The following is a 144179-nucleotide window of genomic DNA, read 5'->3' as shown; positions in this document are numbered from 1 at the left end:
AGCCCAGTGCTATCCCATGGCGCCCAGGTGACCCTCACTGCACTCGCTGCCCAGCCCAGTGCTGTCCCGTGGCCCCCAGGAGATTTCCTCTGCACTCCCTGCCCAGCCAGGTCCTTTCCCATGGCTTATTTGGAGACCTCCTCTACACTCCCTGGCCAGCCCATTGCTGTCCCATGGCCCGCAAGAGACCTCCTCTGTACTCCCTGCCCAGTCCAGTGCTTTCCCATGGACCCCAGGAGGCCTCCTCTGCACTCCGTGCCCAGCCCAGTGCTGTACCGTGGCCCCCAGAAAACCTCCTCTGCACTCCCTGCCCAGCCCGGTGCTGTCCCACGGACCCTAGGAGACCTCCTCTGTATTGTCTGCTTAGACCAGTGCTGTCCCATGGCCCCCAGGAGACCTCTGTACTCCCTGCCCAGCCCAGTGCTGTACCATGGCCCCCAGAAGATCTGCCTTGTACTCCATGCCCAGCCCAGTGCTATCCCATGGCCCCAAGGAGACCTCCTCTGCACTCCCTGCCGAACCCAGTGCTGTCCCATGGCTCATTTGGCGACCTCCTCTACACTCCCTGCCCAGCCCCGTGTTGTCCCTTGGCTCATTTGGAGACCTCCTCTGCACTCCCTGCCCAGCCCAGTTCTGTCCCATGGCCCCCAGGAGACCTGCCTGGTACTCCCTGGCCACCCCAGTGCTATCCCATGGCCGCCAGGAGACCTCCTCTGCACTCCCTGCTCAGCCCAGTGCTGTCCCATGGCCCCCAGAAGACCTCCTCTGCACTCCCTGCCCAACCCAGTGCTGTCCCATGGACCCCAGGAGACCTCCTCTGTACTGTCTGCTTAGACCAGTGCTGTCCCATGGCCCCCAGGAGACCTCCTCTGCACTCCCTGCCCAGTCCAGTGCTGTACCATGGCCCCCAGGAGATCTGCCTTGTACTCCATGCCCAGCCCAGTGCTATCCCATGGCCCCAAGGAGACCTCCTCTGCACTCCCTGCCGAGCCCAGTGCTGTCCCATGCCTCATTTGGAGACCTTCTCTACACTCCCTGCCCAGCCCCGTGTTGTCCCTTGGCTCATTTGGAGACCTCCTCTGCACTCCCTACCCAGCCCAGTTCTGTCCCATGGCCCCCAGGAGACCTCCTCTGCACTCCCTGCCCAGCCCAGTGGTTACCCATAACCCCAGGTGACCTTCTGTGCACTCCCTGCCCAGTCCAGTGCTGTCACTTGGCTCATTTGCAGACCTGCTCTGCACTCCCTGCCAAGCCCAGTGCTGTCCCATTGCCCACAGAAGACCTCCTCTCTACACTCTGCCCAGCCCAGTTCAGTCCCATGGCCCCCAGGAGACCTCTTCTGCACTCCCTGCCCATCCCAGCGCTGTCCCATGGCCCCCAGGAGACCTGCCTTCTACTCCCTGTCAAGCCCAGTGCTGTCCCATGGCCCCCAGGAGACCTCCTCTGCACTCTCTACCCAGCCCAGTGCTGTCCCATGGCTCATTTGGAAACCTCCTCTGCACTCCCTGCCCAGACCAGTGCTCTCCCATGGCCCCCAGGAGACCACCTCTGTACACTCTGCCCAGCCCAGTGCAATACCATGCCCTCCAGTAGACCTCCTCTGTCCTCCCTGTCCAACAGAGAGCTCTCCCATCGCCCCTAGGAGACCTGCCTTGTACTCCCTGCCCAGCCCAGTGCTGTCCCATGCCCCCCAGGAGACCTCCTCTGCACTCCCTGCCAAGCCCAGTGCTGTCCCATGGCCCCCAGGTGACCTTCTCTGCACTCTCTTCACAGCCCAGTAGTGACCCATGACACCAAGACCTTCTGTGCACTCTCAGCCCAGCCCAGTGGTGACCCATGACCCCAGGTGACCTTCTGTACACTCCCTGCCAAGCCCAGTGCTGTCACATGGCCCCAGAAGACCTCCTCTGCACTCCCTACCCATCCCAGTGCTGTCCCATGGCTCATGTGGAGACCTCCTCTGCACTCTCTGCCCAGCCCAGTGGTGACCCATGAACCCAGGTGACATTCTGTGCACTCCCTGCCCAGCCCAGTGCTGTCCCAAGGCCCCCAGAAGACCTTCTCTGCACACTCTACCCAGCCCAATGGTGACCCATGACCCCAGGTGAACTTCTGTGCACTCTCTGCACAGCCCAGTGGTGAACCATGACCCCCAGGAGACCTTCTCTTCACTCTCAACACATCCCAGTGGTGACCTATGACCCCAGGTAACCTTCTGTGCACTCCCTGCCCAGCCCAGTGCTGTCACATGGCCCTCAGGAGACCTCCTCTGTACTCTTGACCCAGCCCAGTGCTGTCCCATGGCCCCAGGAGACGTCCTCTGCACTCTCCTCCCAGCCCAGTGCTGTCCCATGGCACCCAGGAGACCTGCTCTGCACTCCCTGCCAAGCCCAGTGCTTTCCCATTGCCCCAGAAGACCTCCTCTGCACTTCCTGCAGAGCCCAGTGCTGTCCCAAGGCCCCCAGGAGACCTCCTCTGCACTCCCTGCCCAGCCCAGTGCTGTCCCATGGCCCCCAGAAGACCTGCCTTGTACTCCCTGCCCAGTCCAGTGCTGTCCCATGGACCCCAGGAGACCTCCTCCGTACTCTCTGCTCAGCCCAGGTCTGTCCCATGGCGCCCAGGTGACATTCACTGCACTCCCTACCCAACCCAGTGCTGTCCCGTGACCCCCAGGAGATTTCCTCTGCACTCCCTGCCCAGCACAGTCCTTTCCCAAGGCTTATTTGGAGACCTCCTCTGCACTCCCTGCCCAGCCCAGTGCTGTCCCATGGCCCCCAAGAGACCTCCTCTGTACTCTCTGGCCAGGCCAGTGCTGTCCCATGGCCCCCAGGAGACCTCCTCTGCACTCCCTGCCCAGCACAGTGCTGTCGCATGGCTCACTTGGAGACCTCCTCTGCACTCCCTGCCCATCCCAGCGCTGTCCCATGGCACCCAGGAGACCTGCCTTGTACTCCCTGGCCAGCCCAGTGGTGTCCCATGGCTGCCAGGAGACCTCCTCTGCACTCCCTGCCCATCCCAGTGCTGTCCCATGGCCTTCAGGAGACCTCCCCTGAACTCTCTGCCCAGCCCAGTGCTGTCCCATGGCCCCCAGGAGACCTCCTCTGCACTCCCTGCCCATCCCAGTGCTGTCCCATGCCTCATGTGGAGAACACGTCTGCACTCCCTGCCCATTCCAGCGCTGTCCCATGGCACCCAGGCGACCTGCCTTGTACTCCCTGGCCACCCCAGTGCAGTCCCAAGGCTGGCAGGAGACCTCCTCTGCACTCCCTGCCCTGCCCAGAGCTGCACCATGGCCCCCAGGAGACCTCCTCTGTACTCTCTGCCCAGCCCAGTGCTGTGCCATGGCCCCCAGAGACCTCCTCTGCACTCCGTGTCCATTCCAGCACTGTCCCATGGCATCCAGGAAATCTGCCTTGTACTCCGTGGCCACAACAGTGCTGTCCCATGGCCGCCAGGAGACCTCCTCTGTACTCTCTGCCCAGCCCAGTTCTGTCCCATGGCTTCCAGGAGACCTCCTCAGAACTCCCTGCCAAGCCAAGTGTTGTCCCGTGGCCCCCAGAAGACCTCCTCTGCACTCCCTGCCCAGCCCAGTGCTATCCCATGGACCCCAGGAGACCTCCTCTGTACTCGCTGCTCAACCCAGTGCTGTCCCATGGCCGCCAGGAGACCTCCTCAGAACTCCCTGCCCAGCCCAGTACTGTCCCGTGGCCCTCAAAAGACCTCCTCTGTATTCTCTGCCCATCCCAGTGATGTCCCATGGCGCCCAGGTGACCTTCACTGCACTCCCTGCCCAGGCCAGTGCTGTCCTGTGGCCCCCAGGAGATTTCCTCTGCACTCCCGGCCCAGCCACGTCCTTTCCCATGGCTTATCTGGAGACCTCCGCTGCACTCCCTGCCCAGCCCATTGCTGTTCCATGGCCCCCAAGAGACCTCCTCTGTACTCTCTGCCCAGAGCAGTGCTGTCCCATGGCCCCCAGGAGACCTCTTCTGCACTCCCTGCCCATCCCAGTGCGGTCCCATGGCTCATGTGGAGAACTCCTCTGCACTCCCTGCCCATCCCAGGGCTGTCCCATGGCAACCAGGCAACCTGCCTTGTACTCCCTGGACAGCCCAGTGCTGTCCCATGACCGACAGGAGACCTCCTCTGCACTCCCTGCCCAGCCCAGTGCTGTCCCATGGCCCTCAGGAGACCTCCTCTGTACTCTATGCACAGCCCAGTGCTGTCCCATGGCCCCCAGGAGACTTCCTTTGCTCTCCCTGCGCAGCCCAGTGCTGTCCCATGGCCCTCAGGAGACCTTCTCTGCAATCCAGGCCCAGCCCAGTGCTGTTCCGTTGCCCCCAGGAGATCTCCTCTGCACTCCCTGCCCAGCCCAGTGCTTTCCCATGGCTCATTTGGAGACCTCCTCTGCACTCCCTGCCCAGCCTAGTGCTGTCCCATGGCCCCCAACAGACCTCCTCTGTACTCTCTGCCCAGCCCGGTGCTGTCCCATGGCCCGCAGCAGAACTCCTCTGCACTCCCTGCCCATCCCAGTGCTGTCCCATGGCACCCAAGCGACCTGCCTTGTACTCACTGGCTACCCCAGTGCAGTCCCATGGCCACCAGGAGACCTCCTCTGCACTCCCTGCCCTGCCCAGAGCTGTCCCATGGCCCCCAGGAGACCTCCACTGTAATCTCTGCCAAGCCCAGTGCTGTCCCATGGCTGCCAGGAGGCCTCCTCTTCACTCCGTGCCCAGCCCCCTGCTGTCGCGTGGCCCCAGAAGACCTCCTCTGCACTCCCTTCCCAGCCCAGTGCTGTCCCATGGACCCCAGGAGACCTCCTCCGTAATCTCTGCTCAGCCCAGTGCTGTCCCATGGCGCCCAGGTGACCTTCACTGCACTCCCTGCCCAGCCCAGTGCTGTCCGTGGCCCCCAGGAGATTTCCTCTGCACTCCCTGCCCAGCCCAGTCCTTTCCCAAGGCTTATTTGGAGACCTCCTCTGCACTCCCTGCCCAGCCCATTGCTTTCACATGGCTCATTTGGAGACCTCCTCTGCACTCCCTGCCCAGCCTAGTGCTGTCCCATGGCCCCCAACAGACCTCCTCTGTACTCTATGCCCAGCCCGGTGCTGTCCGATGGCCCGCAGCAGACCTCCTCTGCACTCCCTGCCCATCCCAGTGCTGTCGCATGGCTCATGTGGAGACCTCCTCTGCACTCCCTGCCCAGCCCAGTGCTGTCCCATGGCCCCCAGGACACCTCCTCTGCACTCCCTGACCAGCCCAGTGCTTTCCCATGCCCCCAGAGACCTCCTCTGCACTCCCTGCCCATCCCAGCTTGTCCCATCTACCCCCGGGGACCTGCCTTATTCTACCTGCCCAGCCCAGTGCTGTCCCATTGCCCCCAAAAGATCTCCTCTGCACTCCCTGCCCAGCCCAGTGCTGTCCCATGGCTCATTTGGAAACATCCTCTGCACTCCGTGCCCAGCCCAGTGCTGTCCCATGGCTCATTTGGAAACCTCCTCTGCACTCCCTGCCCAGACCAGCGCTATCCCATGACCCCTAGGAGACCACCTCTGTACACTCTGCCCAGCCAAGTGCAGTCCCCTGACCTCCAGGCGACCTCCTCTGCACTCTCTGCCCAACCCAGCGCTGTACCATGGCCCCCAGGAGACCTGCCTAGTACTCCCTGGCCAGCCCAGTGCTGTCCCATGGCCCCCATGAGACGTCCACTGAACTCCCTGCCCAGCCCAGTGCTGTCCCATGCCCCCCAGGAGACCTCCTCTGCACTCCCTGCCCAGCCCAGTGCTGTCCCATGGCCCCCAGGTGACCTCCTCTGCACTCCCTGCGCAGACCAGTGCTGTCCCATGGCCCCTAGCAGACCACTTCTATACTCCCTGCCCTGCCCAGTGCTGTCCCATGGCCGCCAGGAGACCTCCTCTGAACTCCCTGCCCAGCCCAGTGCTGTCCCACGGCCCCCAGGAGACCTCCTCTGCACTCCCTGCGCAGCCCAGTGCTCTCCCATGGCCACAAGGTGACCTCCTCTGCACTCCCTGCCCTGCCCAGTGCTGTCTCATGGCCCCAGGAAACCTCCTCTGTACTCTCTGCAGAGCCCAGTGTTGTCCCATGGCCCCCAGGAGACCTCCCTTGTACTCTCTGCCCTGCCCAGTGCTGTCCCATGTCCCCAGGAGACCTCCTCTGCACTCCCTGCCCAGCCCAGTGCTGTCCCATGGTGCCCAGGAGACCTTCACTGCACACCCTGCCCAGCCCAGTGCTGTGCCATGGCCCCCAGAAACCTCCTCTGCACTCCGTGCCGATTCCAGCGCTGTCAAATGGCATCAAGGAGATCTGCCTTGTACTCCGTGACCACCCCAGTGCTGTCCCATTTCCCAGGAAACCTCCTCTGTACACTCTGCCGAGCCCAGTGCTGTCCCATGGCCCCCAGGAGACCTCCCTTGTACTCTCTGCCCAGCCCACTGCTGTCCCATGACCCCAAGAGACCTCCTCTGCACTTCCCGCAGATCCCAGTGCTGTCCCAAGGCCCCCAGGAGACCTCCTCTGCACTCCCTGCCCAGCCCAGTGCTGTCCCATGGCCCTCAGGAGACCTCCTCTGCACTCCCTGCGCAGCCCAGTGTTGCCCCATGGCCACAGGTTACCTCCTCTGCACTCCCTGTCCTGCCCAGTGCTGTCCCATGGCCCCCAGGAGACCTCCTCTGTACTCTCTGCCGAGCCCAGTGCTGTCCCATGGCTCCCAGGAGACCTCCCCTGTACTCTCTGCCCAGCCCAGTGCTGTCCCATGGCCCCCAGGAGACCTCCTCTGCACTCCCTGCCCAGCCCAGTGCTGTCCCATGGCGCCCAGGAGACCTAAACTGCAATCCCTTCCCAGCCCAGTGCTGTTCCATGGCCCCCAAAGACCTACTCTGCACTCCGTGCCCATCACAGCGCTACCCGTGGCACGCAGGAGACGTACGTTGTACTCCCTGGCCAGCCCAGTGCTGTCCCATGGCCCCCAGGAGACCTCCTCTGCACTCCCTGCACAGCCCAGTGCTGTCCCATGGCCCCCAGGAGACCTCCTCTGCACTCCCTACCCACCCCAGTGGTGACCCATGACCCCAGGTGACCTTCTGTGAAGTCCCTGCCCAGCCCAGTGCTGCCCAAGTCCCCCAGGAGACCTCCTCTGCACTCCCTACCCACCCCAGTAGTGACCCATGACCCCAGGGGACCTTCTGTGCACTCCCTGCCCAGCCTAGTCCTGTGCCTTGGCCCTCAGGAGACCTCCTCTGTACACTCTGCCCAGCCCAGTGGTGTCCAATGGCCCCCAGAAGATCTCCTCTGCACTCTCTGTCCAGCCCAGTGCTGTGCCATGGCCCCCAGGAGACCTCCTCTGCACTCCCTGCCCAGCCCAGTGCTGTCCCATGGCCCCCAGAAGACCTCCTCTGCACTCCCTACCCAGCCCAGTGCTGTCCCATGGCCCCCAGACAACCTCCTCTGCACTCCCTGCCTAGCCCAGTGCTGTCCCATGGCCCCCAGGAGACCTCCTCTGCACTCCCTGCGCAGACCAGTGCTGTCCCATGGCCCATAGCAGACCTCTTCTGCACTCCCTGCCCTGCCCAGTGCTGTCCCATGGCCGCCAGGAGACCTCCTCTGAACTCCCTACCCAGCCCAGTGCTGTCTCATGGCCCCAGGAAACCTCCTCTGTACTCTCTGCCGATCCCAGTGCTGCCCCATGGCCCCCAGGAGACCTCCCTTGTACTCTCTGCCCAGCCCAGTGCTGTCCCATGTCCCAGGAAACCTCCTCTGTACTCTCTGCCGAGCCCAGTGCTGTCCCATGGCTCCCAGGAGACCTCCCTTGTACTCTCTGCCCAGCCCAGTGCTGTCCCATGGCCCCCAGGAGACCTCCTCTGCACTCCCTGCCCAGCCCAGTGCTGTCCCATGGTGCCCAGGAACCTTCACTGCACTCCCTGCCCAGCCCAGTGCTGTGCCATGGCCCGCAGAGACCTCCTCTGCACTCCGTGTCCATTCCAGCGCTGTCCCATGGCATCCAGGAGATCTGCCTTGTACTCCGTGGCCACCACAGTGCTGTCCCATGGCCTCCAGGAGATCTCCTCTGAACTCTCTGCCAGGCCAGTGCTGTCCCATGGCTTCCAGGAGACCTCCTCAGAACTCCCTGCCAAGCCAAGTGTTGTCCAGTGGCCCCCAGAAGACCTCCTCTGCACTCCCTGCCCAGCCCAGTACTGTCCCATGGACCCCAGGAGACCTCCTCTGTACTCGCTGCTCAGCCCAGTGCTGTCCCATGGCCGCCAGGAGACCTCCTCAGAACTCCCTGCCCAGCCCAGTATTGTCCCATGGCCCTCAAAAGACTTCCTCTGTATTCTCTGCCCAGCCCAGTGCTGTCCCATGGCGCCCAGGTGACCTTCACTGCACTCCCTGCCCAGCCCAGTGCTGTCCCGTGGCCCCCAGGAGATTTCCTCTGCACTCCCGGCACAGCCAGGTCCTTTCCCATGGCTTATCTGGAGACCTCCTCTTCACTTCCTGCCCAGCCCATTGCTGTCCCATGGCCCCCAACAGACCTCCTCTGTACTCTATGCCCAGCCCAGTGCTGTCCCATGCCCCCCAGGAGACCTCCTCTGCACTCCCTGCCCAGCCCAGTGCTGTCCCATGGCCCCCAGGTGACCTTCTCTGTACTCTCTTCCCAGCCCAGTAGTGACCCATGACACCAAGAGCTTCTGTGCACTCTCAGCCCAGCCCAGTGGTGACCCATGACCCCAGGTGACCTTCTGTACACTCCCTGCCAAGCCCAGTGCTGTCCCATGGCCCCAGAAGACCTCCTCTGCACTCCCTGCCGATCCCAGTGCTGTCCCATGGCTCATGTGGAGACCTCCTCTGCACTCTCTGCCCAGCCCAGTGGTGACCCATGAACCCAGGTGACATTCTGTGCACTCCCTGCCCAGCCCAGTGCTGTCCCAAGGCCCCCAGGAGACCTTCTCTGCACTCTCTAAACAGCCCATTCTGACCCATGACCCCAGGTGACCTTCTGTGCACTCTCTGCACAGCCCAGTGGTGAACCATGACCCCCAGGAGACCTTATCTTCACTCTCTACCCATCCCAGTGGTGACCCATGACCCTAGGTGACCTTCTGTGCACTCCCTGCCCAGCCCAGTGCTGTCACATGGCCCTCAGGAGACCTCCTCTGTATTCTTGACCCAGCCCAGTGCGGTCCCATGGCCCCAGGAGACGTCCTCTGCACTCTCCTCCAAGCCCAGTGCTGTCCCATGGCACCCCGGAGACCTGCTCTGCACTCCCTGCTAATCCCAGTGCTTTCCCATGGCCCCAGAAGACCTCCTCTTCTCTTCCGGCAGAGCCCAGTGCTGTCCCAAGGCCCCCAGGAGACCTCCTCTGCACTCCCTGCCCAGCCCAGTGCTGTCCCATGGCCCTCAGGAGACCTCCTCTGCACTCCGTGCGCAGCCCAGTGTTGCCCTATGGCCACAGGTTACCTGCTCTGCACTCCCTGCCCTGCCCAGTGCTTTCCCATGGCCCCCAGGAGACCTCTTCTGTACTCGCTGCCCAGCCCACTGCTGTCCCACGGCCGCCAGGAGACCTCCTCAGAACTCCCTGCCCAGCCCAGTACTGTCCTGTGGCCCCCAAAAGACCTCCTCTGTATTCTCTGCCCAGCCCAGTGCTGTCCCTTGGCGCCCAGGTGACCTTCACTGCACTCCCTGCCCAGCCCATTGCTGTCCCGTGGCCCCCAGGACATTTCCTCTGCACTCCCGGCCCAGCCAGGTCCTTTCCCATGGCTTATCTGGAGACCTCCTCTGCACTCCCTGCCCAGCCCAGTGCTGTTCCATGGCGCCCAAGACACCTCCTCTGTACTCTCTGCCCAGACCAGTGCTGTCCCATGGCCCCCAGGAGACCTCCTCTGCACTCCCTGCCCATCCCAGTGCGGTCCCATGGCTCATGTGGAGAACTCCTCTGCACTCCCTGCCCATCCCAGCGCTGTCCCATGGCAACCAGGCAACCTGCCTTGTACTCCCTGGCCAGCCCAGTGCTGTCCCATGACCGCCAGGAGACCTCCTCTGCACTCCCTGCCCAGCCCAGTGCTGTCCCATGGCCCCCAGGAGACCTCCTTTGCTCTCCCTGCGAAGCCCAGTGCTGTCCCATGGCCCTCAGGAGACCTTCTCTGCACTCCGGGCCCAGCCCAGTGTTGTCCCGTTGCCCTCAGGAGATCTCCTCTGCACTCCCTGCCCAGCCCAGTGCTTTCCCATGGCTCATTTGGAGACCTCCTCTGCACTCCCTGCCCAGCCTAGTGCTGTCCCATGGCCCCCAAGAGACCTCCTCTGTACTCTCTGCCCAGCCCTGTGCTGTCCGATGGTCCGCAGGAGACCTCCTCTGCACTACCTGCCCATCCCAGTGCTGTCGCATGACTCTTGTGGAGACCTCCTCTGCACTACCTGCCCAGCCCAGTGCTGTCCCATGGCTCATTTGGAAACATCCTCTGCACTCCATGCCCAGCCCAGTGCTGTGCCATGGCTCATTTGGAAACCTCCTCTGCACTCCCTCCCTAGACCAGTGCTGTCCCATGACCCCCAGGAGACCACATCTGTACACTCTGCCCAGCCCAGTGCAGTCCGATGAACTCCAGGAGACCTCCTCTGCACTCTCTGCCCAGTTCAGTGGTGACCCATGACCCCAGGTGACCTTCTGTGCACTCCCTGCCCAGCCCAGTGCTGTCACATGGCCCTCAGGGGACCTTCTGTGCACTCTCTATCCAGCCCAGTGCTGTCCTATGGCCCCAAGGAGACCTCCTATGCACTCTCTGCCCAGTCCAGTGCTGTCCCATGGCACCCAGGAGACCTGCTAGGCACTACCTGCCCAGCCCAGTGCTGACCCATGGCCCCAGGAGACCTCCTCTACACTTCCTGCCCAGGCCAGTGCTGTCCCATGGCCCGCAGGAGACCTCCTCTGCACTCCCTGCCCAGCCCAGTGCTGTCCCATGGCCCACAAGGAGACCTCCTCTGCACTCCCTGCGTAGCCCAGTGCTGTCCCATGGCCACAGATAACCTCCTCTGCACTCCCTGCCCTGCCCATTGCTGTCCCATGGCCCCCAGGAGACCTCCTCTGTACTCTCTGCTGAGCCCAGTGCTGTCCCATGGACCCCGGACACCTCCGCTGTACTCTCTGCCCAGTCCAGTGCTGTCCCATGGACCCCAGGAGACCTGCTCTGCACTCCCTGCCCAGCCCAGTGCTGTCCCATGGCGCCCAGGAGACGTTCACTGCACTCCCTGCCCAGCCCAGTGCTGTGCCATGGCCCCCAGAGACCTCCTCTGCACTCCGTGCCCATTTCAGCGCTGTCCCATGGCCCCCAGGAGACCTCCTCTGTACTCTCTGCTCAGCCCAGTGCTGTCCCATGGCCCCCAGGAGACCTCCCCTGCACTCCCTGCCAGCCCAGTGCTGTCCCATGGCCCCCATAAGACCTGCCTTGTACTCCCTGCCCAGTCCAGTGCTTTCCAAGGGACCCCAGGAGACCTCCTGTGCACTCCCTGCCCAGCCCAATGCTGTCCCATGGCTCATTTGGAGACCTCCTCTGAACTCCCTGCCCAGCCGCATGCTGTCCCTTGGCTCATTTGGAGACCTACTCTGCACTCCCTGCCCAGCCCAGTGCTGTCCCATGGCCCCCAGGAGACCTCCCTTCTACTCCCTGCCATGGCAACCAGGACACCGCCTCTGTACTCCCTGCTCAGCAGGTTGCTGTCCCATGGCCCCAGGAAACGTCCTCTGCACTCCCTGCCCAGCCCAGTCCTGTCCCAGGGTGCCCAGGTAACCTTCACTGCACTCCGTGCCCAGCCCAGTGCTGTCCCGTGGCCCCCAGGAGATTTCCTCTGCACTCCCTGCCCAGCCCAGTCCTTTCCCATGGCTTCTTTGGAGACCTCCTCTGCACTACCTGCCCAGCCCAGTGCTGTCCCATGGCCCCCAAGAGACCTCCTCTGTACTCTCTGCCCAGCCCAGTGCTGTCCATGGCCCCCAGGAGACCTCCTCTGCACTCCCTGCCCATCCCAGTGCTGTCCCATGGCTCATTTGGAGACGTCCTCTGCACTCCCTGCCCATCCCAGCGCTGTCCCATGGCACCCAAGAGACCTGCCTTGTACTCCCTGGCCAGCCGAGTTATGTCCCATGGCCGCCAGGAGACCTCCTCTGCACTCCCTGCCCAGCCCAGTGCTGTCCCATGGCCCTGAGGAGACCTCCTCTGTACTCTCTGCCCAGCCCAGTGCTGTCCCATGGCCCCATGAGAACACCTGTGCATTCCCTGCCCAACCCAGTGCTATCCCATGGCGCCCAGGTGACCATCACTGCACTTCCTGCCCAGCTCAGTGCTGTCCCGTGGCCCCAGGAGATTTCTTCTGCACTCCCTGCACTGCCCACTGCTGTCCTGTGGCCCCCAGGTGATTTCCTCTGCACTCCCTGCCCAGCCCAGTCCTTTCCCAAGGCTTATTTGGAGACCTCCTCTGCATTCCCTGCCCAGCCCGGTGTTGTCCCATGGCCCCCAGACAACCTCCTCTGTACTCTCTGCCGAGCCCAGTGCTGTCCCATGGCCCCCAGGAGACCACCCTAGTACTCCCTGCCCAGCCCAGTGCTGTCCCATGGCGCCCAGGAGACCTTCACTGCACTCCCTGCCCAGCCCAGTGCTGTGCCATGGCCCCCAGGGACATCCTCTGCACTCCGTGCCCATCCCAGCGCTGTCCCATGGCACCCAGAAGATCTGCCTTGTACACCGTGGCCACCACAGTGCTGTCCCATGGCCTCCAGGAGACCTCCGATGCACTCGCTGCCCATTCGAGTGCTGTCCCATGGCCCCCAGGAGACCTCCTCTGCACTCTATGCCGAGCCCAGTGCTGTCCCATGGCCGCCAGAAGACCTCCTCAGAACTCCCTGCCCAGCCAAGTGCTGTCCCGTGGCCCCCAGAAGATCTCCTCTGCACTCCCTGCCCAGCCTAGTGCTGTCCCATGGACCCCAGGAGACCTCCTCTGTACTCGCTGCTTAGCCCAGTGCTGTCCCATGGCGCCCAGGACACCTCCTCTGTACTCTCTGCCCAGCCCTGTGCTGTCCCTTGGCCGCCAGGAGACCTCCTCAGAACTCCCTGCCAAGCCCAATACTGTCCCGGGGCCCCCAAAAGACATCCTCTGTACTCTCTGCCCAGCCCAGTGCTATCCCATGGCCCCCAGGAGGCCTCCTCTGCACACCCTGCCCATCCCAATGCTGTCCATGGCTCATGTGGAGAACTCGTCTGCACACCCTGCCCATCCCAGCGCTGTCCCATGGCACCCAGGCAACCTGCCTTGTACTCCCTGGCCACCTCAGTGGAGTCCCATGGCCGCCAGGAGACCTCTGCACTCCCTGCCCTGCCCAGAGCTGTCCCATGGCCCCATGAGACCTCCTGTGTACTCCCTGCCCAGCCCATTGCTGTCCCATGGCTGCCAGGAGGACTCCTCTTCACTCCGTGCCCAGCCCACTGCTGTCCCGTGGCCCCCAGAAGACCTCCTCTGCACTCCCTTCCCAGCCCAGTGCTGTCCCATGGACCCCAGGAGACCTCCTCTGTACTCTCTCCTCAGCCCAGTGCTGTCCCATGGCGCGCAGGTGACCTTCACTGCACTCCCTGCCCAGCCCAGTGCTGTCCCATGGCCCCCAGGACACCTCCTCTGCACTCCCTGCCCAGCCCAGTGCTGTCCCATGGCCCCCAGAAGACCTGCCTTGTACTCCCTGCCCAGTCCAGTGCTGTCCCATGGCTGCCAGGAGACCTCCTCTGCACTCCCTGCCCAGCCCAGTGCTGTCACATGGCTCATTTGGAGACCTCCTCTGAACTCCCTGCCCAACCCGAGCTGTCCCTTGGTTCATTTGGAGACCTCCTCTGCACTCCCTGCCCAGCCCAGTGCTGCCCCATGGCCCCCAGGAGACCTACCTTCTACTCCCTGCAAGCCCAGTGCTGTCCCATGGCAACCAGGACACCGCCTCTGTACTCCCTGCTCAGCCCAGTGCTGTCCCATGGCCCCCAGGAAACCTCCTCTGCACACCCTGCCCAGCCCAGTGCTGTCCCATGGCGCCCAAGTGACCTTCACTGCACTCCCTGCCCAGCCCAGTGCTGTCCCGTAGCCCCCAGGAGATTTCCTCTGCACTCCCTGCCCAGCCCAGTCCTTTCCCATGGCTTATTTGGAGACCTCCTCTGCACTCCCTGCCCAGCCCAGTGCTGTCCCATGGCCCCCAAGAGACCTCCTCTGTACTCTCTGCTCAACCCAGTGCTGTCCATGGCCCCCAGGAGACCTCCTCTGCACTCCCTGCCCATCCCAGCGCTGTCCCATGGCAACCAGGCAACCTGCCTTGTACTCCCTGGCCAGCCCAGTGCTGTCCCATGACCGCCAAGAGACCTCCTCTGCACTCCCAGCCCAGCCCAGTGCTGTCCCATGGCCCTCAGGAGACCTCCTCTGTACTCTATGCCCAGCCCAGTGCTGTCCCATGGCCCCCAGGAGACCTCCTTTGCTGTCCCTGCGCAGCCCAGTGCTGTGCCTGGCCCTCAGGAGACCTTCTCTGCACTCCAGGCCCAGCCCAGTGCTGTCCCGTTGCCCCCAGGAGATCTCCGCTGCACTCCCTGCCCAGCCCAGTGCTTTCCCATGGCTCATTTGGAGACCTCCTCTGCACTCCCTGCCCAGCCTAGTGCTGTCCCATGGCCTCCAACAGACCTCCTCTGTACTCTCTGCCCAGCCCGGTGCTGTCCCATGGCCCGTAGCAGAACTCCTCTGCACTCCCTGCCCATCCCAGCGCTGTCCCATGGCACCCAGGAGACCTGCCTTGTACTCCCTGACAACCCCAGTGCAGTCCCATGGCCGCCAGGAGACCTCCTCTGCACTCCCTGCCCTGCCCAGAGCTGTCCCATGGCCCCCAGGAGACCTCCTCTGTAATCTCTGCCAAGCCCAGTGCTGTCCCATGGCTGCCAGGAGACCTCCTCTGCACTCCCTGCCCAGCCCAGTGCTGTCCCATGGACCCCAGAAGACCTGCCTTGTACTCCCTGCCCAGTCCAGTGCTGTCCCATGGACCCCATGAGACGTCCTCTGAACTCCCTGCCCAGCCAAGTGCTGTCCCATGCCCCCAAGGAGACCTCCTCTGCACTCCCTGCCCAGCCCAGTGCTGTCCCATGGCCCCCAGGTGACCTTCTCTGCACTCTCTACCCAGCCCAGTAGTGACCCATGACACCAAGACCTTCTGTGCACTCTCAGCCCAGCCCAGTGCTGTCCCATGGCCCCAGAAGACCTCCTCTGCACTCCCTGCCCATCCCAGTGCTGTCCCATGGCTCATGTGGAGACCTGCTCTGCACTCTCTGCCCAGCCCAGTGGTGACCCATGAACTCAGGTGACATTCTGTGCACTCCCTGCCCAGCCCAGTGCTGTCCCAAGGCCCCCAGGAGACCTTCTCTGCACTCTCTACCCAGCCCAATGGTGACCCATGACCCCAGGTGACCTTCTGTGCACTCTCTGCACAGCCCAGTGGTGAACCATGACCCCCAGGAGACCTTATCTTCACTCTCTACCCATCCCAGTGGTGACCCATGACCCTAGGTGACCTTCTGTGCACTCCCTGCCCAGCCCAGTGCTGTCACATGGCCCTCAGTAGACCTCCTCTGTATTCTTGACCCAGCCCAGTGCGGTCCCATGGCCCCAGGAGACGTCCTCTGCACTCTCCTCCAAGCCCAGTGCTGTCCCATGGCACCCCGGAGACCTGCTCTGCACTCCCTGCCAAGCCCAGTGCTTTCCCATGGCCCCAGAAGACGTCCTCTTCTCTTCCGGCAGAGCCCAGTGCTGTCCCAAGGCCCCCAGGAGACCTCCTCTGCACTCCCTGCCCAGCCCACTGCTGTCCCATGGCCCTCAGGAGACCTCCTCTGCACTCCGTGCGCAGCCCAGTGTTGCCCCATGGCCACAGGTTACCTGCTCTGCACTCCCTGCCCTGCCCAGTGCTGTCCCATGGCCCCCAGGCGACCTCCTCTGTACTCTCTGCCAAGCCCAGTGCTGTCCCATGGCCCCCAGGAGACCTCCCCTGTACTCTCTGCCCAGCCCAGTGCTGTCCCATGGCCCCCAGGAGACCTCCTTTAGACTCCCTGCCCAGCCCAGTGCTGTCCCATGGTCCCCAGGTGACCTAAACTGCAATCCCTGCCCAGCCCAGTGCTGTTCCATGGCCCCCAAAGACCTACTCTGCACTCCGTGCCCATCCCAGCGCTACCCGTGGCACGCAGGAGACGTACCTTGTACTCCCTGGCCAGCCCTGTGCTGTCCCATGGCCCCCAGGAGACCTCCTCTGCACTCCCTGCACAGCCCAGTGCTGTCCCATGGCCCCCAGGAGACCTCCTCTGCACTCCCTACCCACCCCAGTGGTGACCCATGACCCCAGGTGACCTTCTGTGCAGTCAATGCCCAGCCCACTGCTGCCCAAGTCCCCCAGGAGACCTCCTCTGCACTCCCTACACACCCCAGTAGTGACCCATGACCCCAGGGGACCTTCTGTGCACTCCCTGCCCAGCCTAGTGCTGTGCCTTGGCTCTCAGGAGACCTCCTCTGTACTCTCTGCCCAGCCCAGTGCTGTCCAATGGCCCCCAGAAGATCTCCTCTGCACTCTCTGTCCAGCCCAGTGCTGTGCCATGGCCCCCAGTAGACCTCCTCTGCACTCCCTGCCCAGCCCAGTGCTGTCCCATGGACACCAGAAGACCTCCTCTGCACTCCCTGCCCAGCCCAGTGCTGTCCCATGGCCCCCAGACAACCTCCTCTGCACTCCCTGCCCAGCCCAGTGCTGTCCCATGGCCCCCAGGAGACCTCCTCTGCACTCCCTGCCGAGCCCAGTGCTGTCCTATGGCGCCCAGGAGACCTCCTCTGCACTCCCTGACCAGCCCTGTGCGGTTCCATGGCCACCAAAGACCTAGTCTGCACTCTGAGCCCATCCCAGCGCTACCCGTGGCAAGCAGGAGATGTACCTTGTACTCGCTGGCCAGCCCAGTGCTGTCCCATGGCCCCCAGAAGATCTCCTCTGCACTCTCTGTCCAGCCAGGTGCTGTACCATGGCCCCCAGGAGACCTCCTCTGTAATCTCTGCCAAGCCAAGTGCTGTCCAATGGCTGCCAGGAGACCTCCTCTGCACTCCCTGCCCAGCCCAGTGCTGTCCCATGGACCCCAGAAGACCTGCCTTGTACTCCCTGCCCAGTCCAGTGCTGTCCCATGGACCCCATGAGACGTCCTCTGAACTCCCTGCCCAGCCAAGTGCTGTCCCATGCCCCCCAGGAGACCTCCTCTGCACTCCCTGCCCAGCCCAGTGCTGTCCCATGGCCCCCAGGTGACCTTCTCTGCACTCTCTACCCAGCCCAGTAGTGACCCATGACACCAAGACCTTCTGTGCACTCTCAGCCCAGCCCAGTGCTGTCCCATGGCCCCAGAAGACCTCCTCTGCACTCCCTGCCCATCCCAGTGCTGTCCCATGGCTCATGTGGAGACCTGCTCTGCACTCTCTGCCCAGCCCAGTGGTGACCCATGAACTCAGGTGACATTCTGTGCACTCCCTGTCCAGCCCAGTGCTGTCCCAAGGCCCCCAGGAGACCTTCTCTGCATTCTCTACCCAGCCCAATGGTGACCCATGACCCCAGGTGACCTTCTGTGCACTCTCTGTACAGCCCAGTGGTGAACCATGACCCCCAGGGGACCTTATCTTCACTCTCTACCCATCCCAGTGGTGACCCATGACCCTAGGTGACCTTCTGTTCACTCCCTGCCCAGCCCAGTGCTGTCACATGGCCCTCAGGAGACCTCCTCTGTATTCTTGACCCAGCCCAGTGCGGTCCCATGGCCCCAGGAGACGTCCTCTGCACTCTCCTCCAAGCCCAGTGCTGTCCCATGGCACCCCGGAGACCTGCTCTGCACTCCCTGCCAAGCCCAGTGCTGTCCCATGGCCCCCAGAAGATCTCCTCTGCACTCTCTGTCCAGCCAGATGCTGAACCATGGCCCCCAGGAGACCTCCTCTGTACTCTCTGCTCAGCCCAGTGCTGTCCCATGGCCCCCAGGACACCTCCTCTGTACTCCCTGCCCAGCCCAGTGCTGTCCCATGGCCCCCAGAAGACCTGCCTTGTACTCCCTGCCCAGTCCAGTGCTGTCCCATGGACCCCAGGAGACCTCCTCTGCACTCCCTGCCCAGCCCAGTGCTGTCACATGGCTCATTTGGAGACCTCCTCTGAACTACCTGCCCAACCCAAGCTGTCCCTTGGTTCATTTGGAGACCTCCTCTGCACTCCCTGCCCAGCCCAGTACTGTCCATGGCCCCCAGGAGACCTTACCTTCTACTCCCTGCCAGCCCAGTGCTGTCCCATGGCAACCAGGACACCGCCTCTGTACTCCCTGCTCAGCCTAGTGCTGTCCCATGGCCCCCAGAAGACCTGCCTTGTACTCCCTGGCCCAGTCCAGTGCTGTCCCATGGACCCCAGGAGAACTCCTCTGCACTCCCTGCCCAGCCCAGTGCTGTCCCGTGGCCCCCAGGAGATTTCCTCAGCACTCCCTGCCCAGCCCAGTCCTTTCCCATGGCTTATTTGGAGACCTCCTCTGCACTCCCTGCCCAGCCCAGTGCTGTCCCATGGCCCCCAAGAGACCTCCTCTGTACTCTCTGCTCAACCCAGTGCTGTCCATGGCCCCCAGGAGACCTCCTCTGCACTCCCTGCCCATCCCAGTGCTGTCCCATGGCTCATTTGGAGATTTTCCTCTGCACTCCCTGCCCATCCCAGCGCTGTCCCATGGCACCCAAGAGACCTGCCTTGTACTCCCTGGCCAGCCGAGTGCTGTCCCATTGCCGCCAAGAGACCTCCTCTGCACTCCCTGCCCAGCCCAGTGCTGTCCCATGGCCCTGAGGAGACCTCCTCGGTACTGTCTGCCCAGCCCAGTGCTGTCACATGGCCCCATGAGACCTCCTCTGCACTCCCTGCCCAGCCCAGTGCTATCCCATGGCGCCCAGGTGACCTTCACTGCACTCGCTGCCCAGCCCAGTGCTGTCCCGTGGCCCCCAGGAGATTTCCTCTGCACTCCCTGCCCAGCCAGGTCCTTTCCCATGGCTTATTTGGAGACCTCCTCTACACTCCCTGGCCAGCCCATTGCTGTCCCATGGCCCGCAAGAGACCTCCTCTGTACTCTCTTGCCAAGCCCAGTGCTGTCCCATGGCCGCCAGGAGGCCTCCTCTGCACTCCGTGCCCAGCCCAGTGCTGTACCGTGGCCCCCAGAAAACCTCCTCTGCACTCCCTGCCGAGCCCAGTGCTGTCCCATGGCTCATTTGGCGACCTCCTCTACACTCCCTGCCCAGCCCCGTGTTGTCCCTTGGCTCATTTGGAGACCTCCTCTGCACTCCCTGCCCAGCCCAGTTCTGTCCCATGGCCCCCCAGGAGACCTGCCTTGTATTCCCTGGCCACCCCAGTGCTATCCCATGGCCGCCAGGAGACCTCCTCTTGAACTCCCTGCTCAGCCCAGTGCTGTCCCATGGCCCCCAGAAGACCTCCTCTGCACTCCCTGCCCAACCCAGTGCTGTCCCATGGACCCCAGGAGACCTCCTCTGTACTGTCTGCTTAGACCAGTGCTGTCCCATGGCCCCCAGGAGACCTCCTCTGCACTCCCTGCCCAGCCCAGTGCTGTACCATGGCCCCCAGGAGATCTGCCTTGTACTCCATGACCAGCCCAGTGCTATCCCATGGCCCCAAGGAGACCTCCTCTGCACTCCCTGCCGAGCCCAGTGCTGTCCCATGCCTCATTTGGAGACCTCCTCTACACTCCCTGCCCAGCCCCGTGTTGTCCCTTGGCTCATTTGGAGACCTCCTCTGCACTCCCTACCCAGCCCAGTTCTGTCCCATGGCCCCAGGAGACCTCCTCTGCACTCCTGCCCAGCCAGTGGTTACCCATAACCCCAGGTGACCTTCTGTGCACTCCCTGCCCAGTCCAGTGCTGTCCCTTGGCTCATTTGGAGACCTGCTCTGCACTCCCTGCCAAGCCCAGTGCTGTCCCATTGCCCACAGAAGACCTCCTCTCTACACTCTGCCCAGCCCAGTTCAGTCCCATGGCCCCCAGGAGACCTCCTCTGCACTCCCTGCCCATTCCCAGCGCTGTCCCATGGCCCCCAGGAGACCTGCCTTCTACTCCCTGTCCAGCCCAGTGCTGTCCCATGGCCCCCAGGAGATCTCCTCTGCACTCTCTACCCAGCCCAGTGCTGTCCCATGGCTCATTTGGAAACCTCCTCTGCACTCCCTGCCCAGACCAGTGCTCTTCCCATGGCCCCCAGGAGACCACCTCTGTACACTCTGCCCAGCCCAGTGCAGTACCATGCCCTCCAGTAGACCTCCTCTGTCCTCCCTGCCCAACACAGAGCTGTCCCATCGCCCCCAGGAGACCTGCCTTGTACTCCCTGCCCAGCCCAGTGCTGTCCCATGCCCCCCAGGAGACCTCCTCTGCACTCCCTGCCCAGCCCAGTGCTGTCCCATGGCCCCCAGGAGACCTTCTCTGCACTCTCTACCAAGCCCAGTAGTGACCCATGACACCAATGACCTTCTATGCACTCTCAGCCCAGCCCAGTGGTGACCCATGACCCCCAAGGGACCTTCTCTGCACTCTCTACCCAGCCCAGTGGTGACCCATGACCCCAGGTGACCTTCTGTACACTCCCTGCCCAGCCCAGTGCAGTCCCATGGCCCCCAGGAGACCTCCTCTGCACTCCCTGCCCAGCCCAGCGCTGTCCCATGGCCCCCATGGGACCTGCCTTGTACTCCCTGCACAGCCCAGTGCTGTCCCATGGCTCATTTGGAGACCTCCTCTGCACTGCCTGCCGAGCCTAGTTTTGTCCCATGGCCCCCAGGAGACCTCTGCACTCCCTGCCCAGCCCAGTCGTGACCCATGACCCCAGGTGACCTTCTGTGCATTCCCAGCCCAGCCCAGTGCTGTCCCATGGCTCATTTGGAGACCTCCTCTGCACTCCCTGCCCAGCCCAGTGCTTCCCCATGGCTCCCCGGAGACCTCCTCTGTACTCTCTGCCCAAACCAGTGCTGTCCCATGGCCCCCTGGAGACCTCCTCTGCACTTCCTGCGCATTCCAGCGCTGTCCCATGGCCCCCAGGAGACCTGCCTTGTACTCCCTGCCCAGCCCAGTGCTCTTCCATGGCCCCCAGGAGACCTCCTCTGCACTCCCTGCCCAGCCCAGTGCTGTTCCATGGCCCCCCAGGAGACCTCCTCTGCACTCCCTGCCCAGCCCAGTAATGACCCATGACCCCAGGTGACCTTCTGTGCACTCCCTGCCCAGCCCAGTGCTGTCCCATGGCCCCCAGGAGACCTTCTCTGCACTCTCTACCCTGCCCAGTGGTGACCCATGACCCCAGGTTACCTTCTTTGCACTCTCTGTCCAGCCCAGTGTTGACCCATGACCCCCAGGAGACCTTCCCTGTACTCTCTACCCAGCCCAGTGGTGACCCATGAACCCAGGTGACCTTCTGTGCACCCCCTGCCCAGCCCAGTGCTGTCCCATGGCCTTCAGGAGACCTCCTCTGTACTCTCTGCCCAGCCCAGTGCTTACCCATGGCCTGCAGGAGACCTCCTCTGCACTCCCTACCCAGCCCAGTCCTGTCCCATGGCCCCCAGGAGACCTCCTGTGCACTCCCTGCCCAGCCCAGTGCTGTCCCATGGCCCCCAGGAGACATCCTGTGCACTCCCTGCCCAGCCCAGTGCTGTCCCATGGCCCCCAGGAGACCTCCTCTGTACTCCCTGCCCAGCCCAGTGTTGTCCCATGGCCCTCAGGAGACCTCCTGTGTTCTCCCTGCCCAGTCCAGTGCTGTCACATGGCGGGGTCCAGCTGCTCAGACCACACTCCTTCTTCTCACCTTTGCAGACTGCTTCCATTTCTCCATCATGGCCAGGGTCACAGGAACAGACTCATTCTTCTTCCGCTGAGGTCCTCCAGGGACTCTGTCCCCATCCTCTCCTCCATCATCTTTGCTTGCTTCCTACACCAGATACAGAAGAGTCATGCTGGGGGAGGGTGTAGAAGCCACAGGTGCCCTGATGGACAGGCCTGTGCTGTCCTCACCTCCAGTGCACCTGGCAAGGAGTGAAACTGCTCCTCTTCCTCCTTAGAGCTGTCTGAGTCACTAAATTTAGCAGGCTCTGGTCATTGTCTTGCAAGAACTTGTAGAATTCTGGATCTTTTTCCTTCAGCGGAGAGAGCTGGTCCTTGTGCTCAGAGGCACTGCCTTTATGCCTACTGAGAAGGCAGGAGTCAGTAAGCCAGTGAAAAACCAGCAGGAGGTTGGCTTCTTGTCCACATAGCCACTTGTGGGCCTCCTGAGAGAGACCACAAGGTTATTCTGCTCCCTGCACAGCAGCCATCAACAACAAACAGGAGGTTTCCCACAATGTTAAGTTTTCAGAAAACGTAACTCTCCGCTCAACGCTCCCTCCGGCCCCTCGCGTGGTTCCTAACCGCCCCCTGCGCGCTACAGAAGGGTCCGCCCCACACCGAACTCTACCGGGTCAGAAACGCAACTCTGCGTCAACCGCCAACGCCTGCCCCACCCGGAGGAAGGCTGGCACAGCAAGCCACCCAGGCGCGCCGGCTTACCGTGCCCCGGGGCCCCTGACGGGCTCCAGACGCTGCACAGCTCCACATCCGCGTGACTCCCGCTCTCGCGTCGCCGCCTCCGGGGAGCCCTCGGACTCGGACTCAGAGTCCAAGCCTGAGGCCAGGAATTCGTCCACAGTCAGCTCCGCCAGGCGCCTGCGGGTCATGGAGGGTCACAAGGCACCAGCCCACTAGCCCCAGCCTTCGAAAGAGGTGAGGACAGGCCAGAGCACAGGCTCCCGCAAGGAACACGGCAGACTTACCTCCTGCGGCTCCTCGCCTCTGCCATGACGCCGAGCCCGCCGCGTGCGCCACACTTCAGGCCCCAGAAAGCCTTGCGCTACAGCACTACCTCCGGGTCGGCCCCGCCCCCGGCCGAGCCCCGCCCTGTGGCTGGCTCTGCGATTCTCCGCTGCGTAGCTGGTGGCTTCCAGGCGGGAGGGCGCGTTCGCACCCTCATGGCTTCAGGTGGGAGCGCGAGAAATGGGGCGGGCGGCGCCGAGAAACCTTGTCTGCAGCCGGGGAGGCGCGCGACGCTGAGGGGCCACCGCTGCTGAGCCTCCTTCCAGCAGTCGCTCTCGTTTGTCCTGCGCCCTTCGCGGAGGCAGTTCGGTGGTTGAGCTGATGCAGCCGCGCGGCGAGCACCCAGCCGGCAGGACGCAGAGCCCGGAGAATGGCAGCCCGGGGCCCAGGCCCGAGGCGCCGCCGCCGCAGCCGCCGGCGTGAGTAGGGCGGAGAGCGGGCGGCGCCGAAGACCGACGGAGGCACCGGGGGACTCGGGAGAATGGCGTTGCCCGAGAGGCTGCCACAGGCCTGGGTCGTGTGAAGTCCGAGCCCCTGGGTCCTTCGGCCACGGCAGCGGTTCTGGGAAGTCCTGAGTGCTGCGGGGGGGCCAGGAAAGAGAGGCCCTAAGCCCCTTGCCTGCCCTTGAATTCCTCCACAACGGGAGGTCCACCTGCTGTACCGGGGGCCAGGGGTCTGCTTTAAAGCAGGCATTGGCCGGTTCCCTGCGTACACCTCCCACATTCCCAGTACTGCTGAGGGATGGGAAGGGTGGCTGGCAAGGCAGGAGCCCTATCCTTAGAAGGGTCGAGGATACCTGTCTCTCAAGGGGAACAAGAGATGGGTGAACTTAGTAGCTGAGAAGGGAGGTGGGCAGAGGAAGCTGGACAGTCAGGGCAGCAGTGTCTGGATGATCCCCCAGTGGGAGTAGGCTTAGAAGAGAGTCTGGTCTGGCTCCAGGGTAGCTCCCTGTACAGGAGGGGAGGTCTTGCTCCAGGCGGGCAGCATTACTAGGTGGGCCTTGATGCAGACGTTATGGCCACTGGACTGCTGGACAGATGGCTGACTTGGCTGCCCTGGCCATACCCAGAAGTATGGTGGTACAGAGGAGGTGGGTGAGCAGCCCCCTACAGGGCTAACTCTGACTTGGCCCTGCCCACCTGCAGCCCAGAGGCAGAGCGAGCTTGGCCCAGGCAGGTCTCCTGGGGGCCATGGGACAGCACTGGGCTTGGCAGAGAGTACAGAGGAGGTCTCTTGGGGGCCATGGGACAGCAATGGGCTGGGCAGGGAGTGCAGAGGAGGTCTTCTGGGGGCCACCGGACAGCACTGGGCTGGGCAGGGAGTTCAGAGGAGGTCTCCTGGCGGCCAAGGGACAGCACTGGGCTGGGCAGAGAATACAGAGGTCTCCTGGGGGCCATGGGACAGCACTGGGCTGGGCAGGGAGTGCAGAGGAGGCCTCCTGGCGGCCATGGGACACCACTGGGGTGTCCAGAGAGTACAAGGCAGGTATCCTGGGTGCCATGGGACAGCGCTGGGATGGGCAGGGAGTGCAGAGAAGGTCTCCAAATGAGCCATGGGAGAGCACTGGGATGGGCAGGGAGTGCAGAGGAGGTCTCCTGGGGGCCATGGGACAACACTGGGCTGGGCAGAGAGTACAGAGGAAGTCTCTTGGGGGCCATGGAACAGCACTGGGCTGGGCAGGGAGTGCAGAAGAGGTCTCAAATAAGCCTTGGGAAAGGACTGGGCTGGGCAGGGAGTGCAGAGGAAATCACCTGGAGGCCACAGGAGAGCACTGGGCTGGGCAGGGAGTGCAGTGAAGGTCACCTGGGCGCAATGTGACAGCACTGGGCTGAGCAGAAAGTACAGAGGATGTCTCCTGGGGTCCATGGGACAGCACTGGGCTGGGAAGGGAGTGCAGAGGAGGTCTTCTGGGGGCCACGGTACAGCACTGGGCTGGGCATGGAGTGCAGAGGAGGCCTCCTGGCTGCCATGGGACTGCACTGGTATGGCCAGGGAGTAAAAGGTAGGTCTCCTGGGTGCCATGGGACAGCGCTGGGATGGGCTGGGAGTGCAGAGGAGTTCTCCACATGAGCCATGGGACAGCACTGGGATGGGCAGGGAGTGCACAGGAGGTCTCATGGGGCCATGGGACAGCACTGGGCTGGGCAGGGAGTGCAGAGGAGGTCTCTTGGCGGCCATGGGACAGCACTCGGCTGGCCAGGGAGTACAAGGCAGGTCTCTTGGGTGCCATGGGACAGCGCTGGAATGGGCAGGGAGTGCAGAGGAAATCTCCTGGGGGCCATGGACAGCACTGGGCTGAGCAGAGAGTACAGAGGAGGTCTCCAGGGGGCCATGTGACAGCACTGGGCTGGGCAGGGAGTGCAGAGGAGGTCTCCAAATAAGCCATGGGAAAGGACTGGGCTGGGCAGGGAGTGCAGAGGAAATCTCCTGGGGGCCACGGGGCAGCACTGGGCTGGGCAGAGAGTACAGAGGAGGTCTCCTGGGGTCTATGGGACAGCACTAGGCTGGGCAGGGAGTGCAGAGGAGGTCTTCTGGGGGCCACGGGACAGCACTTGGCTGGGTAGGGAGTTCTGAGGAGGTCTCCTGGCGGCCATGGGACAGCACTGGGCTGGGCAGAGAGTACAGAGGAGGTCTCCTGGGGGCCATGGGACAGCACTCGCCTGGGCAGCGAGTGCAGAGGAGGTCTCCTGGCGGCCATGGGACAGCACTGTGGTGGCCAGGGAGTACAAGGCACATCTCCTGGGTGCCATGGGACAGCGCTGGGATGGCCACAGAGTGCAGAGGATGTCTCTGGGGGCCATGGCTCAGCACTGGGCTGGGCAGGGAGTGCAGTGAAGGTCTCCTGGGCGCCTTGGGACAGCATTGGGCTGGGCAGGGAGTGCAGAGGAGTTCTCCTGGGGGCCATGGGACAGCACTGGGCTAGGCAGGGAGTTCAGAGTAGGTCTCCTGGCGGCCATGGGACAGCACTGGGCTGCGCAGGGAGTGCAGAGGAGGTCTCCTGGGGGCCATGGGACAGCACTGGGCTAGGCAGGGAGTTCAGAGTAGGTCTCCTGGCGGCCATGGGACAGCACTGGGCAGGGCAGGTAGTGCAGAGGAGGCCTCCTAGGGGCCATGGGACAGCACTGGTCTGTGCAGGGAGTGCAGAGGAGGTCTCCTGGGGGCCATGGGACAGCACTGGGCTGGGCCCGGAGTGTAGAGGAGGTTGTCTTGGGGCCATGGGACAGCACTGGGCTGGGCAGGGAGTGCAGAGGAGGTCTTCTGGGGGCCATGGGACAGCACTTGGCTGGGAAGGGAGTGCAGAGGAGGTCTCCTGAGGGCCATGGTACAGCACTGGGCTGGGCAGAGACTGCAGAGGACATCTTCTGGGGGCCATGGGACAGCACTGGGCTTGGCAGAGATGACAGAGGAGGTCTCCTGGGGGCCATGGGACAGCTCTGGGCAGGGCAGGGAGTGCAGAGGAGGTCTCCTGGCGGCCATGGGACTGCACTGGGGTGGCCAGGGAGTACAAGGCAGGTCGCCTGGGTGCCATGGGATAGCGCTGGGATGGGCAGGGAGTGCAGAGGAGTTCTCCACATGAGCCATGGGACAACACGGGGATGGGCAGGGAGTGCAGAGGAGGTCTCCTGGGGGCCATGGGACAGCAATGGGCTGGGCAGGGAGTGCAAAGGAGGTCTCCAAATAAGCCATGGGAAAGGACCTGGCTTGGCAGGGAGTGCAGAGGAAATCTCCTGGGGGCCATGGGACAGTACTGGGCTGGGCAGGGAGTGCAGTGAAGGTCACCTGGGCGCCAAGGGACAGCACTGGGCTGGGCAGAGAATACAGCGGAGGTCTTTTGGGGGCCCCAGGACAGTATTGGGCTGGGCAGGGAGTTCTGAGGAGGTCTCCTGGCGGCCATGGGACAGCACTGGGCTGGGCAGAGAGTACAGAGGAGGTCTCCTGGGGGCTATGGGACAGCACTGGGCTGAGCATCCAGTACAGAGGAGGTCTCCTGGGGTCCATGGGACAGCACTGGGCTGGGCAGGGAGTGCAGAGGAGGTCTTCTGGGGGCCACGGGACAGCACTTGGCTGGGCAGGGAGTTCTGAGGAGGTCTCCTGGCAGCCATGGGACAGCACTGGGCTGGGCAGAGAGTACAGAGGAGGTCTCCTCAGGGCCATGGGACAGCACTGGGCTGGGCAGGGAGTGCAGAGGAGGTCTCTTGACGGCCATGGGACAGCACTCGGCTGGCCATGGAGTACAAGGCAGGTCTCTTGGGTGCCATGGGACAGCGCTGGGATGGGCAGGGAGTGCAGAGGACGTCTCCAAATAAGCCATGAGACAGCACTGGGATGGGCAGAAAGTGCAGAGGAGGTCTCCTGGGGGCCATGGACAGCACTGGGCTGGGCAGAGAATACAGAGGAGGTCTCTTGGGGGCCATGGGACAGCACTGGGCTGGGCAGGGAGTGTAGTGACGGTCACCTGGGCGCCATGGGACAGCACTGGGCTGGGCAGGGAGTGCAGAGGAGGTTTCCTGGGAGCCATGGGACAGCACTGGGCTGTGCAGGTAGTACAGAGGCGGTGTCCTGGTTGCCATGGGACAGCACTGGGCTGGCAGGGAGTAGAAGGAAGGTCTCCTGGGGGCCATGGGACAGCACTGGGCTGGGCAGGGAGTGCAGAGGAGGTCTCCAAATGAGCCAAGGGACACCATGTGGCTGGGAAGGGAGTTCAGAGGAGGTCTCCAAATGAGCCATGGGACAGCACGGGGCTGGGCAGGGAGTGCAGAGGATGTCTCCTGGGGTCCATGGGACAGCACTGGCCTGAGCAGGGAGTACAAGGCAGGTGTTCTGGGGGCCATGGGACAGCACTCGGCTGGCAGGGAATGCAGAGGAGGTCTCCTGGGGGCCATGGGACAGCACTGGGCTGAGCAGAGAGTACAGCGGAGGTCTCCTGGGGTCCATAGGACAGTAATGGCCTGGGCAGGAAGTGCAGAGGAGGTCTCCTGGGGCCATGGGACAGCACTGGGCTGGGCAGGGAGTGCAGAGCAGGTCTCCTGGGTGCCATGGGACAGCACTGGGCTGGGCAGAGAGTGCAGAGGAGGTCTCCTTGGGGCCATGGGACAGCACTGGCCTGGGTAGAGAGTGCACAGAAGGTCCCCTGATGGCCATGTGACAGCACTGGGCTGGGTAGGGAGTGCACACAAGGTCACCTTGGGTCATGGGTCACCACTGGGATGGGTAGAGAGTGTAGAGAAGGTCTCCTGGGGGTCAAGGGTCACCACTGGATTGGGCAAAGAGTGCACAGAAGGTCACCTGGGGTCATGGGTCACCACTGGGCTGGGCAGAGAGTGCAGAGGAGGTCTCCTGGAGGTCATTGGACTGCACTGGGCTGCCAGAGTGTACAGAGGTGGTCTCCTGGGGGTCATGGGACAGCACTGGTCTAGGCAGGGAGTGCAGAGGAGGTTTCCAAATGAGCCATGGGATAGCACTGGGCTGGGCACAGAGTGCAGAGGATGTTTCCAAATGAGCCATGGGACAGCACTGGGCTGGGCAGGGAGTGCAGAGTAGGTCTCCTGAGGGCCATGGGACAGCACTGGGCTGGCAGAGAGTACAGAGGAGGTCTCTTGGGGGCCTTGGGACAGCACTAGGCTGGGCCTGGAGTGCAGAGAAGGTCTCCTGAGGGCCATGGGACAGCACTGGGCTGTGCAGGGAAAGCAAAGGAGGTCTCCAGGGGGCCATGGGACAGCACTGGGCTGGGCATAGTGTACAGAGGAGGTCTCCTGAGGTCCATGGGACAGCACTGGGATGGGCAGGGAGTGCAGAGGAGGTCTCCTGGGTGCCATGGTACATTTCTGGGCAGGGCAGGGAGTGCAGAGGAGGTCTCCTGGCGGCCATGGGACTGCACTGGGGTGGCCAGGGAGTACAAAGCAGGTCGCCTGGGTGCCATGGGACAGCAACCTGGCTGGGCAGGGAGTGCAGAGGAAATCTCCTGGGGACCACGGGACAGCACTGGGCTCGGCAGGGACTGCAGTGAAGGTCACCTGGGCGCCAAGGGACAGCACTGGGCTGGGCAGAGAGTACAGAGGAGGTCTTTTGGGGGCCCCGGGACAGTATTGGGCTTGGCAGGGAGTTCAGAGGAGGTCTCCTGGCGGCCATGGGACAGCACAGAGCTGGGCAGAGAGTACAGAGGAGGTCTCCTGGGGGCCATGAGAGAGCACTGGGCTAAGCAGCGAGTACAGAGGAGGTCTCCTGGGGTCGATGGGACAGCACTAGGCTGGGCAGGGAGTGCAGAGGAGGTCTTCTGGGGGCCACGGGACAGCACTTGGCTGGGCAGGGAGATCTGAGGAGGTCACCTCGCGGCCATGGGACAGCACTGGGCTGGGCATAGAGTACAGAGGAGGTCTCCTGGGGGCCATGGGACAGCACTCGGCTGGGCAGCGAGTGCAGAGGAGGTCTCCTGGCGGCCATGGGACAGCACTGTGGTGGCCACGGAGTACAAGGCAGATCTCCTGGGTGCCATGGGATAGCGCTGGGATGGCCACAGAGTGCAGAGGATGTCTCTGAGGGCCATGGCACAGCACTGGGCTGGGCAGGGAGTGCAGTGAAGGTCTCCTGGGCGCCTTGGGACAGCACTGGGCTGGGCAGGGAGTGCAGAGGAGTTCTCCTGGGGGCCATGGGACAGCACTGGGCTAGGCAGAGAGTACTAGGGAGGTCTCCTGGGGGCCATGGGACAGCACTGGGCTCGGCAGAGAGTACAGAGGAGGTCTCTTGGGGGCCATAGGACAGCACTGGGCTGGAAGAGAGTACAGAGGAGGTCTCCTTGGGGCCATGGGACAGCACTCGGCTGGGCAGCGAGTGCAGAGGAGGTCTCCTGGCGACCATGGGACAGCACTGTGGTAGCCACAGAGTACAAGGCAGATCTCCTCTGTGCCATAGGACTGCGTTGGGATCTGCACGGAGTGCAGAGGATGTCTCTGGGGGCCATGGCACAGCACTGGGCTGGGCAGGGAGTGCAGTGAAGGTCTCCTGGGCGCTTTCGGACAGCATTGGGCTGGGCAGGGAGTGCAGAGGAGGTCTCCTGGGGGCCATGGGACAGCACTGGGCTGGGCAGAGAGTACTAGGGAGGTCTCCTGGGGACCATGGGACAGCATTTGGCTCGGCAGAGAGTACAGAGTAGGTTGTCTGTGGGCCATGGGACAGCACTGGGCTGGGCAGGGAGTGCCAAGGAGGTCTCCTGTCGGCCATGGGACTGCACTGGGGTGGCCAGGGAGTACAAGGCAGGTCCCCTGGGTGCCATGGGACAGCGCTGGGATGGGCAGGGGGTGCAGACGAGTTCTCCACATGAGCCATGGGACAGCACTGGGATGGGCAGGGAGTGCAGAGGAGGTCTCCTGGGGGCCATGGGACAGCACTGGGCTGGGCAGAGAGTACAGAGGAGGTCTTTTGGGGCAATGGGACAGCAATGGGCTGGGCAGGGAGTGCAGAGGAGGTCTCCAAATAAGCCATGGGAAAGGACCTGGCTGGGCAGGGAGTGCAGAAGAAATCTCCTGGAGACCACGGGACAGCACTGGGCTGGGCAGGGAGTGCAGTAAAGGTCACCTGGGCGCCAAGGGACAGCACTGGGCTGGGCAGAGAATACAGAGGAGGTCTTTTGGGGGCCCCGGGACAGTATTGGGCTTGGCAGGGAGTTCTGAGGAGGTCTACTGGCGGCCATGGGACAGCACAGGGCTGGGCAGAAAGTACAGAGGACGTCTCCTGGGGGCCATTGGACAGCACTTGGCTAAGCAGCGAGTACAGAGGAGGTCTCCTGGGGTCGATGGGACAGCACTAGGCTGGGCAGGGAGTGCAGAGGAGGTCTTCTGGGGGCCACGGGACAGCACTTGGCTGGGCAGGGAGTTCTGAGGAGGTCTCCTGGCGGCCATGGGACAGCACTGTGCTGGGCATAGAGTACAGAGGAGGTCTCCTGGGGGCCATGGGACAGCACTCGGCTGGGAAGCGAGTGCAGAGGAGGTCTCCTGGCGGCCATGGGACAGCACTATCCTGGGCAGGGAGTACAAGGCATGTCTCCTGGGTGCCATGGGACAGCGCTGGGATGGGCACAGAGTGCAGAAGATGTCTCTGGGGGCCATGGCAAAGCACCGGGCTGGGCAGGAGTCCAGTGAAGGTCTCCTGGGCGCCATGGCACAGCACTGGGCTGGGCAGGGAGTGCAGAGGAGGTCTCCTGGGGGCCATGGGACAGCACTGGGCTGGGCAGAGAGTACAGAGGAGGTCTCCTGGGGGCCATGGGACAGCACTGGGCTCGGCAGAAAGTACAGAGGAGGTCTCTTGGGGGCCATGGGACAGCACTGGGCTGGGCAGATAGTACAGAGGAGTTCCCCTGGGGGCCATGGGACAGCACTCGGCTGGGCAGCGAGTGCAGAGGAGGTCTCCTGGCGGCCATGGGACAGCACTGTGGTAGCCACGGAGTACAAGGCAGATCTCCTGTGTGCCATGGAACAGCGCTGGGATCTGCAAGGAGTGCAGAGGATGTCTCTGGGGGCCATGGCACAGCACTGGGCTGGGCAGGGAGTGCAGTGAAGGTCTCCTGGGCGCCATGGGACAGCACTAGGCTGGGCAGGGAGTGCAGAGGAGGTCTCCTGGGGGCCATCAGACAGCACTGGGCTTGGCAGAGGGTACTAGGGAGGTCTCCTGGGGGCCATGGGACAGCACTGGGCTCGGCAGAGAGTACAGAGGAGGTTGTCTGTGGGCCATGGGACAGCACTGGGCTGGGCAGGAAGTGCCGAGGAGGCCTCCAAATAAGCCTTGGGAAAGGACTGGGCTGGGCAGGGAGTGCAGAGGAAATCACCTGGGGGCCACAGGACAGCAGTGGGCTGGGCAGGGCGTGCAGAGGAAATCTCCTGGGGCCACGGGTCAGCACTGGGCTGGGCAGGGAGTGCAGTGAAGGTCACCTGGGCGCCATGGGATCGCACTGGCCTGGGCAGGGAGTGCACAGGAGGTCTCATGGGGCCATGGGACAGCACTGGGCTGGGCAGAGAGTACAGAGGAGGTCTCCTCAGGACCATGGGACAGCAGTGGGCTGGGCAGGGAGTGCAGAGGAGGTCTCCTGGCGGCCATGGTACAGCACTCGGCTGGCCAGGGAGTACAAGGCAGGTCTCTTGGGTGCCATGGAACAGCGCTGGGATGGGCAGGGAGTGCAGAGGTCGTCTTCAAATGAGCCATGGGACAGCACTGGGATGGGCAGGGAGTGCAGATGAGGTCTCCTGGGGGCCATGGACAGCACTGGGCTGGGCAGAGAGTACAGAGGAGGTCTCTTGGGGGCCATGGGACAGCACTGGGCTGGGCAGGGAGTGCAGAGGAGCTCTCCAAGGAAGCCATGGGAAAGGACTGGGCTGGGCAGGGAGTGCAGAGAAAATCTCCTGGGGGCCACGGGACAGCACTGGGCTGGGCAGGGAGTGCAATGAAGGTCACCTGGGCGCCATGGGACAGCACTGGGCTGGGCAGGGAGTGCAGAGGAGGTTTCCTGGGGGCCATGGGACAGCACTGGGATGAGCAGGTAGTACAGAGGCGGTGTCCTGGTTGCCATGGGACAGCACTGGGCTGGCAGGGAGTAGAAGGGCGGTCTCCTGGGGGCCATGGGACAGCACTTGGCTGGGCAGGGAGTGCAGATGAGGTCTCCAAATGAGCCATGGGACAGCACGGGCCTGGGCAGGGAGTGCAGAGGAGGTCTCCTGGGGTCCATGGGACAGCAGTGGACTGAGCAGGGAGTACAAGGCAGGTCTTCTGGGGGCCATGGGACAGCACTGGGCTGGCAGGGAGTGCAGAGGAGGTCTCCTGGGGGCCATGGGACAGCACTGGGCTGAGCAGAGAGTACAGCGGAGGTCTCCTGGGGTCCATGGGACAGCACTGGGCTGGGCAGGGAGTGCAGAGGAGGTCTTCTGGGGGCCACGGGACAGCACTGGGCAGGGCAGGGAATTCAGACGAGGTCTCCTGGCGGCCATTGGACGGCACTGGGTTGGGCAGAGTGTACAGAGCAGGTCTCTGGGGACCATGGCACAGCACTGGTCTGGGCAGGGAGTGCAGCGAAAGTGTCCTGGACGCCATGGGACACCACTGGGCTGGGCAGGGAGTGCAGAGGAGGTCTCCTGGGGCCATGGGACAGCACTGGGCTGGGCAGGGAGTGCAGAGCAGGTCTCCTGGGTGCCATGGGACAGCACTGGGCTGGGCAGAGAGTGCAGAGGAGCTCTCCTTGGGGCCATGGGACAGCACTGGGCTGGGTAGAGAGTGCACAGAAGGTCCCCTGAGGGCCATGTGACAGCACTGGGCTGGGCAGGGAGTGCACAGAAGGTCACCTGGGGTCATGGGTCACCACTGGGATTGGTAGAGAGTGCAGAGAAGGTCTCCTTGGGGTCATGGGTCACCACTGGACTGGGCATAGAGTGCACAGAAGGTCACCTTGGGTCATGGGTCACCACTGGGCTGGGTAGAGAGTGCAGAGAAGGTCTCCTGGGGGCCTTGGGACAGCACTGGGCTGGACAGGGAGTGCACAGAAGGTCACCTGTGGACATGGGTCACCACTGGGCTGCACAGAGAATGCAGAGGAGGTCTCCTGGAGGTCATCGGACTGCACTGGGCTGGGCAGAGTGTACAGAGGTGGTCTCCAGGGGGTCATCGGACAGCACTGGTCTAGGCAGGGAGTGCAGAGGATGTTTCCAAATGAGCCATGGGACAGCACTGGGCTGGGCACAGAGTGCAGAGTATGTTTCCAAATGAGCCATGGGACAGCACTGGGCTGGGCAGGGAGTGCAGATAGGTCTCCTGAGGGCCATGGGACAGCACTGGGCTGGGCAGGGAGTGCAGAGGAGGTCTCCTGCGGACCATGGACAGCACTGGGCTGGGCAGCGAGTGCAGAGGAGGTCTCCTGCGGACCATGGACAGCACTGGCCTGTGCAGAGAGTACAGAGGAGGTCTCTTGGGGGCCTTGGGACAACACTAGGCTGGGCAGGGAGTGCAGAGGAGGTCTCCAAATGAGCCATGGGAAAGCACTGGGCTGGGCAGGGAGTGCAGAGGAGATCTCCTGGGGGCAACGGGACAGCACTGGGTTGCGCCTGGAGTGCAGAGAAGGTCTCCTGAGGGCCATGGGACAGCACTGGGCTGCGCAGGAAGAGCAAAGGAGGTCTCCTGGGGGCCATGGGACAGCACTGGGCTTGGCATAGAGTACAGAGGAGGTCTCCTGAGGGCCATGGGACAGCACTGGGCTGGGCAGGGAGTGCAGAGGAGGTCTCCTGGCGGTCATGGGACAGCACTGGGCTGGCCAGGGAGTACAAGGCAGGTCTCCTGGTTTCCATGGGACAGCGCTGGGATGGGCAGGGAGTGCAGAGGAGGTCTCCAATTGAGCCATGGGACAGCACTGGGATGGGCAGGGAGTGCAGAGGAAGTCTCCTGGGGGTCAGTGGACAGCACTGCGCAGGGCAGGGAGTGCAGAGGAGGTCTCCTGGCGGACATGGGACTGCACTGGGGTGGCCAGGAAGTACAAGGCGGGTTGCCTGGGTGCCATGGGACAGCGCTGGGATGGGCAGCGAGTTCAGAGGAGTTCTCCAAATGAGCCATGGGACAGCACTGGGATGGGCATGGAGTGCAGTGGAGGTCTCCTGGGGGCCATGGGACAGCACTGGTCTGGGCAGAGAGTACAGAGGAGGTCTCTTGTGGGCCATGAAACAGCAATGGGCTGGGCAGGGAGTGCAGAGGAGGTCTCCAGATAAGCCATGGGAAAGGACCTGGCTGGGCCGGGTGTGCAGAGGAAATCTCCTGGGGGCCACGGGACAGCACTGGGCTGGGCAGGGAGTGCAGTGAAGGTCACCTGGGCGCCATGGGACAACACTGGGCTGGGCAGAGAATACAGAGGAGGTCTTTTGTGGGCCACGGGACAGTACTGGGCTGGGCAGGAGGTTCTGAGGAGGTCTCCTGGCAGCCATGGGACAGCACTGGGCTGAGCAGCGAGTACAGAGGAGGTCTCCTGGGGTCCATGGGACAGCACTGGGCTGGGCAGGGAGTGCAGAGGAGGTCTTCTGGGGGCCACGGGACAGCACTTGGCTTGGCAGGGAGTTCTGAGGAGGTCCCTGGCAGCCATGGGACAGCACTGGGCTGGGCAGAGAGTACAGAGGAGGTCTCATGGGGGCCATGGGACAGCACTCGGCTGGGCAGCGAGTGCAGAGGAGGTCTCCTGGCGGCCATGGGACAGCACTGGGCTGGCCAGGGAGTACAATGCAGGTCTTCTGGGGGCCATGGGACAGCACTGGGCTTGGCAGGGAGTGTAGAGGAGGTCTCCAAATGAGCCATGGGACAGCACTGGGCTGCGCAGGGAGTGTAGAGGAGGTCTCCTGGGGTCCATGGGACAGCACTGGACTGGGCCGGGAGTACAAGGCAGGTTTTCTTCAGGCCATGGACAGCACTGGGCTGGGCAGGGAGTGCAGAGGAGGTCTCCTGGGGGCCATGGGACAGCACTGGGCTGAGCAGAGAGTACAGAGGTGGTCTCCTGGGGTCCATGGGACAGCACTGGGCTGGGCAGGGAGTGCAGTGAAGGTCACCTGGGCGCCATGGGACACACTGGGCTGAGCAGAGAGTACAGAGTAGGTCTCCTGGGGTCCATGGGACAGCACTGGGTTGGGAAGGGAGTGCAGAGGAGGTCTTCTGGGGGCCACAGGACAGCAGTGGGCTGGGCACAGAGTGAAGAGGAGGCCTCCTGGCAGCCATGGGAGAGCACTGGGCTGGGCAGATAGTACAGAGGAGGTCTCCTGGGGTCCATGGGACAGCTCTGGGCAGGGCTGGGAGTGCATAGGAGTTCTTCTGGCGGCCATGGGACTGCACTGGGGTGGCCAGGGAGTACAAGGCAGGTCGCCTGGGTGTCATGGGACAGCGCTGGGATGGGCAGGGAGTGCAGAGGAGTTCTCCACATGAGCCATGGGACAGCACTGGGATGGGCAGGGATTGCGGAGGAGGTCTCCTGGGGGCCATGGGACAGCACTGGTATGGGCAGAGCGTACAGAGGAGGTCTCTTGGTGGCTATGGGACAGCAATGGGCTGGGCAGGGAGTGCAGAGGAGGTCTCCAAATAAGCCATGGGAAAGGACCTGGCTGGGCAGGGAGTGCAGAGGAAATCTTCTCGGGGCCACGGGACAGCACTGGGCTGGGCAGGGAGTGCAGTGAAGGTCTCCTGGGCGCCTAGGGACAGCACTGGGATAGGCAGAGAATACAGAGGAGGTCTTTTGGGGGCCCCGGGACAGTATTGGCCTTGGCAGGGAGTTCTGAGGATGTTTCCTGGTGGCAATGGGACAGCAGTGGGATGGGCAGAGAGTACAGAGGAGGTCTCCTGGGGGCAATGGCACAGCACTGGGCTAAACAGCGAGTACAGAGGAGGTCTCCTGGTGTCAATCGGACAGCACTGGGCTGGGCAGGGAGTGCAGAGGAGGTCTTCTGGGGGCCACGGGACAGCACTTGGCTGGGCAAGGAGTTCTGAGGAGGTCTCCTGGCGGCCATGGGACAGCACTGGGCTCGGCAGAGAGTACAGAGGAGGTCTCCTGGGGGCCATGGGACAGCACTCGTGTGGGCAGCGAGTGCAGAGGAGGTCTCTTGGCGGCCATGGGAGAGCACTGTGGTGGCCACGTAATACAGGGCAGATCTCCTTGGTGCCAATGGACAGCGCTGGGATGGGCACGGAGTGCAGAGGAGGTCTCTGGGGGCCATGGCACAGCATTGAGCTCGGCAGGGAGTGCAGTGAAGGTCTCCTGGTCGCCATGGCACAGCACTGGGCTGGGCAGGGAGTGCAGAGGAGGTCTCCTGGGGTCCATGGGACAGCACTGGGCTCGGCAGAGAGTACAGAGGAGGTTGTCTTGGGTCCTAGGGACAGCACTGGGCTGGGCAGGGAGTGCAGAGGAGGTCTCCTTGCGGCCATGGGACAGCACTCGGCTGGGCAGGGAGTGCAGAGGAGGTCTCCACATGAGCCATGCGACAGCACTGGGATGGGCAGGGAGTGCAGAGGAGTTCTCCAAATGAGCCATGGGACAGCACTTGAATGGGCAGGGAGTGTAGAGGAGGTCTCCTGGGGGCCATGGGACAGCACTGGGCTGGGCAGAGCGTACAGAGGTTGTCTCTTGGGGGCCATGGACAGCACTGGGCTGGACAGGGAGTTCAGAGGAGGTCTCCTGGGGGCCTTGGGACAGCACTGGGCTCTGCAGGAAGTGCAGAGGAGGTCTCCTGGGGCCATGGGACAGCACGCGGCTTTGCAGGGAGTGCAGAGGAGGTCTCCTGGGGGCCATGGGACAGCACTGGTCTGCGCAGGGAGTGCAGAGGAGGTCTCCTGGGGGCCATGGGACAGCACTGGGCTGGGCAGGGAGTGCAGAGGAGGTCGTCTGGGGGCCATGGGACAGCACTGGGCTGGGCAGGGAGTGCAGAGGAGGTCTTCTGGGGGCCATGGGACAGCACTTGGCTGGGAAGGGAGTGCAGAGGAGGTCTCCTGGGGGCCATGGTACAGCACTGGGCTGGGCAGAGAGTGCAGAGGAGATCCTCTGGGGGCCATTGGACAGCACTGGGCTGGGAAGGGAGTGCAGAGGAGGTCTCCACATGAGCCATGGGACAGCACTGGGCTGGGCAGGGAGTGCAGAGGAGGTCTCCTGTCGGCCATTGGACAGCACTGGGCTGGCCAGGGAGTACAAGGGAGGTCTCCTGGGGGCCATGGTACAGCGCTGGGTTGGGCAGGGAATGCAGAGGAGGTCTCCTGGAGGTCATGGGACTGCACTTGGCTGGGCAGAGTGTACAGAGGTGGTCTCCTGGGGGTCATGGGACAGCAGTGGTCTAGGCAGGGAGTGCAGAAGAGGTTTCCAAATGAGCCATGGGACAGCACTGGGCTGGGCAGGGAGTGCAGAGGATGTTTCCAAATGAGCTATGGGACAGCACTGGGCTGGGCCGGGAGTGCAGTGGAGGTCTCCTGGGGGCCATGGGACAGCACTGGGCTGGGCAGATAGTACAAGGCAGGTCTCCTGGGGTCCATGGGACAAGCTGGGATGGGCAGGGAGTGCAGAGGAGGTTTCTGGGGGCATGGAACAGCACTGGGCTGGTCAGGGAGTGCAGAGGAGGTCTCCTGGCGGCCATGGGACAGCACTGGGCTGGGCAGGGTGTGCAGAGGAGGTCTCCACATGAGCCATGGGACAGCACTGGGATGGGCAGGGAGTGCAGAGGAGTTCTCCAAATGAGCCATTGGACAGCACTGGGATGGGCAGGGAGTGCAGACGAGGTCTCCTGGGGGCCATGGGACAGCACTGGGCTGGGCAGAGTGTACAGAGGAGGTCTCTTGGGGGCCATGGGACAGCACTGGGCTGTTCAGGGAGTGCAGAGGAGGTCTTCTGGGGGCCATGGGACAGCACTGGGCTGGGCAGGGAGTGCAGAGGAGGTCTCCTGGGGGCCATGGTACACACTGGCCTGGGCAGAGAGTGCAGAGGAGATCTTCTCGGGGCCATTGGACAGTACTGGGCTGGGCAGAGAGTACAGAGGAGGTCTCCTGAGGGCCTTGGCACAGCACTGGGCTGGGCAGTGAGAGCACAGAAGGTCCACTGGGGTCATGGGTCACTACTGCGCTGGGAAGAGTGTGCAGTGAAAGTCTCCTGGGGGTCATTGGTCACCACTGGGCTGTCCAGAGAGTAGACAGAAGGTCACCTGGGGTCATGGGTCACCCGTGTGCTGGGTAGAGAGTGCAGAGAAGGTCTCCTGGGGGCCTTGGGACAGCACTGGGCTGGGCAGGGAGTGCACAGAAGGTCACCTAGGGTCATGGGTCACCACTAGGGTGGGTAGGGAGTGCAGAGGAGGTCTCCTGGGGTCCATGGGACAGCACTGGGTTGTGCAGGGTGTTCAGAGGAGGTCTCCTGTGGGCCATGGGACAGCACTGGGCTGGCCAGGGAGTACAAGGTACGTCTCCTGCGTGCCACGGGCAGCGCTGGGATGGGCACGGATTGCAGAGTAGGTGTTTGGCGGCCATGGAACAGCACTGGGCTGGGCATGGAGTGCAGTGAAGGTCTCCTGGGCGCCATGGGACAGCACTGGGCTGGGCAGGGAGTGCAGAGGAGGTCTCCTGGGGGCCATGGGACAGCACTGGGCTCTGCAGAGAGTACAGAGGAGGTCTCCTGGGGGCCATGGGGCAGCACTGGGTAGGGCAGGGAGTGCAGAGGAGGTCACCTGTGGCCATGGGACAGCACTGGGCTGCGCAGGGAGTGCAGAGGAGGTCTCCTTGGGGCCATGGGATAGTACTGGCCTGGGCAGAGAGTACAGAGGAGGTCTCTTGAGGGCCACGGGACAGCACTGGGCTGGGAAAGGAGTGCAGAGAAGGTTTCCTGGGGGCCATGCGACAGCACTGGGTGGGCAGGGAGTACAGAGGAGGTCTCCTGGGGGCCATGGGACCGCACTGGGCTGGGCAGAGAGTGCACAGAAGATCACCTGGGGTCATGGGTCACCACTGGGCTGGGCAGAGAGTGCACAGAAGGTCACCTGGGGTCATGGGTCACCACCGGGCTGGGCAGGGAGTCCAAAGGAGGTCTCCAGATGGTTTATGGGACAGCACTGGGCTTGGCAGGGGATGCTGAGGAGGTCTCGTTGTGGGTCGTTGGACAACAGTGGCTTGGAAGTCAGTTCATCATTGTCTCCTGATGGGCCATGGGATAGCACTGGGTATTGAGTGTAGCCGAATTCTCCTGGTGGGCTATGGGTCAGGGTGAGGGTACACAGCATATGCAGGGACACTTCCAGAGGGCTGGTAGCAGCTGAGCATGGTGCAGGGTGGAGCAGAGGGGAGAAGTGGCAGGCACAGCATGACACATGTGGCACTTGGACCAGAGAGGGCCAGGCAGAGCTGTGGCCAGGGACTTGGCCTCTGCCCCAGAATAGGGACCTGTGCTTCTGAGTTCATCCCACTCTGCTGAGACCAGCATTCCCGGTGCTGCGCTGCACTTGGTCCACCTCCCTTGCTTGCACATTCATCTGAGTTCAGTCATCTTCCAAGGCTCTTCCTCCCAACCTTGAGGGAATCTTGAGTTTTCCCACTGGATTTCTGAACTGCAGGCGGCAGAGGGGTCCAGATACTGCTGCCCTCCATCCCCCACAGCCATCCTTGGCCCCAAGGTGGCTTGAATATCCACCTGTTCTCAGCAGGTCAGGAAGAGAGGAAGCTGATCTCAGATTCTGAACAAGCTCAATTGGGTCATGTGTTTGTGGTGTCATGTGGCTTTGGCCAGGAGTGTGAAGGACAATAAAGACCATTGGAAATGCCACACAGACAGGGCCACCCATCTTGTCTGAAGGGGCTGGGGGAGGAGTCCACACTCACTGGGCCCTGTTGTGGGTGAGGCTGAGTAGTGACAGTGCCACGTGTGGCTCACACTCTCACCTCAGAGTCCTCTCCCAGATGATCCCAGGAACAGGAAGGCAGTGTGCCAAGCTGCTCTGATGTCACTCACTCTCTCTCTCTTTTTTTAGTTGTATATGGACACAATATCTTTGTTTATTTATTTCTATGCAGTGCTGAGGATCGAACCCAGTGCCTCACATATGCAAGGCAGGCGCTGTCTTACTGAGCCACAGCCCAACCCCTGATGTCTGGGAGCAGGAATAAGTTCTCTACTTCAAAATCTGTTTCTGTGATCTGTTAATTGGAAATGCCCCAGTGTCTGCTGGCCCATCTCTCAGACACAGTAGAAGGTAGTCCTCCAACATCCCGAGGGACAGGGACATTGGGGCCAAAGCCCAGATACATCCACAGCAAGACTGGTAGCCCCTTGTGGCATGCTGGAATCCCCTTGTCCCTGCTTCCCACTGCTCTGCTATCCCAGAGGGGATGGCCAAGCTGGCTGGAGGGGCCTCTGTGGTCAGGGCTGCTCCAGGACCACTCGGAGTTCCTCTCCAGTTCAGAAATGGGGTGAGCAGGGGAGGAAGGAGGTGCAAGCTCCACAGCCACAGGGAGCAGCCCTCCCAGCCAGCCCCTCGCCTGTGCCATGTCCAGCCCAGTGGAGGTCACTGTCCACCCTCCGCCTCTCCAGCTTCTCACAGGGAAGGAAAGAAGGTGGGTTGGCAGCAGGTGTTTGTAGGCAACTCAGGACTCTGAAAGTCTCCACCTGGCTCTCAGCTGTCGGCAGACTCCAGAAGCTTGGTGTGTGCCGCCCAGTTCCAGCCTTGCATCACTGAGGCCAGGTACCCAGTGTCCAGCATCACATCCACCCAGCTGCTTCAAGTTAACCAGGATATAGGCGGGAAGTCTGAGGGGCTGATTCCAGTTGCGGGTTCAGAGTTCACCTCTGCAGCTGAGGACCTGAAGCCCCCTCTCTCTCCGTCCTGACTTTCAGGAAAGAGCTGTTGGGGCTGGGCCTCTCTCCACATCCTTTCTCCACTCTGCTAATGGCGCAGCTCTGCCTGGGTCCGGGGTTCCCCACATGGCTTCCTGGAGGAAAGTCAAGGTTTCTCCTGAGGCCAGCTGGTGCCTCTAGGTGGGAGTAGTTCTGGGGAAAGATCACTTTAGAAGTGATAGCATAGGCAATAAAAACAAAACCTGACAAATTGAATCAGATCAAATTAAACATCTTCTGCCCAACCAAGGAAATATCAACAGAGTAAAGAGACAACTTCCAGAAGGAGAGAAAATGTTTGCAAGCTATTCATCTAACAACTGAATAGCCAAAAAATCTAAAACATGGACCAAAGACCTAAGTAGACATTTCTTAAAAGAAGATACTTGAGTTGTACCACTGTAGGGACCCAGCAAGAGGCAGCCACAGCCACCCACCTCACCAAGGACACCTACTCACAGGACCTGGCCCAAGACCTGCACCCTGCCCAGGCCCCAGTCTCTGTGGCACACACAGGCTGGCAATATTCAAGGCTCAGAAGCTTCTGGGCCCTAAAAGAATAAAAGGAAGAAAACACAAAAGAAATTCTGGGAACAGAAATAGAAGGCTGGGAGCAAGGCCAACTCCTTTGGGGAGAAGTCTCCCGTTACTCATGGGTCCAAGAAGCCAACAGCGACCAAAGAGGAGGAGGATTATGGTGGGATAGAGTGGCAGACTCTCTCTTTGCAAGGGAGGTCCTGCAATAGTGCTATGGGAAAAGATCCAGCAGGCCAGGGACCAGGGTAGCCTTAAGAAGCTGCCCACTGCCGTTCTGGATAAAAGGCAACAGAGAAAGGAACGGAACCAAAAAGGGCCTGGTGGAACGGAGAAGGCAACAAAGACAGAGGAGACAACCAGGCTTCCCTGGAAATGGCCAGCAAGGGCCACGGGAGCTGGTGTTCATCTGCATTAAGGTGGAGCTGTGTGAGGAGGTGCCGGCCAGCAAGGCCCAGTAGAGGAAAGAGAAGAGCAGAAGAGGAATGGAGGGCTGGGGCTGGGGGCTCAGAGGTAGAGCGCTCGCCTGTCATGCGTGAGGCACTGCGTTCAATCCTCAGCACCACATAAAAATAAAATGAAGGTATTGTATCCACGTAAACTAAAAATAAATATTAAAAAATGAAGAAGAGGAAAGGAACCCTCACACCAGTGATTCTCAAGAACTCTCTGCAGCATCTCGAGTGTCAGCGGGCACAGCAAGGCCCACTGGATAGCTACAGAGGGAGCAGACTGCAGGGCAGGTCCAGATCTGGACAAAATGAAGTGGACCACCTCTCTGGGCAAGGTGGTGAAGGTCCACAACAATGCACACCTGGGCAGGCCCCAAAGCCAAGGAGAAGCCCAGGAGCAGACACGGGAGCAGCACCAGTGGAGAAGTGCTCATTCGTGGGGGAAGCAGCAGCCACAGGATGTGGCCTCTCTGGGCAAGCACTGTTGGTATAAATACAAACCTACAGGGCTGAGGTTGCAGCTCAGTGGTAGAATGCTTGCATAGCACATTTGAGGCACTGGATTTGATTCTCCACACCACATAAAATAAATAAATAAAATAAAGGTATTGTGTCTATCTACAACTAAAAATATTTTTAAATACAAATGTAAATATATCATGTATGCATAAATACATGCAATTTTAAAATACATACAATTTTACAGCCATTTTAGAAAACTAAACTAAAAGAAATAAAGACAGAAAGCCAGTTGCCTGTGGGTGTAGAAATCACCTACAGAGCTGCAGCCCAGCCTTGTCCTCATCCTTGACTTCTCAAAGCTCCTGCCCAAGGGCAGAGGGGCTGCTGCTGCTCCAGCCCCTTCTGGGATGCAGGGAGGGCAGGGATGAGGCTTGACATCTAGTCTGCACAGTTCTCCCTCACCCCACAGCACCACCTGGCTCGACACTCAATGTCTCCTCTGGGTGCCTGGGTCAAAGTGTGTGGCAAAGGAGCCATGCTCACCTCAAAGCCAGGAAGCAGGAAGAGAGGGGGAGGCTGCAGGGAAGATGCACCTTTTCAGGGCAGCCCCCAGGGGCTAGTCCCCTCCAGCCACACTCAGTTTCCACCCAGTCAGTCCATTCTGAGAGGGATGGGTTAGGTCACAGCTCTAACAATCCAATCATTTATTTCACCTCTGAACATTCCTGCATTAACACAGGAGCACTGGGGAGACACCTCACATCCAAACCCTGACAGGGGCTAATGTGTCTGGGCCACCAGTGTATCCCCAGCACCTAGTGATGGACGGAGGAAAGGATGGATAAAAAGAGGAAGGGAATAAAAGACAGGAGTCACAGACCTTCCCCAATAGTGGCCATGAGTACACCTATGGTGGCACAGGAGGTGTGCACCTCACAAGGGCCCCCCAGACAGCAGGCAGGTCCTGCTGGTGAGCCCAGAAAGGACAGTGTGGCTGATGCTGACTGGCAAGTGGCCTCTGCTCACTGACCCATCCACCTGGTTGAAGGCAGGCTGAGCTCTCAGCACTCCCTCGGATGCATGCCTAGCAGAGAACTCTGTAATGGCAGGTGGTCATGGGGCTGGCAGAGGCCAAGAGGGGCAGCCACAGCACATGAGCCACAGGAGAGAAGAGAGGGGTCAGAGTCCTGCGGCCCACCAACCTCTAGAAGTCCCAAGGAGGCAGGAAGCAGGAGGGGACAAGAAGACCTGGCTCCTGTGGAAGAGGGCAGTTCTGCAGGACATGGGATTGACTGGGTGACAACAAATGATCCTCCTGCCTCAGCCTCCTGAGTGCTGGGACTATAGGCTGCACCGAGCTAATGAAAAGTCTAACATAAAAAATGATTTCCGGGGCTGGGGATGTGGCTCAAGAGTAGCGCGCTCGCCTGCCATGTGTGTGGCCTGGGTTTGATCCTCAGCACCACATACAATCAAAGATGTTGTGTCTGCTGAACACTAAAAAAAAAAAAAAAATTAATAAATATTTTTTTTAAAAATGATTTCCTAGCTGGGCATGGTGGCCACACCTGTAATCCGGGCGACTCAGGTGGCTGAAGCAGGAGGTTAACATTTTGAGGCCAGCCTGGGCAACTTAACAAGACCCTGTCTCAAATAAAAATCAAAAGAGCTGAGGATACAGCTCAACAGTAGAATGCCCTTGGGTTCAATTCCCGGACCCCATCCCATACACACACACACACACACGTTTCCCAGAAAAGAGGAATGGAGAGAAACTCTAGATGTGCAGACATGGCTCCTTTAGAGAGTGGTATGCATGGAAAGGGTGAACCACAAAGGAATTTAGAAGGAAAGAGGAGAGGGACGTGATTGTCCCAAGAACGCAACTCCAGGAACAGAAAAGAAAGGGCAGCGTCCAGCCCTGCAGCAACCCCTCCAGTGCTTGGACTGCTCAGACCTGACCTCACTGCCCTCTTGCTGCTGCTGTCCCCAGGACAAAAGTCAGGAGGAGGCATGGGAGGGGGCTCCTACCTGAATTCCTCCCACCAGCTTGTCTTCTGTGAGGCCCGCCAAGCAAGGTTTTTGTGTACCAAATTTGTGTTTTAAAAATAGGCTCATGTGTTAATGTTCTAAGTAGCAAGTATGATTCTGAAGGCCCTTTCTGCAGGGACGGCCATGTGGTGTTCCCCAGGCAACTGACACGGGACCTCCTTTGCCACACCTGGAAGCCAAGTCACCGCTGAAGGGAGACAGTGCTGGCCTCCAGTTCCATGACTCTCCCTTCCTCATGACACCAGAACAAACCAGGTCCCCACCTCTCCTAGATATCATGGGGAGGGGCCAGGTTTCTTCTCTGAAGGATATGCCTCAAGGCCTTGAGAACCCTCAGTTCCCAGCCTGTGGAGCTGCTGGAGGGATCTGGGAAGAGCTCCACTGGAAGCCCCTGGTCCCTCTGGGGTGTGGGATGGAGAGAGTCTAGTGAAAGAAGTGTCTGCAGAGCCATGGGGGTCGGGGAGTACTGGGCAGACAAGTTTGTGAGGGAGCAACTGTCCACTGCATAGAGGGAGCTGTCTTGGAGCCAGTGGGGCAGTCAGGTGAGTGTATGATTCTGAGAGGGAGGGGGCTAGGCAGGCAAATCTGTTTACTTGGACATGTCAGGGTATGGTGTATCTCAGGGGGTGCTGGCCCCTGGCCAGATGAAAGTGTCCACAGGTATCTCCTCTGCAGTCCAGTCTTTGTGCTCATCCCTGGTTGAAAAAGGACCACATGTCACTGTGGGGAGGAGCACAGCTTTGGAGGTTAGTCTAAAATGGCTTCCATCTATTGTTATGGGGGCAGATGGCTGAGTTCAAGCACTCAGGCTATAACAGTAGGAGCAGGCAGACCCAGGTTCCTCTTTACCCAGCGTCCTGAGCTGCTGCTGAGAAAAGCCTGGGTCCTGGCAGCCAGCAGAGCAGGTGGGCACTGTCTGGACCACGCTCCCTATAAGGAGAAACTGGGTTTGGCTTCAGATGAAAGAGGGGTAGGTTTGTGGGGTCAAATAATGATAATAGTGATCCCTCCCACCTGAGTCCCAGGAGCCTATCTGAAGGGAACCCCTGTGGGATGAGGAAGGGTTGAAGGAAATGCCAGCCCACACCCATGGGCTACAGTCTCGTGCCAACCTAGCAAGGCACCCAGGACAGCAGTTCAAGCAGCAGACACACATCCCTCACGGCCCTGGGGGCTGGAGTCTGAGATGGAGGTGCTACAGGCTGGCTGTCCCTAAGGCCACTCTACAGGGCTTGCAGGTGCCCTCTGTCCCCTATGTCCTCTGTGAGTCTATCCTACTCTCCTCAGGAGGCCTACTGGACTAGGGCCTCACTTAACCTTGATTGCCTCTTTGAAGATCCTGCTCTACATAGCCATATCCTGGAGGACTGGGGATTAGGACTCCAACAAATGAATCTGAGGGAACACAACACATGATACACCAAGCAGAGATTTGAGGGGACAGGTGGGTGCTATGTTTCCCCAAATCCACAGGCTGAAGCCTAACCCCATGGGGCAGCATTTGGAAGTGGGCCCCCTGAGGAGGTGATTAAATGGCCCTTCCAGAAATTGACCCAGCTCACATAGTAGACTTGGACCTCCAGACCCCAGAACCCGAAGGAAATCATTCCTGCTCTGCGCCATCTGTGGCATTTTGTCACAGCAACCTTAGCAAACTAAGACAGTGGTACCCAGAGAAAGCAAGAAGCTGCATGGAACCCTTGGGCTGTGGTGCTCTCCACCCTGGGCTATGGAGCAGGAAACAGGTGGCCTATACGGAGAAGCAGTGGGAACAAGTTTGGACAGGCTGAGCCTGGTTGTCTCTGGGCTCCAGCTGTGACTAGTGATGGAATGGCCATCACAGCAGCTTGAAGGTCACCTCCACTGCTCAGTCCACAAAGTCCCTCTTGCCCCTACAACAGGCCAGTCCCTGTACATGAAGGCCTGGCTCTGCCCAGAACTTGTCAGAACCCCTTGACTATTGGCACACTGGACTCTTGTTAATGAAACAAGAGGCTGTGGCCTGGGGAGAGAGAGGAGGAGGTGAAAGACAGAACAGATGTGGGGTGTGGACGCTCTAGCCATTACTTCTGCCCCTCAGCAGGGGAAGCCTGAAGCCCAGCAGCATCCTGTGGGGTCCCAACTTTCCTCATAAATTGTGTCACTCTGGAAAGGGAACAGCAGTGGGTGGCCAGCACCCACTCTGGTACTCAGGAGTTGCCTTCTGGAAATGTCCAGAGGCTCTGGCCCAGGTCTGATGCTTTCGGCTGGGCACCTGCGAGGGCTGGTGTCTGGCCATGGGCAGAGATGACATCCCTGTGGTACTGCAGAGGTATCAATGTGAATGTGGGCAGGGCAATGCCAGAGCCAGGGTGGGCGGGGCCTCATTCTAATAGGTGTGGTCTCATCACCAACTGTTGAGGCTTTGTCTTGAGTGGGCGTGGTCTCACCCTAGTGGGTGGGGCCTTCCTGGGTGGGTGGGGCTCGTTTGGGGTAGAAGGGCCTCTGTCCTGGGCAGGTGAGACTCCCTCTGGGGTCCTTTTGTTCTGGAAACTCCAGGCGAGTTTCTTTTTCTCCATTTGTCACAGGCGGGCTGTCCCACGCACTTCCCCGGTCAGCTGTGTGCTGACCAAGGAAGCCCGCCTCCCGGGTGTCCGCCGGAACCTCTGGCCTTTCATCCCTGGCCTCTGCGAACCTCAGTCAGAGGCCGGGCCTTCTTCCCTCATCCCAGGGGCGGCATGTTCCCCTGCAGCTCTCTCCTCCATTTCCCTCAGACCCGGCTTCCTTGGGCTTCTCCCCGACACGCGCCTGGAGCATGTGTTCATGGCTCCCATCCTGCGCCTCCCACTCTCGGGAGCCCCCCAGTGCCGGAGTTCCAGACCAGCTGTCTTCGCAGAGGCATCTTCAGTGCCCACTAAACCCCTCCCCTGGCTTCCCCCATGGAAATGGCGGGCAGGGGTGCAGGTGCTGGACTCTGCTGGAGGCGGCCCACAGGGCCTGCCCTGGTGCTCTGGCCCTGCCCACGTCCCTCGTCCCCACATCCTCTGGCTCTGGCAAACTGTGTCCACAAGCAGAGAGCTCTTCTGAGCCCCTGAGTCTTTTGAGTCCCGTGGTGGTTCGGGGCACCCCCAGCCACACTCAGCTGCTCACACTGCAACCCCTCAGGCTGACTGTACCCACCTGTTGACCTCAATGTTCTCATTCTCCGCTCCTGCCCTGCTGACCTCCCTACTGTCCCAGGCACCACTCAGACTTCACATTCACTGTTCCTCTGCAGGCAGCCATGTCCAGAGCGTTGCCGCCCACCACCTAGGTTTCCATTCAAATGTTCTTTGTTTGTTTTACTTAGTTATACATGACAGTACAATGATCTTGACATATCATAAATTTGAAGCAGATGGGATATAATTTCTCATTTTTCTGAGTATATAGGTTGCAGAATCACATTGGTCATGCAGTCATATATATTCACACAGTAATAATAATGTCTGTTTCATTATATATCCTTCTTATCTCCCCCACCCCTTCCATTCAAATGTCACTCCTTCCAAGGAGTTGCCTGACCATCCAACCTCACTTCCCAGGCCCTGCAAACATCTCCTTGGTATTTCCTTCCCTGCACTATGATCTGAATCTTCCTGTAGGTGGTGGTTTTTGTTCATGGTCTGTTTCCCTCTGGAGCACATGTTCCCCGGCCCAGGAAGGTGCCTGTGTTGTGAAGTGTCAGGAGTTCATGGGCAGCCACCGTCTCACATGCTGCCTCTCATGCCTACACACACCAAGCAGCCTTATGCTCCCAACCAAGTCTTTGCACTGCTCTCATCATCAGGAGCATCCATGCTCCTGGGTGAGTCACCTGGTACCATGCAACCAAGTAGCCCTGTAGGGAAGTTCTTGACTTATTCTTTTCCCTCTCAAGTTTTGATAATTTTAAGATACGAAGGAAACGGAGCAACAGACAGATTAATGGGGAAGTTATGTGGTAATTTAGGCACTATATGCCTAAACACAGGAGCAGGATGGTGGATGGGGGCTTTGGGTTCCTAGGGCCCAGGCAGTGGTGCTGGCTGCAGAAGCTTGGGGGAGGTGCAGAGGGAGCCAGGGTTGTCCTGTTGTCTGATAACTTCCACAGCACAGCCACATGTGACCACCTCTGACTGGGCAGGTGTCAGAGCCCCATCTTCTTTCTGCAGAAGAAACTTTTCCAGGCAGAAAGGGAATGAGTGTCAAACAGGAAGTCCTATCTGCATCTGCCATTTTTCCTAGTATGGATGGATGTAAATCTCAGTTACAAAATAGCATCTTTTCAGCAGCTTCTCAGTATTTCACCTTGAAATATGCCAAAGACATGCTTCAGGGTGGCATGTTTCTGGCCCCATGCCCCCAAACATAAAACAATAAGCATTGATTATCTTACACCTGCTTTGGATCAGAATCTGAGGTGTGGTTTGGCCAGCTACCCAGGCCCGAGGTCTCTGTGGCCAGGGCTGCAGTCTCATTTGAAGGCTAGGCTGGGAACTCCACTTCCAAGCTCCCTCCTGTGGCTGTGGACAGACCTGGGCTGTGGACCAGCCTCTTCTGGGGCTGCCTCAGCACATGGTAAGTGGCTTCCCTGAGGATGAAAGTAAAGCCAGAATGTTTTTACAATGTCAAAGACAAGGTTGGACACTGAGCTGGGGGCTAAGCTGAACAGAGTCAGAGGTCAGGCCTAAAGAGAGGGTCCTCTGCTTCTTTCCCTCAGCCTGCAAGGACAGAACTGGCCACCAGAGGGCACACTGACCCTTCTGTACAGCTTGCAGCAGCTAGACCCAGGATCTAGGAAGTGAGGGCTTCCTTAGGGAGATAGATGGGCTTCCTGCTAGACCACTGCAGCCTGTATTCCTCTCACTTCCATGTCACCAGACAGAACCCAGCCATGGAAATGAGAAAACCTGGATCAACAAAGCAGATGGAGGCTCAGAGAGCAGGGGATACAGCCAAGCAGGGTGCTGGCCTCCAGTCTCAGGGTCTGGTGGTAGGAAACAAGCCCTCCCACCTTTGGAGCCCTCTCTGCCTGTGCCTAGACTCTTCTCTGGAGAAGTGATCACAGTGGCAGAGGGGAGGGCCTGGCAGTTGGAACCAGCACAGCCTCTAGCAGGACACATCTTCTCTGGACACAGGTATCTGTGGTCCTCCAGAGTCAGGGGCTGAGCATCTGAGCGTGGGGTCCCTTCCCACACACCATCAATGAGGTTCACCTGACACCCTACCATCAGCATCTAGTACAGGAAATGTCCCCACATTGTGTCCTTCCTTCTGCTCACTCCCAGGAGAAATCCAAGAAAGAGCCTGAGGCTTAGGTGCTGGCCCCCAGTGCCACCTGCATGAGAGTGTCCCCCACCATCATGGCCTCCCAAGATGCACAAACTCTTACACAAGGTGACCAAGCCCATGACCCTTTCCAAAGCTGACACCTGCCCGGCTTCCCACACAGCCCCCAGGGGGCAAAAATCCTCCTCCCAGCCCTGTTGCACCTGCCTGAATTCCTGTAGCACTGCCCAAGTGTGTGCAGGAATTCCCAGAGTATGTGTAGAAAGTAAGGGTGAGACAAATGCCTTAACAATAGCAAGGCTCCCAAAGTGTGGGCTTTTTTTCTGGACCCTAATTCCAGACTCATGTTCCGGGAAGGATCTGTCCATAGCTGTTTGGTCAGGACACCTGCCCTGGGTCCCTCCCCACACTCTGGGAGACCCTGCATTGACTCTGTGACTCCAGGGTACAGGTTTGCAGATCTGACCATGTGCACACATCTAGGGACTGACCCAGCTTTGCAGGGACTATGGGGATAGAGGAGGAAGGGCTGTCTCTCATGCTGGTCCAGTAGTGAGTAGCTCCTGTCAACAGCAAGCACCTGACCTCCTCAGCGTATTGTGTGATCCCCACAGGTCTGTTGTCCTCATCTCACCCCATTCCTGGCAGGACACTTTCATTTCCCACCCCGCTGGTAAACTCCACTTTCTGAACCCCCTGAATGATGGGAAAAATAAACACAAAACCAACGCGTCAGGTACCACTCCAAATCTGCTAGAATGCTGAATTTTAAAAAGAAAAATAACAGGTGTTGATGAGGATATGGAGAAGTTGGAACCCTCTTGTATGACTGGTGAGGTTATGAAATGTGGAAGGGCAACTTCTCACAAAAGTTAAGCACAGAATCACACAGGACACACAATTCCAGTCTCTGGCACCTGCCAGAAAGGACTGCAACTAGTGCTCAACAACACTTAATGTTGACAACCTCATTGCCCTCAATGGCCATACAGTTGGAGCACGCCAGGGCCGTCAGTGGGTGAATGATACAACTGTGGTCCATCCACAGGGTGAATGCTATTCAGCCCCAAAGGGAATAAAGCTTGACACATACTTCAACATGGATGAACTCTGAAAACAGTATGATCAGCAAAAACAGACACCAGAGGGCACCTAGTGCAGGACTCCATCTAGAAAAGAGTCCAGAACAGGCAAATCCATAGAAACGGGAAGTAGAGTTGTGGTTACCCAGTTCGAGGGAAGGAAGAACAGGGGTGACTGCTTGGTGCTACGAAATGTGTCAAGAGTTAGGTGAAATTTCAAGTTGTACAACACTGTGAATGCAAAAAGCACCACTGAATTTTTCACTTTGAGCTTAAATTTATGTTTTGTGAATTTTTAAATATTTTTTTTAGTTGTAGTTGAACACAATACCTTTATTTTGTTTATTTATTTTTTGTGGTGCTGAGGATCGAACCCAGGGCCTTACATATGCTAAGTGGGCACTATATGGCTGAGCCACAACCCCAGCCCCTGTAATGTGAATACTGTCTCAATAAAATAAAAAATAAGCCATGCAGGCCATATGTGCCCCACACTCAGCCATCTAGCTGTGCCTGAGTGCTAGTACCCAGCTGTCCCTAGAACTCGAGCCCCACCATCCTCAGCCAGATCAGTACTCTCTGGGCTGTGGCTAAGAGCCCTACTCTCCCTACACCTGCAGCCCCCTTCTGCTGCGTCTCCTCTCTACCTAATCTGCCCTCACCAGCTGCAGACGAGCTCCACCTCCTGACACTATTCCCTGCAGAGATCCCGATGGCTCACCTCTGCCCACACTGTGGCTTCAGTCACTTAGCAGCAACCTCTGCACCTTTGCACCTTACCAAGCCATTGGCAGAATCCCTGACTCCCTCCCAGCCTTCCTCCTCCTTCACCAACCTTGAACAGACCCCCACCCATCAGGCATTCCTGCCCTTGGCCTGATGCTGGGGGTCCACCTCCCATCTAAGTCTGACCTTGCTTTTGGGGAAACTCTCCTGGATCTTCAGCCCCCACCTCAGCCCCTTGGCCCTTAAACATGTTCAGTCTCTCATCAATCAGGCCAAGGGTCAATTCACCCTGACCCTGACTTTCTTCACTCTGCCTCTCTCTGACCTCCTGGTCAGTTGTATAGGAAGAGAAGTTTGCAAGTATCTCACCCTGCATGGGCAGTGGGCTCCACCGCCTTCAGGAGCAGATCTAGCACTATCCTCTGGGTCAAGCCCCTCCTCACTTGCCAACCCACTCTTGCCAGTTTTAAGGATGTACCACAGCAGTGCATCATAACCCATGGAATCATCCTCATCTACCCATAGGCTTTGATAGTGGCATAAGATGCAGACCTTGGCTGGGTGCATAGTTGTCCCTCATGGTCAGTATCTTGGACCCCAGCCCCTCCACATGTGCTCACTCTACTGTCCTCCTACTGCAAGAGGTGGCTGTATGCAGCCAGAGGTCCTCCTGGCATGTGACCTGGCTCTCAGAAACCAGTTTCCCATCCTCTCTTCTTTCCTCCTCAGAAAAATGGAGAGAGTTCCCGTACTTCAGTAAATCCAGCTGTCTCCACCTAGGATGATACTGGGTACTGAATCCAAGGTCACAAGTGAGGGGGACACTTGGGGAGATGCTGAGAAATTTAGCCAGCCACCACCCACCTAAAATGCACAGGAGCCAGGAAGATGGTTTGGGACTGCCCTGCAGGTGCTACAGGACTCTGGGTCCCCTGGTATCCCTGCCCACCTGTGGGCCACAGCTGTGCTAAGACCTCCCAAGCCTCAGACAAAGAAACCCAGAGAAAATGGACTGCAACAGTTCTGACCAGGTGAGACTCAACCTCTCCTTGACTGGAGGGGCTGAAGGCCCACGTCCTGTTGCACACACTTGCTACCCAGACCTCAGCCAAGTCATGGGGAACTGAATACGTGTAGTAGAGAGGCTGAGACTGTGGAAACCCTAGAAGCCCTAATTTGGAGCACCTCTCTCTCTCCCTTGTCTCCAGTAGTGTGCCCAAGCCTTTTCTGTCATTCTCTGGTTGACCAATGATTTCTGTTCCTTAATGTCTTATTTTCTTTTGTTTTCCCTGGTGTTGGTTATTGAACCCAGGCCTCATGGTAGAGCATGCTGGGCAGTGCTCTACCACTAAACTACACCTTAACCCCTTAAAGTTCTAGTTTTTGTTGTTTGTGTGTTTGTTTGTGCTGGGGATTTAATACCGGGTCACTTTACCACTGATCAACATCCTTAGTCTTCTCTCTCTCTCTCTCTCTCTCTCTCTCTCTCTCTCTCTCTCTCTCTGTGTGTGTGTGTTTTGTTTTTTGTTTTTGTTTTCTTTTGTTTTTGAGAAAGGGTCTTGCTAAGTAACCAAGGGTGGCCTCAAATTCATTATCCTAATAACTCTGGACCAAGTCTCTGGGATCATAGGCATGTGCCACAGCAGCTGACCTTTACGTTATTTTTAAGGTTCCTATCTATGATTCGAATGCAAATCTCATGTGAGAACTCAAGCTGGCTTTGCAGTGGGCAACAGGGGTTGGTACAATGTCTACCCCTTAGCCCATCCAGAGTCAAGGAGAGGTTGAGTCTCACCTGATTGGAACTGTTGCAGTCCATTTTCTCTGGGTTTCATGACTGTGGACTCTTCCTCCTTGAGATCCAAAGATACTCCCACTCCCAGGGATTCATCATCGCAGACCCTCCTCATAGACTCTGAGAATCCAGAGGCCCACCTCTCCACAAGTCCATTTCAATATCTGCACCATCTGCTTGGAGGGAGAAGAGGAAGGGGCAGGGGACAGAAGAGAGGGGAGGGAATGCCTTTAGCCCTGGTGCAGGAGGCAGGATCCAGCTTTACCACTCTGCCAGGGCTGAGCCAAGTCCTGGCCTCTCAGAGCCTCAGTTTCCTGGGCAGGCCATCTTGACAAGCTTCATGATTTGCACGAAGAGCTGGGTAGGGAGCCCAGCATACTAAAATTTTAGTAGAAATCATCATTATCCAGTGTGTCCTCACTGTATCCCTGTGGTACAAGAGGAAGACAGCATGCCTGGCTGCAGACCCTGGGGAAAGGGGACAGGTGGGAGGGGCAGTGTCCTCAGTGACCTGGGCCAGCATCTTTCTCCAGCCTGAAGCTTCAGTAAGCGCTGCTCCTGGGCTGCCCACTGGGGCCAACTTAGGCACAGCGGATGTCAGCTAGTCCCTGAGACAGAAGAGTTAGACCAGTGGAGACATAAGGGGTAAGCCAGGCCTGGGCACGAGGGTTAGTCCAGAGAGACTAAGGGTTGAGCCCACGGGGGCAGGCTGGGGGCAGGCCAGGGGCAGTGGCAGCGCGGCTGCCCAGACTTCCCGGACGCGCCTGGCACTGCAGCCACCAGCCTCCAGGGACGCAGCCGGTGGGCTGGGGACAGCTCCGCCAGCCAGCGCCCCCTCCCGTCGCCACCCCCGCTTCTCTCTGGGCTCTCAACCATGGTGACTGACAGGGACTGTCACACAGCGAGGCACCCACCATCCACGCTTCTCGGCCAAGATTGAGAGGTCCTGCAGGACGGTCTGACCCATGTCCAGCGTGAGTGGGGGGGTGGCTAACCTGCCTGCCAGAGGGAGGCTGCTGGCTGACCACAGGGGAGGGAAGTCCTGGGTCTGCTCAGCCCTCCCAGACCCCAGAATCTTGCCCACCATAAGCAGTAGGGGTGAGCTTGCTCCCTGCCTCCTGTGCCTTCCAGCTTCCACCCACCCAGCCACACACATCCCACCCAGGCTGGGGACCTAGGAGTGGGTGGGCAGGTCAGAACCCCAAATCCCACCAGCAGCAATGCAGGGTCCCTCACCAAACACCTGGAAGAGACCAATGCAAGTGTTACTTTGTATATTTTTCTTAGTTGTAGATGAACACAATACCTTTTATTTTATTTATTTTTATGTGGTGCTGAGAATCAAACCTACTGCCCCATACATGCTAAGCAAGTGCTCTACCACTGAGCCCCAGCTCCAGCCCCAGCCGGCAAATGTTACTTTGAAGTGTGGGTGTGCAGTAGCTGGTGAGATGGGCATTGTTAAAAACACGTGGATTAGCAGGGTTGAGGACAAAGAATCTCAAGTTCAAGGCCAGCCTGGGCAAATTAGCAAGATCCTGTCTCAAAATTAAAAATGACAAGGGCTGGGGGTCTGGCTCAGTGAGTTCAGTTCACGGTATTGCAAATTAAAAAAAAAAGAAAAAGGAAACAAAACAGAAACACGTGGATTCAAAGAGAAGCTGATTGCTGTGGCAATTTTCAGAGGAAAGCATCCCCACTTTTTCAGTTTGGATGCTGGAGTTACACATCTGCCCCTCCATACTCCCACCTGTAGGGCCCTCAGCCTCAGCCCTAGTCAGGACGTGGGGGATGGCCATGTCCTTGTCCTGCCCTAACTGGACAGGGAGACCTGGTCTGCCTTTCCTGCCTCCTCACTCCCACCTGGCCTGGCCAACCACCCTGATGGGGCTCTTTCCTCCCCAACTGCCAGCCTCCACTTATGGAGAGGCAGGATCCTCCTTCCAACCTCCCTCTGGAGGGGAAGACAGCAAGGCGACCACCTGCCCTGCTCCCTCATGTATCACCCTGAACTGTGCTTCACAATGAAATTACTCATCCTCGGTCAGTGATAAATGAAATCAGTCTAGAGGCAACCACACGGAGTGGGGGTAGGGGCTCCCCATTCAGGGGCTCCAAACCTGGGTGAGGGAAACCCAGCCAGCTGTCTTTGTGTTAATGCACAGCCTGGCCAGTACCAAGTCAGTGGACTGTGCATGCCTGGTATGCTCCCAGGGGTAAGGGATTCTGTGTGTGAGCTGGGGCTTGGAGGAAGCCATCTGAGGTAGAGGGTGTGGTGTGGTAGCCAGGGAAGTGGCTAGACAGGCCACAGGGGACAAGGAGTAGAGGGACCAGAAAAATGGGGGAAGGGCAGACCCCTTCAGGAGCAGCCCTCTGAGAGCCCAGTCTGGGGCTGTGGGAAGCCTGGAGCCTCTATACCTTCAGATATCAAGCAGATCTCAGCCCTGCCCTCAGCCCTGCCCACAGCCCAGCCAGAAGGACAGTGCCCTTGGTTGGCTGTTCTCTTCTGGTTTCAGTTAAAGAACCATCAGCCAAGAATGCCTGAGTGCCATCCACTGGGGCTCCTGTCCAGTTAGAGGAAGACAGGATTTCTGTGGGAGTCAGAATACCATGGTTTGGGTGTGTTCTGAAACTCAAGGAACAGGATGCTTTCTGACTGGAGGATCCAGGAAGCTTCCTGGCAGAAATGGCATTCAAAACTGGTATCAAGGATGCACAGGGTTAGAAAGAGGGACCCCAGGGCTACTCTGTGTCTCAGGCCCTGATGAGTGGTCTTCAGTGCCAGGTGCAGGGTGGGGGCTTCCTGTTCTGCCACAGCAGGTGGAAGAAAGGCTATGCCCTAGAGGTAGAAAGTAGCCAGACTTGGCTGCTGCAGGGGCTGCAGCCCCCCAGCCCTTGCCCACAGAGCCCCTTCAATCTCTCCCTGGGCAATGTTCAGGAAGTCTCAGGCCTAACCAAAACACCATAGCAAAATTGGATTGGTAGGGCTATAGCTCAGTAGCAGAGCGCTTGCCTAGCATGTGTGAGCACTGAGTTTGATCCTTTGTACCACACAAAAATAAACAAATAAAATAAAGGCATTCTATCCATCTGTACTACCAAAAAAAAGTGGGTTGGCAGCTGTTGGGGCTGAGGGTGTGTTCAGCAGGTTGCAGAGAGCATGGGGTCAGCCATGTTGTGCAGCCCAGACACTGTGAGAGGGCTAGCTCAGAGATGAGGTGTAGCAGGTATGAGGCCCTGGGTTTGATCCTCAGCACCACATAAAGATAAATAAACAAAATAAACATGGAGGGAGGGAGGGAGGGGAAGAGAGAGATAGAGAGAGAACACACTCACAGGTGTGCAAAGAAGCAGAAAACACAGCCCAGCAGGGGAAGAGGAAACCAGTCAATTGAAGGTGACCCAGAAATGACAGAGATGACCTGGGAGGAGACAAGTACATTGGAACATTCACTACAACTCTGTCCAGATGTTAAGAAAACAGAAAGCAGATGGAATGTGGTAAGACTTTTTGAAGCAATGCTGCCTGAAGGATGGGACTGCCCAGCACGCAGGCCTGCAGGGGCCACCCCACTCCACTATGATACCTGCACCCCACGGACACTCAATAAATACTAATTTTGTCTCCTTTATCCTCATTCCCATTTTACAGACTGAGGTTGGAAGAACTGACAGTCTCTCCAAGGCCACACAGCCAGGAAGTGGTGGGCAAACAGTCCTGGGCGCAATGCCTACCCTCTAGGTTCCACATCCTCACAGAGATGAAGCAGGGCTGCAGCCCAGGAGGCTCCTCACGGAGTTTGGCAGGCAAGAGGCCCAGGTGAGTGCCAGGTCCCCATTCCTCCATCACCCTAGCTTTGCCTTAGCCTGGCACTCCCCAGCTTAGCTGGGAGCCTTGCAGGAGGGTGCATGCTTATGTGACATGTAACCACCTTGTCACCACCTGGGCTGTGGCCTTGGAGTTCAGCCCCCAGCCCACACACCTCAGCTGTACTTGGAGGTGCAGACAAAAAGCCCAGGAGACCAGGCACAAAGCCCACAGAAGACTCCCTGCTACCCCACCCAGACCCCAGCCAACAGCATCCCTTTCCTCAGGGTTTCCTCAAGCCCTGGCTGTCCTGCAGGTGATGGAGCTCTGATCTCAGGCACTGTGGCTCCCGGATGGGACTTCCTCTCCTTTCTGGTCAGGGACTAGGCAGTCTGAGGCCCTTGGAGAGCACACTGATAAGGACCCCACCCTCACTGGGCAAGTGCTTTGCTGGTGGGTGAGGTCTGGCTTCACTTACAGAGAGGATCTGAGGCTCAGAGCACAGCGCTGCAGCTCCCATGCCTGTTGCAGCCTCCTGCTCCAGGGGTCACACTCCCAGAGGGGCTGGGTGGGGTAGTGCTGAGCCCCACCAGGAGTCTCCAAGAGAAGCAGCAGCTCAGGGCCAGCAGAGGAGGCAGGGGACCTCCGCCAGCTCCCACCAGGTCCTGGCAGCATGAGCGATGGCGGTCTGAGCGATAAGAAACTAATAATTCATGTTTCCATCTCCTGAAGCTGGCGCTGGCGCCAAGGGAAGGCTGAGCCGCAGCCACCCCCACACTGGAGCAGCCGCAACCCTTTATTGCACAAATTATTAACGACCAGAGAATGAATGGCTGTAATCAGATCAAGGCTGCCAGCACTTTTTGTTTCATTTGTTTGTATAAATCCTAAAGTCAGGGTCTGCCCTGGGGCACAGAAAGCCAGCCTCCTGCTGGCCAGGTGCACACCCAAGACAAAGCCAACCCTCCTCATACCCCACCCCTGACTCCAGGGGGTGATGAGGACAGAGGGCTCCAGAGGGCTTGGGTGGGGGCCATGGGTTCATGGTCACCCATGGCAACTCCATTTGGTGGTGGGTCCCTGGGCCAGAGCCAGAGCTCTGCTGTGACTTTTCTGAGCCAGGGGCTCACCCACAGCTGAGGGCTAGGCCTGAGACCAGGCACAAGATCTGCATCCTCAGCACAGATGGTCCAGGCTGACCCTCTCCAAGACTCGTGCCACAGCCGTGGCCCTGCCCTGACGGAGTCCCTCTCTCTCCCTCTTACACCAACCGGTTGCCTCTCAGGCAGGGCTCTCCTTTGAGGTCCTTTCCCTCTTGGGCCAGGCTGGAGTTGGGGACAAAGACTGTGAGGTTTCCTTACAGCACCTGGGAGTGAGCCTGCCAGCTCCTCTCACGAGCCCACTTTCAATCTCATTGACCTCTCGTTATACTACGACACATAAATTCAGATTTGGAGATCTTATGTTCCATCATAAATTGGGCTGGCAGACTTCCGATCAACAAGATAAAGCTGTCTCCTGTGAGGTGGGTGTTTTATTACTCTCGGCCTCAGTGCTGCAGGTGGGGGCTGGGGTGGGAGTAGGGACTCTGCACTGTTCAGAAGGCTAGATGGTGCCCAGAGCCCTGAGTCCCTCCTGCCATCACAGGCTAGGTTCTAGGGAACTGGGCAGCCCCTGCACCTGGCCTGCAAATGCCCACACACCCCTGGAGTGAGCAGCCATAGATGAACCCTGTCTGGGTTCCCAAGGCCCTGTGTTGACCGTTCATGCAGACGGGTGAAGTATGGCTGCAGATGTGTGCACCGTTCCTTCCAGGTGGCTGTCATCAGGTCATGAGCTTCTGCATATGGGCTCTGCACAGGGCCTCAACACATCCCCACCTGGGGCCACACCTGGGTCATGGCCATCCAGCAGCAGAGTCCTTGTCCCATGGAACAGCATTCAGGGCTGCCCCACCTTCCCTCACACAGTGCAAGAGATGAGATGGTCCCAGGGGAGCCTGGCTAGTCAGGAATAGGAACTTACACATCCAGAGGGCCTCACAGGACATCCATGCACAAAGCTACCAGTGCACCTCAAAGGATGTCATTGTCAACCTGCCCCCCAAGGACTGGGGCTGGGTGGCAATGGGAGCCCGGAGTCAGACTCGATCTATACATCAGGAAGCCAGACAGCGATCTCGTCCACCCAAGCTTCCTACCTCCAACACTCGCTGACATGACAAAGACACTAGTGTTGATGAAGGGGCTGCTGGCCCTCCAGGTGGGGCCTCACGAGTCCATGCCCTCTTATTTTTTTTAATATTTATTTTTCAGTTTTCGGTGGACACAACATCTTTATTTTATTTTTATGTGGCGCTGAGGATCAAACCCAGCGCCCCGTGCATGCCAGGCAAGTGCGTTACCGCTTGAGCCACATCCCCAGCCCCCATGCCCTCTTCTTGATGCAGCTGGTTCAGAGGTGTGACCTACTGAGCACAGGGTGACAGTATTATAGCATGAAGAAACACTGAAGGGAGAGCCCCAGACAACTGGGCAGCCTTGAGCTGTGTGAGGGAGCATGCTCCACGTCAGGCACTCTGCATTGAACACCCACTCGTTGTCCCTGGGTTACACACCTGTGTGTGCACCACTGCTCCCTGTCACTCACCTGAGTTTATGCTGCTATTCTGTGTTCTGTTCCTGAACATTTACCACTGTTTCACCCCAAATGCCGTGTGCATGCTGACACAGGCCACACCGGGGCAAGGACATGAGACATTGGGGGGCATCTGGTACACCGGCCTGCACCTGGGCTGCCATCAGTGTCAGGCTCTCAGCAGGTGGTCATTAGCTTTTTCTTGTATCCTTCTACCCAGGAGAAGGCCAATGCTGTTACCAGGCAACTCTGACTAGTTTTCTCTATTTTGAGCTTTCATATCTGCTTCTCCTAGGCCTGAATCCTGCCCTGTGGGGCCCCGGACAGCAAAAATTCCCCATGAACCCTCGCTGGTGTACAGAGAAGGCACTTCACAGGAGAAACATGGATAAGCATCAGGAGATCTCAGGCAGCCAGCACTTGGGATGCAGGATCTCAGACCCCTCTATTGTGTGACCACTGCCTGTTCCTGGCTGTGTCCATGGGCACTCTGCCTCAACCTTGTATCAGTGGCAGGGTCCTCAGAACAGCACCACACCCCATTTATGCACCCTTAGATCTAACCTTACCTTCCAGCTTGGGCAGTGCTTGCTGAAGACCAAAGATGTCTACCCATGCTGCTTCAGCAGAAGACTTTCAGGTATCTCTCTCTGATGAAGAGTACCCTCTTTTTTCAGTAATGAGGATTGAACCCAGAGGCACTTTACCAATGAGCTACATCCCCAACCCTTTTAATTTTTTTTATTTAGAGAGAGGGTCTTGTAAGTTGCTTACATTGCCGGCTATGTTGCTAAGGCTGGCCTGGAACTTGTGATCCTCCTGCCTCAGCCCCCCAGATCTGTAGTCCAACTCTTAATAAGTTTCTAGGGACAGGAAGGTATGTAGATATTCCAGGGCAGGTGGTAGCAGAGCGGAGCAGTCAGGCAATGGTGCTGCCCAGGGACAGGGTAGCCATGTCAAGTTAGGAATGGCTCAGAGAGCCCAGAGCCCAGCCTGGTCTGCACCAGATCAGGGTAAGAGCTGGATCCACACCCATGGCCACAATGGGATGCCCCATGGACAGTCCTTAAGACACTGGTACCTGCCATGTGCCAGGGTGTGTCAGGAAAGCCACTACCCCAGCACTGAGAATCCACCCTGAAGCCTGAACAGCTGAGAGGGCTCTCAGGTGAGTCAGAGCAGCAGCTGACCACCTGACTCCTTCTAGCCCTTTCCTTTTCCCTCCAGCAACATCCGTGATGATTCAACACATCCCACCCAAGGTTTTATTTGTAAAGGAACTGCCCAGATGTCCTCTTGTTTCCACTTGGCAATCTGGCAGAGACCCCACCTGAACCCACTCCCCTCTGCACTTTTGACCTCTGCCCCAAAGCTCTGCAGACAGCATAGCCTAGTGCCTCTATCAGGACGTCCTGGTGGGCTCTGGCCCAAGGGCTCACAGGGCCTGTGAATTGTACACAGAGTGAACTCTACCCAGCAATGCTGGGCTGGACCAATGAAGGCCCAGATTCCCAGAGTAAGGAACATGGGTCCCTGAGGCCTTCACACAGTATTTGTGCTGAGTGTCAGCTAAAGTGAATGGCAGGAGGACAGGGCAGGCACACATAAGCACACGATCACCCCTCACGCAGCACTGACACACATAAGCACATGGGGCCCCTCACTCCACCCCTGCTGACACACCCTTGGGACGTGGAGTGGGTGAGACTGCATGTAAGGCCTGTGTGCTACGTAGCTCTGGTGGCCCTGAGGGTGCACAACATTTCTACAATAATTTGAGCCATGAAGGAGACCTTACTATGACTTTTGTGCATCTTGTAGGCAGACTGAGTGCTGGACATTTACGAGCTTCTAAATGCATACCCTGGTGGAGCCTTGGGAGGCAGGGACGGGGTCCAGAGTATCTCCCTGTCATTCTGTCTTGTTTCTTCACTCATGCTGGGGCACGCACTGGGAAAAGGAAACTGAAACTGAAGGCTACCAGCCACTGGTGAGGGCTGTGGGAGGCACCGCCCTCTGACGTGTGTAGCTTAGACTCATAAATGGACTGTGGAGCAGCTAGAGGGGAGAGGAAGCCAACTCCTGAGCACTTGAGGTGGACCAAGCACTGGAGACCAGGGCCATGGTGAGGCAGATGGCACAGTGGGGCAGCTGGGCTACTCCAGCCCACTTTCCTCCCTGCCCTTGCTGGGGTCTCCCAGCAGCAGATCACCCACTGCCAAGCCCTGAGCTTGGCCGGGTTCCCAAGTGTGAGGAGAGGGGATGGGCCCACAGGGGGACACGGAGGGTGGTGGGAGGAACGTGGAGGCTGTGGGAGACTGGCCTTCCTGTGCCGAGTGGGTGGAGGAGGCAGCCAGCAGAGAACAGCACCCAGGACCTGTGGCCAGTGTGGGAGCCCAACCTCGGTGATGCCCCCAGGGCTGGAACCTGGAGGTGAAGATGCTGGGGGGCGAAGAGCACCATGTGTCCCTGAGTGACTCCACGATGCTGTTGGACCTGAAGCAGCAGATTTTCCAGAAGACTGGAGTGCCTGCCTTCCAGTAGCACCTGGCCCTGCCCAGTGGCCCAGTGCTGCAGGACAGGGTCCCTCTCATCAGCCAGGGCTTGGCCTCTGGCAGCACAGTCCTGCTGATGGTGCAGAACTGTGACAGCCCCCTGAGCATCCTGGTGAGGATCGACAAGGGCCGCATCAGATCCTACAGCATCAGGCTGACGCAGAAGGTGGCGGAGCTCAAGTGGCAGGTGGGCCAGCAGGAGCACATCCAGGAAGATCTGTTCTGGCTGAGCTTCGAGGGTGGGGGCATCCTGACCCCCAGGCCAGGTTCCTTTCTCCGATCTCTTGATCTCTTAGGGGAGGCTTCTGGACTGCCGAGGATGCTCTCTGCTGTGTACTCCATTTCTGTACCCACCCCCCAGCTTTCCCACATTCCTCTGCAGATGGGAGGTAGCTTCTCCCTGTCCCTGCTTCCCTCTTCTAGACTCCAGGTTCTCAGCCTACCCCTTGGCCACACCTAGTGCCCTCAAGGCTCCTCCCCCAGGAAGGTCCAGGCTGGAGGCTGCTGGCACTGGAGACTGCCTGCCACAGGCAAGATGCCTGTGTGGCTGGGGGAGGGGCTGCCTCCTTCCCACCCGGGTGCTGGTGCTGCTGGTGCACCTGAGTGGGTCTGTCTTGTCTTTGGCTTCCCTGGGTTTCTGGGGCAGTTCTGGGATGGGTGGGGAATGCCCTGGATTCTGTGGGGTGATCTACCTTACACAGGCAAAGGAGGGCAGGATGGAAACAGCTCTTGGCTTTTTCCAGACCCACCCCATTCCCCTAATCCCCACCCAGAGAAGAGCCCCCCTTCCGTCCCCCCCCCCACTGGAAGTGGAAAAGTCTGCTTTGAAGCCAGCCTCCCTCCCTCTCCTGGGCTGCCCCCATGGGTGCTAGAGGGAGTCCGTTCTGTTGGGGCCTGCCTGCACCTTCACAGCACCCCTGTGGGTGGGAAACTTCGCAGGGGGCTGCATTCAAGGTTAGAGGCCACCTACTCGCGACACCCACACAGGTCAGAGGCCAACTTCCCAGCCCCAGAGGCTGAGGTGGAGAGACTGGAGGTCAAAATGGGGCTGTTCCCACACTGAAGGTTGCTCCTGCCAGCTCCCTGCCTCTCCCCACCTGGCTGTTCTGCTCCTCTCAGAAGGGCTGATCCCCCAAACCTAGATGATCAAAGCCTAACCCATGGCGACAGGGGGTGGGGGGCAGCTTCCACTGTCTCCACTGTGGGACCCAGGCCAGCTGCTCACATCAGAGCTGGGGGGGCTGGATGGGGTGGGAACTGCCCTCCTGCCTCTGTCAGCTCTTCCCTACGGGGCTCCCCAGCTCTGAGGCCTTGCTGCAGTCACTATGGTAGCCTTGTCTAGCAGACTTGATCCTCCCAGGGAGAGTTCCCTCTGGGAAGAGGCCTCTGCCCCCTGAATGTTCTGCTGCTGGGGCGCAGGCTGGGGAAGGTCTCCTTGAAGCCTCCAGTAGAGAGGGACCCTCCCCAGTGAAGGGCCCCCTCCCTCCAGCTCAGATCCTGAGAACTTCCTGTGAGGAAGGCCCCCTGCAGGGGCTGCTAACAGCTGGACTGGGAAAGGGGGATGGCCTCTCCCAGGCTTCCCTGCACACACACCCCACTCCATGGAGTGGAAGCGTGGGAGAGGGAGCAGAGCTGCTCACCAGCAGGATGGTTCCAGCTGTGCTGGTGCGTGCCTGGGGCCAAGCTGTGTGCAGTCGTTCTGTACTTTCTACTGGCCTGGTTGGCAGTGGTGGTTCCTGATGCTCTGTCACAGTGGAGAGAAGTGGAACCCATCTCCAGAGGCCCAGGGTCGGACTCCCTCCCAGATCTGCACCTGAGAAGCTAGTGTCCCTGGGCTCAGCCTGGGAGGAGAACGCTCAAGTCTTGGCAGTGGGCGCCCTCTGCCTGGGTCTGAGAGGCCTCTGTCTTCATGCACATGTATCACCTCTGCTCGCTGCTTATGGTCCAGTCTGTCCCTTTGCCCTGTCCAGCTGGGCCTTGTGCCTGCCAGGAGCCCAGCACCTTTACCTGGGGGCTCTGCCTGTGGGAGTAGCTGAGGTGGTGAGATGCAGGGCATGCTTGGTGGGGCTGCAGTGAGGACAGTCCCTCAGGGCCTGCCTGACCCTGAGGCTGATGCAGACACTTCCCCTCCCGACACAGCCAGACAGGGTGCAGGGCAGTCAGGCCTGAGGTTGGCCTGAACCCTCCCTACCCTTCCCTTGGCCACACACGCTGGGCCCTTGGAGAAGCAGCCTGGCCTGTGGGGCATCGTGCTCACAGGTGTGAGGTCCCAGTGCAATCTGGGGAGAGTGAGCACTGATACTCAGGGAAGCAGCGAACAGCAACTGCACCCTGCGCCTTGGATGAGGGTGGGAGAAAGGTGCCATCAGCATGGGGAGGAAGAGGACAGAAAGGCAGCCATGCTTCCAGGATCCCCTGGCTGGGAGAACAAGCCGATCCTCCTCCTTTTCACCTGACTGACCTCCTCTGCTGATCCTGCACTCCTTCATGAGGAAGCTCCTCCCTGACAGCCTGCACCAAAGCTCTCCCCTCTAGGGTCTGCCTCTGCCCTCTCCTTCCTGCACCTTTGGTCCTTTGTACCTCTCCCTTCCCTGTACATCCCAGTGCCCAGCTGGCCAGCACCTCCAGGAAGCTCCCTAAAACTCAGCCCTTGACCATGGAGTGGTACCAGCCCTATTATGCCCACCTCCCCTGTGTCTGGTGCCTCTTGCCCAGCTCAGGACAGCTGGACTCTCAGAGGCATTGACCCACATCTGGGTTCCACCTATCTCCACACAGTCTCTTTCCTCCTGAAGATGGACAGGGCCTGGCTGAGTTGGGTTTGGAGCTGCCTGGGAGAGGAAGGGCATATTGTATAGTCCTTGCTCACCTGGCACCCCCTGGTTGTTGTGGCAGAGGCCCAGGGTCAGACTCCCTCCCAAATCTGCCCTGAGAAGCTGTCAGCCAGTGCCTGTTGCCCCTCCCACTGTCCCTGTTTCCCAGGCTTCACCACACTGGCCTCCTGCTCTCCTGCAGCTTCTTGAGCTAGTTCCCATCCTGGGCCTTGGCAGTTGCCTCTGTCTGGGGCTCTTCCTCTGAATCTGTGGAAAAGCCCTCTTTCTGTCCCTGGGCTGTGTGCAGATGTCACCCCAGAGGCCACACTACTGTCTGGGCTGTTAGAAACTGCTACAACATAGCCTCCCTGAGGCTGTGCCTGGGACACTGAGCCCTGCCAGGGATGCAGACTGGCTGGTTAGGGCTTCTTTGTGATAGGGTGGGGCCAGCTGAGAAGTAAAGGGTGGGGTCAAGAACTGCAGGCTTCTGGAGTGTCGCTATTCTGTGTGCTAGCCCTCTGTGCCTCTGTCCCTTAATTTTCACTTACTCACCACCCTGAATAGCAGGTTGTTCAGGGTGGTGAGTACCTGTTTGGGGACAGGTAAAGAATTACTTGGAAGTTCCCAGCCAGATCTTAAGTGTATACACAGCCTGTATGGGGCGGGTGTTAGTGTGTGCAGGCAGGTGGGGGCGTGTGACCCCAATGCTGCAGACTTGGAGGGTGGGAGTTCCTGCATGCCCAAGAGGAATGCTAGTGTGTGGGATTGCTGTTGCTGTCTCTCCCCTTCCCTTGCAGGCACTTGCCAGTGCAACACGCACGGCTCCTACGGAGGCACCTGTGACCCAGCCACAGGCCAGTGCTCTTGCCGGCCAGGCGTGGGCGGCCTCAAGTGTGACCGATGTGAGCTTGGTTTCTGGAACTTCCATGGCATTGTCACTGACAGCCGGAGCGGCTGTACTTGTGAGTGACAGGGCCCCAGGGCTGGCTGCCAGTCAAGTCCTCCTGCCTGTCCACCCCCAACCCTTTGCTCAGGCCCTGGCCTGAACTGCACCTGGCAGGCTCTGCAGCAGGTGGAGAAGACTGTCTAGGTACAGACTCAGGCTCCCCTCCCCGCAGCCTGCAGCTGTGACCCCCGGGGCGCTGTGCGGGATGACTGTGAGCAGATAACTGGGCTGTGCTCCTGTAAGCCAGGCGTTGCTGGTCCCAAGTGTGGGCAGTGTCCTGATGGCCACACCCTGGGCCCCACCGGCTGTGAGGCAGGTGAGGACAAGATCTGGGCTGGCCTGGGGTTTGCTGTACAGAGGGACAGCCTGAGCTGGTGGAGATTCTGTGTCCACCCCAGATCCCTCAGCACCGGTGACTTGTGCGGAGATGCACTGTGAGTTTGGCGCTTCCTGTGTGGAAGAGGCAGGTTCTGCCCACTGCATCTGCCCAGCCCTCACCTGCCCAGAGGCCAGTGCCACCAAGGTGAGCAAGGTGAGGGTGGAGAGTGTGAAGGGCAGTGGGTGGGGGAACCGCCTGAGTGCCCTTGGCTTGCGCCTCGGGTCTGTGGATAAGATGGCATCACCTATGGCAGCGAGTGCCAACTGAAGACCATCGCCTGCCGCCAGGGCTTGGACATCTTCACCCAGAGCCTCGGCCGTGCCAGGGTAGGGTCTGGGAGGCACCACCCAGCACTGACAGGAGGGCCTTGCCCTCCCCGACTCCAGCCCCAGCTTCCCTCTCCTTACAGAGGCTGCTGTTCCTGGCGCTCACCCAACCCCCAGGGCCATGACAGTCCTGGGGCACTTGCCAAGTGAGCCTCTGCTGCCTCCACCCAGTGCCTCCACCCATGGCTCTCAGCAGTACCCCCAGAGCCGGCCCACCCCTCCACCCACCTTATGACCTCGGACCACAGCCAGCCTCCCCAAGACCAAAGCTCGGCCCGCACTGACCATTCCCCCCATAGAAACCTCCACTGCAACCAGTCTCTCCGCGTCTGCCTTTGGAGAATCTGGCAGCACTGATGGGAGTGGCGATGAGGAACTAAGTGGGGACCAGGAGGCCATTGGGGGGGCTCTGGGGGTGAGCAGGGTCTCGGGGACGTGGGTGGGCCTGGGGTGAGCAGGGGCTCGGGGACGTGGGTGGGCCTGGGATGAGCAGGGGCTTGGGGACGTGGGTGGGCCTGGGGTGAGCAGGGTTCTGGGGTGTGGGGCAGGCCTGGAAGGTGAGCAGGAGCTCAGGGACATGGGACAGGCCTGTGGAGTGAGCAGGTGCTCTGGGACATGGGACAGGCCTGGGGAGTGAGCAGGGGCTTGTTGGGGCAGGGCCCAGAGAGGCTCCCACCTGTGGCTGGACTCAGACTGCGCATCCCTAGGACTGGAACTCTCCATGGACAGCAGCGTGGTGACACCTGAACCACCCATTGAGAGAGCCTCCTGCTACAACTCACCTTTGGGCTGCTATTCAGATGGCAAGACACCTTCACTGGATGCAGAGGGCTCCAACTGTCCTGGTGAGTGGGTGGCAGGGCAGGTGGAGCTTGAGGAGCAGCCTGGGCAGCCATGGATGCTGCTCCTACCCGCTGGCAGCAGGTAGGTCCAGGTTTTATGGTCTTTGGTCTCAAATGTGTATGAGATCTTGGGGATACAGCACCCATGTGCACACGTGTGGTCTCAGCCCTAACACTTGTGCGTGCCCAGGACCGTGTACCTAACCCGTCTCTCTCCTTGCAAGCAAGCCTGGGGCAACTGCTCTGAGGAGTCTGCGTGGTAACTGATGCCAGCCCTGGTCACTAACCTCATGACCATCTGACTAACATCCACCTGCCCCTGTACCCTATGTGGCTTGCTCCAGGGGCCTGCACCAGGCCAGTACCAGGCAGGGCCTCACCGCCCCTTCTCCCACAGCCACCAAGGCATACCAGGGCGTGCTGGAGCTGGAGGGGGTTGAGGGGCAAGAGCTGTTCTACACACCCAAAATGGCCGACCCCAAGTCAGAGCTGTTTGGGGAGACAGCCAGGAGCATCGAGAGCACTGTAAGTGGGGGCGTCCCCCCAGGTCAGACCCAGAGGGGGCCAGGGCAGGAACCCCACAGTGTAAGGGGACTGATTTCAGTGCGTTGAGCAGTGCCCAGTATCCTCACTCACTCCCTGCCCACAGCTGGACAACCTTTTCCGGAACTCAGATGTCAAAAAGGACTTCCGGGGTGTCCACCTGCGGACCTGGGGCCTGGCAGATCAGTCCGTGCCACTGTGGATGTGCACTTTGACCCCAGAGAGATCCCCGCGCTAAGTCTCTCCCAGAAGGTGATGGGTAGGGGCCGCACAGGGCCAGGTCATGCTCAGTACCCCCTCTTCCCCAGCCACAGCCTTCAGGGCACTTGACGTGGGCCGGGCCCTGCTTCGGCAGATCCAGGCCTCCAGGCGCCGGGCCCTGGTGGTGAGGAGGCCTCTGCAAGAGCACGTGCGGTTCATGGACTTTGGTGAGCACCAGGCCGGGCCTCCTTGTCTGTTCCCATCCTCCACTGCCCCGCCCCCTGCTCCTTGCAGACCCTAACCACTCCCTGCCCCACAGACTGGTTTCCTGCATTCTTCATGGGAGCCACCATAGGAGCCACCATTGCAGTGGCCACAGCCAGAGCTACCACTGTGGGCCAACCACCTTCCTCCGTGACCCCTCAGGTCCACCCCAGTCACACCAGCAGGCCCATTGGAAGGACCACGCCCCCCCAACACACACACCGGCCCCCCACCACAGCTGTCGGCCATGTGGCTGGACACCGGCCTTTGCTCCCCAGTCCCAAGCAGCACCCAAGGTCCTGTGATTCTCAGCCCTGCCTGCATGGGGGGACCTGCCAGGACCAGGACTCTGGCAGGGGCTTCACCTGCAGCTGCCCGGCAGGCAGGGGAAGCACCTTCTGTGAGGATGGTAGGCACTTCTGTCCACCTCTCTGGAAGGACAGGAAGGCTGATGGGGGCAAGGAGGGAGGGCAGAGATAAGCCACCAGGAGGAGGTGGTAGGGGCAGGGTCCTGGGTACTCTTCCAGCTCACCCTCCCTATCCCCTGCAGTGCTACGCCCCTCTGTCTCTTTTCCTGCCTTTGGGGGTACCTCCTTTCTGGCCTTCCCCACCCTCCGTGCATATCACACGCTGCGCCTGGAGCTGGAATTCTGATCCCTGTAGCCTCAGGGACTGCTGCTATACAATGGCAACGCACGTGGCAAGGACTTTCTGGCACTGGCGCTGCTGCTTGGTGGGCGCGTGCAGCTCAGGTGCAGAGAGGGCGGGGCCTCCTGCCTGTCTGGTGGGTGGGCAGGGCTAATGCTCAGTGGGTGGGGCCAGGGCCTTCCAGGGAGGAATTTGTGGGTGGTTCCTGACCAGACTGTGGATGGAGCCAGGCCAGTGCTGTAAGCACCTGCTTGGGTCTCCAGGTTTGACACAGGTTCTGGACCAGCAATACTGACCAGATCAGTACCTGTGGAACCAGGCCGGTGGCACTGCCTAGAACTATCACGGCATTGGCGCCAAGGCACACTGTCTGTGGATGGCGAGACCCCAGTTCTGGGCGAGAGCCCCAGTGGCACAGATGGCCTCAACCTAGATACCGACCTCTTTGTGGGCGGAGTCCCAGAGGACCAGGCTGATGTGTAAGCAAGAGGGTGGAGCATGCATCAAACTGGGTCTCTGATCTTGATCTTGCCTGGGACTCCACCAGAGCAACCTCCATTGGATAGCAAATAGGATCAGAAGAATGGTGTGGGTGTGGCTAGGACCCTGAGCTCAGCTGGGGCTCCTGGCCCTTCCTTATCTCATCTGGGTGGCTTTCCTTTGGTGCCAGAGTGAGGAGGGCCTGGGCTGACCCTTACCTCCAGTCCTAACCCTTAACCTTGGCCCCACCCTCTGGTTGGTCCTCTTTGTGGGACTGGCCGCTTTGTCTAAAGGGTGATGGGATGGAGCAGCTCTGACTTCTGACCCTAACTGTACCCCTGTGACTCTGGCCGTGAGAAGGAGGCCTCTGCCTGAGCTTACTCTGACCCCTTCCTGTGGCAGGGCCCATGAGTGGACCTCCGTTGGCATGGGCCTGAAGGGCTGCATCCGCCTGCTGGATGTCAACAATCAGCGCCTGGAGCTGGGCCCCTGGCAAGGGGTTGTGTCCCGCAGCTCCGGTGTGGGAGAGTGTGGAGAGCACCCCTGCATGCCCAGCCCCTGCCATGGTGGGGCACCATGCCAGGCCCTGGGAGACGACATGTTTCACTGCCAGTGTCCACCTGGCCGCTTTGGTGAGGGCAGGTTGGGATCCAGGTGAGGGCTAGGAACCAGGTGTCAGGGGGCCTGCCTTCTTGGAACTCATCTCCATCTCCCTCCAGGCCCAACCTGTACAGAAGAGAAGAGCCCCTGCCAGCCGAAACACAGTGCAGCCCCCTGCCGCGTGCTACCCAAGGGCGGGGCCAAGTGCGAGTGCCCCGCAGGACGTAGAGGTACGCTCTGCCAGACAGGTAGGGGCACCAGGCTGTCGGGAGGGGACAAGAAGTCAGGGTCAAATGTTCAGTTTGAATTGTGGCCCAGTCTTCGGGTCCAGGAAGAGTTGGGATTTGGGTCCTGTGGGTTTCCGTCGAGTTAGGCAGAACAGTGGGGTACACGGCCTGAGTGAGCCCTGTCCTCCCTCTGCAGTGTCTGAGATGGATGGTAGTGCCCAGCCCTTCCTGGCGGACTTCCATGGCTTTTCCTACCTGGAGCTGAGAGGCTTGCACACCTTTGAAAGAGACCTGGGGTCAGTAGGGTAGGTGAGGCAGAGGAGGGGAGGCGGCCTGTAGGGAAGGGGCAGTGAGACACCCTGACCCACGTGACCCAGGGAGAAGATGGCCCTCGAGGTGGTGTTCTTGGCCCGAGGACCCAGTGGTTTGCTCCTGTACAATGGGCAAAAGACAGATGGCAAAGGGGACTTCGTGTCACTGGCCCTGCATGACCAGCACCTGGAATTCCGCTATGACCTGGGCAAAGGGGCAGCAGTCATCAGGTGGGCAAGCATAAGGGCTGGGGGCTCTGTCCTGGGCTGCCCACAGGGAGGGCCTGGAGGCCTGGGACTGGACAGGGGTAAGGTTGGGGCTCCTGACATTGTCACTCAATGGGTAGGCAGAGCCCACAGCCTGCTCACTCAGCCTCTTCCTCACAGGAGCAAGGAACCCATAGCCCTGGGCTCTTGGATTAGGGTCTTGGTGGAGAGAAACGGCCGTAAGGGTGCCCTGCATGTGGGTGATGGGCCCCGAGTGCTGGGAGAGTCCCCGGTGAGTGTCTGAGGTGTGAGGAGGGTCCAAGTGTCCCCCCACCATGCCCTGCTCCTCCTCCTCCTCCTCCTCCTCCTCCTGGGGGCTTGGCAGCCCCCATGCCAGTTCTTACAAAACTCTTTGTCTGTTGGGCTTGATTTTTGTCTTTTGATTTAATTCTATGTTTTGAACATGTTTTTTTGTTTATGTGGTTCAAATATAAACCCATGTTAAAATACACTGAAGACTCACCTATATTCTGTGCCCACTAAACTTTAACCATTACCTTTCATGAACAACTGATTTAATTGTTTCTAGTATATATTCTTACTGTTTCTTGTTCTGGTAGGATGCAATAACAATGATATGTTATTATGTAAATTTCTTTCTTACCCAAAAGGGAGTGCTCCTGTATATCCTGTCTGCCCCTTATTTTTCACTCAATGAAGTAACCTGGAAAACACTCCACATATGCAAAAATCTTAACATTCCATGGTATAGATAGACCAAAATTGGAACTAAACAAATGAATTAGGGCTATTTCTGAATGGCATTTCTTAACAATATTTCTGTATTGAATAGCTCTGGAAATCTATTTTACATTATTGCAAATGTACATTCAATGTTCAGTCCTGCAAGAAATAGTGCTTTATCAATTGCTATTTTTTTATACTTTCAAATAATAAAGCCCAATTCGCTGGAGGGTTGCAACATTTTTCTTTCTCCCAGCAGGTATACAAGTTCATGCTTTCTGTAGATGCCCTGTATACAGAGGCCACATTTTGGATATTCTCTGCACTATCACAATGTGCTTGTAATTTCTTTTTTTTTTCCTGAGAGAACCATTTCCTATTTCTGATATTTTTTCTTTTTACATATGATTGATACCATGTCATGGTTACAGAAGAAAACAGCAGTGTCCTACCTAAATGAACCCATGGCTTGGTAAGAGTCCAATGCTAAAACCAATAATTTCATCCCAGTAAAAAATCACCAAGGATACAATACATTTTGGTGGTTTGTGTCTTCCAACAAATTGATCTATGTAATCTAAGTCCTTATACCTATGGGATGAGAGTTTTAAATATTGTTTATTTATTTTAATGTTCATGTATTAATAGTGATAGAATCATTTATTTTTTAGTTAGAGTTTTATCTATTTATTAACTTTTAGAAAGACCTGAGGACATGAGATTTAGAAAAAAAGACTTCCAGGAACACCCCCAATATTGAAAATAAATGCCTTAGAATGTAATACATTCATACAATTTTTCAGCATACAGTAATATATATATAAGATCATGTTAGGTCACATTGATGATGGCAGTAGAAGAGAATGAGAATCAAGCATTCAAGAACATGTAGAAAACCCACAGGGAACAAGGAATCACAGGCTCTAATGTGAGAATTGATGGTTGAACTTTGCCAAGCAGGAGCTTCTGGGGCTGAAGGTGATGTCATAGAGAACACTCATTTTGCAGGTGGTATAAATGGAGAAGCACCCCCCAAAAACCTGTCAAAGTAGATTATTAATTTTTATTTGATGTCATCTCCAAAATTCTGAGACAAAAACATCTATAACTATGAACCTCATAATTATCAGCTTCCCTAGAGGTTTTAGGGCCAAGATACCAATGGTAAAGTTCTTGGGCTAGATCTTGTGCTAGAAAAGGAATGTGAAGTTGCAGAAGAAAATTATGGTGTTAGCTGAAATCTCAAGATAAACTTCAGAGGAAAATGTTTTCTTAACTAATAAAATAATATAGTTTGTTGATCTTTTTAATATTTTTTTCATATTCCATATTAATAGTATATATCTTAGGAGAAAATGAAGCAGAAGCCTTTGTTTCAAATAGTGTCATCTTCATCAATCTCTGCCTATCCTATTACCAGGAATATATGTGGATTCACCCAACACACATTTTTCTCACTTCAGTTATCAAGTCCCTCTAATATCCTCCAGGTGCAATTAAAATATTATTACCAAATTATGTCTGGATCATGTAATGGTAGCAGTGCTCCCACTTTACATAGATTCAGAATTACCATATGTTATCAAAATAGTTCTTGACATAATCTCATCTTGAAGTTTTCTGGGGTAGTGTGTTACTTTGATTTCATCTTTCTCTTCTTGATTAAGCAGTAGGAATATATTGAAAACTCTACAATTTTCAGTGAATGGAAATGGAAGTGTTGCACAAAAGAAAAGAATTGCAACCTTCTCAAAAATGCATCTTAATGTAGTAGGTGTGCACATAGATGTATTTTTTAGTGCTGTCTTTTAACATTTATTACCATACCTAATGCCTTTAATATATCATCTAATATGACACTGAAAAGCATGCCCTCTAAGATGATTTTTTAAAATTTATATTTATGATCTTATTATTGAGTTAAAATGTTACCTTGATGCTAAATCTGATCATCTTTTATGACATATAAGGAGTCATATTACATATATTATAGAGCTATTGTGAATGAAAGAAGAACAAGTATCAACTATGAATGGATTTCTGATATAAAAAGTCCTCAGTAGAAATGCTGGCCATTATATTTTTTATTTTTTTAATTGGTTGTTCAAAACATTACAAAGCTCTTGACATATCATATTTCATACATTAGATTCAAGTGGGTTAATAATGGCCATTATATTTTAAATATGCAGTTCCTCATATATGTGATTTAATAGATTTAAATCTTTTCTTTTAATCATGGCTTCATATGCTGTTCCTTCAAATTGTTTTCATAATGTTAAAATATTCTAGCAATATGTGTAGAAAGCTCTTTGGCTGTATTTTAGGCCTGTCTTTGAATCCCCAATGTAGCTATCAACCTTGCATATATGTTATTATCATGACCAGAAAAAAATATCTTAAGTGACCAAAGTCCAGCTATTGAATATCAGTAGAAATATATCATTATTTTCTTCTCCTAAGTCATCTGGAATAAAGGTGGTAATTAAAGTTACAGTTCAGATAAACTCAAAGTCATTCCATTGTAAGGATTTTGATTAAACAACAGGAATTTGACCCAAGCCTAAATGATGAAATTCCATAAAATCCCAATATTCATCTGCTTGAAGGAAGCACTGTATTTCTTCAGTAAAGAAACCACACATAAAATTGATACAGAAAATTTGATGTTAATCTGATGAAATATTTTCTATACAAGGCATGTTGTGTTTTAAGTCAAGTGTCTGATATAGTAGGTATGTATTTTAAATTGTTTCAAGCCACATATTAAAAAATACCAGTCATCAGGGCTAAGATTGTGGCTCAGTGGTAGAGTGCTTGCCTAGCACATGTGAGAAACTGTGTTCAATCCTCAACACCACATAAAAAATAAAATAATATAAGAAAGTGTAAACAAGGTTTGAAAAAAAATAGCAGTTATCAGAAAACCATGTGGATGAGGCTAAATCGTTCCATGACTCTTTAGACCTTTTAGATATAAAAGACATGACAGTAAGAGAACCCAAAATAGTGAAACATTTATGAACATAGGATACCATTTTAAAATCTGAGGTGATGTAGATATTGGTTAAAATATCAAAGAGTTGATTTCTGTTTATTTTAATTTTTAACTGGAATCTATTATTTGTACTTGGATATGAGAGCCATTATTGTAAATGAACATGTGTATATAGTGTGTAATTATTAGATCAGGGTAATTTTCATCTCATTAAAATTATTATTCTTTGAAACCTGCATATCTCTGGCTATTTTGATTTAAGAACATATTATAGAATGCATCACCTTATTGTGTTTTAAAACCTAAGAGTTGCTTTCTGGTCTTAACTGTTTTTGGCACTCCTTACACACAATCAGTCTCTTTCTCATTCTTATCATAAATCTGGGAAGCATTTCTGTTTTCAGTTTCTGTATCATCAACTTTTTAGCTTCAACACATAGATGCCACATGCAATATTTGTGGGAAAATAAATGTCATTACTAGGAAAAATAAAATATTATCCTCAATTAATAATTTGGGAAATTGGCATAATTCTCTGCATTCACTCATTCAGTGTTTTGAACTTGTATACAATAATAAACCTGGAAAAAGAATAAAAATATATAAATCAAATATCTATATGTTTTCAAGATTTTATGGGTCACAATTGGTCAATGGGAGTAAGTTTTGTGACATCTATTTTTATAAAAATGGCATATGCTAATTCTTCTAAATTTATTTATAAGAAGTGAATATATTTTATGTATGTTTTTGTATTGTAAGTTTAAATAGATCCTTATTACCATGGAATAAATAACTTTAAAAATTGTATTAGAGTTGGCTCAGTGGTACAGTCCTATCATTCTCAGGATTATTAAGAGTTCAAAGCCAGCCTCATTAACTTGTTGAGGTCCTGAGAAACAATTTAACCCTGTATCAAAATAACAAAAAAAAAAAAAAACAAGAAAGAAAAAGGGATCCAGACACAGTGGCACACACCTGTAATCCCAGTGGCTCAGGATACTGAGGCAGAAGGATCATGATTTCATACTCAGCCTCAACAATGGTGATGAACTAATAAAATTAGTGAGACTCTAAATAAAATACAAAATGAGGCTGGTGCTGTTGCTCAGTGGTGGAATATCTAAGAATTCAATCCCAGAAGGGCCAAATCAAATAAATAAATAAATAAGAGGAGCTGTGGATGAGGCTGGGCCTGTGGTTCAGTGGTAGCACAATTGAATTGTATGGCATGCGTGAGGCACTGTGTTTGATTCTCAAAACCACATATAAATAAACAAAATAAAGGTCTATCAACAAAGAAAAAAATATGTAAAAAACAGGTGATGTATCTCAGTGGGTAACCACCCAAATGCACTCACCCTGTGTACCTTCTGCACCTGGGATACCCATCCTAACACATATGAAAAAACAATATCTCAGCCTGGCCAACTATCCAGCACTTCTCCTTTAACAGCCCATGAGGACCCATTCCTCACTTGATGCCAATCCTTTCATGCCACCGTGTGACTATGCACTGGGCCTTCACTAAGTCACCCAAGCACAACTGGCTGTTAAGGTCCAGGTGCAGGTATCTCTAATTCATTCTACTGGGACCTTATATTTTATAAAATGGATTTCTAATAATTCAAAATGACAGGTTTAGTGCTGAAAGTACAGTTCAGTAGTAAAACGAGTGTTTCACATGTGCCTGGCTCTGGGTTCCTCTGCCACGTGACCAGCGCAAGCGTCATGAAAGAAGATTTGGTGCATAAGAAATTGCTAGTGAGTTTTAAATTAAAGAAACAGGCTCTCATTACTTTAACACAGCTCCAAGATAGCTTCTTCTAGCTCTCACCTTCAGCCACCTAATGCGGTGGCGAGGTTTATAAAAGAGACTAGCAAGAGAGGGAAAGCATGCCAGGGAGTGAGCTTTTATTGGGGAACAAAATATTCAAGGGAAAATTTTATCCAATAAAGGATAAGGGTGGGTGGCATCCCAAGGTCATGGCCGGGAATTGGGTCTTCAGGTCAGTGGCCAGGCATACCTCTACAGGGACAAGCCCTCGGACCTGGGAAAGCATAGGGAAGGCTTTTGAACACAGGCTGTTTTTAAGTGCCTTTCACCCATCCAGGGAGGTAACTCAAATCACATGTAAGGATGGCCTCCCACAGGATCCAACTTCAGCATGTAAAAAAAAAAAGCCAGGCAGGCCTGGTGGCACATGCCTATAATCCCAGTGACTATAGAGGCTGAGGCAGGAGGCTCACAAGTCTAAGGACAGCTTCAGCAATGTAGTGAGGCCCTAAAAATCTTAGAGACACTCTCTCTAAACTACAAAAAGGGTTGGGGATGGTTGTTGAGTGTTTAAGGAATCTTAGATTCAGTCCTCACAAACAAAAACAGAACCAAACCCAAACTAAAAGTGAAAAACAAACGTATCCCCCAATATTCTTTGCAGGTAGCGGTCTCTATGATTCTGTGCTGGCCAGTGAGATATCAGTGGAAGCCACTGGGCCTCTTAGATCTTTGTTTTTTCTTCTTCCCTTTCCCCTGATTGCTGTATTGAATGGATGGCAGAATGAAAACCAGAAAGTGTTCTGGGGCATGATGGCATAGCTGGATAACCATAGCAACCCAAAATACCAACCACTGGGCTTTTTTGATTTTCAAGTAAAAGGAAATCTTTTTCAGTATTTGATGGGTATATTTTTCTAGTAGTCAAAAGACAGATGCATTGATTTTTCTCCCTTATTTTACTTTCTGTTCATTGTCCTCAGGTACAGGAATAATGTAAGACAAGAGAACCAGCCATCTTTGTCACCAATTATTATTCAGGTCTCTGGGATGGAAAGAAAGTACAACACAAAACCTCGACTTTACCAAATCTGAGCCCTTGGGGCAGAGTTAGGCCTGAGTCATCTCCAGGATCTCTCACTTGGGACAGAATGTTCTCAGAGAGTTAGTATCTTTTCTTTTGATGCTAACACTCAAGTCCAAAATCTTAGGGCTCTCATGACTCTCCTGAAAACTGTTCCACAACAGGCTAACACTGGTCCCAATATCAGTTCCTGCACTTATGGACCATTGGGAAAGTGATTTTAAGCACGCCTTACTGTTCTCAATTTTGAAGTGGGTCTTCTCCAAAAAAAGCCTTGAATCTAAATGAACATAGAAGGAAGAAGCCAGGGTCCAAGGACTGAAGATGAACACTGCCTCCAGAGAAACCTAGGATTTAAAAAAAAATTCCAATTAAAGTGAGGTGGCAGGTAAAGTATAGACCTTGACATAAAACAATAGCCTGACAGCAAAATGTCAGGTGTGGGCATGAACATATGTGTGAGAGACTGACTTTTCACAGCCTCCACAATAGGTAAAAATGAATGCTAAAATTGCAATATGTAACATAAGAAAAAGGAACCACATTTTTTCTTTTTCTTTCTTTTTTTTTGTACAAGGATTTGAACCTAGGGGCACATAGCACTGAGCCTCCTTCTGAGATTTATTTAATGTTATTTTTTAACTTTTGAGACACATTGTTAATCACAATATTAGCGTATTCTTATATCTAACAAGCACTTTGGTCACAAAGTAAATATGTCATGGTATCAATTCTTTTTTACTGATTTTCTTTTTTTTCCTTAAATTCAAGTGAAAATGGTTTATTTTTATATTTAATAACTTTTTTATAACTTTCACCATTATTTTATGATTTATTTTTATGTGGTGTTGATGATATAACCCAGCACCTCGTGTGCACTGGGCAAGCACTCTCCCAGTGAGCCACAAACCCAGCCCACATTTAACCCCATTTTAATCAATTTTTTTTTCATTTTTTCTACCCACCCTTGCTTTTTTATTCACCCTCCAATCTATGTGACTAAAAAGGCCTGAGAAATGATACTACCTAATGTTAATTCTGGTGTTTGGGGCACTGGGTTTTGGCAAGATTCCCACCCTTTCGCCCATTTTGCAGTATTCTGTGGTATACTATAGTTTGAATTCTTATTTTGAATTCTTTATAGGAGCCTTTAGCATTTTTGTAGAACAATGCAAACAGTTGCCCAAAATATGCCACTATTTTTGAAAGTTTTGCGGACATTGAATGACATGATTAGAAAAGCACCTGGCATAGTGTGGTTGTGTGATTCTGAGAAGACACAAATTTCATTGTTAGGTCACAAATGGTTTTCTTACCTGTAATGTTCTTCCCTATGTCCTTTAGCATACTTCAATTCATCCTTCAATACCTAGTTTAATGTGAAGAATTAGTACTCACAGCCAATACCTATACCCAGCCAACCAGACCCTTTCTCTGAACAGCAACAAAGCAAGAGCAGAAAGGCTTCCAGCCAGGAAAGACTATAAAGGGGTTTTGGGCACTGGGATCACTTGGCAAAACCCAGCTCCTGGTTTGCCGCAGTCTGGCTGGGCACAAATCACGAGCCACTCACAGCTTTGTAGATTCAAACAGCAATTCTTTATTCCCGATATTACACCAGCCATCTACAAACACATTCTGGGGAAATCCACGTTCTCTGCCCAAATCCACACCTCCACTGTCTCCCAAAAATACTGTCTGAATCCTGTGAGAACTCAAGGGGAACTCAGGCAGCAGGATACACCCTATTCCCAGCAGGAATAACCTTCCTAAACCGGGAATGCCCTAAACCCAGGTTGTCCTAAACCGGGAACGCCCTAAACACGGATCCGCCCTGGTCCTTGAGCAAGGTCACCTTACAGGAGTCCTTCCACTAAGCAACAAGGTGTACGCTGGCAAGGAAATTGTCATACCTACTTGGCTAATGGCTCCCAGCATCTCGCCCCTTCTGATTAATTAAACAACAAGTAATGTGGCTTAAGGACCGTGCCTGGTAGGTTGTCCAATTCAACATATAGTTCTTACCCGTCATCGGAAAACTGACCTTTAGGCGTCAGCCTCCTGTCTTAGGTTGATACCACTGCAACTGGATCATACCTGTCACTGACTACCGGTCCAGCATACAGCCATACTTGTGGATAGGTCTATGCACCAGTAGGGGGGTGAGGTTCTTTTCCTCACCTCTGTTGGCCCCCAAATTTGGCCTTGGTGCCAGTGGGGGAGTGAGGTTAATGTGGCTTAAGGACCATGCCTGGTAGGTTGTCCAATTCAACATATGGTTCTCACCCGTCATTGGAAAACTGAACTTTAGGCATCGGCCTCCTGTCTTCGGTTGATACAACTGCAATTGGATCATACCCGTCACTGACTACCAGTCCACCATATAGCCATTGGCCCCCAAATTTTAGACCATTACTAGCAGAAGGGAGGAGGATACAGAAATGCCACGACACCAAGCCAATTGACGGCTCCTTTGGAAAAATTGCATCACTGGTGACACCATCAGCAAAGATATGCCAGCAATACCACAATTAACATGGGGTGTGCTGGCAAGGAAATAAAAATTGCATCACTGGTGACACCATCAGCAAAGATATGCCAGCGTTACCACAATTCGCTGCACCAAATGATAGTTACATAGCCCAGGAAAGTTCTGCAAGCAGTTCAAAGTGGAGGAATCTATCAATATGTCCGTCTCCTCCCAAAGTCCGTTTCCTCCCAAAGTAAGTTGACTCCTTGATTGAGCATTACTTGTTGAGTTATATTCATTGATGCATCAGTTTATACAGTTTACTGTGATAGCTATCATAGAAGCTGTAGTTTGGTTTTATCTTTGTCTTCACTGGCACTGGGATAAAGACAGAAATTCTGGCAATGTTGTTAAAAAGTCATTATCCTGAAAAGAATTATTAAATATAATGAAAAGGAAAGGTGAAAGTAAACAAACAGATCTGTTAACTTCCTTTAAAAACAATCCTTAACAGCTGTTTACCTGATTTAAATTAGTAAACAAGCAGATCTGTTAACCACCTTTAAAAACAATCCTTAACAGCTGTTTACCTAATTTAAATTAAGCCATTTAAATCACGTGAATAAAAATTAAATAATTCGGATCCATTTTTTCATGAGCGCTCCTCATATATGAAATATGGACATATGCACACACAGACATACAACACAAAACACAAGAGTTCAACACATAAGACAATAATAAAGGCCTTGTAGCTTTACCTAGGTGAAATCTCCATTGCAATGTTTAAAAACTCCACACTCAAAAAATAAAACTGATCAGAAAAACATTAACCTAGGTTTGTATGAGCTCAAAAATAAAAATAGAACCTTATGATGTGGAAAAATGCAATAATAAAATAGATATTGAAAAAAGCATCCTGGTTAATCACTGTCGCAGATGTAAGAATGGCCAAGCTGGAGTTCTGGATATCAGCTGTTATGGATTTGAGTCAAATCATCTTCTTTTCGATCTGTAGAAATTGTTTTAGTTAATCTCTCTGCAATCCAAATTGGCTGCTGTTCTCCCTGTGGAAACACACAAACAGAGCCCCGACTCCAGACAATCACTGGGTCAGGACCTTTCCATTGTCCTGTTAGAATATCTTTCCAAAGTACTTTAGGCTTATGAACATTTTTTGGATACATATGCCTTTCCGCAGCACTAAGTCCTGATGAATACAAATTTAATAAGTTTAGAGTAAAAAGCATTTTTTAAAGTTTATTTTTTGGGGATATATACCCCCTTCCAATTCCCTCTTTTTGCTTTAATAAGTACGTTTTCATAGTTTGATGAGCTCTTTCAAGTATGCCTTGTCTCTGTGGATTGTATGGGATTCCTGTTATATGAGTAATACCAAATGATGAGCAAAATTGTTTATAAGAGGTAGAAGTATAACCAGGACCATTGTTGGTTTTTAACTGTTTAGGAACGCCCACAGTGGCAAAATTTTGTAAGCAATGAGCTATAACATCTTTAGTTTTTCTCCGGCATGAAGGGAGCCCATCAAAATCTGGAAGAGGTATCAACTGTAACATGTAAATATTTTAATTTTCCAAATTCTGGCAAGTGTGTGATGTCCATCTGCCAAATATGGTTAGGTATCAGTCCTCTAGGATTGACTCCAAGATTAACTTGTGGTAAAAAGGTCACACAATTTTGACATTGTTTTATGATATGTCTGACTTGTTCCTTAGTTATTTTTAAATGCTTTTGTAAAGTATTAGCATTAACATGGAATCTTTTATGAAAATTCGTAGCTTCTTCTAGTGTAGAGAAAATATGTATGTCATGTGTAGTTTTATCTGCTAAATCATTGCCCAAACTAAGGGCTCCAGGCAATCCTGTATGTGCCCTAATATGTCCTATAAAGAATGGATCTTTTCTGTCCCAGATTAGACTTTGTATAGTGGAAAACAAAGAAAAAACAGTAGAAGAAGGGGGAAATTCTACCAGCATCTTCAAGAGATACTATAGCATTAACTACAATTGCAGTGGTACCAACCTAAGACAGGAGGCTGACGCCTAGAGGTCAGCTCATCCGATGATGGGTAAGAACCATATGTTGAATTGGACATCCTAACAGGCACAGTCCCTAAGCCACATTGCTTGTTGTTTAATTAATCAGAAGGGGGGAGATGCTGAGAGCCATAGCCAAGTAGGAATGACACATGGCATTTTGGGTTGAAAGGTGACCCTGCTCAGGGATTAGGGTGGCTCCGGGTTTAGGGTGGATCCTGCTGGGAATAGGGTGGCTCCAGGCTTAGGGTGGATCCTGCTGGGAATAGGGCAGCTCCAAGATTAGGGCGGATCCTGCTGGGATTAGGGTGTATCCTGTTGCCTCAGGGGCCCACTCCTTTGGAGTTCCCATTGAGTTCTCATGGGGTTATGAGAGAATTGGTGTGCAGAGCTGGGTAGAGGCAGTATTTCCCAGGTAGTGTGTGTAGAGTGTCAGTGAGAGTTCGGGAATATTTGTTTGAATCTACAAGGTTTTTGTGGTGGCTCGGTTATTTTGTGCCCAGCCAGACTGCGGCACTGGTTTTATTGAATTTTGCCATCAGGTTCCCTTGACCTCTCCAGTGTCATCTAGAGCATTTTTTCAAAAGCACCCAGTTCAGTTTCTGCAGCTTGAAACCCAAGTCCCCAACTGCTGCTGTATCTCTACAGCATTGAGTCAGGCTGTCAGAATAAACTATAGTTATACATAAGTCATTTTAAAGAGGCTTTTCTTCTGAGACTGAACCTTGAGAAAGATGGCCATGATCAGGCACATATGCTCCCTCATTCTGCGATGCCCCAGGCTGGCTGGAGAAGAGATCACAATGACTCTTTTTTGCCAAGTAGCTGTGCCCATCCTTTGCTGAAAGGGTAAAAGAAGGTGCTGAAGGCCACATAGATTAAAAAAAAAAAAGCAGAAGGCCATGTTCTTTGCAAACGTGCTTTTTAAATTCTGGCTGGGCTCTTTTACATATAGGGCATGGACCTTGATAGTTGCTTGCCAGTACCTCTTCTGCATCCATAATACACACATAGTGCTGAGAACATGCTCACCTTTATGCAAATAAAGTATTATCATCAGCCGAATTTTGTAAATGGAGATACTCTGACTTAAGTTAGCAGAGTTGTTCAAGGTCTAACATTAAAGATGTGGGGTGCAACCATGACCAGAGCCCAAAGGTAATTGTCCCTTTGACTCAGTGATGTAACAACCATGGGCATCTCTGAGAGATGCCTTTTTTTCTTTTCAGGTAAAGTTTTCAAGGAGCAGTGGAGCAGCTAGGTGACACAGGGAGGCTGGCGTAGGAGTGAACTTGATGGGAAAGCATGGCTAATGAAGAAGAGCAGAGCCATTTGGTATGTTAGTGGATGTTGGTGGAATTGGGCCAAGCCAGACTGCAAATGTTCCAGAGCTAGAGGGAAAGACCTGCAATCCCAGAGTGTTAAATATGTCAGTGGAGGATGAGCCATGTGGACAGAATGCAGAGGATCAAGTGGATGGAGTGGACATGGCTCTGCATAAGAGAGAAGGTAAAAGGGAAGATATTGGATGGAACCCATTGAATGAAAGTGGAGAGGACCTAATGGGGCTTGAATGTTGGGCAGAGCTGGTGAGGCAGCGTCAGGCTGAGTGAGTGGAGCCCAAGACATAAGATCAGTGGGTGGGGAGGAGACAGGGGAAGCATGTGGGAGGCAGCACCCCATCCAGGAATCCTTAGGTAAGCACAGCCTAGGAACCAGGAGGCGGAGTGATGCAGGAGTAGAGGGCATGATGGGCGTGTCAACAGGAGGCAAATGGAGTCAAGTGAGGCATCTGAAAATTCTGTCAGGAGACACTGTGGACCCAGTGGGGAAATAGGATCTTTGGGCTCTGAGATAGAAATGTGACCTCAGGGTCTGCTCCATTGGGGATCTCACTTTCCCCTCTTACACACTGAGGCAATGGAAGGAGGCTGAAGATGTCACAGCACAGCCATTCTTGTTTCTCCCTCCCATGGGATGCTGTGCTCTTTCCATATTTTCAGGTTGATTGGGTTCCATGGGGTTTCTGGAAGAGGTCCTGGGGATATCACGTGAGACACTTTGTTTTTAGGGAACAAAATTTTTCTGGCATGTTCAGAGAGACTTCTCTTGGTGCCTGCTGTGTACATACTGAGACTTGGAGGTCCAGAGAGGGTAACCCTGTGATGCAGCCATAATTTACTGCAGTCTAGTTTGGATAGCACAGCCCACTTCACTCACTCACTCATGCTAGGAAGTGTTTTCTAGCACCTAGGCAGTGAAAAAGACATAGATGGGGAGGAGTCCTTACCCCTTTTCAGGGGCGACTTTGGGAAACTTTCTAAATCTGTAAAGTAGAACATAATGTGATGCCTGCCTCTAAGGATGATCCAGCTTCATGATTCCCTGAAAGGCAGTTTGGCATGCATGGGGCAGGGGATCTATTTTGACAGTATTATCATTTAGGTTTTTTTTCTTTTAAACATTTATTTTTAGTTGTAGGTGGACACAATACATTTATTTTATTTTTATGTGATGGTGAGTCTTGAACCCAATGTCTCATGGGTAATAGGGGAACACTCTACATCTATGAAAAACCACAGCCTTCATTTAGTTTTATATATGGAAACATAACCCCTTGAATTTTATAATAAAACTATGGTACCAGGCTCTGTTCTAGGCAAAGAGGACAGAGACATGTACAAAACAGCAAGGAATCTCTGCTCTCATTCTCGTGGGGGCTACCATTCCCCTGGTCTGGAGCAAGATTTCAGGCACTAAAGGTACATGGAGTACTGACCCCCTTTAGGCATCTTATCTAATGTTACCATCCATGGCAATGTTTTACCTTCTCAATTATTCTAAAACACACCCCTCACCATGTCACTTAGCTGCCCTAATCCTTTGCTACCTGTGAGATAAAGGCCTTTTTTAAGAATCCCTCCTTTTCTGGCTTCTCCAGTTGCATCTCCCCACCTCTCTCTGAGGTTTCAAGAATTCCTGTCTCATCCCTACTTGTACTTACTGCTCAGCTTAATGTGGGTACTTTCCCATTGTTAGAAGTGCTAACTCCTAATTAGACACTAGATGGCGCCAGAACTGTACTTTTGACTTTTTTCTAGCGTCCACCAGAATGTCTGCCTACGTATTGGCTGGCATGGTTAAGAAACATTTTAGAAAGCCCTTCAGTATTTGTTTTACAAGCAGCTTTTTAATTTTTTTTCATAGAAATATTCATTAATTGTATGTATGAAATTAGTGCTACATCTATGAAAGGGTGTATTACACTAACTATCCAGTGTATGTGTGTGTGTGTGTGTGTGTGTGTGTGTGTGTGTGTGTTTGTGTGTGTGTGTATAAATATATATATATGTATTTTTTTTTCTAAATTTATTCAGAAGTGAGATATGGGTTTCAATTCAGTCATGGCCTCTTTCTACATCTGTTGTTCCTGGGATGCTTCAGGAGTCCTTACGAATATTGCAGGTATTTCTTTCTCTTTTCTATGCTGTAATAATTATAAGCCATTAAATAGAATAAATATATCTCAGAGATGCCAAGTGTTATCTCACTTGTAGTTGTCCATGGGGCATCTGTAGGCCTAAGTAAAAATTCAGTGCTTTTTGGCAAAAGCATCTTTTAAGTCCCTCAATATGAGGAAGATTTGTGGCTATTTAGCAGAACTTGTCCGCATGATATGATTATCAATAGAATATGTATTATATAACATGATGGCATGACTTGGTAACAGAAATAAAAGTGCTTTAACCTGATTTATTTATTTAAAATCATATATTTTATAAACATTTAATGTACATATAATTATATACTTATAAAACAATAATTTTGAATATGTGTATCTCTCTGTGTCTCTCTTTCACACATATATGTTTATAATATTGTCTTTAGGATAAGCAGGTTTGGGAATGGATTGGTGTGAGTGTAATGGTGAAAAGATCAAGGAAAATTGCTGAATTTTTCACTTGAGAACACTAGGATAGTTGTTGATACCCAATCCTGTATGGAGCAGAAAAAACACATGAGGCAGGAAAAAGGGTGCTAGTCTTGAAGAACACTTCTGTGTTGATGTTTGTGATTTCTCCTTGATATCCACATGAACATGTCTGAAGGTGAGTGGAGAGAACTGGGAAGATAATTAATATTTGAAAGGCAGGTAATGTGGAAAATATTGCAATGAGACACAGAATGATACTGGGTGTGGTTGAAGATATAGAAGTGCAGGGAGCATTTTTCTCAGATGGAGACACACCTATATTTAGCAATGGAGAAGGAAATTATATTAAGGAGACAGAGAATGAGGGCACCCAGTTAAGGAGATAGAAAACCAAGGAAATGTAATGACATGGATTTCTAGAAGAGATGATTTTTTTAAAAAAGGCAGAACTTCCTGTTCTAAAAACCACAAAAAGTCAACTACAGGGTGGCAAAGGAGAGACCTTGATATTTGGTGCCATAGTGCTTTCTGATAATCTCAGTGGAACCCCTGTCCTCAGGTGGTGGGAACAGAAGCCAAATGGAAGATTTATGGAAAAATTAAGGTCAGCATAGTGAAGGCAATAGCTGGAGATTGTTTTTATGATTGTGTACAATGAGATAAAGGGAGACAGCCAGGTGTTAACATTTATGATCTCTGAGATGTGGGGAGAGTTCATTTCTGCAAATGTTTTTCTGTGGCTGCAGAAATCTTCTTTTCTATTACTATATTTGCCACGTACACACTAGAGTTGATTTTTTAGAAGTAATAAAGGAGCACAATAGTAATTTATGGAGAGTAGGAAGGGTGCTGGGGCAGGGCAAGGGATGAAAATAGAAGACAGATGATTAGATATGATCACTGTGTTAATTAAAAACAAATTGAAACTAATATTCTATTTGATCACTGAAAGGTATTCACTCAACACTGAGGGAAAGAGTATCCTTATGGTTTGTTTCCTGTTTGTGAAAATGGTCATTGTTAGTCACCTATAAAAAGAACTGATTAAATAATTTTGGAAGGAATAGTATGGATTTCAAATGCCTTGTTGTCAGAGCATGATGAGGTTATCTGATGGTCACTGAAATATTTAAAGTACTACAGTCCATTTATTTTCAAGGTAGTTTGTATCAGGTTCATCCTTTGGTAATGTAATACTTTTGCCTTATTCATTCACTATTTATTGCAATCAAGTCACTGAATCTGCCCACCCATAAAATGACAAGGATACTAACCTCCACATGCAGGAGGGGATGCTATTCTCCTTAATTGTTTTGAACTCTTCTATATGAAAGATGTGTCTGTTCCCATCACTTTTTATCAATGAAGTAATTTATGTTTTATCAGTAAATATATATTCATTTATTGCTTACACTTATAATTTACTGTAAAGTTTTTTTTTTATTGCTCAGCTTTCACTCTTTCAGGATCTTTTACTTTAGTTCTTATGTCATTTGTCTGGAATCCACATGTGGGACACCTTGGGTGAGTCTCCTTCTATGCTTCATTCTCTTCCTCCTTCATATGTTAAGGTTTATTTTTAAATTTATCTTACCAGATCCTAGAATCACCACCAGATCCTAGAATCATCACTTATTTTATGTGGTGCTAGAATTGAATCCAGTTCCTCACATGTGTAGGCAAGTACACTACCACTTCACCACAATCCCTCCACTAACTATTATGGCAACTTGTAAATTATTTTTTTATTTGATAAAAAATATAGTGCACTTAGATATACATAATGTTGAGGTTAATTTCAACATAATTGAAAAAGAATGAAATAAAAAGTGTTCTAATTTAGTTACCAGTTCTTCCACATTATCTCCCCTGCTTTCTCTTTGTTTTATCTTTCTTATTCTTTATCTATCTCTTTCTTCTTCTGATCTTATAGTTATTTGTATTTTTAGTGGATTATGAGTATACATGAAGATAAAATTCAGTGTTGTACGTTTATATGCATACAGATAAAAATTTGATCAGATTCATTTCACTATTCCACATTGAGTGCTTTCCCTAACTCCCTGGGTTGGTTTGGGGTAAAGGTTAGGGTTAGGGTTAGGGTTGCAGTTTCAGTATATCTATGTGATTTACTCCATATTACGACTTCATTTGGGAATTTCAAATCTTATTCCAACAATGATAGGCTATATTTTTTAAGATATGACAAGAAAAACAACATTCAATTATGTTGAACCCTTTGAAGATACTTCTATATTATCTAATCATTTTTTTAATCAGGACAAATATTACAACAATGAAATATCTGTTTGAAAATGAAAACAATAATATATAGCCTCTTGCTTTCATTGTGTGTTATTATTGTTACTATACCCATTTTATGGCATTTGGTTTACAGTTTCCATGTTTGTTTGTTTTTTTTAACCAGGAATTACGGGACACTCAACCTCTAAGCCACATGCCCAGACTTATTTTGTATTTTATTTAGAGACAGAGTCTCTCTGAGTTACTTAGAGCCTCACAGCTCCTAATGCTGGCTTGAACTCCAGATCCTCCTGTATCAGCCTCTTGTGCCACTAGGATTTCAGGTGTGCAACAGCACGCCCTGCTTCCATGAACTTTTAATGATCTTCTTAAAAAACAGTAAAGCTGTGCATGTTTAATTTAAATTTGCCTCAAACTTAATCTTTTATTTGGAATTTTGACCTAAAAATATCACAGGGGAACAAATCTAAGATTTAAAAACAATGGTGCAGTTAAATAATTTTGACACAAAGAAATAGGTTTTAATACATAAATTACAATGTAATTTAATAACATACATACATATATGTATTTCAGGTTCTTAGCTTACATAAATATCTTTCAGAAAAAAATGAGAGAATCAGATTTGAAGTGTTGAGAGTCGTGAAATTGGATGACCATGTACAAAAAGTTAGTTGTATTTTCACACATTTCTCATCAAGTTCACAACAATAATGAGCCCAATGCTTCAAAAATTTTCGTCATAACTACTGAGAAGAAATCAATTACAATTAAAGAGCTATAAATTTCTTCCAAGTCTATTTATAAAAAATATTAAGTTTGAAACTGCCTCTTTTATGGCTTCTGCCCCACTATAAAACTCTCATCCTGTATGCTGGAAGTCTTCTGTGGAAAAAAAAAAACAAAACAGCATCACCCATTTTCTGTGGTTTATGGCCCAAAGCCTAGACTTATCTAGTAACAGTCAAGCATTTAAATGACTCTGTCATTAGTTTACATTTTGCCCTCAAGAAAAGTATAATTTTTTTTAGGAAAAAGTTGAAACACCAAATCAGCTGGGTTGTTTTAAGGTTATTCACCTTTCTCTCCCCTCACTTGCTTCACTTTCACTTTGCTCTAGATTCTAGTGACATTGAACCCAAGGTGATTCCACAAGTGTTTTTCTTATCTCACTGTCTTCATGCGCCTCTTCTTTCTCCATCACAATTTCTACATATCTTCTTCATGGAGGACCTCAAACACTGAAAGAAATTTGCGAAAGATGTGCCTTAGAAGTTTTCCAGTAGTATCCTCTTTTATCCCTGTCATAATGCCAATGAATCTGTATTGAAATTGTCTGTTTGCCTGCTTTTCAAGCTCTGAAATATGGCTGTTGATGGGTGTCCATTATCATCTTCATGTTGTCATTCCAGTGCTTGCCAGAATACCCTAGTTTATGGTTGTCAAATTTAAGCATAAGGGGTGGAATATCAAAAGCTCTGAAACAGTCATAATGATAACTGTGTATGAAAATATAGGCACATTGCATTTTATAGTAATTTTGAATTGTAGACATTTATATCTATTTTGCATTCTTATGAGCAATGAAAAGTTCTCAACTTTTTTACTCATTCATGCTTACAAAATCTTTGAAACAAACTATATTTTTTCTCTCCACTTGCTACAGAATTTGAATCATGACTATGTGAGCTTCTGCCTGAACAATTACTAATAAGCCAAGACAAGATCGACTTTTGAAAAAACCTTAAAGATATACAGAGATATTAAGAAAAATCATATGAAAAATAATATTGTGTTTTTTTCAGACTATTGTTATAATATTTGTATTGTTTGCTGAAATGTATGATATAAAAACTTTATTGAAATGGAAGTGTGTATCATATATATGATGAAAATCTCAAAATATAAAGATTCATTTACATCTTTAAGAAAATTTGAAGTGCAAGTGCAAACCAGTTCTTATTGAGATGTTTTTAAACCATATAATGCTAACATTTAAACTTCATTCAACAAGCAAATGGTCAACACTAATTTGGTGAATCTAAATATCACATTAATGATGAATTATTTGTATTATAAAAATGTATCCCTGAATATGGACCCAGAGATTTAGGCAACATTTTTTGGTATGCAAGTTATTATATTGACTTAATTATTACGTTATTATTATAATTATTATAATTAATATAAAAATAATAAATATAATTATAATAATTATTATAATTATTATTATGGTTAATGTATTTTAATTTTTATACTTCCATCAAACATACAACATTTAAATTTTTATAATTTTAATTTGAAGCATTGCCTTAAGACTTCTTCTAATAGAAAACAGAATTTGCTTAATAGGTTGTTTTTTTGTTTGTTTGTTTTGTTTTTTGGGTTTTATTTTTGCCTTTTCTCTTTGTTTATACAAGCTTGGTAAATAAAAGTGAAGTTTCAAGTTCTAATATAAGGTACTTTATTTCACTGAAAAATTTTAAAGTGAATTGCTGACATACACTGTCATTCATGATAGTTTTAGTATTTTCTACAGGTCAGAACAGGCTACATAACTAAAATACAACCTTCATTCATCATGAATGAGTTTTTCAAATATCAAAATATTTGAAAAAGTAGCAGAATATTTGTTAATCATATCAGTTTTATTTTAAAGGCTATATTCTTATATATGTTCTGACTTATAAGTAAAAACTAAATGTATCATGAATGATGGCATATGTCAGCAATTCACTTTAAAATGCTTCAGTATACAAAAGTACTTTATATTAGAACCTGAAACTTTACTATTATTTTTCAAGATTGTATGAAGAGAAAAGGCAAGAAAAACTTTAAGCAATTGCTTTATCTCAAATCAATACTAATACATTGTATCATAGTGCCTTCAACCACTTAATGCTCAAATTATTCTCATTTTTTGCTAGTAGCCTCATATTTTTCTTTATAGCAAAATATTTCATTCAGATCCATGAAATTAAATAAAGCGTTGTATTTTATTGATGCTTTCAGATTCAAATATTCCTCAGTCTCTTCTTTACCTTCATGACCTTGAATCTTTTCAGGGAGAAAGCAGGTAGAATGTGCTTAAGATGGATTTTCTGGTTTCTTTATGATTGGAACTAGATTACATGTTTTTTGGCAAGAGTATCACAGAATCAATTCCCTGATTTTCTCTTTGAGTCACATTATGTGACTTATAATATCCTCATTACTGCTGATGTTAATATTGACTATTAAGGTGGTATTCACAGTATTTTACTTTGTAATTAATTTTTTTTGTAGGGAGAAAGTTTGAGACTGTAAATATCTTTGTAGTCATCCACCTCTGAATTTTTTATTTAATTATACCTATACAGATCCATGGTTTATTTAATTGAGTATGCTGTTACTTGTTAATATTTTTAAGAAATATTTTTCTTTCAGAAATATTCTCTTTTGACAGTTTCAGATTTATAGAAGATTTTTCAATAGTAGTGCAAAGAATCCTTAGGATATATTTCTCAAATGTTATTATTTTGTTAACTTGTTTTATCTCTTTTTCTCCATTTCAAAAAAAAGTCACATAATAAAAAAAAATTAAATTATGAATATCTACTCTACAAACCTTATTCAAAATTTGCCTGTTATTTCAACAATTGTTTTTGAACCAAAATAAATCCAATTTTGGGAAATTTTAATATCAATTATTCACTGTGTCCAGTGGTCTTGTTTTTTTGTCCCCCTTTTAATCTGGGACAATTCCTGAGTTTTTCTGGGCTATTTATGATATCTATGATTTTGAATGGTGTATATCAGTAATGGTTTTGTAAATTTTCTTTCAGTTTAGAATCACATGATGTGTTCTCATGAGTGGATTTAGGTTATGCCATTAGAGAAAGACCATCATGCATATGATGCCTAGTTCTTACACTAGAGCATATTCTGGCAGCACTGACAAACATGGTCACACACTATGGTCATCCTCTGGTGATGGTGGACAATTTCTAGAATCTAGATTTAGCCTCTACTTATGAGTAAGCAAATATCTGGAGCCTGAATAACACAAGCACAAGAAACTGGCAGTATGTAGTGTCACTTTTTTCCATCACAGGTTAGTGTTGGATAATTATTTGGTTAAGAAGTGTCCGCCAGCTTGGTCCATGATAATCCTTGCACTTATTTACCCTTTGGATTTCATAAATATTTGGGGTGGTGATACTTTGTGACTTTATTTTTTTTAATTTAATTTTATTTTTTTTTTATTCAAAACATTACAAAGATTTCAGAATCACATCGGTTACTACTTTGTGACTTTATAAATATCTAGTTGGTCCTTAAATTTTCACTCACTGGAATTAATATATTATAGATGATTTCTCCTTGTGTCAAATTATTACTATGTTCTGGCGAAATGATGACTTTGTTATTGATTCTACAAAAACAAATATAGCAAAACCAACCATAAGTGGGCAAAAAGATGAAGTTTATCATTTTATTACTCACATGCCCCAATGTAAACAGCAGCTGCCATTTAAAGCCAATTACACATCTTTTTGATATGTTCTGATTCATCCTGGAATACTTTTCACTTTCTCACAAAACAAGATGTTTCAAGCACATCATTTACTTTCTTGTTCCAGACCTTTAATTAGCCATGTATCCTAGAAGCTCTGTTCTCTGTTACAGGAGAAATGTCTGTCCAGTATTTGTGATGGTTGTCATTATTGCATTTGAGGTTTATATTGTAAGAAAAATTATCATATATATAACAAAAATGTGTATATTTTTTTCTTTTTAATACTTTTTTAGTTGCCAATGGCCCTTTGTTTTCTTTATTGATGTATAGTACTGAGATTCAAACCCAGTGCTTCACACATGCTAGGTAAGTACTCTTCCACTGAGCCACAACCCCAGTCCCAAATGTGCATATTTTATATAGAAAACATGCACGAAGAATCTTTTGTATACATCATATTTTGCATGTATATATTCATATATAAAATTATTTATACTGATATATTACATATACATATTTATACTGATATTTTACATATACATATTATAGAATTTTCTTGTGAATTAAAAATAGTCCAAATACTCTTTAAGAATTCTGTTTTTATATCTGTAAAATAATGTAGTATGCAATCAATTTTTAAATGAAGAGAAATTTATAGAGTATGTACTATTTCAAATATAAAGCATATTTAAAACACTTAGTGTGATAACACATCTTAAGTTTATTTTGTTCTAATACTTCTAAAACCTTGCCAAGATACAGAAAGAAGCTGCCTGCCACACTCACATTCTACCTGGTTACCTCAATTTTACTCATAATTAGATTTTTATTTTTATTACCAGTAGATAAATGCTCAAATATTTGATCCTCAAATTAACCAGAATACTGCTGGGAGATTGCACATAGGAATCCATGTTCCAAAAACCTGTCAATGTATTTGGTGGTATTAAAATTATACCAATGGATTTTCCAAAGTATTTCTTCAGAGGACCACATCATGAAGACTTTCAGCTTTGTGGACCAGAATGTTTCTGTGGTCACAGCCTAAAATCTGCAATATATACTAACTTAATTTATGATGGTATTCCAATAAAACTACATTTTTCAGGGGAAAGGAGTGTAACCTATTGGTAGAATACTTGCCCAGCATATATAAAGCCTGAGGTCAAATATCAGCACTTCAAAACAAAATAACAGAAGTATTTTATTTGCTAAAACATAGTACATACTGGATTTTGTCTTGATTTGATGGTACAATGTGCTGCTAGTTCACTGAATCTTTAGTGGATGTATGTAATTTTCTTTTCTATACACAACACACTTCATATGGACCACACTATTTTTCTACAAAGAATTTCTGTACAATTCAGTTTTTAAAATAAAAATATTTTCTAAATTTGCCCTTATACGTTTTCTTATTGAATTTATTATTTCAATATGAATAAGTACTTTGAACATTTTTTGATGGACAGCATACCTTTATTTTGTTTATTTTTTTATGTGGTGCTGAGGATAAAACCCTGTGGCTCACAGTTGCTAGGCAAGCACTCTGCCACTGAGCTACAACCACAGCCCTGAACTTCTCAAGTTCTAGACAATTATGTAAGTCTAGATATACTGACCATTTGAATTACTATTGCTTGTGAGTCGTTAGGATGAAACAATTCTGTAAAATAATTTAATTGTGTAAGATAATATGTTCATATTATAAATCATATAATAGCAAAAGTAATATTATAAAACTTTGAATAAGTTTTAATTCAAATACATTTTGTTGCATGTTGGGAATAAATACCTGTGTCCTGGATATGATGTAGCAATAAACTTGAAAATGCTTTCCTCCAACACCTACCCAGGAGCCTTCTCTGCTTCCTCTCTGCCCAGATTTGGAGCTGAGGCTTCCAGGATGAGGTTATATGGGACCAATAGCTTTAGCTCATTTCTGTAAACTGGTAATCTTGGTGTTACAGTTGAAGTTTAAGAGTACCTGTCTTACTGTAGACAGAGAGGGAGTCCCCAATGGAAAAAAGAAAACTCCTTTTTTTCATTCTCAATTATAAACAAGCACCATCTGGATAAAAATTTTGATTGTACTTCTCTTTTTCCAAGGTAAGTGACCCCAGGTTTTTATGTGGGTACTAATTATAACAAACTAATTGATGACATCTCATGTATCTCCTGAAAACAACTTAGTGTAAGACACCCATTATATACCTCACAGTGAGGTTTAAATTCTAAATGTTTTGGTTGTGCCAAAAAAAAAAAAAAAAAAAAAAAAAAAAACATGGAGACTGAATTGGGACAACTACTTCTAGAATGAAATGAAGGGAGTTAATAGATAGGAGACAAGACAGAGGAAAAAAAAACTAAGAAGAAAGGAAGAAATTTATGACCAATGGGATTTTGATACTTGGGCATGAAGACAGGGTAAAGAGGCTTCCTGCGTGTGAGGGAGCCAGGTTTCTCTGCATTGAGGTGATTGTAACCTTCGTCAATAACTGTGTGTCCTCAGTTACTCTCCCATTTTAGTCCATTTCTTCACTTCTGTCATTCAAGTAAGGCTTGAATTTTCAGATTTGTCCTCTTTATTGTACACAAATCCATCACAAAATCTACATATGTCATTGATTTTCTTGGAGGTAATTTCTGTTCTGTAGCTTCTATAGATTGTAGCTTAGCCAAGAGCAGGTAATGTGAGAACATTGGATTTCAGTCCAAGAGTGCTCTCTCCTTCTCACTTTAGTTTCTGTTAAAGGAAACATCTTTATGTTAACTTTGGCTAACTAATGTAGGGGAAGCTCATAACTAGTTGTGGTTGTGTCCACCTTAGGGAGAATACAGAGGAACTGAGCTGGCCAGAATTGATTCACTGGCCCTGGTCCATGCTTCTTTTTGATAGTGTCAGTTAGTACTAAAGTCCAGAAATTGATCACCCACAGGTGGAAGGGTTATGTTATTTAAAAAATGGAGAAAAATATGTGGGGATGCCCCAATGCCAAATGTCAATTATTCTTTTCATCAAAAGCTCTGTTTATATTATCAGACACAGCTGTACTGAATGTGTTTCAGCATTCTTACTTGCACGAATTATCCTGCTGAATACCCATCAAGCCTTATCAGGTATCTAGAAGAAAAAAGTAAATATTTTTTATTTGTAAATGCACAATACTTTTATTTTGTTTATTTATGTTTTTGTGGTGCTGAGGATCAAACCCAGTTTCCCACACAGGTGACACAAGCATTCTACTGTGAGAAAGTTCTCTGAATGACCACGCCTTTCATTACTGAAGCAAAAGGCTGACTTGTCAGCACATTTCTTGTTGACTTGGGTATTCTCCTAGCTCTGATAGCAAGACTGGTATTCAGGTGTAGTCATAACCAAGGGCATCACCTATTCCTTTGTAACCTACCCCTTCCCTCATTTGAATGGCTCTTCCCATTAAAAGGATTCAGCACATACTCCTCTCTCTCTATCTTTGGACCCACATAGGTCAGAGGAGCTAAAACAGGACACAAAGAAAAATGTATTTCTCTGGCTCTGTGTGGTTATTTCATGCAGCCCAGTTCTCTTGGAGTCACCTTGAGTGTTTAATCCTTAGATCTGACAATTGTTGGCTCATACTGGGTCTTCGGGGTAAATTTTAGAAATTTAATGAATTTGGAATCTCTTCAGAAGTTAAGTGCACTTAAGATTTCAAAGTATTTTGGACAGAATTGTAAGAAAGTAAGTGAATTAAATGAAAAATATGTAATGTTAAACTTTTTCAAATATCTGGGAATATTTTATCTTTTGAAAGATAAAAAAATTGCAATTTTAGAGACTCTAAATAAATTTAAAGAATTCTTAAGATTATTAATGGGATATGTTTTTAAGTTCAGTCCTCTCCCATTAGAAAATCACTTTTATGGAATTTTTTTGATTGTTTTTGTGAATATATATACTTAAAAAATAGATAAAGTTTTTGTGGGGTGTATATGCTAGAAATTTATGCTTGGAGAATGTAAAAGAAAAATATAATAATTATATTTTTATTATTGTCATTATTATTTATGGTGAGACTTGATAAGAAATATTTTCTACTTCTAGAGAGGAAATTTTTGTTTTTTTAGTTATTTTTTGCTATTTTATAAACGTGCTCTAACAATTTATATTAAAACTTTTTTACCACATTCTTGTCCTACCCTATAAGAATGGCTATAACTCAGCTTCTGTGTACAAGACTTTAGCTGCTTTTCTTATGGGGTCTGTAACTAGACCCAACACCAGCAGTGCTTTTAACCATTAAAAAACCTGGTGTAGATCCCAAATGAAAACTGCCCTAAATCTGATAGTAACCCTGGCATCTTCCATTAAAACTCACTTTTAAAGTGCCCATGTGCTGCAAGCAAAAATACAAAGATCAAGAGAACACACACTTCAAGCACAGGTAGTAAAGACAAAGCAAGCCACTGCACACTTGGCAGATAAATACAAACAAATCAAATGGAATGAAACCAGCACATGGAGCCTTTTTCCCAGACAACAGACAACCAGCTCCAAGCTGTTTCCATCCCCAGGGCAACAGCAGGAAGCATGGCTAGCCAATTAATCTTCCTGATCCCTCCTTCCATATTTTTGGGGGCTTCCCATTGGTCCTTCCCTTGTCACTCAATGAGGACATCTGACCTTGCCTACAGTCACTAACCTGTACATTCAGATTTACACAGACCTGCTACTGAAACTACATAGAGCCTACATTTTTATGAATTCCCACCTGTAAATGGGAACAAAAGATTTTTTAGGCAAAAATCTAATTCCACAGGTTTCTACATTGCAGCCCTAAGCCTGACATGCACTCAAGACTAAATAATTTGATTTTTTATTATTCCTCAAAAGCTTCCTTTAGGATATTTTTCCTCTCCATGTTTGTATTACTTAATAATTTTATATTGATGAAGGGTATCAAACATATGCTTCTTTGTATTTTACTTTCAATTTTTGAGGTTAAAAGAATGCATTTGTTCACCACAAGAAACAAAGACAGCAATGGCCCTGTGATGAGCAAAAAATTTTGTTCTCATCACTGACTATATAATTGCAAGAAATACGCAAATGTATACACAAAGATCTTATTATGTGACCTCACAAATATAAAAAGTGCACAACTAATCCAAGTAAAATTAAAATGGACTCAAATGTCTCAAGAACTGCATGGTTAAGAAAAGTTAATACAATTATAAATTATGCCCTTTTTCTCAATGCAAATTTTTCTAGGTATTTGGAAAACCCATAGTTGCTAATCCACAAAATAAATTGCATACATGCCTAATTATTCAGTTAATATATATGTATCTAATCATTTTTTCTCAATAGAGAACATATAAATATATAAATATATTTATATATGCATATATAGACATATATATATACAGATATGTATATATACTATGTATATATCTGATATTATATATATATATATATAATGTTATCTTTCTATAACTAGAAATATTTAAGATAAACATATTTTACTATAAACTTACTTTCAAGAGATAATCAAGTGATTTTTAATTCTCAAATTATTGTACAAACTTTATAAGATGAAAAAAATATATTTATGCCTACAAAAATGTCTAAGGGCTTTAACTATATTTTAATTAAAATTTAACTATATTTTATTTGTTTTAATCAGTGTACTATAATTTGTTTAGATTCTAAGATTTTGAGAAATCATTCCAGAGTATAACCAGTAAGAATTCTAAAAGAAAAATAAGATACTTCCACAGAGATGAGAAAAACATTGGAGGTCTTAAGAAGAAGAAAGATATCATCTTTGATTAAAACAAGATCTTCATATTCTAAATTTTAATAATTAAATTACTTTCCTAATTAGAAAAATCTATATCATTATTTCTGCAGATTATATGGAAAATTAAAACAATTGAGAAATAGATTTGCATGTAACTGGACTGATTATAAAAATATAAACTGATTAATTCAAGGATATTTCAGGTTATTTCCCTGATTTTATTATGATGGTATTAGCTAAGATTTTTTCCATATTTTGATATGACAAAGACCAATTAAAATGTTAAGTTTATTTTATTTAAGAAAGGTCTTTATTGCCTAATGATTTTTACTTTCTAAAACTGGGGGTAATTTTAATAAATAATTTCATGTTCTTGATTAAACACTAAATATAGTAAATGACTGACTTAAATCCAAATTTGACAATTCTCCTTGAAGAATAAATTTGATTAATTCAAAGTCACTGCTGTTTCTTGCAAATTACCTCTGTTTGTTGGATATTGTAAGATATGGGAGAACATTTTATTAGGACTGATGCTCTCCAAATTAAAGTCCTATGTTAGTTTTAATCAATAAAAATTACAAACTTTGTTGGAAATATATTAATATTATATAAGTTCTCTAACAAGACCTATTATCCATAAAAGTATGGTAATATGTATATACTACTTCCTACACTGGAGAGTAACCGTAATCATATTTTCTAGGAGACAAGAGACACCTTTTCAAAGGATAATATTCTAAAAGATAAAGATATTTTGAAACCTTCTCTCAAAAACAGATTGAGGGTTTGTTTAAGATTGTCAAATTACAAATAATATCAAAATAAATTAACTATTTTATATACTAAAATTATAGTGATTAATAAAAGATGTCTCATTTTCATAACTAGCCTCAATTACTATTAACAGAGATGGCCTTAGAAAATTGCCTACTTGAAATTAAAATTGAAGGAAACCTCTCAAACTTAACATAAACCAAAAGAAATTAAAAGAGACTTTCAAAAATGCAAACTCATATATTGGATCTTTCAAATTTTATGTCAGACGTCTAACATTAGCTAAACATTAAAATATTACTTAGCTAAACATTAAAATATATGGTTATCTCAAAAAAAAAAAACAGTTAAAAAAAAACATTTATCTTAACCATGTTCCAGTAACACACAATAGGGACAAGTCAGATGGTCTGGTGAACAGACAGTTCCCTGGGAAATATTGGTACTAAATAGAAAAAGAAAATGCCTAAGAAAAATAATTTATTAACCCTTTAGAAAAATTTTACTGTTTTCACAGAGAGAACTAAAGAGACAATACAGCACCTTTAACTTACAAGTGGCCACCCATTTTCAAAAAATGAATTTACCACCCAGTTAGCCCTAGATACTTCAAGACACTTATACAGGTTAACACAATTCTAGTCAAATTTCAATATTACACTATAATTAAATGAAGTCTAAACAAAGAAAAAGCAAGGCAAACTTAAAGACAAAAGAATTAAAATGCTAGTCTTATGCAAAGAAAACAGATTTCCTAGTTAAAAATTTTACTCCTCTTCTAAGGTAGAAAAAACTTTTTAGAGACCTCTGAACATTAAAACAGAGCCTTATTTCAAAACCTTGCCAAAAGTTTTTTACTGGAAAAAAAAAGTCTAAAAATGGTTACTCTAAAATATTAAAGAGACAGACAATAATAAACCAGCTTAACAGCCAATAGCTTATCTCAATAAGAAATCTAACATGGTGAATATTTTCTCAATCTTAATAGTATGATATAATATGCTGAATACTTGATATTTTTAAAATTGATAAGGCCACAAATTATACACAATAATTGAAGCTAATTTTGCTATATTAAGTATACTTATATAACATGCTTATATAACTGTTTATTTATAACCAAAATTGCTTTAACAAGGATCCCTCAAGGTAATTGCTATATTTAATGCCATTAAATTCTAATTAAATTACTGTCTAAAACAATACTATTGCCTTATTTTTACCCATTGATATTTGAGATACTAACACCCCCCTATTTACTATGTTTCATAATAATAATGACAGTTTTTATGGACTATTAGACAAAAGATTATTCATTTTTCTAAATAATTTTTTAAATTATTGTATTAATTTATTATAATAAATTATTTATATATAATAGTAAATATATATATATATATCTTATATACATGTACATATCATACACACACACACACACACACACACACACATATCTTCTCTAGTATTATTTAACATATGTACTTCCTATTTTGGATAGATGTTTATATAATTCCTCATGCCCCTAATAAAGACCACTGCTTCTAAGTTAAAAACTGTGTTACAATCAACATTCCATTTTAAGATAATTATTTAAGTTAATCTAGAGCTAATTTTAAAATACACACTTTATATACAATTTATTGTATTCTTTACTTTTCATAATTCTGTTAAAGTCAAAATCAAGTTATACATTTAGTGAAACCTAAATATCTATTTGTCATGGTCCCTTTAAATAACTTTTGTCAAAATCCAGGATAATTACAGATAGTAATTTATTTCTTATTATTCAAATATGTGTACTATTATCTATAACTTAAACTAATGAGACTGTGCTGACACTAGGCCTTTACTCAATTTTATTAAGTGAGCAAAAGGGAGAAAACAGAACCCCATAGGTACATACTAAACTTTACAAATATTAAAAAAAAAATTCTTAATTGTGATATGGAGAGTCTTACTGTACTGAACATGAATCAGTAAATTAATCAGATTTCAAAAGGTACAGTTTGACCCAGTAATTATGAAAATTATTGAAAAACCTCACACAGAAAATTGAGTCTCCCAAATACAGAGTTTATAGATATGCAGCTTCATGGGCTGGTCAGGAATGTAAAAATTATGAACAAGTTCTAAGGACTTATTTCTAAGGTTCACCTTTAATGTGCATTGCAGAGTTGACTCAAAAGCTCACTCACATAACTAGATTAATTGTACTGACTATAATGATCAGTTATTTTTATATATTGATCCTATGGTAAACAGGATGTCTAGGAGTATCTTTTGAGATAAAGACAACATATAAGAAATCTGAGATAGCCAATTATGCTGGTTCTTAGAAATTAAGACTAAGAATCTGAAAAAAAATTGTCAAATAGAAAGATTATTGAAATAGAACTTTCTTATACAGACCAATTATTTTCATAAATTATCCATCAATGTATTGTTGTGTGAATCATTCTACAATAGAAATTGGCGCCATTCCTAAGTGAATTGATTTTGCAAATGTCTTGCCAGTTTGACATAAGGTATCTAGAAATACTGAGTATATTTTACACTTTTGAAAGATTTTAGTCTTTCTTTTTTCATTTTTTGAAAATGTGTGGCCACTTGTAAGTTAAAGGTGCTGTATTGTCTCTTTAGTTCTCTCTGTGAAAACAGTAAAATTTTTCTAAAGGGTTAATAAATTATTTTTCTTAGGCATTTTCTTTTTCTATTTAATACCAATATTTCCCAGGGAACTGTCTGTTCACCAGACCATCTGACTTGTCCCTATTGTGTGTTACTGGAACATAGTTAAGATAAATGTTTTTTTTAACTGTTTTTTTTTTGAGATAACCATATATTTTAATGTTTAGCTAAGTAATATTTTAATGTTTAGCTAATGTTAGACGTCTGACATAAAATTTGAAAGATCCAATATATGAGTTTGCATTTTTGAAAGTCTCTTTTAATTTCTTTGGTTTATGTTAAGTTTGAGAGGTTTCCTTCATGTAAAATATACTCAGTATTTTAGTCTTTCTTCAAATACTTTTTTTTAAAATTTTGCCACCATATTTCCTCTCCATGAAGGACTCTGATCTTGTGGATCATTCATGTTCTACTTATTTTAAAAATTACTTTTTGTCTCTAGGTTTTATTTGCTATTTCTATAAATCAATTAATTTTTCCTTCTCTGTTATCAATTTCTTCTAACAATGTCAAATCTGTTGTTAATATCATTCAGAGTGTTTTCCATTTCATCCACTGTAGTTTTAATCTCTGAAAGTTTTAGCTGAATTTATTTTTTCATATGTACTATATCTTCATTTAATTTTTGAACAAGTAGCAAGTATGCTGTTATAATAATGTTTACTAAGTTTTTCAGCTTTGTCAATTCTGGATTGGTTTCAACTGATGGAATTTTCTCCTCATTATGAGTCATTTTTCCTTGGTGTTTTTCATGTCTGGCAATTTTTTACTGGATTCAGGATATGGTGATATCACCTTGCTGGATGCTAGATATTTTGTATCCTATGTTTTTGACCTTTGCCCTGGAACACAGTTAATTACTGTACAGTAGTTTGATTCTTTCTAGTCTTACTGTAAAAAGATTTGTTATGCAGAGTGAAGAAGATCTCAATCTACACCTATTTTTTTTCTCACTTTGGAGGCATGATTCAGCTGTATACCCTACCCCAGTGTCTTGTGACTCATTAGGTTTTTCAGTGTGGCTGTGGGGGATGGTATATTATGCATCTTAAGAGTCTGTCTTCTTGTATTCACATTATGTCTGTAAGATTTATCCGTGTTGTTTTATGTCTCAGAGGCTTGCTATTTATTTATTGGTATTGAGCATCCCAGTGCATGAACAAACCATATTTATTGATCCATTTTATTATTAATGGACATTTAGATTATTTGGGGCTATAACAGAATTACTATGAACATTCATGTCCTGAGTGGTTTGACAGGTGTTATGACAGAAGTATGTGGGCACTAATGCTGTGGGATCACAGATGGATGGTTCTGGGGAAGGTGATGCTTCAGCAGAGTTTTCAGGAGAATAAAAGATGATTAAACATAAAAGAAAAGGAAAAGTTTCTACACAGAGAAGAAGAGTCATGAAAGAAAAGGAAGAAAATCACCATGAATTAACAAGGAAGAAGGAAGAGAAAGAGACTAGACTGGTAGGTAAACATTGCCAGAAATTGGAGGGTCCAAACTTTACCTCATACAATTTCAAGCATGTAGTCACATAACCAGATTTTCTTTTTTTGAGAAGTGTTGTCTGATCACAGTGTAGAGAATGGATTGGAGGAGGGTGAGATTGGAGATTGGGAAGCCTGTTAGGAGATTATTGCAGTAACTCAGAAGCAAAGAGGACTGCAATAAATCAATGACTATGGGAGCAGCGAACAGGGGAAGGTTTGAGAAATCTTGAAGAAAGTTTATTGGGGAGAGAGAGGAAAGACTCAGTGGAGATACAAAGATGTTTGAATTGGGTGATTTGATATGGTAGTCCAGTAAAAAAAAATTTGAATAAAAGGAAAAACTTTCTGGGAAAGCTAATGAATTAAACTGGAAATGTAAAAGTTAAAACATTTTTTTGTGGGGGATGGGGCACGTACCAGGGATTAAACTCAGGGGCACTCAACCACTGAGCCACATCCCCAGCCCTATTTTGTATTTTATTTAGAGACAGGGTCAACTAAAGTCAAAACATATATATAAATTGTGGGCAGACACAATACCTTTACTTATTTATTTATTTAATGTGGTGCTAAGAATTGAACCCAGTGTCTCATGCATGCTAGGCAAAAACTCTACCACTGAGCCACAATTCCAGCCCTAAAATCAAAACATTTTTGAAAAGAGTTTTGATGAGTGGCTTATGACACCAGATAGCAAAATATTATATAAAGCTATGGTAATTAAATCACCATGGTACTATACCCAAAAAGATAAATTTGAAGGGACAGGATTGAAGGTCAGGGTTACATGTGAGACACTGGGTTTGATCCTCAGCACCACATAAAAATAAATAAAACTGGGGCTGGGGATGTGGCTCAAGTGGTAGCGCGCTCGCCTGGCATGCGTGCAGCCTGGGTTCGATCCTCAGCACCACATACAAACAATGATGTTGTGTCTGCCGAAAACTAAAAAATAAATATTAAAAAATTCTCTCTCTCTCTCTTAAAAAAAAAAAAACTTTCATTAAATAAATAAATAAATAAATAAATAAATAAATAAAGGTATTGTATCCTTCTACAACTAAATATTTATGTATATTAAAAAAAGAAACTTGAATATAAGATCTGTGATACCACAATGAGAGAGAGAAAAAAAAAACAAACCGGGAGAAAATATTTCAAAATATGTAGTAGACTAAAGGTAATTAAAGTATATTAATTATATATATTATATATATAAAATATATTAATTATATATCTCAAATTCCTTGAGATAAGTAAGAAAAAGACAAAAACTAATAGGAAAATAGATAAGGGACCTAACAAGGCATTTACAGATGAAATACAAATGGCCAGTAATCATAAGAAAATAATAGTTATTGCCTAATTGATTATGTCTAAAATTCAAATAATGAGGAAAAATTTTATGTCTAATAGTAAAAAATGCCTAAATATTTTCAATATCAAATGCTGACTTAAGAATAGGGAAACATTTAGATACAGAAGAAAACAATTTCACACTTTTGGGACAAATACTAGGGATTGAATCCAGGGGTGTTTATCACTGAGCTATATCCACAGCCCTTTTTATTTTGTATTGGGTGACAGGATCTCATTAAGTTGCTGAGGCTGACCTCAAAATTGCTATCCTCCTGCTTCAGCCTCTTGAGTAAATGTAATTATAGGCATGTGACACTATGCCCAGTTTTGAGACACACACACACACAAAAAAAAAAAAAAAAAAAAAAAAACATTTTTTTTTTACCTTGAAACTGTTATTGGATCTTATTGCTTAGAAATATTTGCACAGAGATATATTTCCAAGGATATTTCTGTGAGTGGTGCTTATACTAGTGAAATAATGGAAGAATCTAAGTAGGGGTTTGATAAATTATGTCATGGTCGTACAATGAAACACTATGCATTTATTTATTTTTAAAATTAATTTATTTAGGTGGTGCTGGAGATGGATCATAGGGCCTCACACATGCAAGGCAAGAACTCTACACATCCCCAGCCCTACATTTAAATATACATATATATATTTTGTAGTTGTAGATGGACAGCCTGCCTTAATTTTATTTGTTTATTTTTAATGTGATTTTAAGGATCAAACCCAGTGCCTCACACACAGGAGGCAAGTGCTCTCCTGCATTTATTTATTTATTTTTTTATGAAGCAGACCTATATGCAAAGTATAGAAAGTACAGAAAGATATTTATAGTATGCTGTTGGGTAGAATTTATTAGTTGGAAAATAATGTAGCTATGATGCCATTTTTATAAACAGACATTTATTAATGTGCAGAATATGCGAAAAATCGGGCCATCAATTAGAGAGCCATAAATGAACAAGATCTCTGCAGCTGTGGAGTTGACAAATAGTTGACAGTGATTCCCCCTGGGGAATGAGAATGGTGGCAGTGGGCTGGGAAAAGGAGGTACTTTTTGCTTTATACATTTGGACTGTTAAATTTTTATCAATAAACAATTTTTGTTTTGTAATTTTAAAGCTAAGCCTTAAAAGAAGACATTTATATAATTTTTCTTATATTTTCAAATATTTAAAGCAATAGTGAAGTTAATTAACATTTTTGAAAGTGTGAAGAAATGGGTACTTTTATACTTTTGGTGTGAGCTTACATCTGCATAAATATTTTGGATTGTAGCTTGGCGATATACATATGTATGTATATTTAAGGCCTAAAAATAAGCTTCAATACAAAAATTCTAGGAATTTATGTTGAGGAAAAATTAAAAATATAAAAATGTTAGAAATGTTTATTGTAGCTTTCTTTATAATAGTGTAAAATTAACAACCTAAGTATCTTTCAACATGGGATCACTTTAATTAAATTATGGTACATAGGTAAAATCAAAATGATTGTTGACATCTCACTGGTTGCCACCCCAGAAGTCATTTCTTCTTCTCCCTTGGAAATAGACCATTTTTTTCAGTTATTGAGTGGCAACATGATTGGGGGAGGTGGGCAGTCTAGGCAGCGAATTGCAATTGTTGATAGTTATTCTATATCCGTGTATCTGGTTTAGGGTTTGACAAATTTATTTATAGCTAATTAAACATCTAGGTAGTTATTCATGGAGCTTTTGGGAAGATTTTCACCCAGAAAAAAAAATGTATGAGAAAAAATCCCTACCAATTTTCAACTGTATTTTAATACTTTGTGTGAGCATGTCAGAATGTGATGGCTTAGAGCTGGGTGGTGATCTGTCACTCTGAAGGAAAGCCATGAGAATTACACAAAAGCCAACCAAAGCCTCGCATGTTAAGTTAAGTATTTATGCCCAGCTTTAAAAGTAGCTAGTGCCAGACTTTTTCATTGTTTATATTTCCTTTAGTTGGGCATTACAGTTACATACAAATGAAGCCACTTGAGAAAGTGCCCCAGCTTGTGAAACGAGTTCCAACTCAAGAATTAACCTGTGTTGAAAGCTTGGAAAGCTCTTGAGAGTACAACTCAGCTTTAGGACATGGACTGTTTCCTTAAATTGTCAATGCCTTGGGTTTCTTGTCTGTAAAACAGGAATAATAGTATAATTTCTATCTTACAAGGTTTTAATGTGAAGGTTGAATGCATGTTAAGCATTTAGTAACAGTAAACCAAGGTGATTTGGCTGGAGAATAGGCTTATTCATGATGAGTCACTTTTTTAAAAAAACTTTTTTTAGTTTCCTTAATTATTTTTATTAAAAAATATATGTATTTATTTACTTTTATGTGTTGCTGAGGATTGAACCCGGTGCCTCACACATGAAAGGCAGGTGTCTACCACTAAGCTACAGCCCCAGCCCATGGATCCTTTTTTTTAAGAGAGAGAGAGAGGGAGGGAGGAGAGAGAGAGGAGAGAGAGAGAGAATTTTAATATTTATTTTTTTGTTTTCAGTGGACACAACATTTTTTGTATGTGGTGCTGAGGATTGAACCCGGGCCACACACATGCCAGGCAAGTGCGCTACCGCTTGAGCCACATCCCCAGCTCATGGATCCCTTTTTTGAAGACACTGCAAAGTCTAGAACCATTCCAATTTGGGTTACTACTTTTTAATTATGATTATTGCATTTATGTTTATGAGTGAGAATGAGTTAAAATTTCTTCCTTGTAATAACCTAGCTTGACTTTGGTATCAAATTATGTTATCATTATAAATTAACTTGTAATTTTTTTTTGAATTTTCAGGTTGTTTTCTAAGTTGTTTTTTTATTCAAGTTCTCAAATTTATTGGTATACATATCTTCCTAATGTTTTGTGTTAGTTTTTTAATGTATGCTGCATCTGTACTTACTTTCTAATACTTTAATTTATTCCTCTCCTTTTTATTGAATAATTTTTGTTGCCAATTTTATCATTGTTTCGAAAAATAACTTTTTTTCTTTGTTAATGCTCTTTGGTATATATTTATTTTTATTTCATTAATTTATGTTTTAATTATCTTCCAACTTTTAATATCTTTGTTATGTTGCACTCTTTCTAATATTTAAAAGTTAGGCCTAGGGCTAGAGATGTAGCTTAGTGGTGGAACACTTGCCTTGTGAACACAAGGGTTCAATTTCCAGCATCACAAAACAAAAACAAACAAAAAGTTGGGTCTTATTAAGTTTTAGTTTTTATTTTTTCTAAAGTTTGACTATACATATATTCCTAGTCCCATTTTTTTTCTAATTTTCATAATAAAAATTAGATTTAGAAGTATGTTTTAAAATTTCCAAATTTGTATCTTCATAGATTTAGTATAATCAGCAGCATTGCAGTCATGATGTTTTCTGTGTGATATTGATTCATCCAAATTTATTGAGACACTGTATCTCCTGACACCTGGTCAATTTTCGTATATACTCTATGTGATTAAAAAGGTTACACTTTTTTGTTTTCCAGTTGTTGTATAAATATGTATCTATTAAATCAAACTTGTTCAGATATTCTTTATTCTTATTGATCTGGGGAGTGGAACTGGGAATCTAACCTAGAGCCTTGTGCATGCTTCTTGATTTTTAAAGCTGCTTTACCGGTTATTAACAGAGTTCATTAAAATCTCTCACTTGGATGGTGAATTTGCCAACTTCTCTTTAGAATTTTGCCAATTTTTAATTCTATATATTGAAGCTAATAGTATAATAAAATAATATTTTTGTTATTTGAAAAAGTTTTTCTCAACATTTTATTTTGAAAAGTCATTTCTCTATAAAATTTGAAATAACCCTTCAATAAACATCTATATGTGTTATCCCGTTTTCAGCTCTAACAAATAAAACCCAAAGCTAGATATTTTATTTAAAAAAAAAAAAAGGTTTCTTTGGGTTCCAGTTTTGGAAGCTGAAAGTCCAAGATTGGGCAACCTCATTTGTTCAGTCTCTGGTGAGGGGTCCCCTTGTCTGTGTTACCACATGGTAGACAATCAGAAAGGGAACTGTGTGCAGAAGGAGCCAAGTGCATGGTGTGGCTTTGCTCTCTAACAACCCACTCCTGTGAGAACTAACTGGGTTCCTGCAAGAGCAACGATAATCCCTTCTAAGTGCAGAACCCCCATTTGACCTAATCACCTTGCACTAGGTCCCACTATCTCTCACAGGACTCCACTAGGGACCAAGCTTCCAGCATGTGAACCTTTGGGAAATAAACCAGGTCCAAATCATGGTAATATCTTACATTCTTTTTCCTAAGTTCACAAACTGCAATCATTTCCCATATTGCTTTCTTAGTCTTTCACCTCCTTAAATTTATTCTAAGGTTTTTTTGTCTTTTGGATGATTTTGTAAGTTGAGTTTTTTTCTTATTTTTTTTTCAGCTTGTTTGCTGTTGTTGTATAGCAATAAAATTGATTTTTTAGTATTGATGTTATACTCAAAACTACTGAATTTGCTTAGTAGCTCATTTTCTTTTATGGGTTTTGGGGGATTTTCTATATAGAGGATCGTGCCATGTGCATAAAGAAATAGTTTTACTACTTCTTTCTAAATTGTATGTCTTCTATTATTATTTTTTTACCTAATATTTCTCTTACCTAATATTTCCAATACAATGATAGCATAAGTGAAAGTGGTCATCCTTGTCTTGTTCCTGAGGGAAGTTTTCAGTCTTTTGCCACTGAGTGCAATACTAGCTGTGGGTAATCAATAAATGCCCTTAATAACATTGAGGAAGAGCTCTTCTATTCCTAGTTTTCTCTGTTTTCTTTTTTTGTCATTTTGTTAAATGATTTTTTTGCATCATTCAGATGACCACATGGTATTTTCCCTTCATTCTATAATATGATGAATTTCATCATCTGCTTTTTAAAAAAATGTTGAATCATCCTTACATTTCTGGTATAAAAACCATTTGGTTCATGGTCTGTAATCTTTTAATATTCTGTTGGACTTGGTTTACTAGCAGTTTTTTGAGGATTTTTGCAATCTATATTCATATATGTTGAGAATGTCAGCTTGTAATTTTCTTTTCTTTTCAGCTTTTGATCTGGTTTTGGTGTCAGGGTAATGCTGCCCTCATATGTTGAGTAGGAAGTATTCTCTAATCTTTAGTTTTCTGAAATTTTTGAGAAGGATTGGTGTTAATTTTTCTTTGGATGTTGGTATGACTCAACGCTGAAGCCATCTGTTCCTGGACTTTTCTTTGTTGCGATTTTTTTTTTTAACTACCCATTTACTCGTTAGGACTCTGCTCATATTTTTTATTTCTTCTTGAGTCAATTTTGTTGATTGTGTGTTTCTAGGAATTTGCTCGTTTCATCTAGATTATCTAACTTTGTTTATCTTACATGAGGGCATGAAAATTTACCTTTGTGTTATTCTAAGAGTTTTGTAGTTTTAGCTCTTACAGTTAGAGCTTTGATCCACTTTTGTGTGTGTGTGTGTGTGTGTGTGTGTGTGTGTGTGTGTGGTATTATGGACTGAATCTAGGGGCACTCTACCACTGAGCTACATCTCCATCTCCAGCCCTTTTTATTATTATTATTATTTTAAATTTTGAGACAGACAAGGTCTCACTAAATTGCCTAGGCTGGTCTCAAACTTGTGACCTTGACTTAGCTGGGATTATTGGTATGTGCTACCATGTATAGCTATTATTGATTTTTTTTGACATATGATTGTGTGTAGTATTCTTTTTCAATCCCTTTTTTTGTCAGCTTTCTTTCACTCTTTTTTACATTCTCCCATTTACTTAATTTAATTTTTTTTAAATTCGCTTTAAGGGGCTGGGGATGTGGCTCAAGTGGTAGCTCGCTTGCCTGGCATGCATGCTGCCCAAGTTTGATCCTCAGCACCACATACAAACAAAGATGTTGTGTCTGCCGAAAACTAAAATATAAATATTAAAAAATTCTCTCTCTCTCTCTCTCTCTCTCTCTCTCTCTCTCTCTCTCTCTCACTCTCACTCTCTTTCTCACTCTCTCTTTAAAAAAAATTTGCTTTAGTTATACATGAAGTTGAATGCATTTATGTACTTTGATATATCATGTATAGATGAGATATAATTTCTAATTTTTCTGAGCATTCATGTTGTGGAATCATATTGGCCATGCAGTCACATATATACATACAGTAATAATGTTTGTTTCATTCTACTTGTCCTATGTTACTAAACTCTGATATTTGGTAAATAAGTGTTAAATGTATTAAGTACATTTTTGACTTATAATATCTTCAACTCATTATGGGTTTATCAGGATATAATAATGCTATAATAAATTTGGGAGTATCTATAGATGTTTAAAGCTGTGAATTTTCCTCTGACTCTTGCTTTTGCTGTATCCTGTAATTTCTGATATGCTGTATTTTCTTTTTCATTCATTTCTAAGTATTTTTCTAACATTTCTTGTTATTTCTCTTTGATCCATTCATTATTTAAGAGTGCTTTTTAATTTCCCATTTTATGAATTTTCCAATGTTCCCTTTGTTATTTCTAGGTTCATTCCATTGTGGTCAGAGAATGTGCACTGTATGATTTTAATCTTTTAAAACTCTTTGAGTCTGTTTTGTGGCCTAACCTGAAGAATGTTCCATACTCACTGGAGAAGATTGTTAATGCTGTTGTTAGGTGAAGTTTGTTAGGTCTTGTTGGTTTGTAAAGGTCTGGTTGGTCTAGGTTGTTTAAAATACTTAATTTTTCTTTTTGATTTTCTCTCTAGATGCTGTAACAATTTTGGGGTATTGAAGTTTCCACCTAATGTTGTAGAACCTCCTTCAATCATGGCAGTATTTTTGCACATTTTTGAGTTATCCTATTGGTGTAAATGTGTATAATTTTTACATCCTTTTGATGAATTTACTCTTTCATCAATGCAAAATCACCTTCTATTTCTCTTCTGGCAGTTTTTGGCTTAAATTGATATTCGTGTAGCCATTCCTGTTCTGTGTTGATTGCTATTTTCATGGAATACCTTTTTCCTCTCTGTATTAGTTTCCTAAGGCTACTGTAATGAAGTGTCACAGAGTGGCATAAAGTAATATGAACATCTCTCTCACTGTTCTGGAGGTCAGAAATGTTGAATAGAGGTGTTATCAGGGTCAGGCTTCCCTCTGGAGTTTTTCTGGCAGGAACCTTCTTGAATCCTTCCTTGCCTCTTCCAGCTTCTGAGAGTCCCAGGCATTCCTTGGCTTGTGGCTACATGGCTCCCATCTCTGCTGCCTTTCCACTTGGCCTTCTTTCTATCAGCTTTCTGCTCAGATTGAACTAGGATCCACCCTAATGACCTCATCATACTTTGGTTGTCTGCAAAGACCCAATTTCCAGAAGAGTTCACATTCATAGATAGTTCACATTCATAGGTATTGGGTGTTAGGATTTTAACACATTTTGTAGGGGGTGCAAATTCGATTCATGGCACCATTGCTGGGAGCCATCAGCCAAGTAGGTATGACAATCTCCTTGCCAGCTTACTCCCATGCTGTCTAGTGGAAGGACTTCTGAAAGGTGACCTTGCTCAAGGACCAGGGCAGGATCCGTGTTTAGGGTGTTACCCCTTTAGAATAGGGCAGTTTAGCATAATAGGAGATTAGGGTGTTCCCCCTTTAGAATAGGGCCTATCCTAGAATAGGGCGTATCCTGCTGCTGAGTTCCTCTTGAGTGCTTAGGGTCAGACAGTATATTTTGGGAGACAGAAGTCCATGTGGAGTGGATTTGGGAGAGAGTGGATTAGGGCAGAGTGTGGATTTGGGCAGAGAACGTGGATTCCCCCAGAACGTGTTTGTAGATGGCTGGTGTGAGTTCGGGAATAAAGAATTGCTGTTTGAATCTACAAGCTGTGTGGAGACTCGTGATTTGTGCCCAGCCAGAGACTGCGGCAGCTCCTTCCGGGTGCCTGAGGCCCAGTGAACCCCCTGGTGCCTGGTGGCTGCCCACACCAGGCCCACCTGGTTCCACTCCATGTCCCACATGTCTCAAGCTTGACCCCTCAGTTTGGAACTGTGCTTCTCAGCATCTTCCTCTGCCTCCTTTCTGGCTTCCTCCGGCTCTCTGCACAGACCCTGTGGCTGCCATTCAAGTCTCGCCTGGACCTGGGCAGGTGGCCTGGGGCCCGGGGAGGCTCTGGACCAGCTCTCCCAGGAGCCTTGAGCGCGAGCCTTGAGCGAGGCGCATTCCCTGGGCTGCAATGACTCATCTTCATCAGAGTGTAGAGTTAGATCAGGTCCCCTCCAGTTCTGAACCACCTTCTCTCCCCAACACTGCTGGACCAGCTGCCTCCCAGGGTGCCCCTGCTCATCACTCACCAGTTATCATGCAGGGATTTTGGGGGGTGAAAAAATAAGGCTCCAGGACTAATATCTTGAAAAACTATAAAATGCGTCACTACCTTCTCATCTTCATGAGCCCCCCTTTTTCTTCTGTGTTGAATTTAAAACTCAGACTTAAACATACACCTTAGGAGAGTGCTGTCACTTCCTTAAACTGCACATAAAAACAGAAAGGTGCAGTAAGTGCAGCCCTGAGTGTTGGAACAGCCAGGCTGCTTCAGGGCTCCATGGGATGAGCCTGGGGCACAGGAGCAGAGGGGGTGGAGCGGGATGGGGAAGTGTCACCAGGACCCGGGGAGGTAGCAGTGTTGGGTGACTGAGGACATGATCACAGATCACGCCATCAACAGCTTCTCTGGAGTTTAGATATGGCAGTTCTACCTGAACGTAACAGGGAATAAGGAGAAGCATGGAGAGCAGAAGAAGTCGACCCACCAACAAGGTCTGGAAGCTTCCGGGGTTTAGACTTCCAGTTAAATGGCCCCTTGTGGCAAGGAGACCTGGTCCTCTCCTGGCGAGGTTGGCCCACGCAGACCGTGTGAGGGCCCCCTCACCTGTTCACACAGCTGACCTCAGTCTAAGGATCACCCAGGGCAATTTCAAGAACTCACAGAGGGGGTGGTGTAAGGAAGGGGTGTCGGCATGGGGAGAAGGGCACGTGACCCCTCTCCTCATGTGAATGAGTGAGCAGTTTTTCGTGTTGTGACTGTGGTTTTGTCATACTTTGGGACCATTAGCTGACACAATGGTCTACTCTCCCAAAATATTAAAAAAATTCGCTGGTGATTTTAGGCTCAGAGATGGCTCTGAATGAGCAGCCGGTTTCCAAGTTAGTTCATAAGAGACCAAACTTGTGCCTTCAGGGTCACTCTGGGTAAGGATGGGACACCATCTCTTTGGGATCAGAGAAGTCATCCTGCATTGGCGAGATGGGCCATTGAGGGAACGGCGTGGCCAGGAGTCCCCCCACGACTTTAACCCTCACTGTCCTCGGTCTTCCCTTTCCCATTTCATTCCCACTCCCCTCTCTCAGCAGCCCATCGATTGAGGGTCAATTTAAAAAGTTATCAATAGTCTCTTCTTTTCCAAATCAGCTTCTCCATGGCCAGGAGGACCTCAGGTCTGGACCTCTCCCACCTCTGCATTTCTTAGTAGGGAAAGGGACCAGTGGGAGGTTGGACACAGGCTGTCCCAAGACCCTGTGGAGTTGGAGGCAGAGTCCGGGGAGAGTCCACCTAAAGGGCCGATGTATTAGACTAGAGGAGAGGTAGGTACGGAAGGGTGGGAGCAAGTTTGGGCAGCAGTTGCTGAAGGAGCCAGGTTGAAGACAACACGGACAGAGATGACAATGGAAGATAACCCAGTTAGCAGCTCCTGGTTCAGAAAGGAGTCTCAAGTGAGAGAGTGCGGGACGAATCTCAGGGGGAGTCACCTGCTGGGACTTCTTGTACATCATGATCTTGGCTGTTGGGGAGACGGTGGGTCCAGAAAGAGGGTGAGGAATCTGGAAAAGCAAGGAGGTCAACCATGCAATTATTTTTCCAAAAAATTATCATGGGTGTTTGTTCTACAATTTTATAGCTTGTAAAGTACAATCTCACGGAATTTCCACAGTCCCCCAATATAATTGAGAGGTAGCTATGATCAACTCTATTTTTCAGTTCATCCATTCAACACACTTTGAAAGCGTCTGATGCACAAGGCACTGTGTGTGAGACCCACAAAAGGCAGGACTCCTTCTACTGGAGAGATTCCCTGTGAAGCATGATAGTTTATGCTCTAGGGCAGCAAGATGCCTGGGCAGAGCTAGCAGGGGGACCTAGTCTAGGAAAGTGTTTCCAGAAGAAGTGACATTTAAGCCATGTTGAGAAAGATGAGTGAGAGGTGACAAAGGTGACACTGAGCTTTCTGATTTGGTCATTTGATGAACAGAGAGCCACATGACATTAGTGAGGGAGGAAGAGCAGGTTTGAGGAAAAGATGACTTATCTATGACGTCATGTCTGAGATATCATGAGTCACTGTCCAGGGGGCAGCTGGAAGCACAGGACAGGAGCATGGGCTGATGACAGTGGGATTGGGGTGGGGAGACGCACGTGGACGGTCCTTAGGGAACAGGTGTGCTCCCCAGGGAGAGTGGACAGAAGGGGTGGGTCCAGGTGGACCTCCAAGGCACTTCAGAAGTAGAGGAGGCTATGAAGCACTCTGTTCCTGGTAAGGGTCAGATGACTAGCCATATGTCCCTGGGCAAGAGGTGGCCCCTCTCTAAGCCTTGGTGTCCTCATCTTCAACTGGGGCATAATAGCTCCCACCTCGGAAAGCAGTGTCTAGAAAGCTCATCTTAAGCCAGGCTCACAGTAAGCATCGAGTAGTGTCAGCTGTTATTTTAACAATTAGAAGAGTGACCAGGACAAGCAGCAACAGCTGAGGGGTCAGAGGACCCAGGTGAAGGTGGCGTTGTGAGAGCTGAGGGGGAGAAACTGGTCAATAAAGACAAGGTGCTCAGAGGGTCTACTGGACCTGTCCATGGAGACAGGACACGGATAACATTGCAGCAGCAGGGTCTGAGAAAGACCTGGAGAGATGACCTGTGGGGAATGGAAGCTCAGGAGAGCCCAGAAACTTGGCTAAGTCCATGCAGCTAAAACTTCATCATTATCTAGTCACCCCAACTCGACTGGTGGGGCTTCAGATTTGGTTTGCTTCCTACCCATAGGATCCACCAAGTTACATCCTCCAGGATTTCTGTGGGTTAACTGGGGAGAAGGAGGAATGGAAAGTAGAGAATGGATGCGGAGAAGGGGAGACATCAGCACTCAGCAAGGGTCGGAAGGTGTCATGGAGGGTCAATAGTCAGGTCCATTTCCAGGAAGGGAGGGAATGGTCAGAAAGCAACCAACATTCATTGAATGCCACCATGTGTCAAGCCCATGGGACTGCAGATGAGACAATCTCAGGCAGGAGTCCAGCTCCCAGGAACAAGACTCAAGTGGTGAGTGGCTAAAGGCAGCAGCAGAAAACCTGCCTCAAAGCACTGGATATTTACTGTCAAATGAGTCCTAGTGTACGATAAAGGGACTTTTTAGACCTCGCCATGCAAGACTCGCCTGTTTGCATGAAGATGGACTACCCCATAGCAGGGGTAGATGCCGAGGTCTCCTGGGACTGTGAGCTCCTTCTGGCTTAGGGGGTGCATACCACTGGGAGACCCAAAGATGGAGAGACAGATGCACAGACACAGGGTGTAGAGAAGGGTGGAGAAAGAATGTCTGGCTTACAGTGGCTCACTGAATAAATGAAAGGCTTGATCCAAGGAGACTTAATCCAAAGTGTGTAAGAGGCTGAGTCACATAGGGGGACACTTGGAAATCAGATTCAATCTGGACCCTATTCACCTGTATACATTTTGACAAAGTTATTTAACTTTCCTGGATTCTTTTTCCTGGCTAGGCAGGGATAGCAAGATTACTTTACCGGGCTGCTGCAGCATATATACATATTTATATACACCTCCTTTCTAAAGTCTGACCCCAAATCACTACTCAGTAATCGTGAATTGTCCAGAGCAATCCCAGGTGCTTACATATTGTCACTTTCTGCTGCAGAAGTTTGAGATGCTCTATAAATACAGGAATATGAGGCCTCACCAGACACAGAAAACAAACGTTATCATTTTATGCATGGGGAACCTTGGCATGAAGAATCAGGGTTGGGCCAGAGGAATAAGCAATTCCGTGGGAGGATGGGGGAGGGTGGGAGGGAGCAAAGCTGCCACAAAGATTCTCCCAGTCTTCCCTCTCCCCTGCCAGTGGCCAGCCCTGCAGCCCCAGCAGGTGGTAGGGTCAGATTACATTTACTCTCCCCTGCCGGCTTGGCTTCACTGGGCTGGCTGTGGCTGGGAAGGATACAGTGTAACCCTGGGCGTTTATTCCTCCCAAAATCAGACAGCATTAAAGAGGCTGAGGGCTAATCAGACCCAGTGTTGGTTCCGCCTAGAAACAGCCTAGGAAGCCGACTCCCGCGCCTGTTCCCACCTCCTCGGTGACAGCTGGAGAATAGTCCATCCTGGCGGAACCTTCTCCCCCAGGACACTACTGTCACTGGTCGCTCTGCCCTTTCACATAGGCAAGCAGAGCCCAGAACCGGCACCAGTCTACTGGTCTCAGGCTTTTCTCTGGGTTCAGATCTGTGGCTGGGTTCCCATGCATGGAGGGATGGCCTGTCACAGCGGTCTGCTTACACATGCAGTTTCTTTCATTTACCACAGTTATTCAGTGCCTGCGACATGGAGGGGCCAGTGCCTCCTAAGGAATGATTTCTAGAACCCTAGTTGCTGGGTGCTGGGTGGAGACCCGGGCCCTGAGTAGGTGTCAGATACCGCCTGCTCCAGCCCTCCCACAGGTACAGGTGCTCAGGTGCACATCTGTGTAGGAGTACGCTTTTTGAGACACACTAGCATTCAGTCTGAATGGGGATCATACACTGATGTGCACAGTTGTGCCTCAGAAAGGCCTGCAAGGAGAAGAGGCCTAGGAGGATTCTTAGCACACAGTAGGTACTTAACAAGTGGGCCATAGAGTGAGAAAGAACTGTGCCACCCCAGGGAGCGGAAAGTGCCAGCTAGATTCTTAGCCCTGAGGAGTCATCCCTCCCCCGGAACTTGGTGAAACCCCCGCTCAGAGATCAGAACCTAAAGACAGAGCCCCACGAAGTGGGCAGCAGGCACCTTGCCTCCTTGGAACTCAGGACCTCGCTCCTCAGCAGGAATTCTCCCCTCCTGTACGGACTCAAGTTTGTCCACTCTGGATCTGCCCTCAAAAGTGGTGGAGGCTCCCCTGTGTTGGTTCTCTTGAGGAACCCCTGTGCACCTATTAGTAGGCACATCCTCCTCAACCTTCTCCTTCCACAATGCTGGTCTCTGTCCCCTTGGTGGGATTTGGCCTTATTAACCAACTGTTTTACGTCAGCCTTTCACTTCTGCCCAGGAATGACAAGGCTGCAGTGATGAGAAGACACCGTGCTGTGCTACCAGTGTCTCCTCCCATCTTCCTCACGTGCACCGATTCAGGAGTAATGACAATGGCTAGATACGTAGTGCCCTCGCCACGTGCAGAGGTCCACGTGTATTATCTCAGTTTATCCTTCAACAACCTCTGAGGAAGGTACTAGTGTAATCCCTGAATTACAGACAAAGGAAACCATGGCACAGAGACCAAGGACTTGCCCGTGGTCACAGTCCATGGTGCTAGGTGTGGATTGGAACCTGAAGTAGCCGGAGGCCAGGTCCACACTCTGTCGCCTGCCATTAAATCTGTCCACCCCGAGGTCCTGGCTGGGACTCATCATGAACTGCACTTTCACCTTCTTCTCTACTGGATGGCAGCAGCCTTTTTCATCCCTGAGGGAGGATTTTATTTTTTTTTTACTAGTTATTTCTTTCACACATTCATTTTGCTCAACAAGTATTTCCTGATCGCCTCGGGGCTGTTTCTATTGCACTAACTTTGTGGGAGTTCCAGCAGCATTTTCCAAATTTTAATGAGCTTTCAACTTTGTTTATCTCTTATCCTTCCTTGCTCTATACACACAGAAAACAAAGAAGAAAACTCACCCAATGGCACAGCCCATAACCCCAGCCCGTGGGAGGACCCCAAGTTCAAGGTCAGCCTCCACAGCTAAGTGAAACCCCCGTCTCAAAATAAAACCATTAAAATGGCGGGGGATTAACTCGTGGTAGAGCACCCATGGATTCAATATCCAGCAGGAGAAAGGTTTAAAAAGCTACGAGGGATTTTTCAGAGTTTGAAATCAAAAGCATCTTGGAAATTATGTGTCAACCCACTCACTCTAACCATGAGATTCAACTCCACAGCCCTAATCGTGGCAGAGTCTTGTTTTAATTAATATTTCCTCTCACTTCTTTGTTACTTATCCTTTGGATCAGGTACATAATAGACAATAGATATTTGGTCATCTGTATCAATTTGCCACTCAAATTTATAAAATGGGAATGGTATTAGTATTTATTTCTTTGGAGTCTTCCAAGGAGAAAATGAATGAATACATCTGTGTAAAGAGCTCAGATATATGCCTGAATTAATAAACATCAGATTATAGTTATTTTAAATTCTACTTCAGCATATTTTGTTAGTTTTTTTTTTTTTTTTGGTTTGTTTGTTTTGGTACCATGAATTGAACCCAGAGTTACTTAACCACTGAGCCACATCTTCAGCCCTTTTTGAAAATTTAATATTTTGTGACATGGTGTTGCTAAATTGCTTATGAGCTCACTCAGTTGCTGAAGCTGGCTTTGAACTTGTGATCCTCCTGCCTCAGCCTCCTGAGTTGCTGGGATTTCAGGAGTGTGCCACCATGCCTGGCTAAGTCAGTATTTCTAAACACTTGTTGCTGTTAAACTTTCTCTATCCTAAAGAGACTTTAAAAATGAGCTTCTTCAATTGATCTTATGCTGCTATTAATGAGCTAATAGAAGACATGATTAAGTGTTAAAAAAAATACCGTGGTACCTTCCCAGCTCCCCGTCCATATTCAAGGGTTGACAGTCAAGTATCTTCCTTTGCTTCTAAAATACCCTGAGCATTGGGTCATAACTGCTTACCCGCCCCACCCCACTACTGAATTGTTGAGGGTAGCCCACCCTCCTTATCTGTCATCTTCAGCTCAAAGCCCTTAGCAGTGGGCACACAGTAGGTATTCACATGCTTGTTGTTGAGTGAATGAAGGTGGCATTGCACATTTGTGTCCTTCCCTCTCCTACACTACCCTCGCTCCCGGCTTCTTTCTACTATCTTTCTACTATCATAGGTATATACTTCTTTTTTCAGGATTCATTTTTAATTCTTATGCCTAATAAACCACTGAGTTTAAAACAACAAATATAAACTGTCAAGCCAGACAGGCTGGTGGCTTACACAGAGGCCATGAAAAAGAACATGCACCCCAACAGTGGTAGCACCCAGTACTACAGGACAGGGGTGGTCTAGCCCGGACAGACGAGGGCAGCTGTCAGTGCTGAACCTGGAGCGACGGATGGAGGTATGGTGCTGAGTGTCCGCGTGGGCCAGATGCGCCTGCACTCGAATGCGTGTACTGTCCCCTCTCGGCTCCTGCCTCACCCCCAGTGAGATGAAGATGAAGACCAGTACCCAGCTCCTGGGGCAAGGGCCGGTCCAGGGCCTCGGGCACTGAGAGGCAATGCTAAGCACCGGCCGTGGAGGAGGGGCCGCGGAGGGTCAGCAGAGACATCATGTCACCTGCAAATAATCTGTTTCATTTTTTTCATTTTCAACTGCATTTTTTTTTATATTTATTTTTCAGTTTTTGGTGGACACAACATATTTATTTTATTTTTATGTGGTGTTGAGGATCGAACCCAACGCCCTGTGCATGCCAGGCAAGCGCGTTACCACTTGAGCCACATCCCCAGCCAACTGCATTGTTTTTTAATTCATTTTTCTTATATTGTGGAGTATATCGCCTGGGCCAGCACAATGTTGAACAGGAGTGACAACAGTCAGTCCTTCTCCATTTCATGTGGCATTAGCTCCAATTCGTTTGTGGGTACCGATTATCAGAATAAAGAATTGGCTTGCATTCTTAGCTTTTCTCATAAAAAGGAGTGATATTCTGTCAGATCCACTGAACATCTGAGACAGCCATACTGCTTTGCTCCAGGCCCTGGAGCGGTCCTTCAGAACCTCCAGACCTTTACTCCAGGTCGGTGCTCACAGGCCTTGGTCTCCTGAGGGGACCTGGTAATGGGGAGAAAGTGTTTCATTTATCGACATCAATTCTGGGAACTGGTGAGGAGTCTTTCCTTGTCTGTGAGGATGTGTGTGCATCTGATTCACCCATCATTTCTAAAAGCCATTTCTCTCTTGAGGCTGGACCTGAACGGATGAGGTCCAGTAGCAGACTGTGGACCTCTGGTGACCTCCCCTCTCTCTCCAAACATGTACTCACACCCACGCAAGGTGCGGCACCTGGACAGAATCTCTAGACACAACCCGCATCTCCCACGAAAAGAGCAACAGCTGTCTTTTCATCATGAGCATCATCATCATGATAGGTTAATAGGGCACTTGTGCTTACGGACAAATGTGAGCCATAAATAAATGATAATTTAAAGGAAATAAGATCATTCATTTTAACTCTACTCTCCATTCTCCTGAGCTTCACTGAAATTACACAAGCAACCAAGCAGTAGACAGACACCGGCTGAATATGGTTTCCAGAAAGACTCCCTGCCTCTGCCTTGTGATTGGCTGAGCGTCTCCTCAGGGCAGAGAGCTTTTTAAGCAGCTGGTGCAAATGGATGCCTTTCTGAAATTAACCAGTTGATGAATGTCACAAGCATCAGGCTCCATTCCAGAGTTGGGCCAGGCTGTGCTCAAACTGCGTGTTTCCTGCACAGCCTCCAGGGTCCGTGACTAACGAGGAGATGGATGGTCCACCGGGTCCATGGCAGGGGTGGGAGCCAGTGAGCAGGTGACTGCAGTGTGCTCAGCCACGGGGCTGATACTTCTCTCCCTGTCCACCCCCAGAGCCGTGAGCAGTCCCTGCCATGTCCGGTTTCTGGATATTTGTTGAGATCAACCTCAGTTCAGAGGGAAGGCCCAGAGTTTTATCACATGCAGCACAAAGTCTTTTACAGACAGGCTTAACCCTGTCTCAGGCACTTATCACCCCCACTGCACCCATATTCCTCCTCTGCCTAAGGAGAATAGGACCCCATCACATGGGCATTATGTGATACACAAGTACGTTTTAGATCAGCTGGGACCCACTGGGTGCTCAGAGACAGTGGGAGGGTTATCTCTACTTCCACTATGACTGTATGGAGAGAACCAGGAAGGCCACCTGCATCAGGTAGAACAGACCCAAACTGCCGTCATTGGATTCTTGGTGGGTCCTCTTTTAAAAAACAAATATAAATTTTTCACATGTCAAGGGGTCAGTCATGGTTGTCATTAACACATCTAAGTGCCTTCTTCTTGGTCGGAAAGAGGAAGGGGTGACGACTATTTTTGCTTTCACCATGGCTTGTCCAAGGTGGGGCCCTTGCCCAAAGACCCCTGAAACAAATCTAGGAACTGGGGGTTGGTCCAGTTCACGTTTGGAATAGAGTCTACCTTGTAAATGCTTTGCAATCCTGGTCAGTGGGACCTGAGCCGCTGGGGTGGGGCCAGGAGACTGGCTTCTCCTAGCTCTGCTCTTTCTGTGGAACTCTGGCTAGTTAGACTTCTCTGCAGGACGGGTGGTTTGCATTTTATTGGTGATTACCAAGTGCTAACCAGGCAGCTGCTCTGTGAGGAACACCAGGAGGGACAGAGAAGAGGGGTCAGGAGAAGAGACTGAGGGGAGGAAGGCAGCCGTTAGTGGGCTGTTTATAGAGACTGGTTTCTACTTCCCCAGGGACCAGCACTTGGGAACCAGACTAAATATCTCTGAGGCAGCTTTGAGAATCCTAGGCCCACTCCAGAGAAGGCACAACCATGTGTCATCTAGAGGACAACAGTTCACAGAAGACTGAGCAGCCACCAAGGGGAGTGAGATCTCAGAGCTGAGGTCTGGCCCACTGTTTGGCCACGTGCCACACCTGTCTCCCGCACCCCCTGAGTCCCTCCAACACCCTGACCTTAATTAATGGCCAGCAAATAGCCAACACACTGATTCGTGCAAAAATGATATTCTTCTTAAGGTTGCTAACACATCCCAAGACCAGGTGTTGAGGCTGGCAAGGGGATCTTTCAAGTCTCTGCTCACTATTCGGGCCACAAGGTTCCATTGCTTAGAAAATCCCTAATGAGAACAGTTAAATAAACAAGCAGTGCACAACACTGGCACCGTTTCAGGTAGGATGATGCTCGTTAGCCGGCTGGTGGAATTGTCCTGGCAGGTAGATCCACCTAGGGCACTCCCCCGATTTACCCTTGGCTAAGTGGAACTTGGTGGGGGTAGTAGGGATTGAACCCAGAGGCCCTCTGCCACTGAGCCACACCCCCAGCCCTTTTTATTTTGAGACAGGGTCTCACTAAGTTGTCAAAGTTGGCCTTGAGTTTGTGATCCTCTAGCCTCAGCCTCCAGAGCGGCTGGGATTGTAGGCAGTGACAGGACCATAGGCCTCTTCTGGGCTTGTGATGCCCCCGTGGTGTAATGAGGATGTATTCTGAGTCTCTTCCTGGGTCCTTTTCCTCGGTATGTTGCTTTATGACATCAGAGTGGGAGTTACAGCATCAGAATCCTGCTTCCTGGGCCCACTCGGTTACTTACCTGCTGTGTGACTTTGGACGGCCAAACACTTTCTCTAAGACTCGTTGGTAAAATGCACAACGACACCTTCTTAGATGGGCTGTGAAGACCCAACAAGGTAGAAACATGCTGCAGGGTTCTGTAGAACCCTGAGCCCCTGGGGCCCGGTCTGGTCTTGTTGTGTAGAATGCCTCTGGCAGTGGTTCACAACCGCAGGAGAGCGCCGAGAGAGAGCTTTTAAAAACCACAGAGGGCTGCCCCCCCCCCCCAAAGTGGATAGTCCTGTTTGATTGGTTTTGGGTGGAGCTGAGCATTGGTGTTTCTAAAAGTTCCCGGGTGAGTGCAGTGTGCAGCCAGGGTCAGGGCCTGCGCTTGGCTCTTGGAGGAGGCTCAGTTCTGCTGGATGAATGGACGATCCTAATTACGTCTTCTCCCCTGCCCCTTGGAGAAGCGTGCTTCCCACCAAGGGACAGACGTCCTGTGTCAGGTCACACTCAGGTGCCCAGCAGTTTCCAGAACTGCTGTGGAAGAGCACCTGGACTTTCTTGTGCACAAGGACTAACTGGCTGGTGGGCAGCCCCGGGAAGGCTGGGGGGCAGCTGCTGCTCTGACCACGCACCTCGACGTGGCTGTCTGCCAGGCACGGGGGGCAGAGGGGAGCTGGGCCCCGGCCTCTCTGTGCGGGCTGCCAGTCAGGCCAGGCTTGGGCTGGGCTCGGTGCTCCGGGGATTCCTGGGGCTCTCCCTGTGGTCTACCTCCTGGAGACCCTTCAGCAGGGTCTTGTAAATGAACACCTCAACGTGGAGTGGGCTTCCAGGACAATCTGTAGGGGCCACACTGGTCCAGCCTTCCGTCTCTCATTCCAGCTTCACTCTCTTCCTTTCAGGGTCAAGAAGAACTCTGCTAAGGAGCTCAGGGAGCCAAAGTGCATGGGTCTGTGTGTGCACGCACTGTGTCCAGCAGGCAGATTCACACCTCTGCATGGCCAGGATTCCATTTCTCTCTTCCCGCCTCCCACCAGGCCAGGCTGAGCCTCCTTTAGGAGGGGAGGAGCCGCTCTGCACCAGTGGCCACCTTTCCAGCACTTTCTAGAACTTCCTAGTTCCCTGCCTGACCAGCACGTCAGGGAAGGTGGAGGGGTTGGCCTGAGCCCCGTGGCCGGCACTTATTTGTGAAGGGTCCTGGATGAGTTATTTGACTTCCTGGGCCTCAGTCCCGTGTCTGAAATCAGGAGTGAGGCCCAACTACTGGCATGTGAATGAGGTGAGGTGATAGTGACAGGAGAGAGCCTTGCACAATGCCTTGTACAATGGTGCTCACTGCAGAGGGAAGTGCCCATGTGGCCCAGCACCCTCTCTGCCCTTGGTGGCACTCAGCACACATCCACTGACTCCTCACCTTGTGGTCAGAGGAATGGTGCAGCGTCTCCTACGGTGTGTGTTTTCTAAAGAATGTGCAGTGCCCTTCGTGGGTACTTTAAGATGTAGCCAAGCAGTCTACCTGGACAGGGTCATGTGAGTCCATTCTGAAAACTGCTTCAAGAGAAGGAACAAGGCCCTCAGAGAGGAACAAGACCCTCCACAGAAAGAGTGAGGGCTGGGGCATTTGACGGATGTTTGCTAAGCGTCAAGCTCTCTCTGTACTATCTCCAGCAGAATACAATAGGCCAGGGAAGACTTGCCACAGAGGAGGATACTCAGGTTCAGAGAAACAAGGAGATTTGACAGACTCCACAAGATGGGACATAGCAAGTTGGTATTCTTGGCCCTAAAACCTTTGTACTTTTCCTGGGAGCATGTAGAATTTTTTTCTTTTTCTTTGGCTCTGTTAGGCATTGGACCCAGGGCCTTGCAAAGCTAGGCAAGCACTCTTACATGAACTGTAATCTGGCCCTCAAACTGGATTTTAAGTAAGAGAAGCGCTAATGGAACTGTGACTTTGCCACTAACTGTTTGGGTGGCCTTGGGAGCACCACTTAATGCTTCTGAGGCTCCATTTCCGCAGCCCAGAGGAAGAGCTGGACCACTAGGTGATGGCCCTTCAGGTTTAGGGCCCTCTGCCCTGGCCATAGCTGGTCTCTACAGCCCTCTAGTGGGGCTTTGCAGGAACAGAGCATACCTTACATTTCAGGGGCCATTATTCACAGAGGACTGATGCAGACACAGGTCACTGGACACCTAGGTGCTGTTTGACTTTCGCTGACCAAGAATTAAAAATAAACACCATCCTGGGACCTTGAGGTAGACATGAACTAATTTCTCATGAGACATTATCGTTTTACCAACTCTGAGTCTCATTTATCCTGCGCTGTACCTAGCACTCACCATGAATGATAAAGGATGAATTAACTCATGGCGTGTGCACACCCCTGACCTGGTTCACATCCCATGAACATAGCGACCATTTTGGCAGCAGCTAGGAGAGCTGAGGGCACACCAGGCCCATGTTAGGCCGGCATGTTGGGCCCATGCCCTGGCTTTCTATGTACTCCATACCCCAGGTCCTTTCACCCTCTGCACCCCAGACTCACCAGGGGAGCCTCACAAGCTCGTGTCTTATGTTTGTGCACGGTTGTTTTATTCTTTAGGATGGCACATTTTCATCTGTCCAGCCTTTTACTTGGCGATTTTTGCAAATGGACACACGACTTTCTAAGAGCTGGACAGAGGCTGTAGGTAAAGGTGCTCTCAGGAGAGTGAAGAGAAGAAACATGGCCTACGAGCCCATGACACGCCCCCTCTGGGTGTAAGCCCACACTGGGAACATCCCTGACTTCTCCATTTGGATATCGACAGACCTCTCAATCCTCAATGCCCAAACAGAGCCATTGATTCCCCGCCCTTCCCAAATTTTCTACTCCACCCCAACCTCCCATCTTAGCAAGATTACTAATAACACCTACTTGTGAATCTATTTCTGATTAATAAGAATACCTATGACACTTAATATAATGTGCACTGTGTAGAGAACTGCTAGGCTGTTGTGTCGTTGTACTCTCGTTTGCCGAGGAGTCCTATTTGATCCCCTCCCCCTTTTAAACTTGTGTCCTCACCTTTAGGTCCTCAGTAGGCCCCTTCACTGTTCCTTCAGTTTATCCCAAAGATGACAGCTTCTTCTGTTTCCCGGTCACCTCTCCCCAGCAGAGCCTTGGGACTGGCCTGGGACCCCCTCCCCTTGCAGTCCATCCTCCAGAGGGACTACCAAAGGCAGCAAGCCGACGAGTGGCCTCCTGCCTTCAACCCCTCGTGGTTTTCAGGGAGATGTCATCTCACCCCCATTAAGATGACTATCATCCAGAGGGCAGAAGGGACGAACCTGCTGAGGATGTGGAGAAAGGGGAAAACAATTAGAAAAGACTAGAAACACAAGGAGCACGTGACTTGGAGTTCTTCTACTGGTGTATGTTCAAAGGACTCGAAAGGAGCGTGTCCAGGTTTACTGCAGCTCTGTTCACAAGAGCCACGAGATGGAAACCACCTAGATGTCTATCAGTAGACGAATGGCTTAGAAAAGTCATGGTGTGTGTGTGTGTGTGAGTGTGTGTGTGTGAGAGTGTGTGTGTGTGTGTGAGTGTGTGTGTGAGAGAGAGTGTGAGTGTGTGTGAGAGTGTGTGAGTGTGTGTGAGAGTGTCTGTGAGTGTATGTGAGAGTGTGTGTGAGAGTGTGTGTGAGTGTGTGTGTGAGTGTGTGTGAGTGTGAGTGTTTGAGAGTGTGTATGTGAGAGTATGTGTGTTAGTGAGAGTGTGTGTGTGTGAGAATGTGAGTGTGAGTGTGTGAGTGTGTGAGAGTGTGTGTGTGGGTGTGTGTGTGAGTGTGCGTGAGAGTGGGTGTGTACGTAAGAGTGTGTGTGAGTGTGAGTGTGAGAGTGTGTGAGCGTGTGTGGGAGTGTGAGTGTGTGTGAGTGTGAGAGTGTGTGCGAGTGTGTGTGTGAGAGTGTGTGTGTGTGTGAGTGTGAGAGTGTGTGTGTGAGTTTGTGTACATATATGTGTTGAAATATTATTCAGCTACAAAAGAGAATGAAATCCTGTCATTTGGGGGCAATGGAGGACATTGTTAAGTGAAGCAAGCCAGCACCAGAGGCTCGGAGGATAGTGCATAGGGGAAGAAAGAGGTTGGTTAGCGGGACAAGATTTCAGTAAGACAGGGTAAGCTCTGGTGTTCCATAGTACAATGGTGTCACTATAGGTGATAAAATTTATGGTAGATTTCAAAATAGCTAAAAGGGGGGATTTTGAATGTTGTCAACAGAAAGAAATGATAACCTGTAGAAGCGAGTGGGGCTGGGCACAGTGGCGCACACCTGTCATCCCAGAAGCTCACGAGGCTGAGGCAGGAGGATCCCAAGTTCAAAGCCAGCCTCAGCAACAGTGAGGCTCCAGCAACTCAGTGAGACCCTGTCTCTAAATACAGTACAAAACAGGGCTGAGGATGGCTGTGGTTGAGTGCCCCTGAGCTCAATTTCCAGTAAAAACAAACAAACAAACAAACAAACAAACAAAACCCAAAAAAGCCAAAAAGCCAAAGTGAGTAGGAAGAGATTAGCATATTCCAAATGTTTCCCTAATAAACATTAGGGAAATAATAATAAACATTACCTGATGTGATCATTACACGTTGTATACATGTATCACACTGTACCCCATAAATATATGCAGTTATTATGTGTCCTTTAAAACTTCTAAGATCCTAGGAGTAGTTTTTGCCTGTGCATATGGTCATCTCTTGGTATCCATGGGGAGTTACTTCCAGGATCTCTCACATTCCTTATATAAAATGGGTAGGAATTGCATATAACCTGTGCATATCACCCTGCATACTTTAAATCATGTCTATATTACTTATAATACCTACTACCATCTTAACCTATGTAAATGACTGTTAAACTGTATTGTTTAGGGAATTACAAGAAAAAACTCGGTACAGGTTCGGTACAAGATATCCTTTTTTTTTTTTTTTAAATAAATTTTTCAGGCTGCGGTCAGTTGAATGTAGGATGTGGAATCCACATATGGAGTGCTGCCTGTGGAATCAAGTTAAACCTGTCATCTTCAGGTGCTTCCTGGGTCACCCCGCCCCTCCCTGCCTCAAAACCTTGTCTACTCACTCTGAACTCCTCCCACTTGCTCGGGCCACCCTGCTCTTCCTCCTGCCCCTGGTCAACAGCTACATGAAAAACTACTGACCCTCATTACCAAGGAATGTTCTAGCACAGGACAACTTCCCCATCTGTTCACCCTGCTCTTTCACCTCCTTTATATGTATTCTTTTTTGTTTACAATGATTCCCCAGAACTTTGAATCATGCCTCTTGCATTGTAAGTATTCAAAAATAACTGATGACAAGTCAGCTAAAACACTCCTGCTTCCCTAACTTCTCAGTGTTAGTTGAACTCCTCAGTAGCACACGCTTTTGTCATCCAGAAGAAAGTTTTTTGGATCATTGCAACTTTGTCCCTGTGTCAGTCAGCTTGTCATCACTATAACAAAATGCCTGAGTCAATCAACTTTTAAAGACAATGTTTATTCCGGCTCACAGTTTTGGGGGTTCAATCCATGATCGGTTGGCCTCTTTTGCTCTGGGCCTGAGGTAAGGTAGCACATTATGGCAGGAGCACGTGGCAGAGCACAGCTATTCACCTGGTGGTCAGGAAGTAAGACAGTGGGGAGGGAGCCAGAGTTCCAGAATCCCCCTTTGAGAGACTGTTCCCAGTGATCTAAGAACCTCACACCAGGTCCCACTCTCACACCAGGACACCACTTCCCAGTAACACTGCCCCAGAGACCGCCCTTGAATAGTGGACTTTTGGAGGACATTTATTTAAGCTGTAGTGGCCCATTCTCTAGTCTTAACTGGAGAAACACAGTTCTTTATCCCTGGTGGCTGAGGGTGAGAAATAAAGCATGAGACAGGTCTGCTCTGGGCTGGCCACGGGGAGGCCATGAAGGAGGGCACGTGTGCGGAGTGTCTGCACGTGCTGGCGTGTGCGAGGGTATGGGACTGCATGTTACAGTTGAACCCGGCAAATGCGCGTCGGTCACCTCATCTACCACCCTGAGCATGGCAGGGTTCAGAAGCGGGGGGGGGGGTGCAGCAGGCAGTGCTCCCACACTTTGTCTTTAAGTCCTTAAGGCACTTTTCCAGTGGATTAGCTGCTGTACAAATGGACAATTGGACACAGCCTTTGCACAAAGAGCTGCAATCTATAGATGGATCAGGTGTCAGTATATGAAGGTCCACATCTTCATTATCAGAACACAGGTGCCGAGTGCTCTCCTCTGAACCACTGTAGGAAGGACGGCAGGGTCTGTTCAGGCTGGTGAGCTGGGCTCCGGGAAGATGGCAACTGAAAATAAGAAAAGGAGATGTGGATGGCGGGGTGAGCCCTGGATGAGTTAAGGGGTGAGCATCTGTCACGGGTGTTTACTTACTGTCTAGACTTGGTGGTCTGTGTCTCCCTCTAGACTGACTGCCCCAGGGGGCAGGGACAGGCATTTTCATCTTTGAACCTTGAACCTTGTGGAGGCCTGTTACATAAAGGAGGCTCCATAAATGTTAAATGAATGAGAAAAAAAGGAGAAGGGAAAATTAACGAACAAGGCTGCACAGAAGGGAATCAGGGCGTGCCGCAGGAGGGTGCAGGTGGCAAGCCCCCTGTTTTAATATATATATATTTAGTTGTAGATGGACACAATCTCTTTGTTTTATCTGTTTTTATTTGTCTGTGGTGCCGGGGATCCAACCCAGGACTCACACATGCTAGGTGAGCCTCTGCCTCTGGGCCCCAGCCCCAAGTCGCATGCTCTCGATCCCACTTGATGACCACGTTCACCTTCCCTTCTCTTCTTCAAAAAAAGAGAGGGATTCTTCCATGTCTGACCTCAGCAGAGTGCTGGCCACTTAGAGCTTTTCACATCAGCATATTCAGTTGAATGACAGAGGTTTCTACGTGATAGAACCTAAGCCATAGTCCCCTGTATCAGACCGATGTCCCTCCTCACCTTTACAGCTGGAAAGCCTCGGGGCAGACCTGCTCACTGTGCCCAGTCTCTTTCATGATCGCCCCGTCCTTAAAGGTGGGCGTCTTCCTTCTCAGGGGTTCAGCCTCTTAAGGTAAGGCTTCTTTCATGCCTCCCCCGGCCCCAAAGCAGAGGGTCCTGTGGCCAGAGGACCTGGAGGAGGAAGTTTGACTGTGGACTCAGAGGTTCAGTCCGTGGTTGGCTGAGCTGTGCTCTGGGCCTGGGGAGAGGCTGACATGGTGGCCAAAGGGTGGAGGAGGGCAGCCGCCCAGCCCTGGCTGCTGGGAAGCGAGAGGGGCAAGGACAGTTTCCAAGTTCGTGTCCTGTGGCCTAGTTCCTCTAGCCGCACCCAACTGTCCCCATTGATGCCACTCGTCCTTTCAGGCCTGTGGGTAAGACCCAACAAATGGCAGTTCATTGAGGAGCTGGCTGCCCTGCACCTTTCTGCCCTGGGAATTGCACTGTCAGCGAGAGCTTTTGGAGGTGAGTCCAGACTCAAACACAGGGTCCTGGAGAGACTTGGTCCTCACTGAGTGGAGAGAGATGGAGACGGAAAGGAGGAGAAGACGGAGGGGACCCAGCAGGAGGAAAGGCCAACAGGCCAACAGAAGAGAGCCCTAGATGGCTCTGGTCCCACGAGGGCTGGAAGAGGGCGCTGTGAAGAAAGGGCCAGTCTCTAGTCATCTCTTTTATTTGGTGATGATAATAATACAATAATAATAATAATTGTAAATAACAGTACGGACCGTTTATATTAGATAGTGTGAACTCTAACAGAGCAAAGACAAAGGAATTCTAGCAAAAGCTCTGGTTTAATTTTAAAAAAAAAGCAAAGAAAATGTTCTGGAAAAGTATAAATGGTAGGTAGGTGGCACTCTGTGCTAGTTACTTTTGATATATGTATTTCCCCTTAAGGTCATACTTTTTAGCTATGTCTTATTCCTTTCTGTACCCAATGCACATAGTGCATCTAACAAATGGGCTGAATGTAAAGATGGATGAGTAATTCAAAGGAAAATATGTGAGTTTTAGATTACCAGCTGTATTCTAATTATTAACTCTTTCCTATTACATGAAAATGTTGAAAATCAACTCAGCAGTTAAAATAAGTGCTGCCAGACTGAGGTCTTAATTAGAATAAGATATATTCCATGCTTGTATAATCATATCAAAATGGATTCTAATGTCATGCATAACTAAAAAGAACCAATTAACAAAAACAAGTGCGGCCAGATGGTGTATTGGGGTAACCGAGGGAAAGCAAAGCTAAAGAACAACTCAGGAAGTCTTGCACCCCAGGAAAACACTGGTTTTCATTTGCTTTTAATTCCTGTTTCTGGGACGAATAGTCCCCACTCCATCTCCTACTTCTTCTTTTCCGTTTTAAGGCTTGTAAGATAATTCTTACACCTTCTTGTTGGACCTTCCTTTGGTCTGTCCTTTGAATCTCAGCTTAGTTATCACTCCAAAGTCTCAATAAAGGTTGATTCTAGTCACCTGCACTAAATTTGACATTTTTATCTGCGTCATTCTCTATCACAGTATTCTTGTGCCTTGGTGACAATGACCACAACTGGCAATTATTTACTTATTTACATATCTAGTCCCAGGCAAAAGACTGTTTCAGCAGGGCAGAAAGCAAATGTGTTTTGCTCACGGTTCTCTCCAGCAAGTAACTTCAGTAGGTGCTCACTAATACTTGTGGGGTATTAGCGAAGGAATGAATTCTCATCTAAATTCTGTTGATTCTACTTTCCACATATCTCTTGATTTTGTATTGTTTTATAGGAAAGACGTCTAATTGATCTTTGTTTTCCTTATTATCTAGCACACAGGAGGTATATAACAAATGTTTGTTGACTGTGTACATAATATCACTCAAAAACATAAAAAACCCAAGGGATTAATACAAATTATTACATATTAAAAACTGAAAAACAATGCCCATTCTACTTTTATTCCCATTAACATGGTGTCTTTTTATTAACTATTTCTGTGGTTTAAAGTACTTTGTAGTTATTATCTATTCAATGACATCATTTCTATGAAGTGAAGAAGTCAGGATTAGTATGCCTAGTTACCAGTTAATTCCCAGGAAGTCACATGACTAAGTAGCAGACCATGCCACTGTTTCAACCTGTTCACACAGATCCCCTCTGGCCTTACACACTTTCATAGCCTCACTCTTTCCCAACCTTCTGAGGCTCATGCATTGCACAGGAGTACTTTTATAGACCTTTTTTACAAATTAATAAGGCCTGGGTCTTACATTTTTTTGTGATCTCCACAGCAAGAAATCATACTGAGGGGCCGAGGTCGTGGCTCAGCAGTAGAGCGCTCGCCTAGCACATGTGAGGCGCTGGGTTTGATCCTCCGCACCACATAAAAATAAATAAATAAAATAAAGGTGTTGTGTCCAACTACAACTAAAAACTATTTTTAAAAAAAAGAAGATGGCAGTGTAAGGCTGGCTGCTTCTAAGTGACTGCCTAAACGTTTCTTCCTTTTTACTTTTCCTAGAACATTCAGAATGCGAAACTGAAATGACCAATTATTTCACCATGAAAAAAAGGCCCAAACTGAAACCATCTCCCTAGCTTTCCCTGAGTGTCCTTTCAGGATACTCATCAAAGTTGGAAAAAGAAACAGACGAAGTGGGCAGGGGGTTAGCAGTGATGGTGGAGTGAAATGAACATCATTATCCAAAGTACAGTATGAAGACAGGAATTGGTGTGAACATACTGTGTGTATGGCAGAGACATGAACAACTGGGCCCAGTGTGTGCAGTATGAATTGTAATGCATTCCGCCGTCATAGGTAGATTTAAAAAAAAAAAAAGAAGAAGAAACAGACAAAGACACGACAGACACAATGTTCTTCTTCCCTCTGCCATGGCCTGGCCGTGCTGGCCGCGAGAGTACAGGAGAGAGCTGGGGAATCCCGTCAGGCAGGTCTTTAGACTACATGGAGCTGCCTAAAATTCTTCAACTGACTTCTAGCATCACAAACTGGTTTCTCTGTGGGCTCATATGGAATAGGTTTGTATGAGAGCAATACTACCAGCAACACTATCAAATCTGACTATCAAGTAATGCCCACACTGACCTGGGCATGCTGACCACATTAGCAAATCCTAAATTCCTATCCAGAGTGTTAAATTCTTCAATTCATTTACCACAAAGAAAACTAAATTTCCCCCCAATTCACTGATTCAGAAAACATGCACCAACACTTGTTATGTGCCTTCAGAGTAGGCATTAGGATATAAAGCAAATAAAGACAAATACAAGCAGATTATGACCTCAAGGAAGTCCAGAGACTAATGAGGAAGTCAGAAAGGAAATAAATAATTTAAGCTTTAGAGGGGATAAAAATAAGTGAAATATATAGGTGAAATAAACAAGTCCCCTGAGGTGGGGGCAATTAATATCTCCCAGTGATGTCCACAAGGAAAGTCTTCTTAGAGGAACTGATCAGAGTTAAATCTTAAGAAGGCACCTGGAAAGTGAGGTAGGGTGAAAAACTGTCACCTCTGGTAGAACAGCTGACCCAGCAGCTCAAATCTGGAAGGCCTGGAGAACTTCAGAGAGCGCGGGCAGGTCTGCACCATGGTAAGGATCTGACTGTTGTTGGTAGGCTGGAGCAATTTCACTTTTTTGCTTCTTTATTATTATTTCAAATTTTAAAAGACCTCTTTTTATTTCCAAAGTTATTTATGATGCTGCATATGCTTTAAAAACTGTACATTACCTCTGACCCACTTGCAGAGATCTTCAAAACCTTTTTGCCTAAAATCTCTGCTATCAGACAATTAGTACACATGGAAGACGTGTGGAAGTATGGCAGATTTTACACCTATCCGGTGTTCATTGCAATTCTTTTCTGGCATTTCTTTTTGTGTTAAGAGTCTGGAAAGCTCAAAGTTCTTAGAATTCCTTGAAACTAAGGTTTTGAATGTCCATAGTTTTCACCAAATTGACAGATGCACATGAAGCCTTGAACGTAGAAATAAACAATGCAGGGGTGTCATATATCTGGGAGCCGGTGCAGCTGGGACAGATTCTACTGTTCGGAATGTGTTCCTCAAAGGTCCACATGTTAAAGGCTTGGTCCCCACCCATGATACTGGTGGACTGAAACTTTAAGAGATAGGGCCTACTTGCAAGTTTCTGGTTATAGGGGGTACACCCTTGAAGGGGATATTGGGACCCTGGCTATTCTACTTTCTCTTTCTTTGCTTCTTGGCTGCCATGAGATAAACAGCTTCCTCTGTCACAATCTTACCATGATGTACTGCTCGCCACAAGCCTCAAAGCAATAGGCTATGTACTGAAACCTCCAATACTGTGAACCAAAATAAACCTTTCCTCTTTTTAAGTCGGTAACCTCAGGTATTTTGTTATAGTAATGAAAAAGTGACTAACATCTATGTAACTGTATCTCCATAATTCTGCATTCAATATAGGAGATTTAAGTTAAAGAGACCTTTCTATGTTTTTCACTAAACCAAGGTTAAAAACTGCTGCTCCAGAATGACAGACATATGATCCAAAATTAGCATTTGGTACTCCTTAGGATGAAGAAGAAAATTTGGTTAAAAATCAGATATTTTTCAGAGAAATGATTTGCTATATTTCCTGACAATCAGAAGTTTCAAAACACTTTTTTTTAAAATTATAAGATTAAATAACCCTCTTCCTAAACCTACTTCTCCCCATATACTCACCATGTTTTGGGCTGAGAATGGGAAATGGATCTCCCAGTTTCCAGAAGAAATACATAAAGGTCAACCATAAGAGACAGGAAAAAAGCAGTCTCTGTTTCTGCACTAAGACAGAAGAGAGAAGACTGTTAGGGAAAGCATGTTAAAGAGCTTGCTCTACCTAAAACTATGAGTATATGTATTAATATCTGGTCAATGAATGATGGAACTATACAATTTTTAATGAAAGCATCCTTACCCAACATAAGAGAAACTTGGATGAAATTAAACAGTGGACTGAGTTAAAAGCGACATTGTAGTAGAAGTAGAAATAAAGTTGTGGCAGAACAAATAACCCAATCATTCATTTGATATTCATTATGGAACCATTTTAGGACATTGTGAAGTACCCCCAAATAGCAGCAGTTATGAAAGTAACGTACAATTAAAGCTGTCTATATCTCTAATCCCCAAGAACACCCAATCTATGTGCTGACATTAGGAAGGAAAATACTTACACAGTCGGATGTTGCTCACAATAGAATAGCCAATGTAAAAAGGCACCATGAAAACCAGGATCAGCAGAATTATACACAGGTTTATTTTCCAGTGAAAATAACGGGAGCTGAAATAAATGTCAAAGATTGTCACTGAGGGAAGGGTGTGGGGAGGGTAGCAGCTTTCACGTTCTTTAGTCTTCCAAGCATGCCTGGCTCTTTAAACTCAACACTGAACATGTTCCATCTAATTCACCAACTATGCTATTATTATCTACTTGCTGGTAGAGATTAAAAAATATAAATTTTTAGAAGGTATATATGACCATCTTAACCTAAAAATTTCACTAAATGCTAGTACTTTAGTTATATTCATAAGCAATGTGTAATAACACTTATCAACATATTCCATTCCTAGTAGTATGAGTTATTTCATCCACTACTAGGAATCTTATTGCAATATAAGAATTAAAGGGAAACAAGGTTAATAGTAATGCATGCCATATAGACTCAAGCATGTCTTTCATACTCAATGTAAACATCTGATTTGCTTTATACTCTTTATAAAATATAAGCCAGGCACAGTGGCACATGCCTTAAGTCCAATGCCTCAGGAGGCTGAGGCAGAAAGATCACGAGTTCAAATCCAGCCTCAGCAAAAGCAAGCCCCAAGCACTCAGTGAGAACTGTCTCTAAATAAAATACAAAATAGGGCTGGGGGTGTGACTCAGTGTCTGAGTGCCCCTGAGATGAATCCCTGTTACTGCTCCCCCCATATATATAATTTATTTTAAAAGTTTAGTTCTTTTGCTTTGTATAATGGATTTATCGAGATATAATTCACCCATTTAAAGTGTAAAATTCAATGATCTTTAACATATTCACAAGTCAGTGCAACTACCACATTGATTCTAGAACATTTTCATTACTTCCTAAAGAAACCCTGTATCTGTTATCACTTTCTATTTCCCCTCCCTCAATCTTCCCAATTCTAGGAAACTAAAATATTTCTGTTTCTATGGACTGGCCTACTCTGGACATGTCATGTGAATGGCATCTCATAATTCGTGATCTTTTATGACTAGCTTCTTTCACTTAGCATAATGTTTGCAAGGTTCATCCATGTTGTAGCATGTATCAAAAGTTCATTTCTTTTTAATAAATTTTGAATATTCACCCTGTTGTTTATCCATTCATTAGTTGTTGGATAATTGGACTGCTTCACAATTTAGTTACCATAGATATCGATGCTACGAGCATTTTCATACAGTTTTAGTGAGACTGTGCATTTCCATTTCTCTTAAGGCAGAATTCGAAGAGATCTGCTGGGCCATAAGGGGTATCTACACTCAACCTTCGGAGGCACGACCATGTTCCCCAGCAGTGCGTGAGGGTTCCAATTCCTGCTCGGCCCCACCAACACCCGCTCCGTCACCGCGGCTTTGCTGCATCCCCTGGTGGTCATGATGCAGAGCTCCTTTTCCTCTGCTTCTCCGCCTCTACATTATCACCTTTGGAGAGCTGCCCTTCAGGTTCTTTGTCCATTTTTTAGAATTTTTTTTAAATTAAATTAAACTGTAAGGGTTATGTATACATCCTAGGTAACAATCCCTCGTCAGACAGAAGATTTGCAAAATTTCCTTCTATTCTTGGGACTTCTGTTCAGTTATTGATAGCGTCCTTTGCATTTACTGATTTTAAATTTAGGTAGCCTGGTTTCAAAAACTGGCTGAGCAGCTAAGTGGCTTACAAGGATATATAAAATACAGGGTGAGAAGTAACCTGTAAGGAAATAGGAAAGAAAGCAACAACAATGGCAAAAGATAGGTAAAATATTGGACCAGGCCTAATGGCTTTTGTGAAATAGGTTTAGAAACTTGCTGTGAGTGGGCCACAACTTTAGTTTTCAGTTTTCTAATGGTCAATATGAAATAGAAAATTTGATTAGTTAGATAAAATCATGTGTCTGTAAACCAATGTCTCCAAGGAAGCATAATTATTACCGACTTCTTATTACTGGATTATTACCAAGACAAAAATGAAACTTTTCTAATGATTTCATAAGGAAGAAAATGTGAGATCCATCTGCAATACCTTGAACAATATTCTTTCAAGAGAAACATCAGTGTGTTGCACAAGACTGTTTCTTACTATTTCCCCCTTAGTACCAATGACAGAACCTTACAACAAAGAGCCATTCTGTAAAGGCTACCCTGTGGGAGCAAAATCCAGTTCTCTAGATAATAGACAGCCTTTTTCTCATCTGGATTAGCCCAGTTTAGAGCATCTAGAGAGGCAAACCAGCTGCACATGCCCCAGGCAATCCCATAAAATGTTTCAGCTAAGTTCTGAAATATTCTGTGAGACAATGGGTTTGAAACTACAGGTGTTGTTCCATGTGTAACACATGTTTTAACTAGTGTTTTGGGCTGAGTTTAAAATGATGGTTTCTTGAGAAATGAAGGATCCTAACAAGATTTTATATTTGAATAGGAGGCCATCCACCCAACTTCAACACTCTTGGGCCCAGATTCTCTTTTACACACACACACACACACACACACACACACACACACACACACACACACACGTATTAGCTGTAGATGGACACAACACCTTTATTTCACTTATTCACTTCTATATAGAGCTGAAGAATGAAGCCAGTACCTCACACATGCTAGGCAAGCACTCCACCACTGAGCCACAACCCCAGCCCCACAGATTCTCTTTTGAACACTATGCTGAATCCAGTCACTATACAGATATAATACATTTCTGTTCCACAGTTGAGCCAAATGTTACCATGAAGAAATAGGTATGACTACGGACATGTCTCTGCCTAAAAAAACCCAATCTCCCCCAAATACCTAAAGAACCAGATTTTAGCAATGCTATTTTCTATATTCTTTCATATAAATTATTTCAGAAATTTGAAAAAATACACCAAATATACAGTTTCCTATTATACAGGATTATTGATTATGAATTAAAAGCTGAGAGAAATCACCTACCAAAAACAATAACTATGGTTTTAGATTATGTGAGTCATAAGTCTATATTTATTTTTTTGTGTTGCTGGGGGTTGAACCTAGGGCCTTGTGCATGCGAGACAGCCTCTCTACCAGCTGAGCTACATCCCAGCCCCCATAATCCTTTCTATCAATATTTAGATGAGTGGTTAGCAAACTATGCCCTGGCAGCTACCTATTCTTACAAGTGAAACCTTACTGGAGTACAGCCATGCCCACTTGTTCTTGTATTGCTTAGGGTTGCTTCTGATTTACAACAGCAGAGTTCAGTAATTGTGATAGAAACCCTTTGGCCCACAATGCGAACCTGTTTAAATAACAGAGAAATGCTTAGGTTGTGAAAATAAATATAATAACCAGCAGGTAAAATAATATTTGCCTATACTCCACAGTCACTGGATCTATATCCAGCTTAGTCCCCAAAAGTTTGGATCATTAAAGAACAAGTTTAAAAGTACAAGAGTAAAAGTAAATTTCTGTTTAATCATACTACAGCTTATTACATGATCTATCAGAAACAACTTTATTTTTTTTAACCTTTCAATATTTTATGTTTAAGCATCTCTATTTTATGTCTTCAATTTTTTTTTCAACTCTGATTCTTAAAAAAGAATTTGAGAGTAAAGTCTCTCTATAATTCTCAAGTATCAGCAGCCTATAATGAATTTATACAGCTTAGCTTGGCATAGATTCCTGACTATGAGTGAAAGGCCACTTTATTCCTAAAAGATCTTTTCATGTGGTAATAAAAAGTACAACAAAAGTCAACATAGCAAATTTGATAAATGCCATATACAGATGATGGTCTAAAAAATTCTTAAGCTTGCAATTTGACATATAAGAAATATTTTGGAAAAACTGTCTAATAAACTAATAGGTTTGTTATTTGGCAGGGAGTAAAGAGTTACTTTTTAAAAATGTTTTTAAAAACATTCTAAGTAGAAGTTGTAGCTCAGTGGCAGAGCACTTGCCTAGCATGTATTCAATCCTTAGCACCACATACAAATAAATAAATAACTAAATAAAAGTGTTTTGTCTAAAAAAAAAACTAAGTTCAATCAAACTTGATCATGCCTGTAAAATAAAAAAAGATAACTGAGACAATAAATTCATTTTCAGAGAGGTCCTTAAATAACTCTGAAAAATCCACATGGTAGATTTTTTTAACTAAGATTCAGATTACTTTTACATGGTAAAGAGTGGAGCACAGTGTTTCTCAAGAGGCAAGGTACTTAGTATTCTTACTCACCTGCTATTCAGTACTCCTAAGATTTCAAAGATGATCAGCTCAAACATGGTGCAAGAAAATGCAAAAGTCACAGAGAAGATCACCTGTACAACATACTGACACACCTGTTAAAACCAAAAAGAGATAGAAGTTGATCACTTCCTGGCTTGAGATTTTGAACTGATAATCTCCTGGAGGCAAGTCAGAAATCTTATTTTTAGAAATTCTCAAGTCGTTGGAGACAGATGACCAACATCCACTTGTGGTTGGGGAATTTAAAGCATGAGAAGATGAAGTGACGGGGTCAGAAGTAGCATTCAGAATTCCTAATGCACACTGCCCCCCCCACACACAAAGAGCTATAAATCTTGATAAAATGTTCAACACAACAAGAGTTTTTCAACACTCTGCAGATCTCAGATCAGTTCTGGAACCTTCACTGGGAGGCCTTACAGTACTGGGCAGAAGAGAACCTTCATAACTTTGGGCTCTGACAACTACCAACCCCCATGGAGAGGTTTAATGGAGAACATTCCACAATGACAGAAAGGCAGTACAGTACCACTAATTTATTACAAAATAAGGAAGATTAATTAGAAGATGTCCATTCTAGGGTGGTGATTTTGTGATTCCAAGACTTAAAATGAGAACCAGACCAACTTCTGAATTCTGGCAGTAGATCAAATGTAAGATTGGTGATTCAGGGCTAGACAGACAGAGGAAAGGGAACCTTTTTGAGACACTGTGAGAATAACTGCTACTGACATATATCCTGATGTAACTACAGTATGGCATTTCTCACTCCATGTGACCTGGCTTTATATTTTATTTTTAAAATCTAAGCCTAATCATATTCTGCAGTTTCACTGTTGGAATAATTTTCATTTGGCAAAAAGCTTCCTATTTTGGAAGTGAACATGATCTTTAACAGAGGAATTTTTCTTGTTTTTTTATTTTTAAACAATGTAAACTCACATGAAATATAAGTATAACATAATGTTTTCTTCTCACCTCATAGTCCTTAAACAATTGACACATGAAGAAAAGCCACCCAAGTCCAAAAAACAGTATCTATAGGAGAAAAAAGACAGAATGTCAATATATATCTTCTTTTGACAAATGCTTCAAAGAGAATACATCTAAGTTATTTCACAGATTAAAGATGAGTTCCACTCACAACACTGGAAGGAGATGTTTAGATGCTCTTAGATTTCTGAGATTATCCATGCTATAGAATGTGTTATAAATTAGACAGCGTGTTTCCACCTTGGTATAAAGCTGGGGTTGTAGAATCCCACTTTCATCAGTTTTGATCCAAACCAGCAGAGACAATCATCACACATCAGCTGACAAAGCTGGCTCGATTTTCACTACTAAATAGAGCCATCACACATTCTGACACAATTCCTCTCTTCTTCATATGTGTGTCAATAACTCCATGAATAACCCCTGGTTCTGCAGATTCTGCCTTATGAAGCCTCTGCTCTTCTCTGAAAGGAACTTCCCTCCAGCCCTCACCCACTTGTAATCCTATTGGTCTCAACAAACATATTATTCCTCATGGAAGGACTTCTTTTTCCCATGAAAAAAGAGAAATTGCTCTTTTTATAAAATCCTATTTCACCATGTATTTGCCTCATCAAAGCACCAGCCACAGAGTTTTATAATGTCTAATTATAATGACTTTATTATAAGTTCTGGTAGGACAAGGACCATGTCTGTCTTGTTGATGTTTGTATTCGCAGCACCCTGTATAATGCCCACACACAACAGTCTCTCCTTAAGTGTGTGCTGGGTGGCTAAATGGTCCAGTCAAAGATGGCTGCTTTTCAGCAAAAATCCAATCTTGAAAATTTTGCAGATTACTACATGTGCCTAAGTGTTGGGAACCCAAAGATGAGTAACACAGTGTCACCCTCCAGAAGCTCACTCTATCATGGGAAAGACATCAAATAAATAATTACAATGCAACATGGATGTGCAAGGACAGGGACATGTACATGATCCCGAAAAAACAATGAGGGAGACCAAACCAATCTGTATGTAAGATTTTCAAAGAAGATAATACCTGAGCTGAGAGAGGTTATAATTTAGGGTTAAAACTTGATATCGTGTGCAGATTTGGGGATTAGGCACATTTTTCTACAGTTTCCCAGGTGTATTTACCACATACTCAAAAGTTTCCTAGGCCCTAAAATACTGAAAATCATTCCCTTAAAGGATGACTAGGAATCAGGCAGGAAAAAACAGAGGTGGTAAGGGCAGGGGGACGGGGCTTTCAGACAGCAAGACCATTCCTAAAGGCATGGAGCACCCAGCCCTGGGATATGCTGGCAACCCCTGCCCAGTGCTGCTGGGAATCATCATTCACAGGAGGGAGGGCTGGGGTAGCCTCCCATACAGTGCTGTCCAGCACGCTCAGGGCCCTGGTTCAATTCCTTTAAAATAAATAAAATAAATAGTAACCAGGGGGCGGGGGGGAAGAAACAAGGAAAGTGGTTAAAATGAGGCTGGATCTTGAAAACTGTGAGGAAGTTGCAACTAAAGAATTAAATGGTATAAATACATTTTTCTCAAACCCTTTGAGCGGCAAAGGGAAGAAAAAAATGAGGCTGGAGAGGAGAATCAGAGGCCCAATCTCTGAGAGTCCTAAAGGCCACCCCAATGAGCTTGGGTCTATAAATGGTGAGGGCCATTTTGGGGGGGGGGGCGGTATTTGAATGCTTCATCAGCTTTATTCACATTTATAAAAGCTAGAAACAATCTAAATGCCTTTAAATCGATGAAAGCATTAAAAAATATGATAACAGAATAGTACTTAGCAATAAAAATAACCAACATGTAGAAGGGTTATTAGTCTAATTAACGTAAGAAACGGGACTCAAGTGGGGTCAATTAAGCAGGAGTCACAAGGCCCTTGTAGTTTACCCCAGAACATGACAGTAGCAGCAAAAGAGCCAACTCTAGGAAAAGAAACCCAGGAGGTTGTTATCTCTTCTCTTCAGACAGATGATAAAGGCCTGAATCAAGACTTTGGTGAAAGAGGAGGAAGCAACGGATTTGAGAGCTATTAGAAGGTAACCAGCAGGAAAGAGTCAAGAAGGACTAGTTAGAACACAGGATGAAGAATAAGCCACCTCTGTTGTAAGAAGAGTGGAAGAGGAGGTTTGGCACTGGGATGGGAGGATGGAGAAGATGATGAGTATATTTTAGACACCCAAGGGCCAGAGAGCCTCTCTGGCCAAGATGCCCAGCATTTGAGTAAAAGATTACAAAGGCAGGACTGAGATTTACCTCTAAGTTGAAACCACCCAGTGGGATTCTCCAGGATGGAATGCACAGCGTGAGGAGAGTGAGGCGCGAGGAAGAGAACTCCAGGACAGACTCAGGGAGAGACAAGGAGGGGACAGAGGAGGACTGTCAGAGACAACAGAACAAGACAAGGGTGTCCTGAAGCCATGGGCCACAGAGAGGGAGAATGAAGCCAGGAAGGGAAATGTTCAAGGGTGGGTGTGGCTCAGTGCAGAGCACTTGATTAACCGCACAAGGCCCCGTTCAATCCTCAGCACAAAAAATAACAAACCAACCAACAACCAGGCCTTTGGAATTTGCTCAATGATGACCTTAAGAAAAACAGTTTGAACAGGGAGGTAGAGGGAGACCCAGCACATGGTGGG

The sequence above is a fragment of the Callospermophilus lateralis genome, unplaced genomic scaffold (assembly GCF_048772815.1).
Source record: "Callospermophilus lateralis isolate mCalLat2 unplaced genomic scaffold, mCalLat2.hap1 Scaffold_94, whole genome shotgun sequence".
NCBI classification, from domain to species: domain Eukaryota; kingdom Metazoa; phylum Chordata; class Mammalia; order Rodentia; family Sciuridae; genus Callospermophilus; species Callospermophilus lateralis.
Note: the sequence above shows the minus strand (reverse complement) of the source record.